This window comes from Diabrotica undecimpunctata, chromosome 6, assembly GCF_040954645.1.
Source record: "Diabrotica undecimpunctata isolate CICGRU chromosome 6, icDiaUnde3, whole genome shotgun sequence".
Lineage (NCBI taxonomy): Eukaryota > Metazoa > Arthropoda > Insecta > Coleoptera > Chrysomelidae > Diabrotica > Diabrotica undecimpunctata.
Genome location: NC_092808.1, coordinates 69,715,585 through 69,859,763, shown reverse-complemented (window position 1 = coordinate 69,859,763; position 144,179 = coordinate 69,715,585).

Genomic DNA, 144,179 nt, shown 5'->3' with positions numbered 1-144,179 from the left:
AAAGAGGAGTACATTTAACTGTAGTAGCGTGCATGAGTTTAGGGGGATTTTATATTCCACCTGCTATAATTTTTCCTCGGAAGAAATTTAATCCAACATTATACGACGGAGCGCCCCTTGGGACTTTATGTTTGTACAATGAATCAGGTTACCAGGAATATCAGGAATGACCGGGTAACTATTTTTAAAATGAATGGAACACTTTATTAAACATGTTCGACCGAACACCAAACACAAAGCTCTGCTAATTTTAGACGGGCAAGTCAGCCATAAAAATTTAGAAGCATTGGAACTTGCAAAAAACAATTCAGTGGTACTATTTTGCTTGCCTTCACATTGCACAAATCGTCTCCAACCTTTCGATGTTTGCCACTAAGTAAGTACTACGATACAGCATCAACTCAATGGTTGAAGGAAAATCCAAGTCGTGTCATCACTCTTTACCATGTCGCGTCGCTTTTTTCTTCCGCCTACAATAAAACCGGATTATTCAGATGATCTATATCAAAATAATATCCAAAGATACTTATTAAGATGTCATAAAGCCAAGGGCAACTAAGGGGTACCCTCAAGGGGGTGTAATATCTCAAACCTTATGGAATATAGTCGCTGATGACTAGTGTTTCACAGAGTAGTCCAGGTTTTAGAAAACTATATTGGAATAGTAACTAGAGCCAAATTTCCTAGTACATACTGTTTTATATTAGATGCGATATGCCCTTCATCTATATCTCAGTGAATCCTTCCCAAAACTAAACTAGTAGTCTTTACTAGTATGAGGAAGCTTATTGGACTGAGTGAGTTAAAGTTGGGGAGGAACTAGAAAGAACCAATGAGGTCAATTATCTAGGAGTAACCCTGAATAGCGCCAGATGTTGGGTGTCTCTCTGAAATAACGGATCCCAAACGAAGAAATACGTCGTGGAACAAAAACAATAGACGCCATCAAAAAAATTTTGCATTTACACTCTCTTTCGAACTTCTTTGTTTCATCCGCCCAAGGCTTTCACTCTTACATCGTGTGTGTCCAAAAGACCACAGTAAAGACACTGATCGGACTGTGCCCTCCTAAACCTGAAAAGGTAGCTACGGAAGCCGCTATAGGCTGTGAGCATTTGCGTCAGATAATAATTCAGCTGCCTATGCCCACAGTCGCATAGTCCACTCTCCAATATTCCGCCCGCTTACGACTATGAATCCTGGCCATTTCACCTGCCAACACATGTAAAGGAACACAACCGGTGATCACTTTCGCTTTCTCTTTATCTATTTGATACTTTTGATAATCTTAGTCTGATATATTTTCTTGTCCCTCCTTATATAATCTTCTCTTGTCTTTTATATTGTCTTAAACATCGTCTGACTATCTATATTTATCAATTTTTAAGTCAATTTCCTGAGATTTTTTCAAGTATTTTAGTTGCACCCTCTTTAATAATTTTTGACACATTTCTCCAAATTTTATTATGACCTTTTTCCATATTCCAACACATTCTTTTTTTATTTTTGTTCTAAATCGAACTACTTTGTCGCTTGTTAACGTTAATTAAGTGTTTTTGTGACTCTCCTCGATATTTTGGTTTTATTTCATATTTTACTTGTATATTTAGTACCAGCACTTTATGCTGTTGGCTTACAGTTTCACTAATTATTACTTTAGAGTCTTTACATGAGGGATTGGCTTACGATCCATATTTGGAATTGATTTTGTCTGCTTTTGAATTTGATAAGTTGGCTTTCTCTCTTCTAAAAGCATGTACTAACAGTGCACTAGGTATGGCCACTGTTAGTATATGCTACTGCTAATTCCAGCATATTATCTGCCATATTATTTGCTGCTAATAGTATTGTTCTATAGCATTCTAATATTTCATCTATAGATTAAATCCGTGTAGCAAACAGATATTTTTCACTTTCTCGGAGACGTAATATTCTAACATACAAAATCCTATTAACTTGCCAAAACCTTCCTTGCATATTTTATTCACTTATAAGGGACAGCAGCAATATCAGTACCATAATAAGGCGTATAGTCCTGGACTGACTAATCGTTGGATAATAGGAAGCATGCGTGTAGCAGTTTTAATGTTTTCGGGACTGCTACCTGGTATCGGGGAGCAGAGATATCAGTACCAAGTTATTGCATATATGAATTGTTGCTTGAACTTTATTATTATTAAACAGCACTATCTAAACAGCACTATATTCTATAACACAAGAAACACTGTGTTATAAAACAGTCGAATAATATACAGATTCTCAATTCAAATATTCAAAAAATTAAAGAACAGCTTACTAAAATAGAAATCGCCTATTTAAAATGCAATTTATTACTAGCCCAAGGTACCAAGCACTCCTAGCATAAGCTAATGATATTGATCTCATAAGAAACTCTCTCCCGTCTGCGACATCTTCAACAAAGTGAAGAGAACACGAAAAATGTTTTACTGAAAACCAACAAAATGAAAAACAAATACAAGCGAATCAACAGAAGAGAGCAATTCAATCTAGATCATGGATAAAACAACTGATGTTTTTATCTAAGGGGCGTCATAGAATTTTTGGAGAAATGTGCTCTAATTTAATATGTCGTGAGCGGCATTTAGATTGACAAATACTACCCCTGATACCTGATATCTTTCGTAGCCGTTGTTGATTTTTGCAACAACGGGTACGTTATTACATACTTTATAAGTATTACGAATAAAAATAAATAAACAAGAAGAATGTAAGTGTACTATATTTAAACCAAGTCACAGAAAAAAGAATATACATACATGTACTTCTAAATTAAAAATTATATGCCTGATAGCGCAAGATACAAAAAACAATGATTTAACATTGAAACTAATGATACGCAAGCGACAAAGTATTTAAAATGATAAGGCCGAACATATTATATGTAATTGTAATAGATATGATGGCTAAAATTAAGTTACCATAAGACACCGAAATATTATATCTGAGTAATGACTCACTACTGATTGCTAGTATCTGCCATAAGTGTGTCCATGTATTTATGTGTATCTAAAGTATAGTAGTATATTGAATTCCCTACATTAAAAAATCGAAATATTTAAATTAGACAGTAAAAAATTATAATTTTAAGATTGATTTATAAATTATTATAATTTAAATTTTACTGCTTGATGAAACAAATATTGTAAGTCATACACTGTAGCAATCGAAACATCGGAACGTACATTTATATAATAAATGTTTCAGTTCCAATGCTGTGATGGGTAGCTCTTTCGGGGCGACAGACTCAGTTAAACACAGGTTTGAAGTAAAAATAAATCTATTAATTTAGTATATCTACAAAAAATAAAAATAAAAGGAATTCTACGTTGTATACTTATGCAATGAATAAAACTAAAACGGATTCTACTGGATCCCGTGATGAACGAAGTCCTCGGCGAACGTTTATAAAAGAAAAGAAATTAATTAGTACTACTAATAAGAAACGAAATGGGGGAAATCGATCGCGCGCAGATTTATACTCGCTTTCGCTTCAATTCAGCGAAAGCTCCGAATATGCTCGCAAACGAAATATTTAGCTGTGCAGACCCATGGCAACGTTCAATACACAATGCCGACGGGTTCCGCTTGGCTAAGGACAGAGTATGATCCTCAATACGGAAATGTCTCTGTCACGGTTGGTTCTGTGCAGATCCACGGTAATGCTCAATACGCAATACCGATGGGTTCCGCTTGGTTAGGGACAGAGTACGATCCTCAATACGGAAATGTCTCTGTCCGGAACGGCTCGCAGGTTCACTACACCGGCGAGTCAGGGAGCCTAGAGCGCTAGCTACAAGACTGTCTAATTCCGCTATTCACACGCCTTAAATAGCCGTTCTGATTCCCACTTCGCTGTCACGTTGTAGAAGTGGATGCGCAAATATTGACACTCCCACGGTTCAAACTGTTAAACGATTAGAGCATCGTTACAATGCATTTAAAAAAAATACTAGTAAATAAAAATGGACACTTGCCTTTTCAAAGTTTAGAATAGACACTAATTTCAGTTTATCTATAATTAAAGCAAGTAACCATAACACCATAAAATATTTAACTACATTAACCAAGTACGTATTTGTGAAATTTCTCGATGACTAAATTGATTGATATTTAAATAAATTTGAAGTTCCAAAACGTACCTGCTGTAAAATTTAAAAATCTTCGACTAATCAAATTATTGGCAACATCGGAGAAGTTTAGTTGTGTACGCGAAGAAATATATACGGATCCCAAAAGTGTTTTAACCTATTACGGAGTCCACTTAATCCGACGTGTTGGTCGGAGTCCACATAAAGCGCTACCCAGACAATAATATACGCGGTGTATATTCTATATATATATATATATATATATATATATATATATATATATATATATATATCATCATCATCAATCAGCCAATCCCGTCCACTGCTGGACATAGGCCTCCCTCAGTTCTTTCCAGTGTTCTCTACACTGGGCCGCTTGTAGCCAGTTTCCCGCTACTCTTTTTATGTCGTCGGTCCATCTAGTCGGTGGTCGTCCTCGGCTTCTTTTATAATTTCTGGGCCTCCATATATATATATATATATATATATATATATATATATATATTATATAACAAGTTGAGGAATTGAAAGAGAAATTTAAAAATGCAAGTGAGGAGATTCAGCGTTTGGAATCAAATCTAGGACAAACAAGGGGAGTGAGTACTGTGATGCCGAGTTATAATGATGGGGGAATTAAGTTTGACGGAAACCTGAATCACTTACATCCTAGAATATTTGTAGATATCATCAAAAATAAGGTAAAGAATGTAAGGGATCCGGTAGAAATGAAATTGAATATTCGAAACATGTTAGTGGGCATGCCATTATTATGGTTTTGCAATAATGAAAATTCCATAAATAATGTGCAGGAATTTGAGGCCAAGTTTATTAACTATTTTTGGGGAGAAAACCAACAGGCTAGTTTCAGGGAGCGGTTGTATTTTGGGAAATTCAATTATGAAAAAAGTACCAACTACAATCTGTACGCAATGCAGTTATTTCAGACAGCACAATACTTAGAACCGGCTATGCGAGAAGAGGAGATTGTCCTATACATCGCCAGACAATATAACCATAACATGGCGGAAACAATAGCTCTTCACAATATAAAGACGATGGAAAGTCTGACAGGATATCTTCAGAGGATTGAGAGGAGTGTAGGGACACAGAATCGAAATGGACAAGAGCAAGGGACATATAGGAATAACACAGCAAATAGACAAGGATATGTGAATCGAGGGAATAATTATAGGGAAAGAGAATTTGAGAGACAAAATAGAAGCAGGGATTTTACAAATAGGGGAGAGAATATGAACAATGTCAGGAGAGATATCGGAAGATATAACTGGGAACATAGACAAGGGAATCCAAACAATGATAGAGGGAATAACTGGAGACAAGGAAATGACAGAGGCAATAATTGGAGACAGAACCAGGGAAATTATCCACAGGAGACGAGAAATAGGGAAGTTTACAGAGAAGGGAATCCAACATATAATAGGGGGGAAGCAAGTGTTGATGCAGAAGGGAGAAATTTTGTTTAGACCGCTCCTATGTGCATAATATTGTCTACTTATCAAAGTATGAACATACAAGGGTAGGCAATATTATGACACGAATTTGGTATTATAAGATATAAGTTTTGTAAATAGAAGGATAATTAATAAATAAGCATATCTTGAGATAAATTTGATAATTAAATAATTTATTAGGAACATATGTACAGAATAATGATGAATTTATATAAACATAAAAGGTTGATTTATTTTCAAGTAGATTTATAGGAGTTACAAGTATAAATAAATGAGCAAAGTACTATGGACAAATCGATATTTTGTAGAAATTGGGAAATAGGGAATATTATAATGATAAATAGTATATGCGGAAATAAGATGAAAAATAAAATTATAAGAAATATTGAAATATGAAATATAGAGAGTTATATGTAGAGATGATGAAATGAATATTATATGCGGATATAAAAAGAATAAATAATAATGCGGCAATGAATAAAGATACTGAAATGAAATAGTATATGAAATAGTATATAGGGGAACAATTATAAGAATTTCTACGAAAATAGTACAAGAAATAAATAGTACAGGAAAAGAAGTAAAGAAATTGGGAAAGTACTTGGAAATTTGATTCTGAAGTTGATATAATTAGTGAAAGATTTGTAGATTTTGTTTGGAGAATTCTGTATTTGTCATAGAGTAAAAAAAAATATTCAAGAGATATGCTTATTAATAAAAGTCAGTTTATTGTTATGTTAATATTAATAAAATATTTAAGTTTACCGGTAAGAATTTAGATTTAGTAAGTGCTGATAGTTAGCACTGAACAAAATCCAAATTGGGGGGAAGTTGAAATGATTTCAATATGTTAAAAAGGATACAACTTAAATGGATTTTTATATGAGTTTGTTGTTCATGAATTTCATGAAGCCATCACAATGTGGGTTCGACTCTGAAATAAAAGAGAGAAAAAGATTAGTAAATTGTTAAATAAATTAATTTTGACTTACCTGGTATAGTGTTAATAATTTCTGAATAGTATAGTTGCCTAGTGTATAGGTGAATCGTCTAAACCTTAAAAAGAACAAAAAAAGAAGAATTCTTAAAAAATATTTAAACATAGAAATTTTGAAAACGTCAGAAAATAAACTGTCAAGCAAGTCTATGAGAGCTAAATTAATAGGGGTTTTGTTAAATAAGAAATTACAATGATGTGGAGATGAAAAGAATAAATTGTATTAGCATTGTAATAGAATAAGTTTTATATCTGAACATTTTTTTTTATAAATTCCCAAATTAGATGTGATTAAAGTGATTATGAGAAATTAATGTGGATTGACAAATGTGTCAGAACAGGACAGTTTTATGGTTTAAAAAAAAATAGAAGACGAAAAGAAAAAAGAACGTTGGTTGCTGTTAGCAACGAATAATAGATTTTGGAGAGGCCGACAAGAAATTTAAAAAGGAGAGTCCTGAAATTGTGGAATAGGTCGGGAGTGTTTTTTTTAACTCGTCTAAAGAGAATTTTAGTTTTTCCACAGTTTCCACAGCAGAGATATCCATAATTTGTTCCAGAGAGTAAGAGAAACAATTTAACTTATAAATTATTATTGGAGTACAGAAATGTCATTTAAATTGAGAAAATTAAAATTCATGAATTAACATAATTGCGATAGGCCTTAAAAAAAATTGAAAATATTAATGATCATTAAATTAAAAATAGAATAGTACGTACCTTAACTTCCGAAGAGAGGATTGATATTCCAGTTTCACCAATTATTTTGCGAGTAGTTAGTTTTCTTTAAATAAATCAGAACTGTTTTAAAGTAAGGTTGGATAATAATTTTGGGGATCATTTGAAATTTTGATTATATTTGAATGCAAGTTAAAAGTCAGCGGAATAAAGTGTTCATTTTCTTTTCTTTATAGTTCATTTAAACACTTTATAAAGTTGCAATATTTATTTAGTTTTTAGGTACTTGTATAGAGTCTCCACATTTTGTAATAAATTTTTATTGTCTCGACTCTAAACCACATTAAGATTTATACGATTCCTATTTTTGTAAATTTTTAAAGGCAACCCAAGTTGCAGACGAATTTTATTGTTTATATTAAATTTGTTCAATATTAATAAATAACGTGCTTCATTTGGGTTAATTTATCAAAGGTCTAAAGTAAATTTTGGTTTAATTTCTTTTTAAACTCTACCAGGAGACTACAGAGTCGACGTCACACAGTGACAGATTGCTTAGAACACATAATTGAGCTAGCTGAGGTATATATTAAATTAAACAACGAACCACAGATTTTAAAAATTACAACATTTATTATAAATAAAAATAAAATTATAAAATACAACATTTTCAATATATATATATATATATATATATATATATATATATATATATATATATATATATATTTTCGGTCATTGCAACCATTTTCTATTAAAATTTTTTTAATTGTAGGAGTATTGGTAGTAGATTCTGATCATTTTATATTGGGCTATTTCGTTTCCTGTATAAGATACCCGGTCTGTAGAGCCTGATTATTACAAGCATTTTTTTGGTTTGTTTATGTGAAAATATTCAGGGATTTATAATTATTTTTACACTGTAGCAATCCTTTTGTTTTTTATTATAAACTTCCATATATTGGCTGCCCCATTTTTTATCTAAAGAATGGATAACTTCAAACAAGCTAGAAGGATTGGCTGCCCCATTTTTTATCTAAAGAATGGATAACTTCAAACAAGCTAGAAGGAGTGCAAAAACTGCAATCAAGAGGCAAAATAATTGGATTTAGGATAATATTTCATTGGCGGATGCTCACTAGTTGAGGTTTCGTCGTGAAGTCCTACAGGCTACGTTTGATAAATATACCGAGGCACAAGATGCAATTGACAATTTATTGTGTGAAGATCCCGCCGTTGTAGACAACGAGGATCGCACTAGTGTAGAAGATGTAGCTTTGAAAGCTATAGTATTGATTGGAAACAAGATCAAGTCACTGCACATTAAAGTAGGTAGTGCATCTTTCAAACATTCTTCCAGAACACAGGTAAAATTGCGCGAAATAAATATTCCTCATTTCTCCGGTAAATTATCTGAATGGAATTCTTTTTATGAACTTTTTGTTACTTTCATTGTTGAAAATAGAGAATTGCTGAATGTGCAACGTTTTATGTACCTCAAAAGTTATGTAAAAGGCGAGTCAACACGCCTCATTGAAAATTTGCAGCTGACTAATGACAATTTTCAGATTGCTCTAGATACGCTCACGCATCAATAAACAAATAAAAAAACGGATGTGGCAGTCCAGTGGGACTGCCGGTAGAAGTTATACTTCTATACACGCGTTCGCCGTTCCAAAGTTATATGGGAGTCAATCTGCACAATCATTACATATGTAATGCTATAGGTAAGAGAGAGCAGAAAGAGAAAGAGAATTAGGTATATAGGTATATGGTGCAAGACATTGGTCTTAAAACTATTTTAAATTGTGTCGAACTGACCACTGCTACTACAAGAATTTAATTTTGAGGTAGTTTATATACCAGGAAAAGAAAACCAACTTCCTGATCACCTTTCACGAAATCCAGCAGAAGATGACCAAACCACAGGAGAAGATGTAGACAGTCAAATTGAGCGAATCTCCTGGCCAACACAGTCTCCGCCTGAAGCCGAACCGGAAGACTTCCCACTACTCTGCCTTTTAGACGACGAAGAAGAGGGCGCAGAACATCACATCCTTGATGATCTGAGAAATATGCCTCTGCAAGCCCGAATCGGACGAAATCATCAGGTGCACACCGACATGCAGAGGTTTATTCGACGATGGCATAGAATCACTGCCGGAGGCCCGAGGAACGAAGTCGAGCAGAGCCTGTTGGAAGAATTCACAGTAGAGAACAACATAGCCTACTACACAGCCGACGACGCTAGAAAAATCCTCGTACCCGATGCTTTCAGATCCGAAGTCCTGGAGTGATACCATGACAGCGAGGATGCCAATCACCCCGAACAGGAGGAGACTACAAGGGCCATTAAAGAAGTTTATTACTGGCCAACAATTTCAAAAGATGTAACGAAATATGTCAGGTCATGCCTGATATGTGCTACTAGGAAGGCAGCAGCCAGACAGCCAAAAGCACCTATCATTCACAGAGAGCCCGTAAATCCTTGAGAAAGGATATATTTCGACGTTCTTGGACCGTATCCAGCCGCAAGAGGTACCAAAAACAGATATATTCTCCTAGCTACCGACTGCCTCAGTAATTGGATTATGCTCGACAGCCGCAAAAGCCGGGACATCATTCGCTTTTTTCAAGACGAAATATGCAACAGAATCCTACCTATTATTTAGCCAGACATTATTTTCAGCCTTCGTACCCGCCAAAACGAAGCCACAGGCCAGACTCCGGCAGAATTACTACTGGGCTACCGACCGAGCAGATCTCAGGAAACTAAGCACCAAGTGAGACGGGAGGAGACACGCCAGCAGAGGGTAGAATGAGCCGTCCAGCGAGCCACCCTCTACGCCAGGAATGTCTTCCCAGAGAACGAAAATGCTCGACAGCCCAGAGTATACCTACAAGGCGAGCAAGTCTTGGTGAGGAACCATGTCAAAGGGAACTTCGGTCCTACCTGGACGGGCCCCCACACCATCCTCAGAGTGGCAGGCGACCATACGTATGAAGTACGTAGAGATCAAGATGTCGACAGAGTGATCCACGTAGACGACATCAGGCCAGCTCCACCACCACGGGACACTCCCGTATAAGCCCCACGTAAGTGTTTAAACAGACTAACAATTTTATATTTACAAACTTTCCCAAGTGTTAATCGTTAAAAACTTTTTCTTCATATTTACAAACTTTTCTAAGTGTAAATTGAATTTAACATTTTATCTGCGAAATTTCACAAGTGTTTAAACAACATACATTGACATTTTTACATTTAATCCATTTCCCAAAAAGACAATGTAATGTTGAAAAAATTCATATTCTAAGTATTCTTTTCGTACAAACAATATTGGAAGATTGCGAAAATCAATTCTACTTAGTTTTAATTTACAAACAAATATATTTTCAGTTTACTTTCTAGCAACTTCTCAATAACAATTGTAAAAACTTCGAAGCTGATCTAACTGGCGAAAAAGATTGTGTTATACAAGTTTTGCTACTGTTAGAAACTTTTGCCAACACCTCGAAAATATAATTTATCATATTTTTACTTTAACATTTCTTAAAAATTTTAGACATTTTCTCCTTGCAGGAATATTCGCATAACATATATTTCAGGTGAAACTATATATATTATTATCGTTACAGCTCTACGAGTGTCGCAATCACTTCAAGTTCTACAAATATTTTTATGCCTTAAAGTTCGAACTTGAACCGACACTTTGTTGTGTCCAACCAAATATGTTTCATGAAATTATGCACTTGTGTAGATACCAAGTCGATATTCCATCTTTTTAACAATTTTAACACTGTTTACTAATTGTAACTTAGAATAGAATATTCTATATAATAATAATATAATAGAATATTATCACAATTTCTTTTTTTTATACATGTATTATTCTAACTTTTGGTTTATAACCTGAACATTTTAATGTCTTAATTATGACTATTTTTATTTGAATTTAATGTAACTTTTATGGCTTAGTGATAAGAATTCTTCTTTTGCCAAATTGTAATTAGGCAAAAAATTATTATATCAATGTTTTAGTTATGTGTACTAATTACCATTTCATATGTTTATTTACAAAAAATTGTAAACTTTTCTTGTTTTTTCAATAAAAAAATACCCTGCCATCAAGGTCTTCGGAGGGGAGGGAGTGTCGCCAAGGTAACCAATTAAGACAAAGATTGTTACCTTGGCCGCCAATCACAGCGCTCGTTATTAACTACGCTCTCGGCGGAAGATTGCTACAAATTCTCAAACACGATGTGTATAACAGAGCAGCACATCTTCCGATCGGGATCCAATCGTCATATACTACTAGCCCCGCTAGACCTTGTTGGTCTGGTGTGCTACCACGCTACTTTGAGTTTTATTATTTAACCAATATCCTGCTGCCGTCGAAGACGTCGAATCCAAGAAGACTTCATTCAATTTAGAAGTTAAAAATCAACAAGAGCACGAGAACCAGCGTATCGACTACGAACACTCGCTGTCAGTAAAACACGATTTTTGAAATAGAAAAGACATAGGTCCTAGAACTATTTTAAATTGTGTCGAACTAACCACAGCGTTCTTTGGGACCTGTCACGGTAAAGAGCAAATAAAAGTCCCGACGGGGACTTGTAATTGATTTTCCGATCAGGGTCAAGCTGCGATAGCGCTTTGTAGCTGGAAACCTTATGCAAATAGTAACTATACGAAATACTGTTAGCGAAAGGTAGTGACACGAAGCGACGGTCAATAAGAGGAGTCGATACGACCTGCACTCTCGTGCCTCTCTCGAGGAGTGGGAACGCGGCTAAACGACGTGAGAAAGCCGGCATATCTGTGAGATTTGAGACATACACCACGCATTAGAATTCTAGCACAAATATTAAGTCATTGTAAGAATACTGTCTGTAAGAAAGCTCGAACTGTTAGAGAATTCTGATTGCCGGTGTCCCCTCGCCTATCACAGAGGCTCGGCGAAGATTCTTACACGTAGAGGCCGGAATCCCGATTAACTCCACGAAACGAAATGGACTCTCGAAACTTGAGATCCTCTTCGAGAGCGGCGGTCGTAGAACGTCCAGAAACCCCTGAAAACCAGGAGGACGTTACGGCCGTACGACATTATTTATCAGATCGTGACGTACGAGACGTTACATGAAAGGCAAAAGGAAAGCGTAATATTTGTATAATATATATATATATATATATATATATATATATATATATATATATATATATATATAGATCTAGCGGTTAATGGGGGCTCCGTACTAAAACGGTATTATACTAACTCCAGGCGAATATACATCGTGTATATTATTATCTGGGTAGCGCTTTATGTGGACTCCGACCAACACGTCGGATTAAGTGGACTCCGTAATAGGTTAAAACACTTTTGGGATCCGTATACATTTCTTTGCGTACACAACTAAACTCCTCCGATGTTGCCAATAATTTGATTAGTCGTAGATTTTTTAATTTTACAGCAGGTACGTTTTGGAACTGCAAATTTATTTAAATATCAATCAATTTAGTCATCGAGAAATTTCACAAATAGGTACTCGGTTAATGTAGTTAAATATTTTATGGTGGTTATTTATATTACTTGCTTTAATTATTTTCAAATTAAAAAAGTATTTATTATAAGCTTGGAAATGGCTAGTTTTCGTTTTATTTATTATTATTTTTTGTTAAAATGAATATGCACTTAAACATTTAGTCTCTAAATGTACTAACATCGAGTAGAGTAGTCGTGTAACAGTTTAAGAAAGTAGAAGCCCTTCGGTAGGATTATAATAAACTACATAAAATTAAAAGAAACTCTGTAAACAGGAGATCTTTGTAATTTTTCAATTCCTGCAATTTATTCCTGCAATATTTGTTTCATAAAGTAGTTAAATTTAAACTATAATAATTTATGGGAAGCGTTTAAAAAAGTAATCGCTAACCTTAATTAGAATACGGCACAATAAGAAGATGAAACTTACTGTATTTTTACTTATTATATTCACAAAACGAATATCCAAAGTAAAATTTAACACGTTTTAATGGAGTTGTAGTGAAATTTGAAATCTTATTACGATACCGGATCCTGTAAAATTTTAAATACATTAAATCTCCCGTAAATTATTAAACTTATTCTTAGAATAAACTAACAAACTTCTTAGTAATTAGGTACAATATACCGTTCACAATTATGTGATAATGTGTAGGTGTCAAGATTGCACGGTCATGTGCCATAAGGTTTCATCTTTCATATAAACATCGATAGTTTTTAACTTTGGGTGTATTTGATTCCACCATGCTGTTACCGATCCAACTTGAAAAGTGTTATTTTACATAAAATTAGCACGTTGGCCGTAATAATGATCTATAAATATACATTCTCCATTCGTTCTTAATTAAGCACATGTTATCCACAGGATACCTCTCTCATTTTTAAATCATTACTCTTTTTGCCTTTTGCCATGGATTTCTTTATTTTGTTTATTCATATCGTTTTTACTTATAACAAATATTGGGTAGATTATTGTATCATTAAACTTTCTCCTTATATGTCCGTATCATATAAGTTGTCTAGTTATTTTAGCGTATATAATGTCGTATGTTAATTCCATTTTGTTTTACAATAAAACAGCAAAACTTCTACAAAATTATTTCTATCTTATCACCACAGCTGTTTCGGAGAGTGCCTTTCTCAAGTCTCAAGTTTCTCGAATCCATCAATCATCCATTGTATTTCTTATACTTTCATTTTAATCCTCTCCAATCAAAGATTTTAAAGCAGCTTTGCTCCATAATCCATTTTTGTTGCTTTTTGTCACTGTTTCTCCTTTCTATTTATCATTATCAATACGTAGCGCTAGAACACTGGGTAGGTCTTCGCTGACTACAACTTATCTCCAAGTTGATCGATTTTCCACGAATCTGCAATTAAATGAAATGTTCATTTTTTGAGATATGATTGGATGTTTTCTCTCCATTGTATACTGACATGCCCAAGTGGCATTCTTCTGTGCTAACTTCCTTCCACACCAGTTCTACAAATTTGACATCTTGGCGTCTATGCACGTGTCCGATATACCTTAAAGGATTTATTTTCCTGAACGATATCGTTATGCGAGCTTTCTTTATTCAGTATGTTTTCTTATTCTATACGGATTTGTAGCGATATGATAATGAGTTCTGAAGCTATTTTCTTGTGGCATTTTAAAGTAATTACTATTTAAATGGGAATAAGCCACAATTAAAGCTTAAAGTTAGTTTATTGACGTTTCAATTTCCACTTCGGAAATCGTTCTCAAAATACAAACATTAGTGAGAATGATTTCCGAAGTGGAAATTGAAACGTCAATAAACTAACTTTAACCTCTAATTGTGGCTTATTCCCATTTAAATAGTACTTATGATAATGGGGTTAAATAAAAATTTCTGATTATTTTCCTTTCAAATATTCGGAGTGCTTCCTTATTTGTTTTAGTCATTCTCCATGACTCACATCCATGTATTAAAATAAGTCTGAAGTTTGAATTATGCTCTGTATTTCTTTAGTGGCATTATTACTAACCGTGATTAGTGATCTAAGATATTTAAAGTGTTCCATACTTTCGAAATTGTAGTTGTTGACTTTAATGTTTTTTCTAAATTTATTGAATTGGTTGATTGGTTTTCTGTTGATTCGCTTGTATTTGGTTTTCATTTCGTTGATTTTAAGTCAAACATTTTTTGTGCTCTCTTCACTTTATTGAAGTTTGTGGACGAAAGAGTTTCTCATTAGAGTTATGAGTTCTATATCATTAGCATATTCTAGGAGTGCTTTGTCCCTTGGGCCGTTAATGGATTACATCTTAAATAGGCGTTATTTCTATTTTAGTAAGCTGTTCATTAATTTTTTGATTATTGGAATCGAGAATCTGTATTTTATTCGACTGTTTTATAACACAGAGTTTCTTGGAGCATATTTTCATCTTTGGTTTCCAGTATCATTATTACATGGATTTTGCTGGATATGGACATAGTGAACCCGGTGGTATGTACATGATGTTTTCATAACCAACGTTCAAAAATTTTTCTTACTGTAAATTTCTGATTATTTTACTAGGAAATATAGTGTTGTTTAATAATAATAAAGTTCAAGCAATAATTCCTATATGCATTAAGTCGGTAATGATAATTCTGCTCCCCGATACCAGGTAGCAGTCCCGAAAACATTAAAACTGCTACACTCATGCTTCTCATTATCCAACAATTAGCTAGTCCAGAACTATACGCCTTATTATGGTACTGATATTGCTGCTGCTCCTCATAAGTGAATAGAATATGCAAGGAAGGTTTTGACAATTTAATAGGATTTTGTGTGTTAGAATATTATTTCTCCGAGAAAGTGAAGAATATCTATTTGCTATCCGGATTTAATCCATAAATTAAATAATAGAATGCTCTAAAGTAATGCTAGCAGCAGAAAAAAAAAGCGGTCTAATAGTCATCATCATCATCATCAATCAGCCTTGAGTTGTTTATTGTTGAACATAGGCCTCCTCTAGACTTTTCCATCTGCTTCTGTTCTGCACTTCTGGTATCCAATTGGTCACGTTTCTTTTGAGGTCGTTGGTCCATCGCTTTGGGGGTCTTCCTCGGCTTCGCTTGTCAGCCCGTGGTCTCCACTCAAGCAATTTTTTTGTCCAACTGTTGTCTTTCATTCTTGCAACATGTCCTGCCCATCTCCATTTTTTTTTTTGTAATATGTTCGATAATGTCTTCCACTCCGGTTCGTCTACGAATTTCCTCGTTTCTTATTCTATTGCCTAAGTTTATTCCAAGCATTGATCTCTCCATCTTTCGTTGTGTCCTTCTCAATTTTTCGGCTGATGTTTTTGTGAGAGTTAAGGTTTCTGCTCCGTATGTGAGGACTGGTAGAACGCACTGGTTAAAATCTTTTCTTTTTAAATGGATCGGTATATTTGTTTTAAATACGTCTCTCATTTTTCCGAATGCAGCCCAACCCAGACTTATTCTTTTGAGTAGCTCGCATGTTTGGTTATCTCGCGTTAACATTATTTCGTGATCCAAATACACATATTTTTCTACAAATTCTATGGGCGACTTTTTGATTTCTATTAGCTCATTGGGGACGAGATTGGTCATCATTTTTGTTTTTCCATAGTTTATTTTTAAACCGACTTTCTGGGTCACTTGCTGTAGTTGTTGTAGCATAACTCTGGCTTCTCCTAAGTTGTCTGTTATGAGAACAATATCATCGGCATATCTGAGATGATTGAATATCTTTCCATCGATTCTAATACCCTTTGATTCCCACTCTAGCCTTTTAAATGCGTACTCCATAACTGTTATAAATAGATTTGGCGACAAGGTATCTCCCTGCCGCACCCCTCTACCAATTTTTATCTTCTCAGTGCAATGGAGGTTAACGGTTGTTGTCGCATTTTCGTATATATTTCGAATAATATTTGCATACCTTTGATATATTCTGCATTCTGATAGTGCTTTTAAGATAGCAACTGTTTCGACTGTGTCAAATGCTTTGTGGAAGTCGACAAAGATAAGAGCAAGCGGTCTGTTATATTCGATAGACTTTTCAACTAGAGTTTTAAGGCATTGCAAATGGTCGTTTGTTCCGTGTCCCGCTCGAAATCCTGCCTGTTCTTCTGATTGATAGAAATCGAGTTTTGCTTCTAATCTGTTTGTCAGTATTTGAGTAAAGAGCTTGTATAGGTAGTTAAGCAAACTAATTGGCCTATAGTTTTCGAGATCTGCTTTATCCCCTTTTTTGTGGAGGATGATTTTAACCGAATTTTTTCATTTACTTGGAATGTTTTCACTATGCAGACATAGATTAAAAAGTGTTTGGATTCGGGACATCAAAAGTAGACCTCCTAGTTTAATTGTCTCAATGACTACAACATCTTCCCCCGGACCTCTATTATTTTTCATATTTTTGAGGGCATGTTGACTTTCCTCTCGTGATATATCTGGTATATCCTCCGATCCTACATTATGTACCTTTTGTATTGGTTTTTCGATGAGCTCTGGAATAAGTTGACTTTTATATATAATGTTTCATAGAAACTTTCCACTATATGTAATATGCTGGGTCTATCTGAGATAATATTTCCATTTTTGTCTTTAAGTTGTAAGATTTCTTTTTTGTCATTTTCTATTTTTCTCCTCAATGCTTTCATGCTTTTGTTGTCTTCTATAGTTTTTATAATTTTCTCGTTGTTGTAGTTTCTAATATCCCGTCTGATGGCTTTAGAGATTTTTTTATTTATGTTGTTTATATCTTGTGAGTAAACATTTCCTGGACTTCTCAACATTCTACGATCTTCCATTTTTTGTTTCGTTTCTTTACTATTTTTTTTGTTCTTTTCCATGTTTAGGGCCAAATTTTTCCTGAGCTTGTGTTAATGTATCTACTATTTCTTCGTTTAGGTTATTTATGTCTTCTCTTGTTGTATTTCTGAGTAAGTTACTGGTGATATATTTTTCTAACTCAAGTTCATTCGTTGGGCGCATCCAAGGTTTGAATTTTTTACTTTTTATCATCTTCAGTCTTTCTTGCTTAATATTGACTTCTACAGTTGCTTGGACCATTCTATGATCGCTTGCAACCGAAAATTGATTTAAGACTGTAACATCTTTGACTGTATGTTTTTTGTCAGTGATGATGAAGTCGATCTCATTTTTTGTCTTACCATAGGGGCTCTTCCAAGTCCATCTTCTATGGATCTTCTTATAGAAGAAGCTATTCATTAAATATAGACTGTTTTCTAATAGGAAATTTAAGAGTATTTCGCCCCTTTTGTTTCTACCTGGTGTGCCAAAATTTCCGAGGGCATTTTCAGCTGGGTCAGTGCTTATTCCTATTTTTAAGTAAAAGTAAGTAAAATGTTCTTGGTCTTCTGAAACAGCTGTGTACAAGTCATCATAGAACTGTTCTATTTCTTCGTCAGCGTGACTTGATGTTGGTGCATAGACTTGAATGATCTTTATGGAGTAACGGGTGTTAAGTTGTAATTTTGCAAGTATAACTCTTGTGGAAACTGCTTTTACTGATATGATATTCTCAGCTAGTTTTTTATTAATAAAGAGCCCAATGCCTCCATTCCCATAGTTTTCTCCGACCTGATAGAAAATGTGACCGGATTTTAAAGTGGTTAGGCTTTCTTCTTTCCTTCTGACCTCAGCGACTACAACAATGTCCCATTTGATTTTATCAAGTTCAGATTCCATTTCTATAAATTTTTCTTCTGATAGCAGGGTTCTTGCATTGAAAGTTGCAATTTTTAGAGATATATGTCTGTTAGATGGTTTTCTAAAATATGTCAGAATTTTGCCCCCCCAGAATCCGTGGGACTGACTGATAGTCTGACTGATGGTCTAATAGTCACTAATAAGAAAAGCAAATAAATGTTCTTTAACATACAAAAGAGAGGATCGAGAGTAGGACATAACGGAACAATAAAGCCATATAATTTTGAAAGATTGCAGCGTCTTAGATGCCGTAGGTAATGTTGTTACATAAAAAATAAAAGGGAATATTTAGGTAGCTAACTGATGTTTATGTATATATAACCCTCTTATAAATCCAGAAGTCTAATTCGAATCTCTAAAATCAGGATATATAAAATAGTGATCAATCCAGTGCTAATGTGTGGATACGTGAGGAGAACGTATTAATTAGATCAGGATTGCTAGAAAAGCCATCAGAGGTATTTTCCGACTTACAGAGGTCCGAGTACTAACCAATACCGAACAGAGCTAATTCCAAGATCAAACACATATATAAAGATAGCAACGTCGTACAAGAAACTAAATCTCGGTGCTAAAGTTGCGCTGGCTTTATCCAAAGACTCTATATTAACTGCATTGCCAAGTTAAATTGAGAGGATGCCCCAAGAGAAAAAATGCCTTTAAGACTTCCACAAATGAAGGAGGAGGTAACATATGGTCAGATTTAGGAATAATGAGACGATCTACCGACCCATTATATTTATCAACACCTGCTATCCTACCTACAATCAATACTTATCTGTTGTGGAATATCAAATCAATTACATGTAATCAAACGAACTGGGCTTAAAAAAAATTATCCAAGGAAAGGCACTTCAGAAATATTGACATAAATTTTAAAAACGTCATTTACCTGGCTGTATTTTCAATAAAAAAGGGAAGACAAAAAGAAGAAAAGGCAATAGAATCTTGTTGCGTTCTGACTATACGATGACGATGATCTTTATATAACATATAGGGAGAAAGGGAGAATAATGTTTATATTTAATTTAGAACTCGAAAGGGAGAAAAAGGGTTTTCTCCCTTTTGAATTGGGTATGTATATGTATTACCATAGAAAATAAAAGCAAGAGAACTATAATTATAAAACGAAACGATTACGAAATGAAAAGATTATATAAATCCCTTATATTTACACAGACTGTGTTACAAAAGGTGAACGAATGAGCATAAACGGACAGCTGTTTTACAAACTTAATATTATTAGACGCATTTAGGATCAATTTCACTCAAAATATGATATGCTAAAATATGATACGGCACGAAAAAGGCAATGACTTTTACAGCTGATTGCTACATAAATATCAATGTAACCCAAGTATGATGATTTTTGCCACAGCAAATTTAAAGTGATTCATACTTTCGAAATTGTAGTTGTTGACTTTAATGTTTTTTCTAAATTTATTAAATTGGTCTCTTCTGTTGATTCGCTTGTATTCGGTTTTCATTTCGTTGATTTTAAGTGAAACATTTTTCGTGCACTTTGTTAAAGATGTTTGCGGACCGGAGAAAGTTTCTTATGAGATCCACATCATTAGCATATGCCAGGAGTGCTTTGTACCTTGGCCCGTTAATGGATTACATCTTAAATAGGCGTTATTTCTATTTTACTAAGCTGTTTATTGATTTTTTGATTATTTGAATCAAGAATCTGTTGTTTATTCGACTGTTGAATAAAACAGACTTTCTTGATGCATATTTTTATCTCTGGATTTTTGTTTGCCGTCTCCTTATTACAACGATTTTGCTGGATATCGACATAGGGAACCTGGTGGTATGTACACTTCCCGTCATATAAAACTGGTACACTTTTTTTTCCCAATGTAAACCTGGGTTCAGACTGGATATAGTGGTTCGTGAATTAATTTGCTGTTGCCATCACAGATAACGGAATTGCAATAAATCTAATTTAAAAAAAAAAGTTATTATTAGATAGGTATTATTTTTATCATTGACAACAAAAAACCGTATTTAATAAATTTAATAACCAGAGATAGGGTTCAGCTAATATCCAAAATATTTGAAAGATCTTTAAACCTAGATTATTGGTACAGGGAACATTGGAATGCATCTACTGTACCTAATTTTTTACTTCAATTACCTACCGAACACGAACTGTATTTTGTATCAATAAGTTTAGTCACAGGCCAACTACCAAGATTTATTTATTATTTATTATATGAACGATAACATTAACAAAAACTAACATTATACTTTATCCTACGTAGATTATAAAGTGACAGATCCAATACCTCACTGTAATGTTTTATTATAATAATTTAAAGTTATGTCTAGATAGATTTTATCTATCGCTATATTTGAATTGAAATATTTTCATAAATTATAATAAAACACAAATCAAGGTATGAGTAAAAATTACAAAATTAATATGAGAATTTTTTAGGATGCATGTTTAAACAAATTTAATGTGACTGACTGATCGAGAATGCTTGATGTTTTAGTTTTTAAAATACTCAAAACTGGCGGTCTGTCACACAGCCCTGCTTTTAGCTGATTTCATATAATATTTTCGTTGAACTGGCAACAGTGCCCTAGAAATTAGAATTACACATGTGACAAGATCAACTTACACAACTTGAAAAACATGATTTTCGGTAATAAGAGTTGTACCAGTTTTTTATGACGCGAACGGTACATGATGTTTCCATAACCAACGTTCGAAAATTTGTCTTACTGTAAAGTCATGATGATTTTACTAGAAAATATAGTGTTGTTTAATTATAATAAAGTTCAAGCAACAATTACTATATGCATTAACTTGGTACTAATATCTCTGCTCTCCGCTAACAGATGGCAGTCCCGAAAACATTAAAACTCATGCTTCCCATTATCCAACGATTAGCCAGTCCAGTACTATACGCCTTATTATGGTACTGATATTGCTGCTGCCCCTCATGAGTGAATAGAATATGCAAGGAAGGTTTTGGCAATTTAATAGGATTTTGTCTGTTAGAATATTATTTTTCCGAGAAAGTGAAGAATATCAATTTGCTATCCGGATTTAATCCATAAATTATTAGAATACTATAAAATAATGATATTAGCATAAAAAAACGGTCTAATAGTCAGTAATAAAGCATATAAATGTTCTTTAACATACAAAAGAGATGACGTAGAGTAGGGCATAACGTAACAATAGACCCATATAATTTTAAAGGATTGCAACATTTTAGATATCGTAGATAACGTTGTAACATAAGAAATAAAAGGGAATATTCAGGTAGCTAACTGATGTATATATAACTCTTATAATACTTTTAAATTCAGAGGTCTAATACGACTTTCTTAAATCAGGATATATAAAACAGTGATTAAACCAGTGCTAATGTGGATATGTGGCCAGAAGGCTAACAAAACAATGTACGTAAAACTCAGGTATTAATTAGATCAGGATTGCTAGAAAAGCCATCAGAAGTATTTTTCGACTTACAAAGGTCCGCGTACTAACCAATACCGAACGGAACTAATGCCAAGGCCAAACACATATATAAAGACAACAACGTCGTGTAAGAAGCTAAATCTCAATGCTGAAGTTACGCTGGCTATATCCAAAGGCTCTATAATAACTACATTGCTAAGTTAAATTGGTAGAATGCCCCAAGAGAAAAAATGCCTTTAGGACTTCCACAAATGAAGGGGGAAGGTAACATGAGGTCAGATTTAGGAATAATGGGACTTTCTACCGACCCATCATATTTATCAACACATGCCTGTTCAACTACCTGCTATCCTACCTATAGCCATTACTCATCTGTTGGGGACTATCAAATTAATTACATGTAATCAAACAAACCAGGCTTAAAAAACGTTATCTCAGGAAAGGCACTTTTAAAACGCTATTTACGTGACTTATTAAAATTAATATTTTTAATGAAAAGTAAAAGATTAGCCATTTGTTATGGGGTTCAGAGAAAAACCTTCACGATGTTAATTTTTTGAGATATGATTGGATGTTTTCTCTTCATTGCATACTGAGACGCCCAAGTGGTATTCTTCTGTGCTAACTTCCTTCCATACCAGTTTTACAAGTTTGCATCTTGGCGTCTATGCATGTGTACGATCTACCTTAAGCAATTTATTTACCTTAACAATATCGTTATATAAGCTTTCTTTATTAAGTATGTGTTCTTCTTCTATACGGATTTGTAGCGATATGATAATGAGGTTAAAACAATTTTCCTATTATTTTCCTTTCAAATATTCGTAGTTCTTCCTTATCCGTTTTAGTCATTGTCCATGATTAGCATCTATGTATTAAAATAGGTAAAAAGTTTAAATTATGATCTGTATTTCTTTAGTGGCATTATTATTAACCGTGATTATTTATCTAAGATATTTAAAGTGTTCCATATTTACGAAATTGTAGTTGTTAACTTTAATATTTTATCAAGATCTATTAAATTGGTCTCTTCTGTTGATTCGCTTGTATTTCTTCTTAGCTTGACGAATTCTTCTTTTTTCATTCTGTGAACTACTAGTGGGTTCTTTTTACGGAATTTTTTCATCACGTTTAGGTAATCATCAACGGTATATAAACGTTGTTGAAATTTTAGGGCATTTTCAAAATCTCCAAAATCACTACCATTGGGTAAAAGCTATGACTAGGAAAAAAGTAGCGTAATGTAATTTTTTCAATGGTAGGATGAGTTTCCAATATCATTTTCAGAATCAAAACTATTTTAATGCTGCAGTTTTGGCCGCCACAAGAGTCTGACCACAAAATTACATGTTTTGCAGAAGTAACATTTTCTTCAATGTGTTTCTTAAGACAAATGCCTACGTCCTGGGCTCCCCGACCAGCTTCACCTTCTATCCAAATAAAACAATGACTTTTTTATCCTTGGCGCTATGGATACCAAGGTTGTAAATACATAATTGACGCTTATAATATACAATATTTATTAGAATTCTCGAAAGGGGAAGAGTTTATCTTTAAATCAAAACAAAAGGTTTCCACTTCTGGTTGATCGTTGCTTATCTTCATGTCTAGCTTTCTTTCTTCTAAGTGCACATTTTTTCTTTTTTTAACGCTTAATTGTTCGTTATCTGCGCAATTTTTAATTTCTAATTCGAAACAATCACATCTACTACAAGTATCTTTTTTCAACTTTTTTCTTTGAAGATTAAATCGTGTTAAAAACATTTTTTTGTAAAACGAAAATTTAACAAGGTCATTGTCTGCTTCTTCAATATACAATTCATACATTTTACTTAATGTTATGTCTTTTGTTAAGTATTCTCTTTCTGTGTTAGCTCTTCTGTAATGTGACTATTATAGAAAAATTTAAGCAATAACTGCCATTACTTCTTAACCTAAACGCCTCAACAAGTTGCCAACGTCACCATTGTTAACCACGTTTATGTACATATGTTTCCAAATATTCGATTTACAATCATTAAAACGCTCGCAAGAGGCGCTTGGTTCAAAACTAATACACAAAAATTAGTCGTTTGCTCTAGTTATGCAAAATTCAAAATCCAAAATAAAAAGAAAGGTACCTAATCATTTTAAATATATCTGGTTATCCGTTACTAACAGGTTAATGGGATTTCTTACGTAGATAGTTTATGCCTTTTTCTATCTTCTTCTTTAAGTTCCATCTTCTATCGAAGGTTGGAAATCATCATGGCTATACGGACTCTGTTGACTGCCGCTCTATAAAGTTCTGCACTACTGCATTCAAACCATTCCCTTAAGTTTTTAAGCCAGAATATTCTTCGTCTTCCCACATTTCGCTTTCCTCGGATTTTGCCTTGCATAATAAGTTGTAATAATGCGTATTTTTGCCCTCTCATCACATGTCCTAACTACTCAAGTTTTCGTCTTTTGATAGTTAATAATATTTCCGCCCCATTTCCTATCATTCTAGTTACTTCCACGTTTGACATTCTTTGAATCCATGATATTCGTAGGATTCTTCTGTAACACCAAAATTCAAAGGCGGCCAACTTATTCAGATGGACTTGTTTTAGTGTTCACGCTTCCAAGCCATAAAGAAAAGTAGAGAACACGTAACATCGAAGCATTCTCAGGCTCTAACTTTATATCCCGAAAACAAAGAAACTTTTAAAGTTTAAAAAAAATGCACGTGCTATTTCAATGCGTGTCCTAATTTCTTTTGTTTGGTCTACATCTGATGTTGTCCTGTTGTTCCTCTTTTCCACCAGAGAGCGCCATAATCCACAATTTAAGAAATTGGGGCTGGGTCTAGTGATGCATAACGCCGTTCATATAGCAATTTGTTGTCACATGTTTATAGTTTTTCAAAAAATGAACTCCGATTTAAAGATTAAAACTTAAAACAAAATATAAAAACCTATTAAACCTTATTCAGAAAATTTTAGAAAAGAATAACTTTTGTCAAAGATTGTGGGACACAGTCATATTTTAAGATAAAAACTTCAATTCAGAGTGTGGACATTCTTAATAAATGTATAATCTAATATGGAAGCATGTTTATGTTTTACAGACTTAGAAAGCACTGAGCACACAAGTATTTATTTTTTTATGTACTAGGTCGTAAAGTATACTCAAAACAAATAAATATTATCTACCAAGTATTCTACTCCACTTTAATATCAATGCATCAGATATATTATAAAGATTTCGTCGTAGTTGTAAATTAATAGGAGATAAAGCCAAATGTAGAGCATATAGTGAAATCTGAATATCTTAGAATAACTATATCGAGCGGGAACATTATTGATGAGCAAAAGGGAGACCCATCGCTGAGAAAGTGACAAAGCAATTGGCAAAAGCAAAGGGTACTTTGTACTAAAGTACCCATACTCTAAAGCATAAGCAGGTCTTTTCGTACTCTTTTAGTAAGTGATAGATTCGACCGTTACTTGATGGAAATTCATTTTATCTAACCATTAAACAGGTATGCGTTTACACGTCATATTTTGTAACTAAATAAGTTGAGGAGGGGATAACTGTTTGTCTCAAGTTGGTCATTCAGAATTATGTCTGTATTTGTTAATTTGCTAATTTCCATAGATTCTAATATTCATGGAATCTACAGATAGCTTAAGGCCTTTATTATAAATACACTTTTTTAGTAATAAAAATATATAAACAGAACCTAGAATACGCCTCTAAAAGTATGTAACCTTTGATCTCTGGGATAAACCCATCTCCTGAACAATGGTGCCGATATATGTAGGTAAAATTTTCTACACCTATTTTAACCTGTTTATTTCGTCATTATCAATATATATGAGTTGTAACCGATACCACAAACTCATTTACTTATAGAGACTATATATTGACTATAGTTATTACTATATAAATCTGACTCGAAATATCGTCTTAAAATAACAGTAACAGAAAAGTGAAAGATTAGTCATTTTTTATGAAGTTTAAAGTAGAAGCGTTCACGAAAATTGAAGTACTAATAAGACTACCGCAATCGGGCGTACCCTGGGTAATGAATAATTAAAAAATCGTTAATTCTTAAATCACCCGTTCAATATGTTTTTTGTCAAATCGGTCCTTTTTAGGACCAACTATTCTAATTATGTGTATAAATATTAAGAGTATATCTAGAGATAAAGACACTCCACTTTACATATGCGCTTAACAAAATGCAGGAAGCACGTAGATGGCCAATCCTATGGTATTTGGTATTAAGCTAATCGCTGAAAATTACATATTAAATGTAGGCAAAGAAGCAATGAAAAACTTATAATGAGAGGAAACTAAACCAGTCAGCTGAGAGAACCTTTCAACGATGTTGAGCTTGGATCCGCTATCCACGTATATAATGAACAATATTACGGCTCCTGGCTGAGGATCTGAGCACAAAACTAACTATAAAATTTGAACTAAATATACAACAGTGGCTAATATTCAAAGTCTTTAGACAAGCAAAGCAAAGACAAAGTTGTTGCCTTGCTTAAACCTGGCAAAAACTCCAACGACCACAAAAGCTATCGGCCAATATATCTATTTATTTTGTCAGCTATACAAAATACTTCTGTACATGATCCTTAATATAAACCGATAATAGAAGAAAAACTCAAATTAAAAGACAAAAGTGGCTATATATGACAGGTTAGATCATATATGTCACAAATACTAAATCTTGCCCAACACAGCGAAGAGAAGTACGAAAAATATCAGGTATGAGGAGTGGTATTTGTTAATCTAAATGCCGCTTATAAATAGTTATTTAAATAACTTATAAAATATTTAGTTATAAATTAGTCAGCCAAATTCAGGGAATATTAAGACTCACATCCATACATAAGCTCTACAATATCGTAGCTATCAATCCACCTAATATCCGAAGATAAGTAGCTAGAGAGCAAAAAAAACAAAGTCCAGATTCGTGACATCCACTCCACGAATACCAGCCCATTTTATGACTAGAATCAAGGAAAAACTGGCTATATCAACACATCTGCAAGATATACAAACAAAAATAAGCTGCTCCTCTCCATCTGATCCCTCGAACGGAACTTCCTTATGGTAGTTATCTTCCTTAAATCTGCCAGGAGGACTTTTGCCTGCAAACACCGGTTAACTTGTGTGCATGTGGGGTGGTACAAGACTTTTCGCACTTTCTTAGTTAACTTTACCGTTCAAATCGCTCTTTTTGAAGGGACAAGGTTTATTTATGTGAACTGAACATGTAAAGTACAGTCAGTAAGCTATTACTTATAAAGATCATTGCAAATTTGACACTAACTCCACTTATATTGATTACATATTACTCCTAAATACGAGATAAAACATTCAGAAATATGTAATATTGGTGAAGTGGTATAATTCATGTTAGAAAAATTAATCATTCTTCCCTTTTTTGTGCACTACTACCCATTTTAACAAAAAAATATCTATTTTAGCACTTAAATATTTATTTTGAGATAACCTTCTATCCAAAATTAAAAAATAGAATAATAAGAAATAGAATCCAGAAAAAAATAAAATAATAAAATAGAAGAATTAAAATAATAGAAAAGCTGTATATAAGATATCATGAAACAATGGATGAAATAAAAGAAGTTCTTATTAACCGGATTCTTAAATAAAACGTATAAAGACATACTCACGTTAACAAAATACATTAGGAAATTTTCGCATATGAAAAAACACATCCAACTTGGTAATTAAATCATTTTGTATCTATAAATCTATTTTTAGAAAAGCACGTACCTACCAAAAACAGGTATTTGGTAGTACACATATCTGTTACATACTGTAATGTGTATGAATGATAACAAAAGTAAGGAGTCTATATGAACCGTTTAGAATATACGCTGGAAATAAACGGCTTAATCCCATAGTTGCCAAACTATCAGAGCTTACTTAAACCGATATACCTATGGTTCCAATATACACGGAACAAGATCTGAACGACCCCTATAATATATACACGTGAACTACGCGATATACATTCATGATACAGGGGTACTTAGGGGCTAAATATATATATATATATATATATATATATATATATATATATATATATATATATATATATATATATATTGATACGATTGGGGTTTATAGAAAATAATTTATAAGTTATATACTAGATAATTTTAGATATAACAAGTATTTGCTTATTTTAATAAGTTAAATACTAGAGAATTTAATAAAAATTATTTATGTAAGGGGATTTTTAAGAAATTAGCATATAATAATTGTAAAAAGTTGTAGTTTAATGTTGTAAATATATTTAAGTGAGCCATGTGCATAGGCAACCAACTATACATGTGAGTGATAGACAGATATACATACTCTCCAAGTGACATTTTAGAAAATAATTGGGAATATAAAGTGGGGTTATAATAATAATGTTAGTTTAAAATGTTTAATTTATATATATTTAATGATTTAAATGTTTATTCTGATCTGAAAAGCCTAAATGTCAACAAAATTATCACTAGAACATTAATGAATTCTCCAGAATGCAGAATTTGACCTTTGTTTATGTTGGAACATTCTGGAATAATGATTATGTCGGTGGATCGAATAGATACTTTTTTCCAGAACATCCATATAGAAGAAATAGAACTAAATCGAACATGATTTCTTACCAGATGGTTCTGGAAGATTGAAAAGATATAAATACCCGTGATTTGGATTCAAGATGTCCAGTTTATTATGAAAGTTAGTAGAAGATAGACTCATTTAGTTAGTGAAGTCAATTGTTCAGAATTTTCAAGACAGTCAATCAGTTACAAATAGTCCAATTGTTTAATATAGTGAGTTAAATGAAGATTAAAAATAATGCACATTTATAATTATACACAAATAATTATTAAAGATTAAAAAAGTATATTAGAAGAATATTGGAAGAAATTAAAATTATATTATGATTGGAGATTAGTATAAATCAACTTATAATAATAATTGGATATTGGTATATTGAAAAGAAGAATAAATATAAATGCTGTTTTGCTGGTTTGCTTGGTGGTTTATAAATGCTGGTGAAGAAAAATATATCTTAAATTGGTAGAAGCTGATAATTGAAAAAAGTAATTTCACAAAAACAAGGATAACCGAAGTACGAAGACATTCAGTGGTGATTAGAATCTATATAGTGGAAAACAGTTCATTTAGGCGTTCAGTGAAAGAAAGGTACAAAATTTTGTTAATATAATTTAGTTAGTGTCATAACAGTTTCAATTTTGAAGATAGTTTGTTTAAATTTTACATTGTCTAAAGAATTTAATTAGTTTTATAAGAATATCAATTTAAAGATAGTTTATTTTAAATTTACATTGGCTAGGTTAGATATATATATATATATATATATATATATATATATATATATATATATATATATATATATATATATATATATATATATATATGTGTATTTCATAATAGTTATAATAAAGATAATTTAAAAAAGTACTTACAAACTAATTCTTTGAGAACCGCGATAAAAACCCTATATTATTAAAAATACTCATTGCTCATCACTCAAACAAACAATACATCATAACAATTTGGCGCCCAACGTGGGGCTCTCTATTTAAAAGAATTAGTTTGGGAAGATAAGTGCTCTCATATAATTAAATTAATTATCAGTAGAAAGGAAAAATTATAGATTTTATTTTAATTATATTTGAACAAGGAAAGTCTCAAAATGTCTCAAGGAAAGAAAGGTACAAGAAGCAAAAAGAATGAAGAAGATGTGGAAGTAGAAACACAACCTATACAAGAGGAGAGTTTAGTTCAAGTTCCACAAGATAATGCAGAAATGAATCCAGAAAGAGAGGAAAATGTCAATATGGCAGCTTTGATGTCATTAATGATGCAGATGAACAAGACAATGGAAGAGAATACGAAAAAAATGGAAGAGAATACGAAAAAAATGGAAGAGAATTCAAAGAAGTCAAAGAATACATAAAAAAAATAGAACAGAAAATGGAAGAGAATACGAAAAAAATGGAAGAGAATTCAAAAGAAGTCAAAGAGGACATGAAAAAAATGGAACAGAAATTGGAAGAGAATTATAGAAAATTAGAAAAGAAAATAGAAGATAATAATAATAAAATTGTAAAGCAAATAGAAAAACAAATGGATAAAAAACTTGAAGCTGCAGAAAAAAAAGTAGCAAATGAAATAAAAAATATACGGAATGACTACAAGAAAAGGATAGAAAATGAGAGGACAGAAGTAAAGAGGATTATTCAAGATAATAAGATAGATATAGAACAGAAAATAGAGTTGCAGAAATGTAACTTAGAAGTAAAAATTAACAAAGACAGGAGAAACACAGAAGAAAAATTAGACGATATACAACAAAATATCCAAATAAATAGTAATCAAATAAGAAATGTGGAACAGAGAATAGATGATATTTCACAAATGAGAGACATAGGGAGACCTTACTTAAATTTAACAAATGAGACTGGGATTAAATTCTCTGGTAATATAAAAAATTTGCATCCTAGAGTATACATAAATAGTTTAAAACATAAATTAAGATTTGTGAATAATATTAATGATATTAAAGATTATATTAGAATGACATTAAATGACAATGCAGCAAATTGGTTTGCTAGTATTAAAAATGATTTAGGTAACTTTCAAACATTTAAAAATAAATTTTTAAATTATTATTGGGGTGAATTAGAGCAAGCAAAGTTTAGAGAAATTCTATATTTTGGAAAGTATAATCACAATTTAAAATCAAATATGGTAGATTATGCATTAAAACTGATAACAGTTGCAAAATATTTAGAACCACCACTTAGAGAGGATGAAACAGTCTTAAATGTATCTAGACATTTTGATGTTGATGTTGTGCAAACAGTAACTGTACAAAATATTCAAACAATAGATAGTTTTATTAATTTTATTCAAAGAATACAAAGAGGCAATATGACAAGTAATAATAACAACAGAAAAAACAATAATAACTTTCAATATAATAAAAATGATAATCAACAATATAGACAATCATATAACAATAACACTAGGTATGGTGATAGTTTACAAAATTTTAATAATAACAGTAATCAAAATAGACAGAATTTTAATAACAATACTAGTTATAATAGACAACATTTTAATAACAGTACTAATAATAATAGACAAGATTTTAACAATAGAAGAAATACAGAGCGACCTAACTATAACAGACAGGTAAATTGTGTTCGAAGGAATAGAAGCTGCGAAGACAGGGAACGAAATAGTACAAGGCAAGAAAATGTGAGTAGAAGTCATAGTAGGGAAAGACATAGGACATCAGATCCAAGTGGTCAGATACAATCTGACAATTATTCTAATAATCAAAATTTTGTTCAGTAAACTTTCTGAATTACAAGTTAGGCCATTGCTATTATGAAAAACCTTCTGAATTTATTTCTTTAGATGAAGATAAAATTATTAAATCTATTAATTTAATTTATATAAATGCTTTGGCCAAAAATAAAATGATTAAAATTATGATAGATACTGGTTTAGAAAGTACTTTAGTCTCGGAGAATTTTATTTTTAATACATTAAAACTATCAGATATAATAAAGATTCCAAAAATTAAAATTGTTGGTGCAAATAATAAGAAGTTGGGTGAAATTGATAAACTAGCAAATTTTAAAATTAATATTCTTAATAAAGAAATTAATATGCAAGGATTTATTGTCAAGGATTTATGTGTTGATATATTAATGGGAAATGATGAATTGGAAAAGAAGAGTGTAAAGATAGATTTTGAAGAAAAAATGGTAACTTTGGAAGGGCAAATAATTAAATTTATGCAGAAAGATGAGGTGGAAGAAGGAATAAGAGTTGATAGGATATTATTAAAAGAAAATAATGATGTTTATGAAGAAGAAATGTATTTTGATGATAGGAAAATGTCCCAAAAGAATGTAAAGAATAATTATTGTAGTGAATATTTAAGGAATGGAAATTTTAAGCAGATGGATGCCTACGAGGTGGAGTGCGTAAAATTGGAAGAAAGGAATAATGAGTACATAATGAAGAATAATTTTATTTGTAAAGAAGAAGATGTGATAAAAGTTAATTGCCCTGAAGAATATAAATCAATAGTCGTTTCCATATTGCAGCAACACAAGGGACTTGTCAATAAAGAAAATAGAATTGCACAAAATTATATCCATAGTATAAAAGTTAAAGAAGAAAAAGATTTTAAAACAAAATCATACCCAATACCATATAAATACAGAGAAGAAGTAAACAAAACAATTAATAATATGTTAGAAGATGGAATCATTGAGAAGGCAGACACACGTTTTATAAATCCTATAGTAGTAGTACGTAAAAGATCAGGTAAAATCAGGTTATGTTGGGATGCAAGGAATATTAACAAGATTACTGAGAAGCAATTTGAAGCACCAATGAGTATAGATGGAATACTAGGAAGAATTACAGGAATGTCATTTTTCACTAAAATCGATTTACAGCATAGTTTTTGGTTAATACCTTTAGAAAGAAAAAGTAGACAATATACAGGATTTCAGATAGATGGAGTAGTATATCAATTCAAAGTAGTACCATTTGGACTTCAATCATATTGCAGTGCTCTATGTAGATGTCTTCATGATATTTTGGATCAATATGAACATTTTGTAATTCACTACATTGATGATATATTAATATTTTCTAAAACGGCTGAAGATCATGAGAAACACCTAAAAATTATAATAAACAGATTAGATAAAGTTGGACTAAAAAGAAATCAAGAAAAATGTACATTTTTTCAAAAAGAAGTAATATATTATAAACTTAACACTAATTATAAAAACACTAACAGCTTACTGATATATCCATTTTATTCAATAGACTTGATTTGTTAAATAAATGGTAGATTTCATTATTGTGAATCAATTTGACATCATACTTGTTGTTTTGTACATATGGAAATTATTTTGTACCCTAAAAATCATAATTTGGGGTTAGATACAAAATTGAATTTATAAATGTCTTTCTAATATACCTAATAAAGTGTAAAACTTACGAATTCATATGGATGAAAGCCTGTTGAATGGAATAATTCCTAGATTTTGTCTATAAATAAACAGAACACAATATAGATTATATTTTTAATTAAGGTTATATTTTATTCTCTGATATAGCATCCATTGCTCCATTTGACATGACAGTTTGACCATAGAATAGCCGAACTGTGCTCCGTTGTTCTCTGCTTTGACATAGACAGCGAACAGGGATGTATTTGATAGAACAATTAAAATAGGAAATTAAATTATTTCATTTATTATAATTACTAAGGTATGTGGATAAGAAAATTAATATTTAAAAAAATAATAAGTAAATTATTTATTTTAAATATTATTTTGGGGTATTGATATGATTGGGGTTTATAGAAAATAATTTATAAGTTATATACTAGATAATTTTAGATATAACAAGTATTTGGTTATTTTAATAAGTTAAATACTAGAGAATTTAATAAAAATTATTTATGTGAGGGCATTTTTAAGAAATTAGCATATAATAATTGTAAAAAGTTGTAGTTTAATGTTGTAAATATATTTAAGTGAGCCATGTGCATAGGCAACCAACTATACATGTGAGTGATAGACAGATATACATACTCTCCAAGTGACATTTTAGAAAATAATTGGGAATATAAAGGGGGGTTATAATAATAATGTTAGTTTAAAATGTTTAATTTATATATATTTAATGATTTAAATGTTTATTCTGATCTGAAAAGCCTAAATGTCAACAAAATTATCAATAGAACATTAATGAATTCTCCAGAATGCAGAATTTGACCTTTGTTTATGTTGGAACATTCTGGAATAATGATTTTGTCGGTGGATCGAATAGATACTTTTTTCGAGAACATCCATATAGAAGAAATAGAACTAAATCGAACATGATTTCTTACCAGATGGTTCTGGAAGATTGAAAAGATATAAATACCCGTGATTTGGATTCAAGATGTCCAGTTTATTATGAAAGTTAGTAGAACATAGACTCATTTAGTTAGTGAAGTCAATTGTTCAGAATTTTCAAGACAGTCAATCAGTTACAAATAGTCCAATTGTTTAATATAGTGAGTTAAATGAAGATTAAAAATTATGCACATTTATAATTATACACAAATAATTATTGAAGATTAAAAAAGTATATTAGAAGAATATTGGAAGAAATTAAAATTATATTATGATTGGAGATTAGTATAAATCAACTTATAATAATTGGATATTGGTATATTGAAAAGAAGAATAAATATAAATGCTGTTTTGCTGGTTTGCTTGGTGGTTTATAAATGCTGGTGAAGAAAAATATATCTTAAATTGGTAGAAGCTGATAATTGGAAAAAGTAATTTCACAAAAACATGGATAACCGAAGTACGAAGACATTCAGTGGTGATTAGAATCTATATAGTGGAAAACAGTTCATTTAGGCATTCAGTGAAAGAAAGGTACAAAATTTTGTTAATATAATTTAGTTAGTGTCATAACAGTTTCAATTTTGAAGATAGTTTGTTTAAATTTTACATTGTCTAAAGAATTTAATTAGTTTTATAAGAATATCAATTTATATTGGCTCTGTCGATTCGTCAACATGTATAGTTTCATAATTTTTAAAAATTTTGTGGAGCCCCTAAGTACCCCTGTATCAGTAATGTATATCGCTTAGTTCACGTGTATATATTATAGGGGTCGTTCAGATCTTTTTCCCTGTATATTGGAACCATAAGTTTATCGGTTTAAGTAAGCTCTGATAGTTTGGCAACTATGGGATTGGGCCGTTTATTTCCAGCGTATATTCTAAACGGTTCATACGGACTCCTTACTTTTGTTATCATTCATAAGCATTACAGTTTGTAACAGATATGTGTACTTCAAAATACCTGTTTTTGGTAGGTACGTGCTTTTCTAAAAATAGCTTTATAGATACAAAAGGATTTCATTACCAAGTTGGATGTGTTTTTTCATATGCGAAAATTTCCTTATGTATTTTGTTAACGTGAGTATGTCTTTATACGTTTTATTTAAGAATCTGGTTAATAAGAGCTTCTTTTATTTCATCCATTGTTTTATGATATCTTATATACAGCTTTTTTATTATTTTATTTCTGGTTTTATCTGTGTACTACATATAATTCTGGATAGAAGGTTATCTTAGAATAAATATTTAAGTGCTAAAATAGATATTTTTTTTGTTAAAATGGGTAGTAGTGCACAAAACAGGGAAGAATGATTAATTTATCTAACATGAATTATACCACTTCATCATTATTACATATTTCTGAATGTTTTATCTCCTGTTTAGGGGTAATAAATGTAATCAATATAAGTGGAGATAGTGTCAAATTTGCAATGATCTTTATAAGTAATAGCTTACTGACTGTACTTTACATGATTCTTATCCCTTCAGAAAAGAGCGATTTAAATGGTAAAGTTAAATAAGAAAAGTGTGATGAGTCTTGTACCACCCTACATTCACACAAGTTAACCGGTGTTTGCAGGAAAGAGTTCTCTTGGCAGATTTAAGGAAGATAACTACCATAAGAAAGTTCCTTGCGAGGGTTCAGATGGCGACGAGCAGCTTATTTTTGTTTGTATATATTGCAGATGTGTTGATCTAGCCAGTTTTTCCTCGATTGTAGTCATAAAATGGGCTGGTATTCATAGAGTGGATGTTACGAATCTGGACTTTGTTTCTTTTGCTCTCTAGCTACTTATCTTCGGATATTAGGTGGATTGATAGCTACGATATTGTAGAGCTTATGTATGGATGTGTCTTAATATTCGCTGAATTTGGCTGACTAATTTATAACTAAATCTACGTGTTAAGTATGTATTGGTCTCACTTATACTATCAAGGTATATACGGCAGCAGAAGCATAGAGTTCAAGAGTCTACGTTTTAAGGCTGGAAGAATGTGCTTCCCATTTTTAGCTGACAAGTTTGCAGAGAATATTATTTTTCTGGTTCTAGTTTGCCATTTGGTTTTAAACAAAGTTCTATGAATGACAAAGTGTGATAGAAACTATCTTCAAGGTATTTATAGCAAGTCCAGAGTCTAAGGATTTCATGACACTAATGGTTCAGGTATATGTTTAGATTTGTGAAAGTGTCTCTGTTAGGGACGCTGAAGGAGCACACCTGACTTTTTCCGGGGTTTGGTTTAAAATTGATTCATAATCTATTTTTGTTGTGTTTAAGGTATTATTTAGATTTTTCTCCACTTCACCAACAAAAGTTTTTGGCTGTGCAACAATAGATGTATCGTTTACATAATAAAAGTCCTTGCATTTACTGGTATGGGCTGCGTAAATGTTATACAGAGTAGGTGCCATTACAGTACCCCAAAGGGGATCGTTCTTCTACGTTCTCCATCTGCTATTCTTACCATTGAGTGATACGAAAAATCTTCTTTTGTGTAGGCATACGTGGATAATACAAGTGAGCATATTACCTAAGGGGATATTACATAGCTTTTGAAGAAATGCCCTATAATTTAAGGTGTCGTAAGCGGCATTTAGATTTACAAATACCACTCCTCATACCTGATATTTTTCGTACTTCTCGTCGCTGTGTTGGGCAAGATTTAGTATTTGTGACGTATATGATCTACCCTGTCATATATAGCCACTTTTGTCTTTTAATTTGAGTTTTTCTTCTATTATCGATTTATATTAAGGATCATGTGCAGAAGTAGTTTGTATATCTGACAAAATAAATAGATATATTGGCCGATAGCTTTTGTGGTCGTTGGAGTTTTTGCCAGGTTTAAGCAAGGCAACAACTTTGTCTTTGCTTTGCTTGTCTACAGACTTTGGATATTAACCATTGTAATTTTGGTTTAAATTTTATAGTTAGTTTTGTGCTCAGATCCTCAGCCAGGAGCCGTAATATTGTTCATTATATACAACGATAGCGGATTCAAGCTCAACATCGTAGAAAGGTTCCCTCAGCTGACTGGTTTTGTTTTCTCTTATTTTAAGCTTTTCTTTGCTTCTTTGCCTGCATTTAATATGTAATTTTCAGCGATCAGCTTAATACTAAATACCATAGGATTGGCCATTTATGTGCTTCCTGCACTAGAAATACGTCACATTTTTGTTAAGCGCACCCGATTACGGTGGTCTTATTAGTACTTCAATTTTGATGAACGCTTCTACTTTAAACTTCATAAAAAATGACTAATCTTTCACTTTTCTGTTACTGTTACTTTAAGACGATATTTCGAGTCAGATTATTATAGAAATATCTGTAGTTAATATATAGTCCCTTCGTGAAAAGTAAATGGGTTTGTAATATCGGTTACAACTCATATATATTGATAATAAGGAAATAAACAGAATCTATGGAAATTAGCAAATTAAAAAATACAGACATAATTCTGAATGACCAACTTGAGACAAACAGTTATCCCCTCCTCAACTTATTCATTTACACAATATGACGTGTAAACGCATACCTGTTTTATTGTTAGATAAAATTAATTTTCATTAAGTAACGGTCGAATCTATCACTTACTAAAAGACTACGAAAAGACCTGCTTATGCTTTAGAGTACGGGTACTTTAGTACAAGGTACCCTTTGCTTTTGCCAATTGCTTTGTCACTTTCTCAGCGATGTGTCTCCCTTTTGCTCATCAATAATGTTCCGGCTCGATATAGTTATTCAAAGATATTCAGATTTTACTATATGCTCTACATTTACTAAATTTTCGTTTTACAAAAAAATGTTTTTAACACGATTTAATCTTCAAAGAAAAAAGTTGAAAAATGTTACTTGTAGTAGATGTGATTGTTTCGAATTAGAAATTAAAAATTGCACAGATAACGAACAATTAAGTAAGTTAAAAAAAGAAAAAAAAAGTGTACTTAGAAGAAGCTGAAAATGCACAATCTAGAAGAAAGCTAGACATGAAGATGAGCAACGATCAACCAGAAGTGAAAACCGTTTGTTTTGATTTAAAGAAAAACTCTTCCCCTTCCGAGAATTCCAATAAATATCGTATATTATAAGCGTCAATTATGTATTTACAACCTTGGTATCCATAGCGCCAAGGATAACAAAGGTCATTGTTATATTTGATTAAAAGGGGAAGCTGGTCGGGGAGCCTAGGACGTAGGCAGTTGTCTTAAGACACACATTGAAGAAAATGTTACTTCTGCAAAACATGTAATTTTGTGGTCGGACTCTTGTAGCGGCCAAAACTGCAACATCAAAATAATTTTGATTCTAAAAACGATTTTGGAAACTCACGCTACCATTGAAAAAAATAAATTACGCAATTTCTTTCCTAGTCATATCTTTTACCTAGTGGTAGTGATTTTGGAGATTTTGAAAATGCCATAAAATTTCAACAACGTTTATATACCGTTGATGATTACCTAAACGTGATGAAAAAATCCCGTAAAAAGAACCCACTAGTAGTTCACAAAATGAAAAAAGAAGAATTCGTTAAAACAAAAAAGTTGGAAACTATGATTACAAACCGAAGTCAGACATAGAAAACAGTAAGTCTGGTTTAAAACAAGAGAAATTTAAATAGGAAAAGATATACCACTGATTATTTTTATGAAAACTGATTATAACACTAGTGAAGTTGAAGTAAATCTTTACAAGGAATTTCAAAAAGGACGGCCTGTTGCAATGCAATCCCTAAGTAACCACTTGATTCCTCTTTGACCCACAGGCAAGCCACTTTTTGTGCCTAAGCTTAACGACTTAAGATCTTTAACGCACCTAATACCAAATGATGCAAAACCTTTGTATTGCTCCCTTTTCAGAAACAATACAATAGAAGACGACATTAGAAGATTTTATATTTTTGATTTTCTTAAGTAATATAAAATATTTAAAACAACGACTTTTGTTGTCATACCCAAAAAGAAATAATAGCTTGTGACCTACCAATCATTCACTAAAAGTGTAAAAATATTTTAGTTACTCATCACTAGACCAAATGACCTTCATGTCGCTTGGTCTATTGATGTATAACACAATTACACAATGTGGCGAAAATCGTAAGTCGACCAAAAGACTTTTTTTTTTTTTGTTTTTCTTTAATATTGGCAAAGTTACTATTTCGCGCTTATAAGAAACGAAAAAAACAGCCTCCGAAAACAAAAAATTACGACAAGTAACATATAGTGAATTTTAATAGAGTGAAAACTTTGAAGTCAAATATCTCAAAATCAATTTTTGGCGCTTGGTCAAGTGATGCATAACGCCGTCCATATAACATTACGAGACAATATTCATATGCTGTGGTCAAATCGTCATATATACTATACATTGATATTTATACGACAATCAGCTGTAAAAGTCATTGCCTTTTTCCTTGCCGTATCATATTTTAGCATAGTCTTTATTTTGTAGTATTTTAACTAAACCGGTTTAGTTTGCGTGAAATCAATCTACAATTCGTCTAATAATATTATGTTTTTAAAACAGCTGTGTTTTTATGATCATTCGTTCACCTTTTTTAAAGCAGTCTGTGTAAATATTAGGGATTTATATAATCTTTTTGTATATTTGATTTTACTTTTCAGATAAAGTTTCATAATTATAGTCCTCTTGCTTTTATTATCTATGGTAATACATATACATATTGAATTCGAAAGGGAGAAAACTCATTCTTCTCTCTTTCTCCCTATATGATATATAAAGATCATCGTCATCGCATAGTCAAAACGCAGCAAGATTCTATTGCCTTTCGTTCTTTTTGTCTACTCATTCCTATTGTAAACTTAGCCACGTAAATGACATTTTAAACATTTATGTCAATATTTCTGAAGTGCCTTTCCTGGTATATTTTTTTAAGCCTAGTTCGTTTGATTACAAGTAATTGATTTATTAGTCCCCAACAGATAAGTATTGATTGTAGGTAGGATAGCAAGTGTTGATAAATATGATGGGTCGGTAGGTAGTCTCAATATTCCTAAATCTGATCATATGTTACCTCCACCCTTCATTCGTAGACATAGTAAGGCCATTTTTTCTCTGGTGGCATCCTCCCAATTTAACTTGGCAATGCAGTTATTGAGAGAGCCTTTGGATATAGCCAGCTCAACTTTGGAGTTGAGATTGAGTTTCTTGTACGACATTGCTATCTTTTTATGTATACGTGTTTGACCTTGGCATTAGTTCCGTTCGGTATTGGTTAGTACTCGGACCTTTGTAAGTCGGAAAATACCTCTGATGGTTTTTCTAGCAATCCTGATTCCTGATCTAATTAATACGTTCTTGTCACATATCCACACATTAGCACTGGTTTAATCACTGTTTTATATATCCTGATTTTAGAGATTCGTATTAGACTTCTGGATTTAAAAGTGCTATAAGGGTTATATATACATCAATTAGCTACCTAAATATTCTTTTTTATTTCTTATGTGACAACGTTATCCACGATATCTAAAACGCTGCAATCCTTCAAAATGATATGGCTTTATTGTATGGCGTTACGTTATGCCCCACTCTACATCTTCTCTTTTGTATGTTAAAGAACATTTATTTAATTTTCTCATTAGTGACTATTAGACCGTTTTTTGCTGCTTATAGCATTTTTTATAGCATTCTAATATTTAATTTATGGATTAAATCCAGATAGCAAATAGATATTCTTCACTTTCTCGAAGAAATATTATTCTAACACACAAAATTAATAAATTGCCAAAACCTCCTTGCATATTCTGTTTACTTATGAGGGGCAGCAATATCAGTACCATAATAAGGCGTATAGTCCTGGACTGGCTAATTGTTAGATAATAGGAAGCATGAGTGTAGTACTTTTATTGCTTTTGGGACTGCACCAGGTATCGGGGAGCAGAAATATCATTACCAAGTTAATGCATATAGGAATTGTTGCTTAAACTTTATTATTATTAAACAACACTATATTTCCTGGTAAATCATCATGACTTTACAATAAGACAAATTTTCGATCGTTGGTTATGGAAACATCATGTACATACCACCGGGTTCCCCATGTCGATATCCAGCAAAATCCTTGTAATAATGATACGGGAAACAAAAAATCAAAGATGAAAATATGCACCAAGAAACTCTGTTTTATTGAATAGACGAATAAAAGACAGATTCTTGATTCAAATAGTCAAAAAATCAATGAACAGCTTACTAAAATAGAAATAACGCCTATTTAAGATGTAATTCATTAACGGTCCAAGGTACAAAGCACTCCTGGCATCTGCTAATAATAAAGATCTCATAAGAAACTCTCTCCGGTCCACAAACATCTTTAACAAAGTGCACGAAAAATGTTTCACTTAAAATCAACGAAATGAAAACCAAATACAAGCGAATCAACAGAAGAGACCAATTCAATAAATTTAGATAAAACATTATAGTCAACAACTACAATTTCGAAAGTATGGAACACTTTAAATATCTTAGATCACTATTCACGGTTAATAATAATGCCACTAAAGAAATACAGAGCATAATTCAAACTTCATACCTATTTTAATAAATGGATGTGAGTCATGGAAAATGACTAAAACAAATAAGGAAGCACTCCGAATATTTGAAAGGAAAATAATAAGAAAATTTTTTTAACCCCATTATCATAATTACTATTTAAATGGGAATAAGCCACAATTAAAGGTTAAAGTTAGTTTATTGACGTTTCAATTTCCACTTCGGAAATCGTTCCCACTAATGTTTGTATTTTGAGAACGATTTCCTAAGTAGAAATTGAAACTTCAATAAACTAATTTTAACTTTTAATTGTGGCTTATTCCCATTTAAATAGTAATTACTTTAAAATGTCACAAGAAAATAGCTTCAGAACTCATTATCATATCGCTACAAATCTGTATAGAATAAGTTTTCAGTAAGAAAACATACTGAATAAAGAAAGGTCTCATAACGATATTGTTCAGGAAAATAAATCCCTTAAGGTATATCGGACACATGCATAGACGCCAAGATGTTAAACTTGTAGAACTGGTGTGGAAGGAAGTTAGCACAGAAACAGAAGAATGCCACTAGGGTGACATGCCCAAGTGGCATTCTTATTCATATATAATGGAGAGAAAACATCCAATCATGTCTCAAAAACTGAACATTTCATTTGATTGCAGATTCGTGAAAAATCGATCAACTTGGAGATAAGTTGTAGTCAGCGAAGGCCCACCCAGTGTAGTAGCGCTATGTATTGATAATTATAAAGAGAAAGAAGAAACAGTGACAAGAAGCAACAAAAATGGACTGTGGAGCAAAGCTGCTTCAAAGTCTTTGATTGGAGAGGATTTAAATGAACGTATAAGAAATACAATGGATGATTGATGGATTCGAGAAACTTGAGACTTGAGAAAGGCACTCTCCGAAACAGCTGTACTGATAAGATAGAATTAATTTTGTGGAAGTTTTGGTGTTTTATTGTTAAACAAAATGGAATTAACATACGACATTATATACGCTATAATAACTAGACAACGTATATGATACGGACATATAAGGAGAAAGTTTAATGTAACAATAAACTACCCAATATTTGTTATGAGTGAAAACGATATGAATAAACAAAATAAAGAAAACCATGGCAAAAGGTAAAAAGAGTAATGATTTAAAAATGAGAGAGGTTATCTTGTGGACAACATGTGCTTAATTAGGAACGAATGGAGATGAAGATCAGAAGACGACAAAGAACGTTTTAAATTGATAAATGTATACAATTTTTAACAATGTATATTAATAGGTCATTATTAGAGCCAACGTGCTAATTTTATGTAAAATAACACTTTTCAAGGTAGACCGGTTACAGAACGGTGGACTCAAATACACCCAAAGCTAAAAACTATCGATGTTTGTATGAAAGATCAAACCGTATGACACATGACCGTGCAATCTCGACACCTACACATTATCACATAATTGTAAACGGTATATTGTACCTAATTACTGAGAAGTTTGTTATTTTAATCTAAGAATAAGTTTAATAATTTACGGGAGATTTAAGTATTTAAAATTTTACAGGATCCGGTATCGTAATAAAAAGTCAAATCTCACTACAACTCCATTGAAACGTGTTTTTTACTTTAGATATTCTTTTTGTAAATATAGTACGTAAAAATACAGTAAACTTCATCTTTTTATTGTGCCGTATATTAATGTAGGTTGGCGATTACCTCTTTAAACGCTTCCCATAAATTATTATAGTTTAAATTTAACTACTTTATGAAAAAAATATTGCACGTCATAAATTGCAGTAATTGAAAAATTACAAAAATCTCCTATTTACAGAGTTTTTTTTTAAATTTTATTTGGTTTATTTTAATCCTACCGAAGGGCTTCTACTTTCCTAAACTGTTACACGATTACTCTACTCGATGTTAGTACATGACTGTTTTTCAATGTGCCTCCAGTACGTTGCCGTTCCATGGTTTTCGTGGTTTTCCTACTGATCGTCTTCCTATTGGGTAACCGTCTCTTGCCGTGTCTACTACTCTATTTGTTATTATTCGGCTTATATGATCGTTCCATTCTACTTTTCTATTTATTAACCAGTTCTTGATGTTCTCCACCTTGCATCTACATCGTATATCTGTACTTCTAGCTCTGTCCCATAGTGTCTTACCATCAATTTTTCTAAGTGTTTTTATCTCTGTTGTTTCTAACATCCTTTTTGTCCTCTCTGTGTCAGGTCTTGTTTCTGCTGCGTATGTCATTATTGGTCTGATAACTATTTTGTAAATTCTGCCTTTGGTTTCTTTCCCGATATTTTTATTTCTTCATATTGTTTCATTTAGGCAGCGTGCGGCTCTGTTTGCTCTATTCGGTGAATCTTCCACTTCAGTTTCGAGCTTTCCGTAGCTAGATAATGTGATACCTAGATATTTAATCTCCATCACTTGTTCTATTATCTGACCTTCCAGCTCCAATTAACATCTTAGTAAACTTGCTGTTGTAACCATGCATTTTGTCTCTTTTGAGGAAATTAACATGTTAAATTTTCTGGCGGTTATATGAAATTGGTGTAGCATACGTTGTAAATCATCTTCACTTTGAAAGAATAGTATTGCATCGTCTGCATAGCAGATTATTTTAATTTGTTTTTCTCCCATTTGGTATCCTCTTTTATTTCTTACTTTTTTATTATTTCATCCATAATCCGGTTGAACAATAGAGGACTCAGGGAATCTCCCTGTCTTATCCCATTGCCAGCTTCAATAGGGTCGGTTAGTTCTTCTTCTACTTTTACTTTTATTGTGTTGTTTTGGTATATATTTTCGATTGTTTTGATTATTCAATGAAATTGACATTAATTTGATAGTTTCCATTTTATTAGTACTGATGATATATAACTAGCATCTGTTGGTATAATATATCAATTTGAACATGTGGAAGTAAGAGTACTCTTGTTAGTAATTTCAGTGTAAATTATGACGAAACCAGAAATAACCCATAATATTATCCCACATCTCAAACGTCTGCCTCGTGGTATCTGGGAGTCTCAATAATTCGCTCTTGATAGATAAAAACAAAAACCCACTTAGACAAACACAACAAAAATCAAAAAAAGCCGTCAACCTGTCAATAGCGACATACAATATTAGATCAATGTCTACGGATGAAAAAGTACATGAACTGGAAGAAGAATTAACAAACATAAAATGGGATATCATAGGCCTATCAGAAACTCGACGAAAAGAAGAAACCCGAATACAGCTAAAATCCGGTAATCTACTGTATTACAAAGGAAATGCAAAGAGTAGTAAATTTGGAGTAGGATTTATAATAAATAAAGCTATAAGTAAGCATGTCCAAATTATCAAAGGAATATCAGATCGTGTAGCCTATGTCATACTTAAAATAAGAAGAACATCAATTAAAATTATCTAGGTATATGCCCCCACGACAGCTTATGATGACGAAGATATCGAACTATTTTATGAAGATATATCAAAGGCTATGGAAGAACATAAAAATCGTCTTATACTAGTAATTGGAGATTTCAATGCCAAACTGGGTAGAAAACTAAACAAGGAAGAAACTAAAATAGGATATTTCGGGTATGGTCAGAGAAATGATAGAGGTGCTACTTTGATGAACTACCTAGAAGAAAAGCATCTAGATGCAATGAACTCCTTTTACAAAAAGAAGCCCCAACGAAAGTGGACATGGATCAGCCCTAATAGATCCACAAAAATTAGTGTTGACGGTAACTATGAAATGAAAAGAAAAATAATTAAAAACTGGGTTCTAGTAGATAGAAACAAACTAGGGCAATATAAAGAGACATACAATACCTATTAAAAGAACAACTTACTTCTTCTGGAAAAGATGGAATATCTGCAGAGATGCTAAAATATGGTGGAAAAAAGTGGTAATTAACACTCTGCATTCCCTTTTTAACAAATATTAAAAGAAAAAAGAATCCCAAACAACTGGAAGGAATCCGTAACCATTATCCTACACAAGAAAGGGGATAAAGCAGATATAAAAAACTACCGTCCTATAACACTCCTCAATGTAATGTATAAACTCCTAACAAAAATTTTAACCAATAGATTGATGACAAAGTTCGATGGATACCAGTCAAAAGAACAAGCTGGTTTTAGAAAGGGATTCAGCACAAGTGACCATTTACTAAGTATGAAAATACTTATAAAACGAGCAAACGAATACCACATTCCTCTATATATAGCGTTCATAGATTTTGAAAAGGCTTTCGACAGTGTCGAACATTGGGCAGTGAAAAGTTCTTTGATTAACAGCAGAATTGACCACAGATATACGGAACTAATAGCTAATATATATAAGAAGCCAAAACAACAATTAAAATATATGAATAAACAAAATCAATACAAATAAATGGAGGCGTGAGACAGGGTGACCCAATATCACCTAAACTTTTCAATCAGGCTCTGGAAGATATTTTTAAAAGATTAGAATGGGAAGAAAAAGGTATAAAAATTTGTGAACAACGCTTGAACTTTCTAAAATACGCTGATGACATCGCATTGATAACAGATAAAAAAGAAGAATTATTTGAAATGATGAAAGAACTGGACGTAGAAGCTGGAAAGATAGGCCTTAATATGAATTACAGCAAGACCAAAATTATAACAAATACAGATGAAAACATCACAATGAGGATCGGACAAAATGAAGTAGAACAAGTTCAGGATTATATATATATATATATATATATATATATATATATATATATATATATATATATATCTGGGTCAAACTATAAAACTTAACAAAGAAAACCAAACAGCAGAGATAAAAAGACGAGTTAGACTGGCATGGGTGGCATTTGGCAAACTAAGCTACATTCTTAAAAACAAAAGATATCCACAGCATCTTAAGACCAAAGTATACAATCAATGCGTACTCCCTGTTCTAACTTATGGTTCCCAAACGTAGACATTTACAAAAGCAAACATGGACATAATCATAAAAACCCAAAGAGCAATGGAAAGACAAATGTTGCACATAAGACTAATGGAAAAAAAGAGAAACGACTGGATAAGAGAGAAAACAAAAGTGAGGGATGTTAGAAAAGAAGTTGCAAAATTGAAATGGAGATTTGCCGGGCACAATATAAGACAAAAAGAAGACCGCTGGAACAAAATTCTTATAAGTTGGAGACCGTGGGAATATAAACAAAGCAGAGGAAGGTCCCAAATGAGATGGGCAGATGATATCAAGAAGCACGTGGGCTCTAGGTGGATGACTATACCGATAGACAGAGAAGAATGGAAAAGGATTGGGGAGGCCTATGTCCAAAGATGGACCGAAAAAGGCTAATTAGATAGAGATAGATTCCGTTGATTGAATAGTATAGGGTATCCATATATTTTAATTAACGGTATGTCAGAGTTTTATTAATTTTTATATATAGTTTCAAAATGAAGAAGAAAGTTCAGTACAGGCAGTTAAATAGCTGATCTGTCAATTTAGAAGTAAGAGCAAGTACCAACTTGATGAAAAGCATACCATACACAAAAGGGATCATGAAATGTACTGCACAAACTATAGCGATATAAGCTATATATCTATTAATTATTAGAATATTCAGTATTTTTTCTAATACACCTGGAACGATTAAGTGAATGGGTGAACTATCAAATAGGAGACTATTAGTGTGAAATTAGAAAAACTAATAAATCGTTGAACAATTATTCACTATTAGGCAGTTAATGAGAAATGTTGGGAATACAAAAAAAAACATTAAACTAGTAATTTATAGATTTTAAACAAGCACTGATATAATCATAAGAATAAAACTATGAAATACCATGGCAGAACTAGGCTTACCTAATAAACTAATTAATTTAACAAGGACTAATATACAAGTAAAGACTTCAAGGAAAACTGTCGACTTATTTTCAAATGTACTGCAAAGTTATTTAAAAAATGTGACCGAATTAGCGTAACACCTGTTTTGAAAACTAAATATTATGAGACGAATTGGGGATATTATATTACACAAACTAAACCGCTTGCCTACAAAAAATATTAGGAAAATATGATATGACGGGAAAGACTAATGACTTTACAGCTAATTGCCACATAAGTATCAATGTAACTATAGCTCGCAAAATGGGTTCAATTACATTGCAATTTTAAAATTTTTCGTGATAAAATGAAGTGATTGATTGTTGTTTTGAAAAGGTAAGTTGTTTTTTATTTTGTATTCCTATCATCTGATATTGTAATATCAACAACATTTTTCATAATATTTTCTGAAATGCGCTTTCTGTTACTGGTAACGAACAAAAGTTTTATTAACTTCTTGTTAATATAATTATGTAGCAATTTAGATTTTTATCTTGGTCTTACTATAGTGCTAAAGCACAACTGTAGTCATAGTCTACCGTATTTTTTTCATAGTGATCATAGTTTTTAATTGTAGTATAGCTTATGTGTTTATAATATCTAGCGCATAGAAAATAATAAAATTTTTTACCCTGTGCTTTATGTTTATTATCCTTTATTGTATCATCTAGAAGTATAGCAATACATTTTAATTGTTGAACAAAAGAGAAAATAAAAACACTTTTTGTGGTGTGCCACTTAACCATACACAAAATCGTACACAAATAGTCAAATGGTAGTAAAAGTTTCCGATATAGGCCGCCAGACAGCAGAGGAACCGCCGCGCTCGATGTCTATACTATGAAATGTTTTTCATACAGTTTTCGGATCAGATTTTTTCAACACATCAAATTACATCTTCTTTTTGCCTTTCTTTATTTAGGCTAACCGCTACTGTTTTTTTCTTCAGCGTTTCTTCTTAATCTACATTAATGTTATATATTTACAATTCTTTCTTGAACGAGATATGATTTTTCTCAAATAATCATTTTGTGTGGTTTAGTCGCCTTAAGGTTTAGCATGCTTTGTCAGATGCTCTTTAAAGTCCCTTTTAATATTAATATCGTTTGAGAAATTTTTCCCAGATACTTATATTTCGTTTTGATTTTCAATCTTCTTTTAATGTTAGTTTAAATGGTCCAGTAGTGTGTTCGTACAGTTCAGTTATAAGCAAAGTTAGGTGTTGTTTTACACCTAATTCTTTTAGTATTAGTCATAAGTGTATCCATATCACTCTCTCGAACGCTTTACGATAATCTATAAAACAAATCCATAGTGGGATATTAAATTTCCTAGACTTTTATACTTTTTTGGACTATTATAATAATAGCTTTAAAATTAAATGTTTAGTGAAAATCTCTACGCGACTTTAATGCATTAAATATTTTAATTAAAAATCGGCATATCTAATGAAATCAGACAGTAAAAAAGTATGTTATTAAAGATTGACTTATAAATTATTGTAGTTTAAATTCAACTACGCTATAAAACAAACATTGCATGTCATAAACTGCAGTAATCCAAAAATTACAAAGATCTCTCTGTTGTTTGAGTTTTCTTTAACTAATAGGGTAACAAACATTATAATCCTACCGAAGGGGCTTCTACTTTCATAAACTGTTACACGATTACTCTATCCGATGTACGTCCATTTATGAACTTAATGTTTTAGTGACAATGCCTTTTAATAAAAAATACTAATTAATAAAAATGGAAACTTAACTTTTCCATGTTTATAATAGACACTTTCTTATGTTTATAAATATATAAAACAAGTAATATAAATTACCGCCTTGTTTATTAACAGTAAAAAGTAAAATAAAATTATGTGTCGGTTAACGATTTATATTTAACTACATTAGCCAAATAATCCTGAAATTCCTCCATGACTAAATTGATGGATATTTAAATAAATTTCAAGTTCCAAAATGTACCAGCTGTAAAATTTGAAAATCTACTACTAATACAATTATTGGCAACATCTCAGGAGATTAGAAGTGTACGCGTAATGGTAAATACGGATCCCAAAAATGGTTTATCCTGTTTTGGAGTCCACTTAATCCTACATGTTGGTCGGAGTCTACATAAAGCGCTACCTAGATAATAATATACACGGTGTATATTCTACTGGAGTTGGTATAATACCGTTTTAGAACGGAGCTTACATTAACCGCTAGATATATATATATATATATATATATATATATATATATATATATATATATATATATATATATATATAGAATATACACCGTGTATATTATTATCTGGGTAGCGCTTTATGTGGACTCCGACCAACACGTCGGATTAAGTGGACTCCGTAATAGGTTAAAACACTTTTGGGATCCGTATATATTTCTTCGCGTACACAACTAAACTCCTTCGATGTTGCCAATAATTTGATTAGTCGAAGATTTTTAAATTTTACAGCAGGTACGTTTTGGAACTTCAAATTTATTTAAATATCAATCAATTTAGTCATCGAGAAATTTCACAAATAGGTACTTGGCTAATGTAGTTAAATATTTTATGGTGGTAATTTATATTACTTGCTTTAATTATAGATAAACTGAAATTAGTGTCTATTCTAAACTTTGAAAAGGCAAGTGTCCATTTTTATTTACTAGTATTTTTTTTAAATGCATTGGAACTGAAACATTTATTATATAAATGTAAGTTCCGATGTTTCGATTGCTACAGTGTATGACTTACAATATTTGTTTCATCAAGCAGTAAAATTTAAATTATAATAATTTATAAATTAATCTTAAAATTATAATTTTTTACTGTCTAATTTAAATATTTCGATTTTTTAATGTAGGGAATTCAATATACTACTATACTTTAGGTACACATAAACACATGGATACACTTATGGCAGATACTAGCAATCAGTAGTAAGTCATTACCCAGATATAATATTTCGGTGTCTTATGGTAACTTAATTTTAGCCATCATATCTATTACAATTACATATAATATAATAATATAATAATAATATAATATAATAATAATATAATGTTAAATCATTGTTTTTTGTATCTTGCGTTATCAGGCATATAATTTTTAATTTAGAAGTACATGTATGTATATTCTTTTTTCTGTGACTTGGTTTAAATATAGTACACTTACATTCTTCTTGTTTATTTATTTTTATTCGTAATACTTATAAAGTATGTAATAACGTACCCGTTGTTGCAAAAATCAACAACGGGTACGAAAGATATCAGGTATCAGGGGTAGTATTTGTCAATCTAAATGCCGCTCACGACATATTAAATTAGAGCACATTTCTCCAAAAATTCTATGACGCCCCTTAGATAAAAACATCACTTGTTTTATCCATGATCTAGATTGAATTGCTCTCTTCTGTTGATTCGCTTGTATTTGTTTTTCATTTTGTTGGTTTTCAGTAAAACATTTTTCGTGTTCTCTTCACTTTGTTGAAGATGTCGCAGACGGGAGAGAGTTTCTTATGAGATCAATATCATTAGCTTATGCTAGGAGTGCTTGGTACCTTGGGCTATTAATAAATTGCATTTTAAATAGGCGATTTCTATTTTAGTAAGCTGTTCTTTAATTTTTTGAATATTTGAATTGAGAATCTGTATATTATTCGACTGTTTTATAACACAGTGTTTCTTGTGTTATAGAATATAGTGCTGTTTAGATAGTGCTGTTTAATAATAATAAAGTTCAAGCAACAATTCATATATGCAATAACTTGGTACTGATATCTCTGCTCCCCGATACCAGGTAGCAGTCCCGAAAACATTAAAACTGCTACACGCATGCTTCCTATTATCCAACGATTAGTCAGTCCAGGACTATACGCCTTATTATGGTAGCATGTACTAACAGTGGCCATACCTAGTGCACTGTTAGTACATGCTTTTAGAAGAGAGAAAGCCAACTTATCAAATTCAAAAGCAGACAAAATCAATTCCAAATATGGATCGTAAGCTAATCCCTTATGTAAAGACTCTAAAGTAATAATTAGTGAAACTGTAAGCCAACAGCATAAAGTGCTGGTACTAAATATACAAGTAAAATATGAAATAAAACCAAAATATCGAGGAGAGTCACAAAAACACTTAATTAACGTTAACAAGCGACAAAGTAGTTCGATTTAGAACAGAAATAAAAAAAGAATGTGTTGGAATATGGAAAAAGGTCATAATAAAATTTGGAGAAATGTGTCAAACATTATTAAAGAGGGTGCAACTAAAATATTTGAAAAAATCTCAGGAAATTGACTTAAAAATTGGTAAATATAGATAGTCAGACGATGTTTAAGACAATATAAAAGACAAGAGAAGATTATATAAGGAGGAACAAGAAAATATATCAGACTAAGATTATCAAAAGTATCAAATAGATAAAGAGAAAGCAAAAGTAGCGGTAGCACAATCTAAGGTAGCAGCGTATGAAAAGTAAACCAAAGATTTTAATCAGATTAAATGTATCCGAGATAAATACATTAAACTATTTATGCAAGGAAAGGATGTAAAAAATCGCTGGAAGGAATTCTTTAACGACCAATTAAACGAAGAGTTTGAGAAAGCATCTATAGAGCCAACAGAGACAGTAATCGCAATGGTGCCGAAAATGACGACCGCGGAAGTAATTCAATAGCTACATAAGATGAAAAAAGAAAAGGCATAGGTCCTGATGGCATCCCTGGATATATATGATCTTCTTACTCTTCTTATGGTGCCGTGCACCTATAGTGCGTTGGCGAATTATCTTAAGGTCAGACGTCTGTCTTTTGCGGCATGCAAAAGTTCGCCAGTGTTAGTTACGCCTGTCCAGTTCTTTATATTTCGCAGCCACGACATTTGTTTTCGACCTACTCCTCTCTTGCCCTCAATCTTTCCTTGGATAATTAGTTGAGGGATTGCGTATTTTTCCCCTCTCAGGATGTGGCCCAGGTATCCAATCTTTCGTGCCTTGATCAAGCTGAGCAATTCTCTCTTAGTATTTGCTCTTCTTAGGACTTCCTCGTTTCTCACCCTATCTGTCCATGGTATGCGGAACATTCTTCGCAAGGTGCACATTTCGAAGGCTTCCAACTTGTTAATGAAAGATATTTTCAACGTCCATGTCTTCATGCCGTATAACAATATGGACCATACATAGCACTTAACCATTCTGTAACGGAAATTGAAGGAAAGATTGCGGTTACAAAGTAGCGGTTTAAATTTAAGAAAAGCTTGTCTTGCTTGTTCGGTACGGCATTTTATTTCTTGTTGAGGATCCCATTGGTCATTCACCATCATTCCCAAGTATTTGAATGTTTTCACTTGCTCGATTGGAGCATTATCTACGTGCAGTTGTACTCTGAAAAATTCGCCCTTTCTTATTGTCATGCATTTTGTTTTTCCAGTATTTATCTTCAGGCCATATGTTTTTCCTGTGGTATTTATTTTATTTAGTATCAACTGCATATCATGTTCGTTATCTGTGATTATTGCGGTGTCGTCAGCGTAACGAATGTTATTTATCGGGTACCAGTTGACCTTTATACCACAATCAGTGCCTTCAAGTGCCTCTGCAAAAACATTCTCCACATAGAGGTTGAACAGCATAGGAGACAAAATACACCCCTGTCGCACCCCTCGTAAAATTTCGAATTCCTCTGTGTTTGTTGATTTGTTCAGCCTCACACGTGCCTTTTGATTCCAATAGAGATTCTGGATAACTCTTATATCTTTCTCATCAATATCAGCATTGTGTAGCATTTTTATTATTTCATCGTGTTTTACGGTGTCAAAAGCTTTTTCGTAGTAGAGTAATGTGATGACTATATCTTTTCGTTGGTCCATACAGTTTTGTACCAGGGTATTCAAGCAGAATGATGCTTCGCGCGTCCCGAGTCCCTTCTTGAAACCAAATTGTGTCTCGCCGCTCAGCTCTTCTAGTTTTCTGAACATTCTTGTGTGGAGTATGCGAAGAAATATTTTAAGTAAATGACTCATCAAGCTAATCAGTCTGTGGTCCTTGCACCTTGTCGCTCTTTGTGATTTAGGGATCATTATGAAGGTTGAACAAAGCCAATCCGTTGGAATGTGGCCGGTGTCATATATGGCATTGAAGATTGTTACCAGAGTGTCGATGTTGTCATCATCCAACAGTTTTAGGGCTTCCGTAGTAATGCCATCCGGTCCAGGGGCCTTGCCCAGTTTTGCTATTTTTATAGCGTACTCCACCTCGGCGCGAATAATCGGAGGACCGGACAAAGTTTCTGTAGATAGGTTAGTAGTTGGCAGATTCGGTCTGTTGTCTGCAAAGAGGGACGAAGCATAATCTGTTCAGATTTTAGCTAGTTCTTCCTGGGTATGTACGTAGTCGCCTTGATCATTTTTCAGGTTTGTCTCGTGGTGTTTCTTGTATATATTCGAAATTTCTTTAACCTTTTTGTGTAGTCCAAAGCCGTCCCCCTTTTCTTGTAGTGATTCTAATTCTTCACAACGCTCTTTCATCCAGATTTCCTTTGCGGTTTTAATTTTTGCTCTTATCGTACGTTGAGTTTCATTGTATTTACGTTGGTTCTGATGTATTTTGTACTGTCGGCGCTGCTCCATTAGCTCAAGTATCTCTTCCGTCATCCACTCGTTTTTGTGATTTCTTTTTATTTTACTTGCGATTGATTCATTTGCATTGGCTATGATACAGTCATTTTTATTTTCTCGCAGGTTTCCTCTATGCAATTTACTATATTTACTATATTATATATGATCAGCATTAGGAAAATCAGGAACAAGTTGGCTAACAGGACTATTTAATAGAATTTTGAAAGTAAGGCGAATACCGGATGAATGGAGAAGTAGCATTACAAGTACCTGTATACAAAAACAAAGTAGATTTCAAACTATGTACAAACTATACAGCCCTAAAACTGCTCTGTCACATCATGAAACTGTGGAAGAGAATAATTGATAGTAGGATATAGGAAGAAACAGAAACATTAGGAAATCAGTTTAAATTCATGCAAGGCAAATCAACAACGGATGCAATTTTTATAATAAGGCAAGTAATGGAAAACTAATGTTAGAACAAGTGAGGGTAAGACTGATAAATTTCATTTGAGAATAGTATTGCATCAGGGGTTAGTGCTAATCCCTTATATCTTCTAATTAGTGGGGTTTTTAATAATTTAATAGGGGTTTTGTGTGTTACAATATAATTTCTCCAAGAAAGTAAAGAATATCTATCCGCTATCCGAATTTAATCCATAGATTGAATATTAGAATACTATAGAATAATACTATTACCAGCAAAAAAAAACGGTATAATAGTAACGATAAAACCAAATAAATGTTTATTAACAGACAAAAGAGATTATGTAGAATAGGTCATATAACGTAACAATAGACCCATATAATTTTGAAAACTTGGGGCGTTTTAGATATCGCAGATAACGTTGTCACATAAGAGATAAAAGGGAAAATTCAGGTAGCAAACTGATATATGTATAACCTCATAACACTTTTAAATCCAGAAGTGTAGTGCGAACTACTAAAATCAGGATATATAAAACAATGTAAGTAAAACTCAGGTATTAATTAGATCAGGATTGCTAGAAAAGCCCTCAGAAGTGTTTTACGACCGGAAACTAATGCTAAGGTCAAACAGGTATATAAAAATTGCACCGTCGTACAAGAAACTAAATCTCAACGCTAAAGTTATTGTTTTGCACTTTGTATTGATTTGTGATCTTATTCATAACAGAATTATATATTTCTTTCTGCGAGGCTCAATCGGCTCTTATTATATTTTTTCATTATTCGTGTTTTACTTACATACGTAGGTTCTTATTTTTTTTACTCCGGGATGTATTTTTGGATTTAATTTTTTTGCTTAAAACGTAGCAATTGCCAGCTTGCATTATGTTGTTATTCTCTTTTGTAGTGTTTTTGTTAAAAGTGCTCTTAAATTCCAAATATTTAGACCGATGAAACATTTCAAAGTGATAGCCATATATTTTTCTATTATCGTTGATTTGGAGGACCCTTTTTTGCGCTTTTTTCTATTGAATGTATTAATGTTTTTGGCTTACTAATAATTATTTTCGCTACTATATTAAACTAATCGTCTAAAGTCCGTATAATATGAGGACCTTAATTATTAAACTGTGAGATTTTCTGTATTTGCTTTATGGGCGATGCTCTCCAAAACGATGGTAAACACGATTGGAGACACGGCATCTTCCTGTTTGAGGTCACTGGACATTTGAAAGTAAGTTGGCAGTTAATTTTCTTATGTATGCCTAGTTCTTCCATAGTATTTTAGTTACAATCTTATAATTATATCATATGTTTGTCGAAAATCTATAAATAACTAGCTTACTGTTTTTTTCATTCCCAACATTTTTCATTAAGTATATAATAGTAAATATTTGATCAACGGTTCATTGAATTTTCCTAATTTCACATTAATCTTTCCTAATTTCAAATTTGTGGTTGCTGGATGTCAAAGAAGACACCATTTTCCATAGCGGGTACTATGATTCCAATGGGGTAAAGTACAACCTACATATTTGTTGCCAAAATTACTTTGCTGCTGCATCGAGTACCGTTTACTGGTATATGAATTTTGTTGCGAATTTATACTGTGTGCTGAACTTTATTAAATCTTTTACCGCGAATTGAAACGCATGTTTAAACCTTTATTTGTAACATTTTTCGTTAACGTTCAGTGGAACATTTTACGTTTATCTAAATAAGTATTTTTGCGTTACATTGATATTTATGTGGCAATTAGCTGTAAAGTTATTAGTCTTTCCTGTCGTATCATATTTTCGTGATTTTTTTTGGAGACAAGCGGTTTAGTTTGTGTAATATAATATCCCCAATTCGTTTCATAATATATTGTTTTCAAAACAGCTGTTACGTTAATTCGTTCACTTTTTTTAAAGCACTTTGGGTTATGACTATTTTTAATATTTTGACCACCCATATTTAGGTTTTCCAATATGTGGGATTTGTATAATCTTTATGTATAAAATAATCTGTTTATTGATTTTACTTTTTAAATAGAGTTTGGAATGGAATCTTCCTGTTTGAAATTTGACATTCAATTCCTGTTTGACAGTTTTCTTTTCTGCCATGGTATTTCATAGTTTTATTCTTATGATTGTATCAGTGTTTGTTTAAAATCTATAAATAACTAGTTTAATGTTTATTTTTTTTGTATTTCCAACATTTCTCATTAACTGCCTAATAGTGAATAATTGATCAACGATTTATTAAGTTTTTCTAATTCCACACTAATATTCACCTACTTTATAGTTCACCTATTTACTCAATCGTTTCAGGTGTATTAGAAAAAATACTGTATATCCAAATTATTAATAGAGATATAGCTTATATATAGCTTATATCGCTATAGTTTGTGCAGTACATTTTATTATTCCTTTTGTGTATGGGTATACTTTTCAGCAAGTTGGTACTTGCTCTTACTTCTAAATTGACAGATCAGCTGTTTAACTGCCTGTACTGAACTTTCTTTTTCATTTTGCAAATATATATAAAAATTAATAAAAACCACTCTGACATAACGTTGATTGAAATATTGGATACCCATTGGATCACACGGGGAGAATATTATGGGTTATTTCTGGTTTCGTCAAAATTTACACTGAAATTACTAACAAGAGAGTGCTCTCACTTCCAAATGTTGAAATTGATATATAGTACCAACAGATGCTAGTCATATACCATCAGTACTAATAAAATGGGAACTATCAAATTAATGTCAATTTTATTTAATCAAACGTACTAAACTTAAAAATGATCATTTAAGCAAACACATCTCAAAAATATTGACAATAAATTAAAAATAGCTTAAGCGTTATAAAAGTAACAGAGCAGCGAAGCTCACAGCATGAGAATAGTGCCTCGTACTTTTATATAGCAATTTGTTGACAGACAAATATTTATTCTTTTATATACTAGGTTCTAAAAAAAGTGTACTCAAAACGAATAAATATCATCTAACAAGTATTTTATTCCAGTTTCATATTAAAAGACCTGATCTTAGATATTATAAATTTCGTCATAGGTGCAAATTTGAAATGAAAACCAAATGATAGAGCATATAATGAAATAAGAGAAAATGTTTTAATTTGTATATGTGCTCAAATATCCATTTACAACAACTAGTAATTTTTTTTAGATTTTTTAAATTTCGTTTGGGGAGAGTTTTGGGAGTGTTTAGCAAAAACTAACGAATTAAGTTATATACTTATTTATTATGCCAATCAAAAAACAAATATTTGTAGTTGTAAAACATAAAGCAACTTTATATTTATCGCACATTACTTTAGAAGTATTACAGTATCCTGGTTTTTTGCATCTTCCCTTTTTTCAGAAATTACTGGCCAGTGGAAGATTTGGTCAAGCCTAACTTCCTTTGGTGGTACACTAGCAGTAGATCCTCTCCTCTGTTTTTTTTTTTAAATTTCGTTCTCAATTTCAGTAAGCCTGGGACGTCCTTTGTTTTTGATCTGGTCAGTTCTTGTTAACAGTACGCTACATAAGTGGGACTTAAACTGTAACAACGGCAACTGGTTTTTCTTTTTAATTTCAAAGTAATCGCAATCACGACGATACAACAACCAGCTATTAACAACAGCTAAATCCAGAAGGTGAAAAAATATTTTTAGATACCACTTTTTAGATCTTATGTCTGTTCGGTAAAGAGCAATTAGTGAATCCATAAGATCGACACCTCCCATAAATTTATTATAAAATTGCACTGAATTTGGACAGCATACAATAATTCTTGATTTTTGTTTCTTATCCCACCTCTTGACTAACGAAGTAGGCTCAGAACCAACAAATGTACTAAGCAAATGAACCGGTTTATTATCGTACCACTTTAACGCTGCTAGTCTTATGACATCTACTGTAGCGTGCTTTTCTTCTACAGTACCTCTGCCCTGTTTCTTCATATTCTTGTCATCATAAAAATGGCAATTAGGCAATCTGTTTGGACGAACAGTTTCCAAACATTGCAGTCCACGTTTTTCCATTTCAATCTGCAACTGAATGCTATTAAACCAGTTGTCAAAATATACTTTATAGTATTTGTTTGGTTCGACTATCTCACACAATCTTATTACTACATTACCGCTGGTGTCTACATTAGGTAAATGAAGAGGATGTTTAACAGTTCCTGTATATAATTCCCAGTTATAAACAATGCCATTGCTATCACACAAAATAAATGTCTTGTATCCCCATTTTTTGGGTTTGTTCTTCATACACTGTTTTAAAGAATGTGCCTCTTTGAATGTGTTCATCAATACACAATTTTTCACTCATTGGAATACTTTGAAAATTTTGAAATATACCGTTGATGGATGGTCTAATTTTGTATAACTTATCATTATTGTTGACCATATTTTCGTTATTATTGAAACAATTATTAAACAAGATTATTATATATATATATATACATCCCGCTATCCTTTAGAACTCTTTTCACGTTGCAGTAATTTAGCATCACCAAGAATTGCTATCATTTTCTATTTATAAATTGTGTATGTTCGTTTAGGGCACCTTTGTAGGCTTGGCACTGTTGTCGGTTTTTTAATATTCCGATTTTTTTTATATATTTAATTTTTACATCAAACCTACGTTTTAACATCGAGCGGTAAAATCACTGTATTTGGCATCATTTTAGAGCCAGTAGATGTTGCCGGTATTAATCCTTAAAATAATATTTTAGATACCTAAATATCGATCGGTTGTTTGGGTCAAGTTCGAATAACGACATTGAAACTACCTGCTCACAAGTTGCAGTCTCAACAGGTTTTTTTCTTCGTTTAGATGTTATATTTATTTAACCTAGATATTTTTGCCCAGAGAATCGTGTAGGGGAATATTTTACATAAATTTTAATTTACAACCTGTTTAGTCGAAGCTATCGATGAATAGTTTGAGATAAATATTATGGTTTTATGGGATTAAGGCCTTTATTATTGGTTGTGATTGTGATAATGTTTGAAATTTTGATTTCCATTCCGGAAATCGTTCTCAAACAACGTTTTTCTGTACAAAATGTGTATACACATGTTTACATAATTAGTACAATAAACAAAGCTATTGTAAAATAATAGTGGAAATCAAAACGTAAAATATTAGTTAATTAAAAATGTAATTTTCATCTCAATAACGACCAATAATTGTGGCTTAATCACATAAAAAAATAATATTTGACTTTGACCATGCAATAAGAAAGTAGTTCACGGAACCTCGCTAAATAATTTAAAAAAATCTTATACAGAAATTTAAATTCTAAATAGTATGAGGGGTAGCTGACGAAAAATTCGTAAAGACGTACAGTTGATTTTGCTTTGTTTTTTAAACAATCTTAAAAGGCAAAAAAAAATAATTTTTTGCTTATAAAACGTTTTGTATACATTCTAAAGAAAAATAATTCAAATAATAGTTGTAGACCATAAAAAGTTTTTTATGTAGAGAAATACCAAATTTAAATACATAAATAATTGATATAATTCCAAAAAACCGTAAACTCTATGATATTATGTTTGTAGTAATTTATAAATAATGTTAATAACTTTGTTTTTGGCCTAACGACAGGCAATTATGGTAATTGATGAGTTATTAAAGTGTGCTAAATATCAAGCAGATCAAAAAATATTTTACAATTTATTCAATTTGTTTATGACAGAAAGCGATTATTTAAACAACTGTACTTGTCCAAACAGTATGACTCTACAAGTATTTTGTAACTTGCAATCGATTCTTTTCGCTTTTAGTATAGGGTATATTTATAGGGTATATTAAAAAAACTTTAACATATTATTAAATTTTTTATTAAAAACCAGTTTGAATAGGGGACTTTTTAGTTTTTAGACCACTTCACGTTTTTTCAGTTTCTTTGACAAGTGAGGATTATCTATTCGCTTATTTCTTAATATGGGCTATGAGCAATTATCTAGTCAAGTCAACACTATTATAGAAGTTACCCATACTTTTTTAGTAGTCATTCAGACGGTTCATCTTAATTGTCCCCATATGGAACATAAGTCCGAGAAAAGTCTTAAATTCTGTTTGTGTTGTTTCTTTCCAAAAAGCAATCCTCGATTTTTCTGAACGACTTTGTGCAAATATTTCGTCAGAGTCAATCAGAGTCACTTCCACCATTCATTTAATCTACATCATCCTCGCCAGATGCTTCTAACAATGATTGTAATTCAGCAGTGGTCAATCTACGTTTATATTCACATTTTGCTTTTTTAGATGTCGAAGGCATATTATTTACATCCATCTTTTTATAAATACTATAACTCACTTTTACGGAGGTAATTAACAATTAAAATGTTCTACTAAAACTATCAACTTACGACTTCCAATACTATAAGGCCACTTGAGGTATAATACGTTTTTACTCAATAATAGTTCCTGTATAAGTAAAATTGTTTTTTAATGTGCTCCATTGAAGCACACTAGACATATTCCAGTTTTGCCATCACATTCTTCAGAGTATGTTTTAACTTTTTTAACTTTTCTATCGTCCTTTCTACTAGTCATGCTTCTTCTTAAAATATTGTTACATCTTGTACACTTTCTTCTCTTTGTATTATCTACATCGCTTTGCCTGAGATGGTATTTTTGGGTGTAACTGTTCGTGAGGGTTACAACATTTCTTTATTTGCAAATGCCTTCGTGAACTCCAGTCTGAACTCAAGGATAGGTTGTCGCTTTTTTATGTTTTCTATTATTTAGCAACTAAGCATTTACTACTGCGGTATTAAATGCGGTATTAAATATTAATTCCACTGCCACTTTCCGGTACCACTTCAGAATTTTGCGTATTGGGCTTTGGTAAGAAGCCACTTATCACTAAAATCAACACTCTTTTTCACCAAGTTATAATCGAGAATAGTTTGTGGTTTTAGTACTTGTGTATAATTTTTCTTTTCATCTGATTAAACCAAGATATAACTATTATGTTTAAATGTTGTAAGGATTAAAACTGGTCTTTTGTCGACCCATTTTATTACTTGTAAAATCAATAATGGGGTTAAGTTTCATCGTGAGTAACTGGTTGCAATTTTTTTAATCGAGATTTTGGTTTTACATGTTTTTATAGTAAAACATCTGCACATGAATAATTCGTTTCTTGAACAATGATTTCAATTCAGCGACCAATAGTCTAAAATAAGGTTTTATTACGTCGTCCGGAATATTATAAACTGGTTCTTTTTCACAAATATATTGGAAATATGGTTTACATTCTATATTTAGAAAAATCTTTTACTGCAACTCTTGTTCCCATAAGACCGTATGTTATAAATAAATATATTCCTATAAGAATTATCTTGAAAGATGAAAAAAATACAATATAAAAGTGCAATATTAAGTGTTATTTAAAAAATAATAAGTCATTCACGGGCGTACAGTTAAAAACAAAAGTTTTCAGTGTTCTATTGCTTGATTATTATTATCTGGTATTCTGAAAATGTTGACATTTTTTCCTGGTCTGATCTCCCTCAACTAACGTCATCTTTCTTAATTGGTGGGTTGTATTGATCAGGTCTCTTTAAGTGTTTTGTTGCTATCCATAGTGAATGATTTTCTTTAGACAATGTACTAATGTAGTGTTCAAATGTGGCATTGCGTACATCATGTAGCGCTCATCTTAATTGTCTGATTATCTACCTCTTGCTCTTTATTTTTCGACTATTAGTTGTATAATATAATTCGGAGTGTTATTTGTCTTTTCTTGATTTGGAATTGTGAAATTATGAAATAGTAGGAGATGAAAACGGCAGCATATTCATCCATAAAAAAAAGGAAACGCGATAAAGATATCTGAAACAACTGTTTTATGTTATAAGAGATGAAATAGTCCGAAATTACCAAAACAGGTGAACAGGGCACTATAAAGAGGAAGTAAAATTAGCTATGAAACAGTTTGAATGAGAAAAAGAAGTAAGCTTAGACCAAATACCAGCAGGAATTATTCAACTGAAGAAAAAAATTAAATCGATAGCAATATTCACTCCATTCACAGAAAAGGCGGTGACCCGCAATTATTTTAAGAACTTCTTTAATAGCCTCCAGTCAACAATTTCCTAACCATGTTTAAAAAACGTACGGAATGCACTGTATATACTAACCCAAGTCGTCAACATACTTGTTGTTGCAGTTATGTATTACGATCAACTTAAAGGTTATGCACGACTCCCCTTGTATAGGTACACAGGCAAGCACATGCGGGAGAAAAAAGATTTGTCATACCGTTACATTATGTCAAATTTTAACGTTGAATATTTTATGGTCCCCTTTGGGTTATAAAACGAATGATCGACTTTTTCTCGCACAGATCCCTGCCATGTAACTTTACAAAGCGAGTTTGCTGGGTATTAAAGAACCGTCTATGGCATCATATAATTTTACGCTAATATTTCACGTTCTGCGACGCATTCCACGTTTGACACATTGTCTTTTTTAGTTTACTGTCATTCTATTTGTTAAATCCTATCTCATTCTCGTCACAGCGTCAAGGAGCAGTAAATGTGTATACTGAACGGCAGGCATATGTCTAACAGTGAACGTTGGAGATTTTTCGAGTTTATCATATCTTCTTCTTTGAGTGCCTCTGCTATCGGAGATTGGATATCATAAGGCGATTCTAATTTTATTTACTGCTGTTTTGAATAATTCGTTAGTGGTACAGCCAAACCACTCTCTTAAATTTCTCATCCAGGACATTCTTCTACGGCCTGGATTTCTGCGTCCTTGGATTTTTCCATGCATTATATTTTGTAGGAATGTGTACTTTTGTCCTCTCATCAGGTGGCCAAACTATTCAAGTTTTTTCTTTTTTATATTCAGTATAACTTCTGGATCGTTATTTATTCTGCGTATTACCTCTTCATTTGTAATTTTATCCACCCAACTTATTTTTAGTATACAGCGGTAGCACCACATCTCAAAGCTTTCAAGATTTTTAACATTCTTCTGTTTAAGAGTTAATGCCTCAACAACCGTAAAGCAAAGTACTGAATACATACTAAGTAGTTAACTAAAAGTGGACGTATGGAAAGAGATGTATGACGTAATCGTATGGTATTCGCTAATAATCCTGTCACGTAATATGCCACACACTTCTGTGCGTTAATTCGTTTACGCAACTAAGTCTCTTTTGACATAACATATATAGGAGCAAAGATATATACCTATAGTCCTTTTAGTGTTGATGTATTTGATTTGTACGTCGTAGTATTCTATTAGTTAAATGGTACCATTTGAGGTACTTTACGTCACGATTGGACTAATAGGATCGTAGATACATAACTAAGGCCCTTTTGCCAAGCTACTCTATTTAATTTTTATATCTCATTGTATTATATTAGTTGAATTCTATCATTTAAGGTACGAAACGTCATGATTGGACTAATAGGACCGCAGATACATAACTAAGGCCCTTTTGACAAGCTGATGTATTTTATTTTTCTATCTTATTGTATTCGATTGGTTAAATTCTATCATTTGAGGTACTGTACGTCACGATTGGGCCACTAAAAACAAAGATACGTAACTAAGGCCCTTTTGACGTGACGCTGTATTTGATTTTTATGTCATTGTATTCTATTGGTTAAGTGCTATCATTTGAGGTATCGTACGTCACGATTGGACTAATAGGACCGAAGATACATAACTAAGGCCATTTTGACATGCTACTCCATTAAATTTTTATACCTCATTGTATTTTATTTGTCAAATCCTTTCATTTGAGGTACTGCACGTCATGATTGGACTAATAGAACTAAAGATACACAACTAAGGCCCTTTTGACATTGTTCTGCATTTGATTTTTCTATCCCATTGTATTATTTATGTTAAATCCTATCATTAGAGGTACTATATGTCACGATTGGACTAATAGGACCGAAGATACGTGACTACGGCCCTTTGGACATGTTGCTGTATTTAATTTTTTTATTTCATTGTTTTTAATTGGTTAAATCCTGTCATTTGAGATACTGTACGTCACGATTGGACTAATAGAAACGAAGATATATAATTAAGGCCTTTTTGACATGCTGCTATATTTGATTTTTCTGTCTTATTGTATTTTATTGGTTAAATCCTATCATTTGAGGTGCTGTACGTCGCGACTGGACGAATTGGAGCGAAGATACAATAGGTAGTTGCAATATATCATAACCCGTTACTTTTAACCAAACATGATGCCAGAATGATTTGTAGATGAAAAAAATATATATATATATTCTTATAATAATAGTCTCCCGTTTTTATTTATATATATTCTTAAATTTACTATTTCGTCGTGGGTAATATTATATTCAACAACGATGCCAAATTTCTGATGCTAAAATGATTGATAATGAAAGTGGGATATACATTTTCATGTATATAATGGCAGCGAGTAAACGGTAAAACCCTGAACTAAATATATATAATATTTTCACTGTACCATCATTTTAGACTCAAACATTTTCTGGAATAAACTTATATAACTCAGTAAGGGATAAAAAGAGAAAGCGGATATTTTAAAATACCAACACGGTATCAAGACTCTAATCAATGAGATGGTTAAAATTCTTGTAACAAGTACGAAAAAACAGTTATTAAGGTCTTGTAAAGTAGCGTCGATATACAGATGCTACTTTGCAAGACGATGCTAAATTGATGGTAAAAGCATAATGTATCGATGCGAAAATGATAGTAGGATTTATATATATATATATATATATATATATATATATATATATATATATATATATATATATATATATACCTGTGCACAAAAAGAAACAATGGTTAATTTGTCTAACAAGGTATATTCGGCAGCAGATGCATATAGTGCAAGCGTCTATATTTTAAGGGCGGAAGGATGTGCACCTCATTTTTAGCTGACAAGCTTGCGAACAATATTATTTCTGGTCCTCAATTTACCTTTTAGTTTTAAATAATAATCTGTGACTGACCCTGTGCGATACAAACTATTTTCAAGGAATTTATAGGGAGTCCACGTTCAACAATTTCATGACATTATTGGATGTTCAGTTTTGTGAAAGCGTCTATGTTAGGGAAATTGAAGGGGCACACACGAGCTTTTCAGGGGTTTTGGCTGAAAATTGATTCATAATTTATTTTTATTGTGCAATAATAGGTGTATCGTCTATATAATAGAAGTCCTAGTATCTACCGGTATGGATCGTTCGTTTGAGTAAATGTAATACAGTATAGGTGCCTTTATGCTACCCCAAGCGAGACCGTTCTTCATCTGCTATTCTTACCATTGAGTGATACAAAAAATACTCTCTTGTGTAGGCATACGCAGACAATATAAGTTACTTTGTTAACTAAGGGGATATCATATAGTTTTTGAAAAAATATTCTGTAAGTTAAGGTGTCGTAAGCGGCATTTAGATTGAAAAATACCACCACAATTACCCGATATTTTTCGTACCCATCTTTGATTTAGTATTTGTGATGTACATCAGTTTGAATAGCTGACAAAATAAAGATATTGGCCGATAGTTTTTGTGGTCGTTCGAGTTTTTGCCAGGTTTAAGCAAGGTAACAACTTTGGCTTGTCTCTAGACTTTGGGTATCTCCTAATTTGAATACAGTTGTTTATCATCTGGATAAGCCATTGTAGTGTTTTTGGTCCAGATTTCGTAATAAGCTTTGTGCTCAGATCCTCAATGTCGGTATTTGTATTATTTTTCATTAAATATGTAGATGGTGGATCCAAGCTCAAAATCGTTAAAAGGTTCTCTCAGCTGACTGGTTTTCTCCTTTCTTACTTTGAGTTATTCTTTCCTTTTTCCGATAGAAATAGTATGTCTATATCTATAATGTGGTTCTCAGCGATCAGCTATATACCAAATACCCTAGATTGGCCCCTATATGTGTTTCCTGTACTAGAAATTAGTCAGATTCGTGTTTAGCTCATATGTTTGATAAGTTTAAGTAAAGTAAAATTTCTTGATTTTTAGATATACCCTTAACAGTTATAGATATATGTTATTGGAATAGTTGGTCCTAAAAAGGACGAATTTGACAAAATCATATTAAAGGGGTGACTGAAGAATTAGCCGATTAATTAATTAATGATTACCCGGGGTATGCCCGATTGCGGTCGTCTTATTAGTACTTCAATCTTCCTAAAGGCTCGTTTTTTAAACCCCATAAGTAATGCGTAATCTTTTACTTTTTATTAAAAATTTAAATTTTACATGCCGTGTATTACTTTTTGAAGATATGTCGAATCAGATTTGTATAGTAATAATTTTAGGATCTAAAGAGCCTCTTTCTGGAAAATAAATAAGTTTGTGATATCTGTCACAACTCATACATAGATAATAAAAAAATAAACAGTTAAAATAAGTGTAAACAATCTTAACTACATACATCGGCGCCACTGTTCAGGTGATGGGTTTATCACAGATATCAAAGGTTACATTTTAATTCAATGTTCTATTTACGTATCTTCAATATTAAAAAAGTAGAAAAAGACATGTTTATGCTTTTATTTTTTTAAATCTATTCTATTTTCTTTCTAGAGTTCTGTCTTTTTTGAACGACCGGTGTTCTTTTTTCAATTGGGCACTTGTCCAAAGCTATGACAAATACTCTGTCCTCTGCTATTCTACATTAATATGACATTCATTATTTTCTCTAAACACTCTGTCCTCTGCTATTCTACATTAATATGACTGATTTATTTTATCTTTCTTGCAACTATTTTAATGTTTATCCTGTGTATCTTCTTCTTCTTCTACTTTTTCTTTTTATATAAACATAACTCTGTCTGTTTTTCAATGTGCCTCCAGTAAGTTGCCTTTCCATCGTTTTCGTGGTCGTCCTACTGATCATCTTCGTATGGGTTAACCGTCTCTTGCCGTCTTTATTGTTTTATTTGTTGTCATTCGGCTTATATGATCGTTTCATTCTACTCTTCTATTTCTTAACTAGTTCTTGATGTTCTTCACCTTGCATCTACGTCGTATATCTGTACTTCTAGCTCTCTCCCATAGTGTCTTACCATTAATTTTTCATCTCTGCTGTTTCATATCCTTTTTGTCCTCTCTGTGTCAGATCTTGTTTCTGCCGCGTATGTCATTATTGATCTGATGACTGTTTTGTAAATTCTGCCTCTCGTTTCTTTTCCGATATTTTTATTTCTTCATAATGTTTCATTTAGGCAGCCTGTGGCTCTGTTTGCTCTATTCACTGGGTCTTCCATTTTAGTTTCGAGCTTTCCGTAGCTAGATAATGTGATGCCTAGATATTTAAGCTCCAACACTTGTTCTATTATATGACCTTCCAGCTCCAATTAACATCTTTGTCCAGTAAATTTGCTGTTGTAACCATGCATTTTGTCTCTTTTGGGGAAATTAATATGTTAAATTTTCTGGCGGTTATATGAAATTGGTGCAGCATACGTTGTAAATCATTTTCACTTTGAAAGAGTAGTATTGAGTCGTCTGCATAGCAGATTATTTTAATTTGTTTTTCTTCCATTTGGTATCCTTTTTTAGTTCTTATTTTTTATTATTTCATCCATAATCAGGTTGAATAATAGAGGACTCAGGTAATATCCCTGTCTTATCACATTGTCACCTTTACTAGGGTCGGTTAGTTCTTCTTCTACTTTTACTTTTATTGTGTTGTTTTGGTATATATTTTCGATCGTTTTGATTTTTCCTAGAGGTATCTCTCTCTCTTGCGTACAATAAGGGGATAACGTTTTTTTAATTTGTGTATCTTCTGTATATCATTATTTCTTTTGTGTATTAAAAATTAAATTTTGGTTATTATTTCTTAAGATTCTCTTAACGTGTTTATTAATTGTCTTGTTTCATGTGTATCAAGATATGTGTGTCATGATAGATTGTAATGCATATTTCATTTAATGTAATTATAGTGCTCTTTGCGTTTGCCAATTACTTTCTCACTTCCTCAGCGATAGGTCTTCTTTTCCTCATCAATAACCTTATCCTCGCTCGATACACCTATTTTAACCCTCTATAGCCCCGTGTGTACTCAAGGCAACAAAGGAGTTTTTGATGCAGAAAACTTTTTTAAAACAATTTCCGACTCTAGTATGCCCTCTGTTGATTTCAGGCAACATTTGGTTATACATTTTACACTCTATGAACCTATGACGAAACCTATATGGAAATGTTTAACAGTATGTCAAATGGACATGACTGCCTTATTAGTTTGTATTTTCGATCGTGATTTATTGTTATAAATTGTGTACAATTTATATAAAAATACATACAGAGGCATTATATCAGCATTTAGATATTGATTACCGTTGACATTTGTTTATTTTATTGTGTTGTTTCAGAAAACAGGTATGTTGCTTTGAATCCACACTGGACCATATTATTTTAAATTATTTCTTTAAGATGGATACAAAAACGTTCTACGGGAAAAGCAGTAAATATCCGAGGAATCCAAAGACTCTGACTTTGATAGTGATAATAAGAAAGTGATAATGAATTTTCCAGGTACTCAGATATCAATCGATCCAGGATCAAATAAAATGGAAAATGAAGACGATTTGTACGAAGCAAATTTAGACCAGGATACCAATTTAGATTTAGACCAAGATGAAGATGAGGGCGATACCGATAAAACAGAAAAACACACTGAACAAAATGTGCTCAAAAGGTCAAAAATGATCGTAAAAAACATTCAGTGGAAGAGTGGTTCCCGAACAGTATTTCCAATTTCAGAATGTAAAGGTAATTTACCAACATGCAAATTATTAGAACCGGAATCCCCTCTACATTATTTTAAAAAGATGATATCTATTAATATGCTGGAAAACATAGAAGAACAAAGTAATTTGTATGCACTGCAAAAAAATATAAATAAACCATTGAATATGAAACTAGCAGAATTAAACCAATTTATTGGATCTGTTCTACTGATGTCAATATATGGCTTGCCAAGGACAAGATCATTTTGGCCGAAGAAAACACGTGTTGCTCAAATAGTCGATACTATATCTAGGAATCGCTGGGAAGAAATAAAAACTAAAATGCATTTCAATAATAACGAAAATATGGTCAACAATAATGATGTTATACAAAATTAGACCATTCATCAACGGTCTATTTTAAAATTTTCAAAGTATTCCAATGAGTGAAAAATTGTGTATTGATGAACAAATGATACCATTCAAAGAGGCACATTCTTTAAAACAACATATGAAGAACAAACCCAAAAAATGGGGATACAAGGCATTTGTTTTGTGTAATAGCAATGGTATTGTCTATAACTGGGAATTATATACAGGAACTGTTAAACATTCTCTTCATTTACCTAATGTAGACACCAGCGGTAATGTAGTAATAAGATTGTGTGAGATAGTCAAAACAAACAAATACTATAAAGTATATTTTGACAACTGGTTCAATAGCATTCAGTTGCAGATTGAAATGGAAAAACGTGGACTGCAATGTTTGGGAAGTGTTCTTCCAAACAGATTGCTTATTGCCATTTTTCTGATGACAAGTATATGAAGAAACAGGGCAGAGGTACTGTAGAAGATAAGCACGCTACAGTAGATGGCATAAGACAAACAGCGTTAAAGTGGTACGATAAACCGGTTCATTTGGTTAGTACATGTGTTGGTTCTGAGCCTACTTCGTTAGTCAAGAGGTGGGATAAGAAACAAAAATCAAGAATTATTGTATGCTGTCCAAATTCAATGCAATTTTATAATAAATTTATTGGAGGTGTCGATCTTATGGATTCACTAATTGCTCTTTACCGAACAGACATAAGATCTAAAAAGTGGTATCTAAAAATATTTTTTCACCTTCTGGATTTAGCTGTTGTTAACAGCTGGTTGTTGCATCATCGTGATTGCGATTACTTCGAAATTAAAAAGAAAAACCAGTTGCCTTTGTTACAGTCCCACTTATGTAGCGTACTGTTAGCAAGCAATGACCAGATCAAAAACAAAGGACGTCCCAGGCTCAGTGAAATTAAGAACGAAATTGTAAAAAAACAGAGGAGAGGATCTACTGCTATTGTACTACCAAAGGAAGTTAGGCTTGACCAAACCTTCCACTGGCCAGTAATTTCTGAAAAAAAGGGAAGATGCAAAAAACCAGGATGCTGTAATACTTCTAAAGTAATGTGCGATAAATGTAAAGTTGCTTTATGTTTTACAACTACAAATATTTGTTTTTTTGAATGGCATAATAAATAAGTATATAACTTAATTCGTTAGTTTTTGCTAAACTTTCTCAATTCTCTCCCCAAACGAAATTTAAAAAATCTTAAAAAATTACTAGTTGTAAATGGATATTTGAGCACATATACAAATTAAAACATTTTATAAACAAACAAGTTTACAAAAAAGTCGGACAATAGAGGGCTAAGATATTTATATTTCACTATATGCTCTATCATTTGGTTTTCATTTCGAATTTGCACCTATGACGAAATTTATAACATCTAAGAGCTGGTGCTTTCATATGAAACTGGAATAAAACACTTGTTAGATCATATTTATTTGTTTTGAGTACACTTTTTTTAGAACCTAGTATATAAAAAAATAAATATTTGTCTGTCAACAAATTTCTATATAAAAGTACGAGGCACTATTCTCATGCTGTGAGCTTTGCTGCTCTGTTACTTTTATAACGCTTAAGCTATTTTTAATTTATTGTCAATATTTTTGAGGTGTGTTTCCTTAAATGATCATTTTTAAGGTTAGTACGTTTGATTAAATGAAATTGACATTAATTTGATAGTTTCCATTTTATTAGTGCTGATGTTATATGACTACCATCTGTTGGTACTATATATCAATTTCAACATGTGGAAGTGAGAGCACTCTCTTGTTAGTAATTTCAGTGTAAATTTTGACGAAACCAGAAATAACCCATAATATTCTCCGCGTGTGATCTTAGTATTTTCGTTGATTAAATAGTATAGGGTATCCAATATTTTAATCAACGGTATGTCAGAGTGGTTTTTATTAATTTTTATATATATATATTTGCAAAATGAAAAAGAAAGTTCAGTACAGGCAGTTAAACAGCTGATCTGTCAATTTAGAAGTAAGAGCAAGTAACAACTTGCTAAAAAGTATACCCATACACAAAAGGAATAATAAAATGTACTGCACAAACTATAGCGATATAAGCTATATATAAGCTATATCTCTATTAATAATTAGGATATACAGAATTTTTTCTAATACACCTGGAACGATTGGGTAAATAGGTGAACTATAAACTAGGTGAATCTTAGTGTGGAATTAGAAAAACTTAATAAATCGTTGATCAATTATTCACTATTAGGCAGTTAATGAAAAATGTTGGGAATACAAAAAAAAACATTAAACTAGTTAAAATCATGAATGTGTTGCTTGTGTGAGTCCATTTCAAAAGGTAAAAGAAATAATAAGTTAGACTTACTCACAATCAATTTAATTTAACTAATCGGACGACCGGTTTCGCTTTCTATTGTATTCTAAAAACTCATTGTCTCCTATTAAGAAATGTAGTTCTTTTGGAAATCCTCTCCTTTTAAATTAAATGTCTGTTTCGTCCCCCGTTTTTTAAGTGTTTTCTGTGTGTTTCTGTGTGTGTAAAAGTGTCTTAATTTAATTTTAACATAAAAATTTTTGGACTTTACAATAATTTGCCAGATATTGCAAAAACTTTATCAAAGAAATTTTGATAACTACAAGATTATACAATTGCACACCCACAAATCTGTACATCCATTGAAGATCATACAATCTGTCTCCTCAAGAACTTCCCCGTTCACTGTTAAATAATTACAATAGTTGACCTGAGTTCTCCAATCAACAATCCAAGATAGTTTGAACCATGTTCTTTCAACCATCAATTAATAGAGTACCGGCATCATTTTAACTTTGTATCGTGACCTGAAGATGCTTTGCATATTATAGAAAGCGAAACCGGTCGTCCGATTAGTTAAATTAAATTGATTGTGAGTAAGTCTAACTTATTATTAAACTAGTTATTTATAGATTTTAAACAAACACTGATATAATCATAAGAATAAAACTATGAAATACTATGGCAGAAAAGTAAACTGTCGACTTATTTTCAAATGTACATTGATTTCAAACAGGAAGATTCCATTCCAAACTCTATTTAAAAAGTAAAATTAATAAACAGATAATTATATACATAAAGATTATACAAATCCCAAATATTGGAAAACCTAAATATGCGTGGTCAAAATATTAAAAATCAAAGTGCTTTAAAAAAAGTGAACGAATTCGCCTAACAGCTGTTTTGAAAACAATATATTATGAAATGAATTGGGGATATTATATTACACAAACTTAACCGCTTGTCTACAAAAAAATCAAGAAAATATGATACGACAGGAAAGACTAATGACTTTACAGCTAATTGCCACATAAATATCAATGTAACGCAAAAATACTTATTTAGATAAACGTAAAATGTTTCACTAAACGTTAACGAAAAAAGTTACAAATAAAGGTTAAAACATGCTTTTCAATTCGCGGTAAAAGATTTAATAAAGTTCAGCACAGTGTCTTCTTTGACATCCAGCAACCACAAATGTGAAATTAGGAAAGATTAATGTGAAATTAGGAAAATTCAATGAACCGTTGATCAAATATTCACTATTATATACTTAATGAAAAATGTTGGGAATAAAAAAAACATTAAGCTAGTTATTTATAGATTTTCAACAAACATATGATATAATTATAAGATTGTAACTAAAATGCTATAAAAGAACTAGGCATACATAAGAAAATTAACTGCCAACTTACTTTCAAATGTCCAGTGACCTCAAACAGGAAGATGCCCTGTCTCCAATCGTGTTTACCATCGTTTTGGAGAGCATCTCCCGGAAAGCAAATACAGAAAATTTCACAGTTTAATAGTTAGGGTCCTCATATTATACGGACCTTTGACGATGAGTTTAATATAGTAGCGAAAATAATTATTAGTAAGTAAAAAACATTAATACATTCAATAGAAAAAAGCGCAAAAAAGGGTCCTCCAAATCAACGATAATAAAAAAATATATGGCTATCACTTGAAATGTTTCATCGGTCTAAATATTTGGAATTTAAGAGCACTTTTAACAAAAACACTACAAAAGAGAATAACAACAGAATACAAGCTGGCAATTGCTACGTTTTAAGCAAAAAAATTAAATCCAAAAATACATCCTGCAGTAAGAAAAATAAGAATCTACGTATGTAAGTAAAACACAAACAATGAAAAAATAAAATAAGAGCTGATTGAGCGTCGCAGAAAGAAATATATAATTCTGTTATGAATAAGACCACAAATCAATACAAAGTGCAAAACAATAACTTTAGCGTTGAGATTAAGTTTCTTGTACGACGGTGCAATTTTTATATACCTGTTTGACCTTAGCATTAGTTGCCGGTCGTAAAACACTTCTGAGGGCTTTTCTAGCAATCCTGATCTAATTAATACCTGAGTTTTACTTACATTGTTTTATATATCCTGATTTTAGTAGTTCGCATTACATTTCTGGATTTAAAAGTATTATGAGGTGATACATATATCAGTTTGCTACCTGAATTTTCCCTTTTATCTCTTATATGACAACGTTATCTGCGATATCTAAAACGCCCCAATTTTTCAAAATTATATGGGTCTATTGTTACGTTATATGCTCTATTCTACATCATCTCTTTTGTCTGTTAATAAATATTTATTTGGTTTTATCGTTACTATTATACCGTTTTTTTTTTGCTGGTAATAGCATTATTCTATAGTACTCTAATATTTAATCTATGGATTAAATTCGGATAGCGGATAGATATTCTTTACTTTCTCGGAGAAATTATATTGTAACACACAAAAACCGTATTAAATTGCCAAAAACTTCCTTGCATATTCTATTTATTTATGAGGGGCAGCAGCAATATCAGTACCATAATAATGCATATAGTCCTGGACTGACTAATCTTTGGATAATAGGAAATATGGATGTAGCAGTTTTAATTTTTTGGTGACTGCTTACTGAAATCGGGGAGCAGAGATATCAGTACCAAGTTAATGACTATAGGAGTTGCGGATACATTTTCTGATAACTTAGTTCCTCCCTTTTTTTTAACATATACTATAGAAGTCTCACGTACAGGTCTCATGTAATTGTGGAAGATGCATAAGGTATTTAAACATCGTTTTTTGTAAAATGAATGTTTTAGATTTTCAGATGTATAAACTTGACGTGAATTAATTTGGACTCATTTAGTTAAGGCTCTAATAGGTATACTATTTGTAGGTTAAACTCCCATGCTATAGTTTAGCAAAGGCCTAAACTATGTCAAAAAAGACTAGCACAATTTTTTTTTCTAAAACATATTTCTCAACAAGTTTCTCACTTAGTTATATCGATAATTCTGTATATTCAATTAATCATAGGATACTTTTTATCTCTGAATAAAAATTATCGGTTTGGAATCAGCTCCTTTTTTTTATTATTGGTTTCATTAACTTACATAAATAAATACAACCTGATTTAAAGTAAAGCTGAAGTTGATTTTTAAATGCACACGTTAGATACTCTGTTTTTGTTTGCCTTATTTTTAGACGTTTTTGCTCAAGCGCCCATCTCCATTGTCTCAATCATTAATTCAATTATCTCTCCTTATCTCTTACTAACACCACATCGTTAGCATACATCAGGCACCAAGGGATATCTCCTTGACATGTTTTCGTTAATTTTTCCAACACTAATTAGAAGAGATAAGGGATTAGCACTGACCCCTGATGCAATACTATTCTCAAATGAAATTTATTTGTCTTAAGGCGCGTTTTCACGAGTCGATCTAGGTTGAACGATTTGGATCGTTCGACCATAATTCGATCTGTGTGGAAAGCAAAAAGGTTTACACGATAGGCGACAAATGTTGAATTAATTGTGGTATAAAACGGCATCACTTGAAATTATTATTTTAGGTGTGCAATTAATTTGTTGCGCAATTTGTATGTTGTTGTAATATTTTTTATTTTATTTTTCAAGTAATTTTCAGACATATTCGGTTTATTCATATGTTGTAGAATTGCTTTCAATGCTGCTCGCCCCGCTTGTAGATTGCTATAAAGCTCAGTTTGTGGATTCCATAATACATCATAGTTTTATGAAGCATTCAAAAATCTTGCCATGTCTGCATCTGACCATTTTCACTCATTTTTTCCCAAAATTACAGCTTATCGCACTAAAAACAACAATTGCATACACGTTAGAAGTACTCTACTCGGCTTTCTGCACGTTGTGTTTTCGTTCGACGAGATGTTTACACATTCGACTTCAGTCGTTCGTCATCGATTCGGCGACAATCGCCCATCAAAAGTAGACAGTCTTTCTACTTCCGTCGAATCGACTCACTCCGCCGAACGGCCAAGTCGATTTATGGTTTACATACTCAATTTGCTTTCGATTTCATAATCGACCTAAATCGTTCAATCCAGATCGACCCGTGAAAACGCGCCTTTACTCTCACTTGTTCTAACATTAGTTTTTCATTACTTGCCTTATGATAAAAATTGCATCCGTTGTTGATTTGCCTTGCATGAATTTAAACTGATTTCCTAATATTTCTGTTTCTTCCTGTATTCCACTATCAATTATTCTCTCCCACAGTTTCATGGTGTGACAGAGTAGTTTTAGGGCTCTATAGTTTGTACAAAGTTTAACATCTACTTTGTTTTTGTATACAGGTACTAAAATGCTACTTCTCCATTCATCCGGTATTCGCCTTACTTTCAAAATTCTATTAAATAGTCCTGTTAGCCAACTTGTTCCTGATTTTCCTAATGCTGATCATATATATCCAGGGATGCCATCAGGACCTATGCCTTTTCTTTTTTCATCATATGTAGCTCTTGAATTACTTCCGCGGTCGTCATTTTTTGCACCATTCCTATTACTGTCTCTGTTGGCTCTATAGATGCTTTCTCAAACTCTTCGTTTAATTGGTCGTTAAAGAACTCCTTCCAGCGATTTTTTACATCCTTTCCTTGCATAAATAGTTTAATGTATTTATCTCGTATACATTTAATCTGATTAAAATCTTTGGTTTTCTTTGCTCCACTTTTAGCAATTTTGTATATGTTTTTTTCTTAGTACTCAGTTCATTGTACAGCTTTTCATGCGCTGCTACCTTAGATTGTGCTACCGCTACTTTTGCTTCCTCTTTATCTATTTGATACTTTTGATAATCTTAGTCTGATATTTTTTCTTGTCCCTCCTTATATAATCTTCTCTTGTGTTTTATATTGTCTTAAACATCGTCTGACTATCTATATTTACCAATTTTTAAGTATATTTCCTGAGATTTTTTCAAGTATTTTAGTTACACCCTCTTTAATAATTTTTGACACATCTCTCCAAATTTCATTATGACCTTTTTCCATGTTCCAACACATTCTTTTTTATTTCTGTTTTAAATTGAACTACTTTGTCGCTTGTTAACGTCAATTAATTGTTTTTGTGACTCTCCTCGATATTTTGGTTTTATTTCATATTTTACTTGTATATCTAGTACCAGCACTTTATGCTGTTGGCTTTCAGTTTCACTAATTATTACTTTAGAGTCTTTACATATGGGATTGGCTTACGATCTATATTTGGAATTGATTTTGTCTGCTTTTGAATTGGATAAGTTGGCTTTCTCTTTTCTAAAAGCATGTACTAACAGTGGACTAGGTATGGCCACTGCTAGTACATGCTACTGCTAATTCCAACATATTATCTGACATATTATTTGCTGCTAATAGCATTCTTCTATAGAATTCTAATATTTCATCTGTAGATTAAATCCGTATAGCAAATAGATATTTTTCACTTTCTCGGAGAAATAATATTCTAACATACAAAATCCTATTAAATTGCCAAAACCTTCCTTGCATATTTTATTCACTTATAAGGGACAGCAGCAATATCAGTACCATAATAAGGCGTATAGTCCTGGACTCGCTAATCGTTGGATAATAGGAAGCATGAGTGTAGCAGTTTTAATGTTTTCGGGATTGCTACCTGGTATCGGGGAGCAGAGATATCAGTACCAAGTTATTGCATATATGAATTGTTGCTTGAACTCTATTATTATTAAACAGCACTGTATAAACAGCACTATATTATATAACACAAGAAACACTGTGTTATAAAACAGTCGAATAATATACAGATTCTCAATTCAAATATTCAAAAAATTAAAGAACAGCTTACTAAAATAGAAATCGCCTATTTAAAATGCAATCCATTAATGGCCAAGCTACCAAGCACTTCTAGCATATGGTAATGATATTGATCTCATAAGAAACTCTCTCCCGTCTGCGACATCTTCAACAAAGTGAAGAGAACACGAAAAATGTTTTACTTAAAACCAACAAAATGAAAAACAAATACAAGCGAATCAACAGAAGAGAGCAATTCAATCTAGATAGTGGATAAAACAAGTGATGTTTTTATCTAAGGGGACGTCATAGAATTTTTGGAGAAATGTTCTCTAATTTAATATGTCGTAAGCGGAATTTAGATTGACAAATACTACCCCTAATACCTGATATCTTTCGTACCCGTTGTTGGTTTTTGCAACAACGGGTACGTTATTACATACTTTATAAGTATTACGAATAAAAATAAATAAGCAAGAAGAATGTAAGTGTACTATATTTAAACCAATCGACAGAAAAAAGAATATTATACATACATGTACTTCTAAATTAAAAATTATATGCCTGACAACGCAAGATACAAAAAACAATGATTTAACATTAAAAATAATGATACACAAGCGACAAAGTATTTAAAATGATAAGGCCGAACATATTATATGTAATTGTAATAGATATGATGGCTAAAATTAAGTTACCATAAGACACCGAAATATTATATCTGGATAATGACTCACTACTGATTGCTAGTATCTGCCATAAGTGTATCCATGTGTTTATGTGTATCTAAAGTATAGTAGTATATTGAATTCCCTACATTAAAAAATCGAAATATTTAAATTAGACAGTAAAAAATTATAATTTTAAGATTGATTTATAAATTATTATAATTTAAATTTTACTGCTTGATGAAACAAATATTGTAAGTCATACACTGTAGCAATCGAAACATCGGAACGTACATTTATAATATAATAAATGTTTCAGTGCCAATGCATTAAAAAAAATACTAGTACATAAAAATGGACACTTTATTATAGACACTAATTTCAGTTTATCTATAATTAAAGCAAGTAATATAAATTACCACCATAAAATATTTAACTACATTAACCAAGTACGTATTTGTGAAATTTCTTGATGACTAAATTGATTGATATCTAAATAAATTTGAAGTTCCAAAACGTACCTGCTGTAAAATTTAAAAATCTACGACTAATCAAATTATTGGCAACATCGGAGGAGTTTAGTTGTGTACGCAAAGAAATGTATACGGATCCCAAAAGTGTTTTAACCTATTACGGAGTCCACCTAATCCGACGTTTTGGTCGGAGTCCGCATAAAGCGCTACCCAGATAATAATATACACGGTGTATATTCGCCTGGAGTTAGAATAATACCGTTTTAGTACGGAGCCCTCATTAACCGCTAGATTTATATATATATATATATATATATATATATATATATATATATATATATATATATATATATATATATATATATATATATATATAAGAAAAAGTAGTCCAAAATTTTTGACTAGTTTGGAAAAAATATATGTAAATACTCTTTTCTTTTGGGTGTGGTAGTCAATAAAAACAGAGCTTGCTAAGGCGTACTATTTATTCTGAATCCAAGCTTTCGGTGGTTTTTTTGCCACCTTTATCAAGGTCTACAAAGAAAATTACTATGTTTTAAACAGTTTGAATGGTGCCAAAAAAAAAAGGCTATAAAAAGTATAAAAAACTTACCCGAATGTAAGATTCGTATATATATATATATATATATATATATATATATATATATATATATATATATATATATATATATATATATATATATATATATATATATGTATATATATATTTATATATATATATATACATATATATATATATATATATATATATATATATATATATATATATATATATATATATATATATATATATATATTTAATATATTTTATCTACGACGAAGAAAGTAATTTATTGTTTTTAAAGTGGATAATGAACAATGGTCTCTGTAGGAATATATGTTGGTCATAGACGGTTCTTCGATAGCCATGAGGCAGCAATTTCCCCTGAACATGCTTATTAAACATACGGGATGCACTGTATATGCCTAACCCTAGGTGACAGCGCATTTTGCAGGTCCCGTCTCACGATCAACTGATAGGTTTAAGTACAACTCCCTTCGTAAAGGTACGCAGGCGTGAATCCGTGCGGGAAAAAGTCGACTATCCTTTTTATACTCCGTAAAGGACCATCAAATATTCAACGTTAAGATACGTCAGGTATATTAACAAAGAAAAATCAAATTAAATACATTTTTTTAGAGTATATAATAGAGTATATATAGTTTTAGAGTATATACGTTGGATGTGAAAATTGAAAGTGAATATATTATTTTATATGAAAGAAAAACTCAGCCATCGAGTAAAGACATGACTACCACAATACGTTAGGGTAACTCAAGCTGACAGATACGAAAAGCCATAATAAAGATAATATAGCAGAAAAAATATTCAAGCATAAAATGGAAATAAAAATAACAAAAATGTTTAAAAATAATTTATATAGGCCATCAAAAAATTACTCTAAGTATACTGACAGTCGTTTAATTATTAAATTTATTGATAACTCTGTATAAATATCATACAGAGATCATAAAAGATCATAGAAAATATAGCCCGATACAAACCAGATCAATAGTGTAAGTGAAAATATGAAATATCAAGAAAACAATTAAAATACAGTGTGTGTAACTGTAAGGTAATATTAAAAACTGCAATAAGAGTCCAAATAACGACTAATAGGTACCTAATAATCAACTTAACACAATCAATACAACAGAAAACCTATAACCAAACGGAACAAATTATTGTTTATATTTAGGCATATATAGGTACAAAATAATTAAACTGAGAAAAGTTATGACAATCAGTACTGTAGACATTATATTAAGATTTTCAAAAAAACGAAATCAATAAACTAAAATTAATAACAGGAACGGTACAACAAATAAACATAAATTAGTAAATATTTAGTTCAGAGATTAAAATAATAATATCGTGTGTACTTTTGAACATGAACACAAAACAATAGCTTTTATATCACACACACACACACACACACGCGCGCGCGCGCGCACACGCGAGAGAGCTTTAAATTTTAATATATAATGAAATATATATTAAAATGAAATTGAATGAAAAAAAATGAAATAAATATATTAAAATGAAATTGACTAATTCTGTAGAAAATATAACTAGCTTTTTGAAACAGGACATGCCTTTCTCAACAGATAATGTGACGTCATCAGAACAGATGGTCTCGCGCACCGTCAATAAATTGAAATGACTTTATTGAATTTGCAACGATAAGTACCTACTATTAATTAAAAAATATATGTTATTAATTCAACACATATATTTACACGTGTTTCCGGTATGATATCATCATAGCTTTAGAGGGGAACGACAGTTTGGAAAAATAATTATAAACATCAAAAAATAATTTATTCAAATATATCACGACATATTGCTAAAAAGCAAGAAAAAAGTATAATGTAATGAAAGTGTGACTTTTAACATTATTAACAAGATATATGTTATATAAGTATTCTCGGTAGTTTTGGTTTATCTCGGTAACCTTAGATGTAATAAAATATATTCAGCATATGGGGTATATTTAAATTATATATATATATATATATATATATATATATATATATATATATATATATATATATATATATCTGTATACATTCCAATTTGCAGGTGACTAGAACAGAAAGCTATGGAATACAAGGCGATAACGCTAGCCCAATAATATGAGAAATGGAAACTTATATTACTTGTTTGAAATAAGCTCATAAGGAAAAAGATGAAGTTTAATATATATGTTAATACCTATAAAAAAATGCTCGTCTATAATTGGTAAAACGTAGAGATTAACAGTGAGAAAATAAAAAAAGATTCAAAAAAAGAAAAAAGAAAAAATCGTAAACATCATAGATAACATAAACAGTAAATATATCTAGGAAAGTAAAGAAGTGAAATTAAAAATATTCCTAAAAATACATAATATCATACATATAAATGACTCAAAATTGAGATAAAAAAAAACATAAAAGTATATAAAAAATAACATACATATAGTAAAGCAAAAAACTAACACAAAATTACTAGCGAAATATCTATATAAATAAAACAAAACCAAAAAACATATAAACAAACACCAGATATAAAAAGTACATTAGATAAGAAATAAGCATTTTACCAATAAAACTGCTGTTCGTTCGTTCGTGTTCGTTTTGTGTTTGTGCTACAAGAAAAAAAATTAAAAGTAAGTACCATATTTTTAGAGGGCTTTTATTTTGATTTTGAAATAAACTTTGTTAAAAATATTGTAAAGTGTTCACGCAGGTATTCTATTAGAACATTTTCTTCGTATTTTCAGTAGGTTACTTCAACAACTGAATTGTAAACAAAAAAAAATTTCTTTTTTATTTCCTAGTATCTTTGCTATAGCAATAAAAAAATGTTTTTCATATTTGAACTCTGGAGTATATTTTCAATATGCCGACGTCGATTTGCTTTTGCACATAAATATTCCTTTTGAAGTTATACTTCTATACGCGCGCTCCACGTTGGAAATTTGTATAAGAGTGAATCTGTGAAATCATTACATATGTAAGAGAGAGACAGAAGATATATTTTCTCTCTCTTCCTCTCTCGAATATAAAAATGTTCTTTTTGTATATATATTTAATATTATATATATATATATATATATATATATATATATATATATATATATATATATATATATATATATATATATAAATATATATTTTTTAGTGGATTTTCTTGGGCTTAGGTTCATAAAAAAATTTGATTTGATACTAAGGCATTTTTATATATTTTTTCGACGTTTCGGCAGGAAATCCATGCCTTTTTCAAGAAGTAATATTGACTAAAAAACATTTTATGATAGACATAATACGATTTAAAAGTTAAACTTTTGACTTACCAAGCATGTAAAAATTTGTTACTAACAAGTAGACGTCACAATTAAAATGATATTAAAAACATAGGACATACCCACTAAGTCACTACATGTAAAATATATTTTAGATCTAATGTGTTGTTTATTGAAGTTAGTTTATCGTTTAAACAACCAGTTATTTTAACATCATAGGCGTTCTGAGATTGTCTTTTTATGTGTTTTTAAATTAAGTTAAAATATATTTTGTTCAAATTTTTGACATCTTTTTTATCATTTATTGCATTATAATTTTTTTTTATTTGTATAGACTCTAGAAGCTCTCTCTTTTTCCTGTTGGGTTCACTTTTTAGGATCTTGGTTTTCTCAAAATCAAATTTATGTTTTTTTTCGTTTTCATGTTTTGTGAGGGCGGTTGAGTTTTTTTTGTCATATTTGTGGGAACGTATTCTTGAGTTAAGTAGCTGACTGATTTGTCCAATATATATAAAATATATAAAATATTTATTAATATTATTATTTATGTGATATGTTTTGTATTATTTATTAAATGTTCATAATTATATTAGTCTTTTGTATTTCAAAATAATAATCTCAATAAATCACTGTATGACCCAGAACTGTCAATTTTGAAATCCGTTTGTGTCATGTCCTCGGTAGTATAGTAGTCAGTATCCTTGCCTGTCACGCGGGAGACCGGAGTTCGATTCCCAGTCGGGGAGGACTTTTTTATTAATATTATTACATGATAAATTAAACATACGCGTAAGTAGAAAAGTTATGTATATTATTGTCATTTTTAAATACTTATGAATATTGCATTTTAATTTGTATTGTATTATTATATTGAATTATGTTGCACTTTATTGTAGTGTATTTTTTTATGTATATTATTGTCATTTTTAAATACTTATGAATATTGCATTTTAATTTGTATTGTATTATTATATTGAATTATGTTGCAGTGTATTGTATTGTATTTTTATATTAATAACAAAATAAACAATGAATTTTACTGCAGAGTATGTGTAAAAAAATTTTTGCATTCAACTCCTTTCATACATATATGAAAATAAAAATATACATTTTCATCAAAATATTGATTCAATCCTTCATTTACTATACTCCTATTACAGGTCAAATGTTGTTTATTAATTGTTAGTAAGTTGTTAATAATTATGTTTCTCTTTCTGCTATGTGTTACCTATAGCATTACATATGTAATGATTGTGCAGACTCCCAAATAAATTTATAACTGCGAATGCTTGTATAGAAGTGTAACTTCTACCGGCAGTCCCACTGGACTGCCACACCCGTTTTTTTATTTTTCATCGTAACACCATTCGAGTAGGCCTTTGCCTGTTGGCAATATTCCGTATTAGCGATAAAAGTGGTGGGGATAATAAAGATTTTTCTGTTGTTTTACATCTAAAATTTGGTCAACTGATTAATATGTTTTACTCTGCCGGTTTCGATATATAATTATTCTTTATTCAACAAATTCTACATGAAAATCGTGTACATTGTGTTTAGTGGATATGTGTTGGTAATACTGGTACTTTCTTGTATCTTTAAATGTATATGCGTTAAATTCAGCACTTTTTTCGAGTTGTAGCTTACGTGTTCTAATAATTAATTATGACTATATCTTGATCAAAATGAGAAGAGTTCTATGTACCAGGGATTTAAAACTGGAACTAAGAGTTAGGTTGGCGAGGTGCTATGTTTTTTCGACCTTATTTTATGGAATGGAATCTTGGACCTTGAATGCTACATCAATGAAAAAACTGGAATCATTTGAGCTGTGGGTGTACAGAAGAATTCTGAAAATATCATGGACAGAGCACGTCACAAACAAAGAGGTTCTGAGAAGGATGAACAAAGAAATGGAAATTTTAAATTCAATAAAAACAAAAAAATTGGAATATCTCGGACATATTACACGTGGAGAGAAATACACCTTGCTCCAACTGATCATGCAGGGAAAGATCCAAGGAAAGAGAAGCATAGGGAGGCGTAGAATGTCATGGCTGGGCAACCTGAGAGAGTGGTACGGATGTACGTCGAGTGAGCTTTTCGGAGCAGCCGTCTCAAAAGTTCGAATAGCTATGATGATTGCCGACCTCCGCCGCGGAGATGGCACTTGAAGAAGAAGAAGATATCTTGATCCATTACTTTGAATAAAGGGGTTTTAAATTACTTTTATCGCATTATGTTATTTGGCTTTTCCAACACGTGCACTTTGGCTTTTGTACATACATACTGAATTATTTTTATACATATACGAATGCTTCATGTATAAAGGTTTCAGACCTGATTCTACTAACTTTGCCTTTTCGGTGTTTTAGATTTTTATTTTATTTTCTTATACCATGCGGTCCATATGTATGGAATAAATTCATTTTTAACGTTATTATGTACTATCTGAAAAAAACCTGAAATAGGTCGATTTTTATTCTTAAATTGACAATATACAGTATGAAAATATTATCTCCTTCCAACACCCCCGCGAAAATTTTAAATAACAAAGGGGGTCGTGTTACACCTTGTTAGAAGGGGATTTTAGTCCTCTATTCAGCAATATAAAGTTTTTTTGAGTTTGTGCAATCATAACTGAAAAAATTGATTTTTACAATTAAATTAAACGTTCAACTTTATTCACTTCTTGACAATAACCGAGGCGGTTTTTTTAATTCTCGTACAACATTTTGTATGACCTCGGGGGTTATTTTGTTAGTTTCTTTCGTTATCCTAACTGTTAAATCAGCAGTATTGCCTGGTCTATTAAAATATACTTTAGAAATAATCAGGTATTTTCGTATCTGTTCTGCTAAACATTAGGGAAAAAATTTTTGAAAATAATAAAATATTAGTCAAAATCACAAAAATTCACGGCCATCGTCTATCTTGTTAAATTGTTTGTTCGGACTGTTAGGCGGTTGTCTTACGAGACTAGTTCTCGACGTTTCGCCAACACTAGGGGTTGGCATCTTCTGGAGATGTTACTGTTTGCTTGTCCTGAAACTGACCTGAAACTGTCAGTTTCAGGACAAGCGAAGCAGTAACATCTCCAGAAGATGCCAACCCCTAGTGTTGGCGAAATGTCGAGAACTAATCTCGTAAGACAACGGCCTAACAGCCCGAACAAACAGTTTAACAAGTTACTCAAAAGGAGGTTTGTGAAATGTTTAATAATAAATACCCTGGTCAACAAGTCTCGCAGTCTACAGTTAGAAAAATTGAAAAAAGTTTCGTTATACTGGACATGTAAAAAATATTGTATAACCAGGTAGAAATGTTAAATTTACTGATGAAAAAAAGTTAGATATACTTCTAGAGATTGAGGAAAATCTTCATAAGACAACTCGAAAACTGGCCCCCGTCAATGATGTAAGTAAATCATTTATTTTGAGAGTTTTACATAAAGAAAAATACCACCCTTACAAAGTTCAGTTGGTTCAGGAGTTAAATGAAGATTATCCCGATAAAATGCAAGAATTTTGTGAAATGATGATGGGACGAATGAACGCAGATTTGCAGTTCATAAACAAAATAGTTTTTTCTGATGAAGCAACGTTTCATTTAAACGGAACGGTTAACAAACTCAGAGAAAATCCTCACTGGGTGTGTGAGACTCACGCAATATCCTAAAAAAATTAACATTTGGGCTGGTATCATTAACAATAAAATTATTGGTCCTTATTTTTTTGAGGGCGCAGTTGATGGTGAGGTTTATCTACATTTTTTGATTAACTTTTTAGTGCCTACATTACGAAAATATTTTCCTGATGTCAATCATCCAAATGAGATAGACCGATCTATTTAATACCAACAAGACAGAGCTTTTCCGCATTTTGCACGTATAGTTAGAAATTATTTAAACGAGGTTTTAATTCTTTAATCTGTTTTAAACGGTCGAATGGCCGGCTAGATCCCCGATTTGACTCCTCTCGATTACTTCTTATGGGGTTATTTAAAATCTAAAGTATATTTTAATAGACCAAACAGTATCGCTGATTTAAAAGTTGGGATAGCGGAAGAAATTAACAACATAACCCCCGAGGTCGTACAAAATGTTGTGCCATAATTCCAAAATCGCCTCGGCTATTGTCAAGAAGTGAATGGTGGATATTTTGAACATTTAATTTAATTGAAAATTACATTGAAAAATACATTCTAAATATTATGTGACAATATTATCTTCATTCAACCTAAAGTTTTGTGACAGAGACATTATCAAAATTTTACATCTTAAAAATCAATTTTCTCAGTTATGATTGCACCAAACTTAAAAAACTTTATATTTCTGAACAGAGGACTAAAATTCTTTTCTAATAAGGTGTCACACGACCCCCTTTGTTATTTAAAATTTTCGAGGGGGTGCTTATAAAGCAAAGGGGGTGCTAGAAGGGGATAATATTTTCATACTGTAAATTGTCAATTTAAGAATAAAAATCGACCTGTTTTAGGTTTTTTTCAAGTAGTACATAATAACGCCAAAAATGAACTTATTCCATACATATGGACCGCATGGTATATGTGTGTCAGCAGTTTTGTTGGTAAAATGTTTATTTCGTAACTAACGTACTTTTTATATCTGATGTTTGTTTTATGTGTTTTTTGTTATTTTTTTTTATTTGTTAAATTATTGCCTGAAAAACATACTTTTTCTATTTGGGGTCAGATGTTTTGTTTTTACAAAATAATTTGTTACCGTTAAATTTGAGCTGCTTTTATGACCTCATATGCGTTTTCTTATGTTTTAATTAATTAAGTGATATTTCGGTAGTAATTGTTCTCGGTTTCTAAAACGAAATCTGTATTTAATTCCACTTTTCCTAATTTCTTAAATATGTTTTATATACTTGATTGTTAATAGTTTCTTTGTGTATTATATTGGGTTAGTTTTTTGCTTTACTATATGTATGTTATTTTTTATAGACTTTTATGTTTTTTTATCGCAATTTTGAATCCAAGGAAATAAAGAAGGAAAAATTAAGGGACAATTAGCCTAGTAAAGAATAATAATTATTTAAGTAATTATTATATATTCCAAATTAATAAAGAATAAATTCGACACAGTTTAACGTATACATTTCAAATTAAAAACAAAACAATTGACCCAGTTTAACACAAGCCTGAATGTTTAAAAAATTACGACACTTAGACCTTGTTGGAAATTAATACAAGGTAAGAATTGTTAAACAAGTGAGAAGAATTGAGCTGACTAAGTAGGTTTACATATCGTGATCCAGTTTAACACATGGAATACGTGACATAAAGAATCTAAGGTAGAAGTTGGCGATACATAAAAACAAGCAGAAGTTGGTCAGGGGTCAGTAAGAACTCGGCGCCTGAGGGTGGCCCACGCGAGAGGCGCCGAGTTAACGCCTATTTAACTCGACGGGATAGTGTGACGTATAAAGTGTCGGCAACTGGAGATTCGAAGGTTCGCAATCTCAAATCCCGGTAGACTGGAGGCGTATCCCCTAGCTAGAGCCTAGATACGCGTAGGTAATTAAGATCTAGATACTAACCCCAGGTATATCTAATGATACGGAATTGTCTGACCTTTAATTCCTTGCTTGTCTCTTCTCGTCTCCCTTCGCGCCTGATCGAACATTTTTGGTTATAACTGATATTTTGTAGTGTACAGTCTAGTTAATACATTGTAAACTCGAAATTTGTTTTTGTTATTCCTAGCCGTTACAGGTCGAGACTAGAAGAGATACACATTTCGCTTATGCAGTGCTCCGGCTTCTAACGTAAGCCCATAGCCTCTCACTCTTTGCAGGACCTGAGACCGAGAAGTCCTTAATCCCCTTCCTTTCCAAAAAGATTTCACTACCCTCTTGTAAATCCGCGAGGGCGAAACCAGTCAGTTCAGACTAGTGGAGCCAGTAAGCCTTGCCCCGCTCGCAGGGATAAGTATCCCCTAAGAATTGTAGAGGCCTTGATAAGGATATTGAGACAGACGTCGTCTACCATGGTGACAGCCTTTATCAGAGGGAGACAATTCATTAGAGGGGTTTATCAGCAATAATTACAGCTTCAATCCTAAATTATCACGCTATAAAACCCCAATCTATTAGAATGGTGTCTTCACCCCCCCCCCCCATATATTTATATTTATTATTACAATTGAAATCATGCATTATTAAAATGGTGACAGCGGTGTTCACCCCCTATTCATTATTAGAATGGTGACAGCGGACCCGGTTTGGAGAAATTAATTCGGAGGATTAAGTCACTTCTACAGTTTCTATTTTTTTTTTGGCAAAATTTTGCAAGTTTCTCTTCCATCGTTGAAATCTTGCTTCGCCAGTGGCATTCCAAAATTTTTCTTCTAGTATAGAAACAGTACAATATTCAGCAAATATTATTTTATGTACAGGACTTCTTTTCTGAAAATCTTTTTCTTTTTTTTACCATTGACGTTTTGCGTCCAGAGACATATAGACCCTCGATCAACTTAAAAAAGAAAAAAAATAATTTTAGAGTATAAGCAAAGAAATCAGTTTGCAAAACTGACAAAAAAATTCCAAGAGGCCATAAAAGGTAGGTGAATCGCTTTTATAATCAATTAAAGGGAGGACAACTTAAATGATTTTGCTTGAAAAATAAATACTAACTACTAACTAACTAATACAGTTGATTTTACTTGAGATAACAATTCTAATTTATTTATTTGACAGCCATTTATATTCTCTAAATATTTATGTTTTTTTTAATTCTTAAAGTTACCATTTAATACTTACTATATATATAAGTATACATTATTTACGTAAATAGAAGTTGAACATAGGGAATTTAAGTTACTAGGTCAAGTTCACAGTATCGAGTGCACGACCCAATGTTGGAAAAAAATGCAAAACAGCATTAGTTGAGTTTTATTAAATGACTGTTTACATATCAAGTTCAATTTTGTTTTAATGAATTAAGTGTGCCATATATATTTTGTTACTCAAGGAATATTTTGAAGAAAGTATAAAATTTACCATATCATACTCGATATTGAGATTCAGAAGTTAACATATCTTTGGAGAAGTCTGACGGACTCTGAAAGGTTTTATAGCGGACAATAGATTGATATTATATAAATATGAATTGACTATATTGATTATTGATTTGTTTAGTGGACGGTATCATTCCAGAAATTTTAGTAACTTTTTAGTTGTTTATTATAGATGAGATTTTTGTGGGATTCGCTGAAATTCTAGGAAAAGAGAGGAGTAGAATTTGTTGTCGTCTTAGATAAAGTAGAAGTTCGAAACATTCTTTGTGTATTCTATATTTATTGGACGTAGTAGTGATTTACTTGAAGATTTGTAGAGAATGCTACCGTAATCAATTTTTTGACGGATAACAGATCGGTATATTTCTATTAGTCTCGAATATGTGGTTTCCAGGATGTTTTATCGAAAAATAATGCAGAGAAGCTTTATTTGATCTACTACTTGGAGAAAATTTCTATTCAGAAAGATGGTTAGAGATTGCGTGTTTTGTCTTCTGGTAAAATGAATGACTTTGGACTTCGATAGGGAGAAGTTAATGCCGGATTGACTGACCCAGTTGTTTCTCTTATTTACCGTTTTCTGTAGTAAAGTGTTTGTGGTGGATATGACCTTTCCATGACAGACTAATATTATGTCGTCAGCATATATTCCATATTGTACAGGATCATTTATGAAGGAACGTAAATCGTTATACTAAGTAAAAATAGTATGCTGCTTAGAGCAGACCTTTTTTGATTCTATGGTGTGAGAATGTTTGACGTCGTATGATCTGACTTAGTGTTTAGTATCAGAGAAAGCGGTATAGAGTCAAAAGCGATTTCGATATCAAGGGAGAGTGCAATCATTTCATTTTGTTGAATAGTGCATGCATAATTGTGGATCGAAGAAGTAGAAGATTGTCCATGGTGCATCGATTTGGGCTAAAGCCGGATTAAAATAGGTCGAGAACATTATTTTGTTCAGTGTGCCAAAGTGATCTTTACTAATTATCTTTTCTGGAAGTTGCATGATGTACAGGTGAGAGAGATTGGCCTGTATGAGTTTAACGTTTGGAGATTGATCGTCCCTTTTGATAGGAATCGTTAAGGAGTGTCTCTATAGTGATGAGAATTGTTGGGAAAACCAAATGTTGTTGAACAGTTGGAGTCTTTTTTTTTTCTTTCGTATGTATTTTGGTGAAGAATTTAAAAAAAAAGATAGAGGAAATAGTAGGATAATAGACGATTAGAAGACGGAAGGCGTCAGAGAACGCTGTAAACCGATAGTAGTAATCGAGGAAATTGTAGCATTACAGGAGATAAACCGATAGTAATAATCGAGGAAATAGTAGCATTACAGGAGATAAACCGATAGTACTAATTGAGGAAATAGTAGCATTACAGGAGATAAACCGATAGTAATAATCGAGGAAATAGTAGCATTAGAGGAGATAAACCGAACGTAGTTATCGAGGAAATAGTAGCATTACAGGAGATAAACCGATAGTAGTAATCGAGGAAAAGTAGCATTACAGGAGATTAACCGATAGTAGTAATCGAGGAAATAGTAGTATTACAGGAGATAAATCGAATGATGATACAAGAAAAAAATGTAGGAATAAAAATTATGGAGATATAAGTGAATATGAAATACACGATACGAGGATATATCGTAATAGATTTTATAGACACAGAGGAGATTAGCAATCACAACGAAGAAGAAGAATAATAAATGGACACAGGTGAGATGCCACAAAAAAAATAGAGGCACAGCGAGAGGATATTTCGCACCGCATGCGAATACGAATACAGTGCCAGAAGTAAATTTTTTCTACAGGAATGTAGGCAAACTGCATATGGTTCGACTTTAATGTTGAAACCTACGTCGAACAGGAGGCTGCTAAGAGGATAAGCTAGGGTGGTACTTGAATCCCAACCCGCTGAGAGTCCTGCTGCTCCAGCACGACATTGCAGTAACTACAGACTGGATTAAAATTGCGAAACGAATTGGGAATTAGGATTTTATTTTCAATGAAGTAAATGCGAAAATTATTGAAAAAGAAGTCTGTCACAATGAAGGACGATTCCCTATGAGTATTGTATTTATATGCAAGAGAAGAAAAGATGTTGAGTAAATTAGGTACGCACAAAGGCGAAAAATGATAAAGAGATTATTGAGAAAAGTATTTGTCAATATTATTACATATTTAACGAAATTAATTTCGAGATTGAACTGAAAAAAATAGAAGAAACAGTTACGGTAATATAGAAACAAAAAGTTGCGAAGGATTTACAGGAGGATAAATAGATAAACCGATTAAGGGTATGTTATCTATAGGAATCATAAATGTAAATAATCCAGAAACATAAATTAGAAGTTTTATTCCGAAGATACAAAACCAGGAAAAAAATTTTATATATGTTATATTTGAAGAAAAAAGGCCCATAAAGAAAAACGCAAAATATGCAGTTCTTTATTTGTAAAAGGCGAGAAAACTAACAAAAAAATACGATACCTAGACTATTTTATTACGATAGCAAAACAGAGTAGTCGTTATAAAAAAACATTACATAACGGAATTAGGTTAATAGTATGATATTTGATACAGTTGGAATGTACGAGTAAGCAAATCCATAAACTTGAAATGTGTACAATTAACTGACCAGGTTAAATGTTTTATTATCATGAGCGTATATTTAAAATTTTGTTTACAATGCAAGAAAAAGCAATTTTGCGGAAATAGCCGTACCACGTAACAGATTATCTAGGAAGAAAGTAAAGTTTAATGGACTACTAATGTCAAGAAACATTTAGTAATGGATATATCTAATAAACGCCGTTAGGGAATTCTCCGATTTATAGAAGAAAAACAATTTATTTTAAGGATTTATGCTTCAGGAATAGCATTAGGAGACTTATTGAGATTTTGGCTCACAAGTGCGAGTATAGGCGATTATAAAGAAAAGGATAATAATGAAAAATGAGAATAAGAATAGATAGAAAATAAGATTCAGCCAATTCTTAATGAAATACGAAAAGATTAAAAGAATCATAATTATTTTTAAAAAACAGGTACAAAAATTTGTATCGTACAAGATAAACAGGTCAAGAAGAGTTATAATTAACGACTTCCACATGTTACAGGAAGGATATGGAAGAATAAATAGAATATATAGTACAGAAATATAAGGAAATACGATTTCTGGAACGAATTAAGAAGAAATGTTGAGAAATATGTGAAATGTGAAGAGATGTGATGATTGCCAAGGGCATAAGCACTCAATCATAGACCAGGAACTTCACTTAACAAACCGCCGAGAAGAGGAAAAGGAAGTCAGAGAGACATCAGCCAACCAAAAAGATCAGAACGGATAAGGAATAGACTAGGCAGCAAGCCCTAAATAAAATGTTGCTGCATATTCCATAAAATGAAAAAGAAAGGATGGAACTCATACAACAGAAGAAAAAAATAATAATGGGAAAACAATAATAACACAGAATGATGAGAACGCAGAAGGTCAATAATGAAAATATCAAATCAACTATAAGAAAAGTTAAAAGCTTGGTATTACAAGAGACGGCCGCTCGAATAATGCTAAAATTTTAACAAGAAATTTAATATAGTAAGGAATCCGATATAGAAGAATAGCATTACCAGGTATAAGTCAAAAATATACATTACAACAATAATAAACTAACGTGATATGCTCAGCTGATTATCTCGTTCGTCTGTTGTGTTCTTATTTAAATGAACTTTATGTGTATGTATGTATATATGTGTGTATGTAATAGAATCATACTTGCCTTGTTGGAACGTATAAATGTTCCGATGTGCATTCGATAATGTTCGTGTTCGAGAAATCGAGGCTCTGTGTACAGTGCTGTTTTATTCGCAGCAGCTGTACTTAGGGGTTCAGGCCCCTCCCAGCTGACGGCAACGTCCACGACAATTACCTGCTCATTCAGATGTGCGACAAGGTCAGGAATTTTAAGAGTCCCATCTGCGCATCTGATACGCGGCTCGACCTCGCATGTCCACCCTTTTTTCTCAACTGCTTTACGTAAACACGTAACGAGCTGGTCATGTCTCTTAATGCGATGCCAATGTGATGCGGGGCATTTCTGTAATACATGACTTAGGCTCTCGTTACGTTCGCATCCCTTTCGGCACCGTCTTTCGTGAGGTGGATTTGAAGGGACGCCTCTCGATGGTAGGAGATTTCCTCGCAGTTGAATAGCCTTAACGAAGTCTCTCCCCGACCAGTAGGGCGGTGGATTGCTTATCCAGGCCGAGCTTTCGGAGTGTGAAGAGCCCTGCCGAAGTCCGTTACCACTATAGCCGTCCTCAAGTTTCTGACTCAATTCACGTGCGATGTATGCTGAATTGCCTGCCGATACTGCATACACCCCGCATCATCTAGTAACATAGTATTTAGTGTTTCTAAACCCTGTTCACTCCCCGTAAGAAATTATTGTGCCTGTGACACAATCCTCTACCGTCATACCACATTAGCAAGGAAAATGTTAGCTCCCATAATCCTAAAATATGGAAAACAAATAACCATAGAAAGGGTAGGTTTTGCAATCCAGTATAAATGTAACGACGGATTGGAATATGGTCGTCACCCTTCCTAATAGAAGTACACATGTTAATAGGTAAGAAAATTCGCCATTAACAACAAGGGACGAAAGACCAAACACAGGTAATATACTCATTCACAGTTAAAAAATAAATAGAGTTAATGAAAATAATTTTCTTTGAAAGTATAAATAGGGCAGGCTCGAAAATTAAACTAAAAATAGTTAAAAACTAACGTGGACAAACAAATCACTAAATAGAAATACAAGATTATTATTTTATCATAAAACTAAGCAATTTTATAAAAAAAAAAATTTTAAAGGTCAAGTTAGAAACCGCCAGCAATTTCAAAAATGCAGTATAGTCAAAATGTAGTTCGAATACCAAGAATGCATATTATAGATCAGTACGTAAATTTCTTCAACAAAGATTGCCGCTCAGCAAAATGTAATTAGCCTTGAAACATAATTACAATAAACAGTTGTAAATTACAAACAACAGGTGATTTTGTTTAATAAAAAAGAAAATAAAGATAAACTCTATCTTGAAATTATTTGGGAATTTTAGGAAAGAGTTAAGGAATAGTCTTGAATTTTAAGAATTACATTTGAAAATAGGATACTTGATATAGTTTCTGATAAAAGCAGAATTCAGTACACAGTATATTGTAAACAATAAGTGATGACAAGTTGAAAATTAAAAATATAAGACTTAACTTTACAGGGTGTATATATATCATAAATATCATATAGTATATTGTAATCGTCTAAACATGCAAGTCCCAATTATCAATATATCCGTTAATAATTAATTAAATATCATTTAATTTATTAGTTATGATCATAAGGCATATTAATATGCAATACAATGTAGGTTAGTTTATAAGTCAGAACTATGTAAAGCTATCGCTACAATTGTCTGCAATAAGCAGCTATGCTTGTAATTATAGGTTAAGGTGCGTTGGACTTACGCGTAGAAAGTACTAATGCTAACTAAAGTTTGTTAACGGGAGTGCGACTACTCGGACAGTAATAACAGTGCGATTTGTTACAAAAACCGCAAAGAAAACCACGGATACCGTTCAAAACCGATTACATTGTTAACTATCTTATTCTTGGAAGCAGCAACCACAACCAGGCAGAAGAAATCCACCTACGAGAGGGAGTAACATGTCCATTCATCAATGGCTATTGCTTCGACTCTACAATAGGCGAAATAACCTGGGAACAATACAAAGACAACAGTTGTGAAAGTCAATTGTCACAACTTTATAAAGGGCACGGTGAAAAGATCACTAACAAACAATCCCTAGAAGAGCTGGTAATAGTAGAACAAGATAAAAACATATTTGCTCTAACGCTACACAAAATTGCTATAATATGTAACACAGAGGTATGGCAAACTGAACACCTCCGAATCCTAATAAATTTCCTCGTAAACAACAAATAAATCCTAGTATGCCACTCCTTCCCCAAAACGTAGACCTAATGACCTACATAAATAGTAAATTCCTTTACACCGAACAAGCCTACCAAAGAGAAATAGAGAATCTATACTTAGACACAGTACTGCGGCGATGTCAAACAAAAAGAGAAATTTTAAAAAACAGATTACTAATGGCCCTATCCCTACCTAACGCTGTCAGTCAACTTATGCAGAACAGGCCAGGGTACACTGGAAGAGTACTAGGAGAAGTACTTTACATAATGCAATGCATACCGAAACCAGTGACCATACGAATAACAAACAAATGTTTCCATGAACTACCGATCTCACTACTAAACCAGTCAAAATTTATGTCACCAGTAACAAGAATAATCCAAGATTACGCCGAAGAAATAGATTGCAACCATGTAACACCTCCGATGTACTACGTAGAAGAACAATGGATCAGCTTGACACCAGACCCAACCAAGGCAGTCAATCCAACAGAAATCACAGTAGAAGCAGAATCATTAATAGACATGGTACCACTACAACCATTAGCAGCTGGCGGAATATACACACAACAAGAAATACAAGACACACAAAGGATAGTCACATTCGGATCAGAAAGAAAAGCAGTAGAGAACATAATCACCAGAAGAACCGCAGGCCTAGAGACAATAAATCAAGGGTACACATTAACCAAAATATTTGACGAAAATGAACTAAAGGAGATCGCTCACTCCACCCTCAATAGAATATGGGGATGGTTATCCACATTAGGAAATATCACCAGTAGCTTAATTGGCGTATATTTAATATATAGAACAATTATATATGCTTGTGGAATAATACTGAATGGGTTAAGAATATACCAAACAATAGGATGCAGCTACATAATCATAGCAGGGTTATGGACAAACCTCACCAACTGGGTAATACACCGACACCAAAAATCAAAGAACGAAGAACAAAATATACACCTGAATACAAGCAATGAGCAACCAGAATCAGAAGATGAACATTGGACAAAGAGATGCAGCAAACACATACCAGACACCAATTTGTCAGAAGTATAACGCGGCAAAAGTAAACCAGTACCAACCAGAAAAGACCAAACCAGCAAGAGCAACCCAATGGAGATAGACAGCACTAACAGGATAGTTAACGCGGTACGTGAAAATTGGCAAACGGACATTAAAAGCCAAGACGACGCGAGTGAAGTGTGAAAATCCCCACAGGGATACGTCGATAGTGAACGATCATAAGCAAAACCGCGATTGCCGAGAAACGCGAGTTACATTCGGATAGAACAATTTTAGAATTTTAGAATTTAGAATAAGTGACACATGTAGCCACAAAACACTGTAATAAGTCAAGAATGTTTCACTTGTAAATTTCAATAAGAATTTAATACAAAAGTAACTCAACTTGTCATACACATAGGTACAATACGGGGGCAGCACGATACATTCGCTGACCACCGCACAATATTCTATAAGAAACAATATAATATAACATAATAATTGGGACTTAATATAAAAGAGTATAGTAGGATATAGTAGATGGGAGTAATGTAATGTAAACAGCAAGGAAATAAAGAAGGAAAAATTAAGGGACAATTAGCCGAGTAAAGAGTAATAATTATTTAAGTAATTATTATATATTCCAAATTAATAAAGAATAAATTCGACACAGTTTAACGTATACATTTCAAATTAAAAACAAAACAATTGACCCAGTTTAACACAAGCCTGAATGTTTAAAAAATTACGACACTTAGACCTTGTTGGAAATTAATACAAGGTAAGAATTGTTAAACAAGTGAGAAGAATTGAGCTGACTAAGTAGGTTTACATATCGTGATCCAGTTTAACACATGGAATACGTGACATAAAGAATCTAAGGTAGAAGTTGGCGATACATAAAAACAAGCAGAAGTTGGTCAGGGGTCAGTAAGAACTCGGCGCCTGAGGGTGGCCCACGCGAGAGGCGCCGAGTTAACGCCTATTTAACTCGACGGGATAGTGTGACGTATAAAGTGTCGGCAACTGGAGATTCGAAGGTTCGCAATCTCAAATCCCGGTAGACTGGAGGCGTATCCCCTAGCTAGAGCCTAGATACGCGGAGGTAACTAAGATCTAGATACTAACCCCAGGTATATCTAATGATACGGAATTGTCTGACCTTTAATTCCTTGCTTGTCTCTTCTCGTCTCCCTTCGCGCCTGATCGAACATTTTTGGTCATAACTGATATTTTGTAGTGTACAGTCTAGTTAATACATTGTAAACTCAAAATTTGTTTTTGTTATTCCTAGCCGTTACAGGTCGAGACTAGAAGAGATACACATTTCGCTTATGCAGTGCTCCGGCTTCTAACGTAAGCCCATAGCCTCTCACTCTTTGCAGGACCTGAGACCGATAAGTCCTTAATCCCCTTCCTTTCCAAAAAGATTTCTCTACCCTCTTGTAAATCCGCGAGGGCGAAACCAGTCAGTTCAGACTAGTGGAGCCAGTAAGCCTTGTCCCGCTCGCAGGGATAAGTATCCCCTAAGAATTGTAGAGGCCTTGATAAGGATATTGAGACAGACGTCGTCTACCATGGTGACAGCCTTTATCAGAGGGAGACAATTCATTAGAGGGGTTTATCAGCTTTAATTACAGCTTCAATCCTAAATTATCACGCTATAAAACCCCAATCTATTAGAATGGTGTCTTCACCCCCCCCCCCCCCCATATATTTATATTTATTATTACAATTGAAATCATGCATTATTAGACATAGTTGCAAAAGTATAAAAAATTCCTGAATCCATTTTAAATCAAATAGGTCACATAATTATTGCAAAAGTGTACAACAATAGTATACAACAAAATAAATTAATATTTAATGTAAATAAATAGAAACAAAACAAGAGTTAAAAAATAATCTTGTTAAAAACAATTTGAGCCGCTTGTTTAAAAAACAACATAGTTTAATTAATAGTAAATATTAAAAACAAAACTAAAGTGTCAACACCGCAACTGTCAAATAAGTGTTACCAATTTATGCCAAAATATCACCTTCGTTTGATTACAGTTACAGTGTGTTCCGAACAAATGTTCTTCATAAAAACACTTTATAATGCATTTATACAAATTAAATGAAACATATTATTGTGTATTTCTTTAAGTTAACATTAATAGAAATCTTTAAATATTGTTTCTACGCGTATATAATAAAATATGTCTAGTGACTGTAATGCCAGTGTACTCGGCAAAGTGATTCTAAAAAAGAACACACCTACCGCCTAAATATTTCGTGTTGGTAGCATGTGACGTCACGGGCAATGACGCCGATGACGTGCAACGGTTTGTAAATTAGATGGACTGTATGCCGTTTGTAATTTAAGCTTCTTCGTGGTTTTTATGGGTTTTTGTTATTTATTGCGTAATATTTTTGTAGACAATTTATTTCATCTTCTTTACTTTCCTAGATATATTTACTATGTTTATGTTATTTATGATATTTATGATTTTATGATGAACTTTGAGACTTCTATGTATAGTTTTTTATTTTGTATGTATTTTATTATTGTTTATCGTCTACCAGTTGTATTATTTGCTTAGTATTTTTTAAATCTTTTTTCATTTTCTCACTGTTAATCTCTACGTTTCACCAATTATTAAATACCACCATATATTAAATACCACCATATATTAAACTTCATCTTTTTCCTTATGAGCTTATTTCAAACAAGTAATAAAAGTTTCCATTTCTCATATTATTGGGCTAGCGTTATCGCCCTATATTCAATAGCTTTCTGTTCTAGTAACTTGCAAATTGGTTTGTATACAGATAGATATATATTATTTAAATATACCCTATATGCTGAATATATTTTATTACATCTAAAGTTACCGAGATAAACCAAAATTACCGAGAATACTTATATAACATATATCTGGTTAATAATGTTAAAAGTCACACTTTCATTACATTATACTTTTTTCTTGCTTTTTAGAATTAAGTCGTGAGATCTTTGAATAAATTACTTGATATTTATACTTATTTTTCCAAACTGTAGTTCCCCTCTAGAGCCATGATGATATCATACCGGAAACAGGTGTAAAAATAGTTAATTAATATTATAATTAACAATTGTTAATTAATAGCACTTATCGTTACAGATTCAATAAAGTAATTTCAATTTATTGGCGATGCGTGAGACCATCTGTTCTGATGACGTCACATCATATGTCACGTGAAATGACGTGAATGACGTGACATTAGACTAAGGACGGGAGGTTCGATGCAGGACGTGACGTTCGAAGCAGGATGTGACGTTCAACGCAGGACGTGACATTTGACGTGAAATGTCACTTGAAACGACGTGAATAAGGTCTTTGCGTTTGTTTTTTGTCATAGCATATTTATTAGCCCATCCTATTTCATTTAAAGCTTTATACGTAGTAATTGAACCAATAACAACGAAGATATGATATAATAGTGTCGTTTTGGCAATGTTGTTATGTTTGATTTTATTGTTGTCAGATTCGATATCTTATCCTGTTTCATACGTCAAAATCGGACCAATAGCAACAGGGATACAATCTAGTGCCGTTTTGGCAAAGTCTTTCCGTCTGTTTTTTGTGTTAACGTATTGGATATCCCCTCCATTTTCATTTAACGTTACACGCAGTAATCTGACTAATAACAACAGAGAAACGATATAGTGCCGTTTTGGCATTGTCTTTGCGTTTGTTTTTTGTCCTTATATATTCATTACCACCTACCCTTTCTGTCGATACCTTGCACGTTGTTGTACGTTGAGCCGTTACAAGCTTAGTGTCCTTTTGGCAATGCCGCTATCTTTGGTTTTTATGTTAACGTATTCGTTACCCCCTCCCCTTTTCGACGATACCTCACACGTCACGAGCCGTCGCGCCTCTACCACAAAAATATCAAAAAAATGACCAGAATGGAGCCTAGCGATTTCTTATGAGATTTAACATGGGAAAATAGCCAGAACTGTCACAGTCCCTTTACTATTAACACTTAAATGAAGTCAAGAATTTATAAAGTCAATATAAGACCAATAATGACATACGCCTCAGAAACAAGACCCGACACAGCCACAACACAAAGGCTACTGGAACGGCAGAGATGAGAGTGAGAGTACTGAGAAGAGTTAAAGGAAATACGCTCAGAGATCGAAAGAGAAGCGAAGACATTAGAAGAAAATGTACCGTACAGTGTATAAACGAATAGACAATAAATAGAAAAAATTAAAATGGAATAACCCCATAAGCAGAATGGAGGAGTCATCAGAAGTATCGGATGGCTGGGCAAAAGACGAATTGACAACCTTCCATTAATTCGCCAATGAACAACCAGAATTACTTATAAAGAATAAGAATAAGAAAAAGAAATTCAATAAGGTCTGACCTTGGACCAAGCTATGTATCAAGTATCAAGTTTTTAGGATTTTCCCTTTATAGTTGTAGCACATAAAGGCAGAAAAACAGACAGACAATAACTATTGAGTCCTTAATAATAAATATTGTTACAAACATGAATTCGGCGTGCCCCGTGTAACGGTTGCATCTCGAAAGCGACTAGAAGTTTCCGGCAATGTATCGAGCATGAGAGAGATCAACCCGTCAAATAGGTGAATTAGAGGTGGGCTACTCCAGAATGTTCTAGTACATAGTGACTTTTGTATATAAGCATACCTTCTTTGAGTTAGAGTTTAGTTGATAAGGTATTACCGAACTGTAAACTTATATATTGTTCTGTAGCTATTTTCTTGTGGCATGTTAAAGTAATTACTATTTAAATGGGAATAAGACACAATTAAAGGTTAAAGTACGTTTATTGACGTTTCAATTTCCACTTCGGAAATCGTTCTCAAAATACAAACATTATTAAATTCTAATTGAATTTACTAGTACCCCTTTATAGAATTTACCCCTTTCTAGTAATTTTACTTATGTTTCTCATCATATATGGTTACCTGTCAGTCGAGTATTGTCACGAATGATACTTTGACCGATATCGTCGAAAAGTTCTGGACGTTTGAGGAAATGCCAGAGAACCACGTGCTCACTTCAGACGATGCTATTAAAGAACATATATCTTCTCAAACACCACTCTGAGTGTGCCAGATGGTGCTTACCAGGTGGATTTGCCTTTTAGGTGTCCATTAGAAAAGCTAAAACTTGGTCATTCCTATAATATGGCTGCCAAGCGTTTCTCTTCGCTTGAAGGTACATTTCTGCGAAATCCTTCTTTGAAAACTGATTACACGAGTCATCAACGAATATCTTTATCTATCACATGCAGATATTGTACCGAAGATGCTGCAGAATGACCTTGGTATTAATGTATATTTTCTCCCAGATTTTGCAGTAGTAAAGGATACTGGGTCATCCACGACTCGGGTGGTTTTTGATGCAAGCGCGCGTACGTCTATTATAGCGCGGTTTATCCCTTAATGATGTACTATTCACTGGTCCTCAGGTCTAGCCTAACTTGTACGATATTGTACTTCGTTTACGATCGTTTCGATTTCTTCTCACGGCGGATATTTCATGGGGCATCATTCGCTAATGATACCCTGACTAGTCAAACATACATAGACGATATTTTGTCAGGATGTAATGATGAAACTCATCTCAGAATCTTATTCCAGCAACTCAATGAGGTATTGACTTCAGCTAAATTCTTTTTTCTTTACCTCCCCCACTATTAATTTCTCAGGAGCCATCACAAGAAGGGTGATTTTGTCAATTGTAGCGAAGTGCTTCGATCCAGCGAGTTTCCTGTCACCTGTCACCTGTTATACTGCTCGGAAAATTGTTAGTTCAAAAGGTGTAGACGCTCCACGTGGGGTGGGACGATCCAATTACTGATATTACAGTACTGACCGAATGGAATACTTTCCTTACAGAGTTGCCCCACATATGTAATATCAAAATTCCTCGATACTTTCTATATCCATTTGATACTTCTACTATCGAATTGCATATCTTTTTCGATGCCAGCTCAATAGCATACCCTATCATAACGTATATTCGTGCGGTATATACAAATAATGCTATATCTGTACGGATGTTGACTTCACGAACCAAAGTAGGCCCTTTAAAAAATCCACTAACCATTCCTCGTTTGAAGTTATGTGCCATGCTTTTGGGAGAGGAATTAGTTTGTAAACTTGTAAACATTTTCAAAAATAGAACTCAATTGTCAATATTTCATCTGTGGACGGATTCTGAAATCGTTCTTCACTGGGTAGATGACTCACCTACAAGGTGGGAGTTGTTTGTGGCCAATAGGGTAAAACGAATTTAAGACTTGTTAAAGGATTTTTATTGGTATCATGTGGCGTGTAAAGATAACGCTGCGGATATAGCTTCGCTGGAAGCTACTCCCGGAACACTTGAGTCGACAAAAACTTGGCTTTGTGGGCCCGAATTCTTGTCGACTCATGATATTGACTATTCTTAACATTAGATTAATTTAGATTTTATGAATATAATTGAGTTAAAAGACCACAGAGTAGTGTTTCACTTAACTAAGGATTTAACATTCTGGGAAGACATTTTTAAATTGTATTCAACTTTTTCCTTTTCAACTTTCAACATTCAACTTTTGTATTAATACCCTTGTATCCAGATCAATACGCCTTTCCGATGATGCAAGTAGATCCGCTGAGATTTCTTGTTTAAAACAAGCCCTTATCCAAAACGGCTACCGCGAAAATTACATCAACAGGAGCATCCACAGACATCAATCTCCCACTCAATCTCAATCCAAAGACTCAGACCCTTATCATACGAAAGAGTTTCTTCCTTACATCAAAGGTGTCACTGACAAAATCGACAAAATTCTTAAACCAAGAGGAATAAAAACAATATTTACACCCCAACAAAAACTTTCATCTCTTGTCCGATCAATCAAAGACAATATTCCAAATGAACAGCACGGAGTTTATGAAATTCCTTGTGCAGACTGTCCCCGATCCTATATAGGCCAAACAAATCGTAGAATTCAAAATAGGATTTATGAACATTCCATTTCTGTTCGCAATTCCGATTCAATTTCAGCTCTCGGTCAACACCATCTTCATACAGGTCACAAAATTGATTTCGAAAACTCCAGAACCATAGCCCTCATCTGCTTTTATAAACCAAGAATTATCCGAGAAGCCATAGAAATAGAAAAAAGACCAAATTGCCTTAATAAAAGAGATGACGCCATACGGTTACCTTCTACATGTAGGCCTCTCATAAACAAAATATCGCCCCCTCCATCTTCGAATCAAAATCCCACTGTCGGAAATGTTCGCGCCAACTCTCGCGCCAATCCCCACCCTAACCCCCACCTAGGCCACGTCACCATCGACGGTATAAATAAACCGTCCCCCGGTCCCAATCGTAGTAGTGAACTAGTGAGTGAACTAGAAGTGACTAGTGAGTTTAGTAGTGTCTGGGGCCTCGGGAGACTGAGACCTCGGAAGCCCTGAGGAAGACATCAGAGAGGATGTCTCCGACCAACGCATAGGATCAAGTAGGCTCCGTAACGTTAAAACATTTTTGGGATCCGTATACACCTTTTCGGCTACAAAACTAAGCTCCTGCAATGTTACACCAATAATTTTATTAGTCGTAGATTTTCAAATTTTACAGCAGGTATATTGTGGGACTTGAAATTTATTTAAATATTCATCAATTTAGGCATTGAGGAATTTCATAGATACTTGGCTAATGTAGTTAAAAATTTTATAATATAAATTGTTAACCGACATGTAACCTTATGGTTAACCAGCACAAGTTTAACCTTTTATGTTTAATAAGCAAGGTGGTAATTTATATTACTTGCTTCAATTATTTTTAAACTTAAGTAAGCGTCTATTATAAACTTGGAAAGTTTCCATTTTTATGCATTAGTATTTTCTTTTAATGCATCGCACTGAAACATTTATTATATAAATGTACGTATATCGAGTGGAGTTTTCGGGTAACAGTTTAAGAAAGTAGTAGTACTCTAATATTTGTTACTACATAAAATTATAAAAAACTCTGTACAGCAGAGAGATCTTAGTAACTTTCCGATTGCTACAGTTTATGACGTGCAATATTTGTTTCATAAATTAATAAAATTTAAATCACAATAATTTATAAATCACTCTTAAAATTATAATTTTTACTGTCTAATTTCAATATGTCGATTTTTAAGTCTAGGGTATATAATATCATACTATACATTGGATACACATGAACAGACCGATACACTTATGGCGGATAAAAGAAGTAGGCATAACACAACACCTAATTTAGCTTATAACTGCCCTGTACAAATACAGTACTTGAACATTTAACGTAACATTAAAAGCAGTTTGAAACTCAAATGAGAGAGTAACAAAACGAAAGTATCTGGAAAAAATTTTTCAAACGATATTAGTATTCGTTAAAGAGCATGTGACAAATTATGCCGAATCGACAATGCGCCTTAACCACACAATATTGTTATTTAAGAAAAATTACAGCTCGTTCCAGAAAGAATTGTAAATATAACATGTTATACGAGTAGAACTACCGTATAGATAAGAGCTGCCGATATAGATAAGAACTACTGTAAAAATAAATACTTAAGTAATTTTATTCTTAACTAATTAAATGTTTTTGGGGTAGAACACTGAAAGTATGCTAGAAGTATTCATAGTTACTTTTACATTTATATTTTATTTGACGTTTCTATCTCCGAATCAGAGTTATTTTTAAACGTGTATAATATTATGAAAACAAATTTTTATATTAACATTGACGACAAACACATGAAAATAACACCTACTTAAGATGTAATAAATTAACGGCCCATAATGTATCGTATAGCGTAAGATTAGTGAGTCATTCAGATAAAATATTTTGGTGCCCTATGGTAACTTGAGTATTCAACAATTATATTATTTCTTGTATTGGTTTCGTAAAAACCAGTTTTACAGTTTCATGTTCGGTATTATTGTTTTAAATTCTTTGTCGCTTGTATAAGCTACATTTAAATAATTGTCTTTTTGTATCTTATTAATTTTATAGGTTAATAATTTCCAAGTAAATGTATAATATAATATTCTTTTTTCTATCACTTGGTTTAAGTATAGTTCACTTATATTCTTATTGCTTATTTACTTTTAGTCGTAATACCGAAGTCGAAAGGGATAAACCAGCGAAGTGAGTTTTAGATTGAACATATATTGGCCTTTTAGATGGTCACTTATGTTAATAGAGGTCATCGTGTGTGCAGAAAGTAACCACGAGTACGAAAGATATCAGGTATCAGGGGTGGTATTTGTAAATCTAAATACCGCTTACGACACCTTAAATTAGAGGGAATTTATCTAAAAACTATATGGCATCCCCTTAGATAATAAACTCACTCATTTTAATATATTAAAACTGCTGTATATAGGGATTAGCGGGTAGCGGCTAGCAACTCCTTTTTGGACAGTCCTATCAGGGAAAGTGAATCAATCCCTGCCTTCCGCTCATAGAGAGCAATTTTAAGAATTATGAACAACAAGAATCCATCGAGAATCATTGGAACCAAATCAAAACGATTATAAGCAACTCAACTCCAAACTTAAAAGAGAGCAGTCAAAAAATTCAACAGTGGATGAACGATGAGATATTGAATTTGATGGAAAAAAGACAATTTCAAGAACCAAAACGTAGAAATGTATAAAGTAATTAATAAAGAGATAAGGACTAAAATAAGAGCTGCAAAACAAACATACTTCGAAAACAAATGTTTAGAAATTGAAGAATTACAGGGAAAACATGATTCATTTAATATGTATAAAAAAATTAAAGAAATAACAGGTCAGAAAAAAAAACAGGCAAATAACATCGTTAATAGAGACAGAAAACTGATTATCACTAATTCGCATAAAATAGACAGATGGAAAGAGTATATTGAGAAACTGTTTAGTAATTAAAGGCCCGAGCGTGAACTTAACGAAGTAGTTACAGGACCTGACATAACTATGGACGAAATTGAACAAGCAATACGATTAGCAAAGATCCGAAAAGCGACGGGACCAGATGAAATACCGAGTGAAATAATAAAACTCTTCAAAAGTTCAAGTAAAATATCTCTCCTTCATGTGTTTAATAAAATTTATGAAACTGGCTATATACCAACGGATTGGCGGCTGTCGACTTTTGTGACGATACCTAAAAAAGCAAATGCAAAAAGATGTAGTGACTACAGAACCATCAGCTTGATGAGTCATGTTTTAAAGATATTTCTACGAATTTTGCACTCTGGGATGTACCAAAAAATAGAACAACAACTTAGTGACACACAGTTTGGATTCCGCAATAACCTTGGAACAAGAGAAGCACTATTTAGTATTCAAGTTATGGTACAGAGATGCAGAGATGTCGGACATCCAGTTTATATATGTTTTATTGACTTTGAGAAGGCCTTTGATCGAAAGGATCATACTGAAATGATATCTGCCATTCCTCAGCAGGTAGGTATTGATGATAAAGACCTACGCGTTATTAAAAATATTTACTGGCATCAACGTGTAAACATCAGGATTGGCCGGGACACTTCTGAAGAGCTTCAAATACGAAGAGGAGTAAGGCAGGGCTGCCTTTTGTCCCCGCTACTATTTAACATCTATTCTGAGTTCGTTTTCAATAAAGCAGTGGATAATGTTCAATGTGGTATAAAAATGAATGGCGTCAATATTAATAATTTAAGATATGCGGATGACACAGTGTTAATTGCAAGCAATAACGAAGAACTTCAACATCTAATTAATCGGATTACCACAACGTGTGATGAATATGGCCTTAAGCTAAACACCGCAAAGACAAAGGTGATGGTCGTCAGTAAAACGCCAATACAACCGGAAGTGGTAACAGCTTATGGTGAACAACTGGAGAGAACTGACAGTATCACTTACCTCGGTTGTAATCTAAATGAGAACTAGGTCATGAGCAAAGAAATTAGAATACGGATAGAGAAGGGCAGAGCTGCATTCTTTAAGATGAAGAAACTGGTATGTGGAAACAATATTACTTTAAGTCTGAAAATATATACACGGATACACTTCTCAAGAAACTGGAAGCCTTTGAAATCTGGGTGTATCGGAGAATCCTACGAATAAGTTGGGTGGATAGAGTTCGTAACGAAGTTGATTTGCATCGGATGGGAAAAATTACGGAAGTCGTCAAAACAGTTAAAAATCCCAAACTTGAATATTTTGGCCATGTTATGCGCCACCCAGAGAGGTATAATATGCTCCATTTAATAATACAAAGCAAGGTAGACGGAAGAAGAGGGCCAGGTCGAAGAAGAACGTCATGGCTTAAAAACCTGAGAGATTGGTTTAACAGATCCTCTGCATCTCTTTTCCGAGCTGCCGTCAACAAAATTACTATAGCCAATTTGATAGCCACCGCTCGATAATCGAGCTCGGCACATGAAGAAGAATATATAGGGATTCATCATTTTGTTGAAGAGTGTTGTTTAAAAAATTTATTTCTTTCTAAAATCTTTTCCCAAATACTAAGCAACAGTATATACTCAAACGTATCATGTTTTTTATGTAAACCGGTAGCTTCGGAACTTGTTAACGGTTATTCATCTTGATTTTAAGGAAAAATGATGTAAGCAATTTTTAATTTCATCATAATTTTCCTTTCAGATCATCAGAACGAGCAGACCAACTGGTGTCACAAATGGGTTAAATACTCAAGAGTTTGCTCTTATAAAAATTTTGAAATGCATTCCACCTATTTGTAGAACTTGAAAAAATATGTACAATTCCTGAACGATATTGAAAAAAGTGGTCATATCCATGCAAATTTCGGCAGTAGCGCTTTCGATTAAATTTAATGAATGATTTGCGCATGGTATAAAGTGGACGGAAAAAAATATGTTGTTTTATTCGAGATTGTAGTGCATTATATTTACCTGGTATAGTTATTAAACGCATTACTAAACGCATAACTCTGTCTCCGACAGTTAGTGATATCTAAGCCTAAATTATTTTAAAATTCTAAAATAATTTTCTTTTCTAAGTTTTCACTAGTATTAAAAAATATGGGTATAAATCTCAAAAATCCCTCTTTTATACTACTTAGTGAACATAGTGAAGAATGACGGTACGCTGATCTATGTGAGATATATCAGGTGTTGAATCAATAATTAGAGAGTAAAATTTCCTTTCTTTAATTTGTTCACTCTTATAAGTTGCAAATCTTTCAATACAATAGAAATAAATTCATCACATATTGTAGGGATAAATATTTTATTATACCAATCTTGGAATTAGATTAAACTCGATAAATATTCCAAAGCTCGTATATAATTACCATTATTTTCACACAAAATCATTTTTACCACGAAACGTTAAAGTGTAAGAAATAAATTTGATTGTCGCTACCATACGTTAAAGTACTTCCCTTCAATATTTTTTTTCAAATATTATTTTTAAACACGTGCATAGTAAATAGGAATAGGAACAATATATCCATACATTAAATATATCAATATCGCTCACACAGTATTAATACAGCATATTGGCACGTATGTAATATAATCCAGAATATATTACATACTAAAAAATACTATGTCTAAGTAGCCCTTGTAAAGATCAATAGCGCCGATATAGGTAGTTAAAATTTTGAACACTTATTTTAACTGTTTATTATCCATATAAACGAGTTGTGACTGATATTACAAACTTATTTACTCTGCATAAAGAGAGTCTTTAATACCTACAGTTATTAGTACACAAATCAGATTCGAAATATCGTCGAATAGTAATAGTCTGTACATAAAAATTAAATTTTTAATGAAAAGTAAATGATAAGCCATTACTTAGGGGTCAAAAGAAGGAGGCTTCACGAAGATTAAAGTACTAATGAGACCATTGCAATCAGACGTACCCTGGGTAATGATTAACTAATTAATCGGCTAATTATTCAATCACCCGTTCAATATGATTTTGTCAAATCGAATTTTTTAAGACAACCTATTCTAATTATGTTTACAAAAATTGAGGGCTTATCTAGAGATAAAGAAACTTCACTTCACTAAAACTTATAGGTAAGACATGCGTCTAACACAAATGTGACGTATTTCTAGTGCAAATAAAACCATGTGATAAATAGGAAAGTGCTATCTTTGCCAGCAAAGAAGCAAAGAAAAACTCAAAGTGAGAGAGGAAAAAACCAGTCAGCTGAGGGAACTTTTCAACGATGTTGAGCTTGGATCCACCATCTACATATATAACGAAAAATAATGCGACACAAATTTAATTATGAAATTTGGACCAAAAACACTACAATAGCTTCTCCGAATGATGAACAGCTGTATTCAAACTATGCAGATACACAAAATGTGGAGACAATCTATAGTTTTTGCCTTGCGTAAACCTGGCAAAAACTCCAACGACCACAAAAGCTATCTTTCAATATCTTTATTTTGTCAGCTTCTCAAAATCCTTCTGCAAATGTTCCTTGATATGATTTCACCAATAATAAAAAAAACTCAAATTAAAATGTAGACATGCTAATATCATGTACGTCACAAATACTAAATCTTACCCAATACAGCGAAGACAGGTGCGAAAGATATCAGGTATCAATCTAAATGTCACTTACGACACCATAAATCAAAGGATATTTGGGAGGATATTTGGGAATCGAAGGATAACTTTCTTGTATTATCCGCGTCTACCTACACAACAGAAGATTTTTTATATAATTCAAAGGTAAGAATAGCAGATGGAGAACGCAGAAGAACGGTCTCGCTTGGGGTAAAGTAACAGCATTTACAAAAATTCATACCAGTAGATACTAGGACTTTTATTATGTAGACGATACATCTATTGACGATATTGGGGTAGCGTAATGGTACCCACGCTGTATATTATTTACAAAAATTCATACCAGTAGATACTTTGGCTTTTAATATGTAGACGATACATCTATTGATGCACAACCAAAAACTTGTGTTGCTGAAGTAAAAAAAATCTAAATGATACCTTAAACACAATAAAAATATACTATAAATTAATTTTTAGCCAAACCCTAGAAAAACTCAGGTGTTCTCCTTCAATTTCCCTAACAACGACGCTTTCACAAAACTGAATATCCAATAGTGACATACAATCATGCAATTATGTAAATACCTTGAAGATAGTTTGTATCGCACGTTGTCATTCATAGAACATTGTTTAAAACTAAAAGGCAAACTGAGTACCAGAAATAATATTCTCCGCATGCTTGTCAGTTGAAAATGGGGATCATATCCTTACACCCTTAAAATGTACACGCTTGCACTCTATGCTTCTGCTGCTGAATATACCTCGCCAGTCTGGGTGACACCGATACATCCCTGGCACGTAGATTAAACTATAAATTAGTCAGCCAAATTCAGCGGATATTTAGACTCCACATCAATGCATAAGCTTTACCCTATCGTAACTTTCAATGCACCCAATATCCGAAGAAAACTAGCTAGAGAACGAAAGAAACAAAGTCTAGATTCGCAAGGTCCACTCCATAGTTAGCCTAGTTATCTTATAGTAGAGAAAGATTGCACAGAACGCGATCTACTGCACGCAATTGACTTTGTCATTCAAACCGCTCTTTTCTGAAGGAACAATGTTTAATTATTTGAACTGAATATATAAAGTACAGTCAGTAAGCTATTACTTATAAAGATCATTGCAAATCTGATACAAACTTAACTTATACTGATTACTTATTACCCCTAAATTGGAGATAAATCATTCAGAAGTATGTAGTATTGGTTATTAATACCTATTCTTGTTAGATCAATTAAGAATTCTTTCTTTTTTGAGCGCTGCTACCGATTTAACATAAAAACATCTATTTAAGCACTTAACCATATTTATTTTGAGATAACCTTCCATCCAGATATCATATGGAGTACACAAATAAGACCAGAAGTAAAATAATAAAAAAGCTATATAAAAGATATCGTAAAACAATGGATGAAATAAACGCAATTCTTATTAATCGGATTCTTACATAAAACGTGTAAAGACATACTCACGTTAACAAAATATATTACGAAATATCCGCATATAAAAAAACATTTAATTCGGCAATGAAATAATAAAATTATGTTAAACAAAAAAAATTACATTTTTAAAAATACAGAGACAATAAAATTTTCTAAGCCAGTGAACATTCCATTAAATAATAAACCCAAGGTCTTTTGTATCTATATACCTTTTTTTAAAGAAGCACGTAGCTACTAAAAAAACATGAGAGTAGGTAGTTAGAACTATGCATATCAGTTACACACCGTAATGCCTAACAACAATAAGGAGCTTAGATGAACCGTTCAGCGTATATTATACGAATATATATACGCTGATATAAACCGTCGCAGAGTTGCCAAACTATCAGAGCCTACTTAAACCTAAATATATTGAAACGAAATATATTAAACTTAAATATATTGAAAAAGATCTGAACGACCCCTATAATATATACACTGAAACAACTCAAGTTGCAAACGCAAAAGCGCCAATTGAAACCTAAATAAAATTTAGGGGTGGTATATGGAGAAGGAGATGATCAATTAGAGAAGAACTAGCAAAGAAGTTATAATAAAAAGAATGGCTTAGCTCAAAAGAACACAGAGACACAAAACCTCAAGCACGAATTCGGGCTAGCCTCACTACACTAGAATTTGGCTTTGAGATAAGGGGAAAAGAGATCTTTTAACCAAAAGAATACAATATAATAATGCACCGGAAAATCTGGAACTATAAAAGGGGTAAGATAAGAGAATATACGGAGATGCCTAGGAAAATACTAAAATGGGCGCCAGCTAATTTCTGAAGGAAATTAACAAAAAAAATAAATGAAGTTATGAACAACAAGGAATAAAGTACTATTGATTTAATACCCTGTAATAATGTTTAAAAACCGAAAAGACACTATTGACCTTGTTCTGCTATATTATAATTGTAAGCAGGAACTGAAATAAAAGCAAAACTACTTGTAACAAATATATTTATAATATTAACAACTAACAAAACTCACATATATATATATAGAGAAAATATAATTACAGTAGTGGGGCTACGGTATGCGAGGACCAAAAAAGCCACGACAAAATTAAATATCCCCACTACTGGGCCAAACGAAAAGGTGTATTAGTAAATCTATAATCTAAGTCCATGGGAGAAGCGAGATCTTAACACTAAGGTTAGTTACGAAAGTTAAATCCTAGATAGGTAAGGTAGGGAATATAAATACTAAAAAAAAAACCGTGATGGTTATACAAAAGAAACTACCTTACCTAACAAATATACGACTAATATGTGTCGAAGCAGCTAAACACTAGATCTATGTGTAAGTGTTATGCTTACACACAGATGCTGGGAGATATCTAAAGTGATCAAGTGTGATGAGTATGGCCAACAGACTCGGAAAGATATATATATAATTTTTAAAAACCCTGATACATAAATTTCTTCCCTTCCCTTTTAAAAAACCGCTACACAAAAATCATGAACCCCTTCCCTAACAATGAATCTAATTTAATTAATAGCTATTTACCTAACTTTTATAGATGTTACAAAAACTGTAATAAGTACTAACCTTGGTATATGCATATACAAAGTTGTAAATTACAAGAAAAACCTTAACCCTGAGAAACTAGTTGTTACTGTCTGTCACAACACTACAGCGGTCCTGGATAAGTCCCCTTAAGACTCTGACGATCCTTAAGGCTCCGAAAAAAAAACGAATGAAGAGGAACGCTGTGGTTCTGGAGACAATCGGTTCCTGGTTACCAATGGGTTGAATTAGGTGTTTGGTTAAACTAATTCTAGTATTAAACGTTATCCTAATCGGGTGAAATCTACAAAAAATAACATTTAGAGAAACATCAAGGCACCCAAAGATGACTGTCAACACATACTCTTACATCGAATTACCACAATAACCAAACATTTTATTTCATCAGCTGACTGTCATCCTGTCTATTTATTGCGTCTGCGCATTTAAAGAATATCTAGTAAATTAGGCATGACAGTTTTTATACCGAGTAGGTATACAAAAAAAAAAACAGAAAAACTAATTAGGTGTCCGATAAATTTATGATCTAGACTCAAGGTCACATGATACATATGAGAAAACTCGGATTTTACACTTTTAATATTTCAAAAGACAATGAAAATATCAATAAAATGATAGGCCTATAAAACTAAATGATTTAATTGCTCACCTGGGTTTTAAATAATTATTTCAGTAGATTTGGAAGCCGGGTCTTAAATATTCACTTCTATAGATTTGGAAGTCGGTTTTTCAATCAAGATTCTTTATCATCTGTTCTAATTTCTCCCTTGATGTTCGGGGAAAATATTAAATCCAATCCCAGATTTTCTACCCGATTTAAAGACAAAAAAATGCCGGTTAAGGCTTGGAGAAATACACCTCTCTGCGTGAGTTGTTGGCCAAAACTGACTTTAGCGAGCGCCTCTTGACCTGTAGTTTGCGCATCGTACCGTCTATTGCCCATGAACGTTTCATAAACGGGATTCTGAGGGGTTTTAGGATTTCAATAATAAATTATATTAATTAATTATATGTTAGCAGTTGTGACTGCTACATCCTCCCTCAACTCCAGAAAAAAAGGAAAACTTTCCACTTACCAGAAGTTTCCTTTTTTTTTATTGTCTAGGACAATCTAGCCTTAAAGACAAACCAGACGATGAATATGATGAAGCCGAAACGTTGTGGTGTCAACCACAAGGATTTTGAGCTTATCAGCCACACTGTTTACTCATTAGATGGGATAAAAGTAATGACACTGACAGACGTACAGTAGACAGACAGCATGTGATCTATTTAAGAATGCGTAATTTACCAAAAAAAATTAAAATAATTTAATTTATTTAGACAAAGTATTAAGAAAAGTAAAAAAAAAACATATAACCCAATCACTTAGGTACTTTCTAAATATAATTCAATAACTTTATAGCAATATCAATCTCAATACCAATATATTCAATATAATTCAATTCAACCTTATATAGAGTAAATTAACCTTCGACAATACTTAAATTCTATATTTCCAAGTATTAGTAAAACTATAAATAAACTACACTACTGAGGTGTGTTAACAACCTCTAAAAGATAGGACCAAGAACCATTCACAACACAAACTCAAACAAAGTCCTATCAAGTTTACCCAACGTTGACACTAGAGCGAACAGATTCTATTAATCACCCAAGAGTTCAATGAGGGCTTAATTTATTAGGACTAGTTGAAACTATATTACTACAAACCTAAACATCTATATGATATGGTTCTGGATATCAGCAACATATTCGAAAATTCAAGGTAAAAGATAATTCAATACATCTACTTGCTTTAGCAGCGGTAGGAAAAACACACAATCGGTAAAGGCACTAGCAAGCCTAGATACTAGCAAGCCCACTATACTCATGGTATAGGGTATGCTAAAAAAAAAAATAAGTAAGTTAACTGCAATCCCAACTCGTAGTAAAGAATATGCACAAAAGGTAAAAGATAATTGCAAGTCCAGATCTACTCATGGTAGAGGATATGCACAAAACTCACTTCTACCAGCTATACACTTGGTAGAAGGAAAGGTAAAAGAGATCCTAACTGTAATACCCAAACTGTACTATTGACGTGGTCCAATTCTTTACTCACGACAAGAACAGTAAAGGACAGATTTTTAGGACTCCATAATCAAGATAAAGATAAGATATATATTCATAAGATATAGATAAGAAATAAACTTATCAAGGTAAAGGTAAAGATAACTAACTTAAGGTAAAGGTATGAGATAAACCAATTAAGGTAAAGGTACGAGATAAACTCAATTAAGGTTAAGATAAAGGTACACTCAAGGTAAAGATAAACTCACATCTACCAATCCGTACGAATGGTAGGTAGACAGGTACAAACTCAAGATACTAAGATATGTTAAACTCAAATTCTTGAGAAGATAACAACATAGGAGATAACAAACCAAGTTAAACAGACTTACTTATTGCTGAATATCAGAACGATCCAATTCTAAATGACACATTCTAATTTCAACCTAAGAGACATTCAAGAAACAACTAATATGTATTGATATATTTCTGAGCCAAGTGAGGGCACACATCCAGGGTGATCAATCCTGAACCCACGCTAAAACACCGACACAGTAAGTGAATATGAATGCATAAGCTTTATGGCCATGGTCCACAAAACCATACAACACTATTAAAGAAAATATTTGGAATGTTTTCCGCATTATACCTGTAGATATCTATTCAACTCAGAACTCAAGATGGGGAAATTCCCATATATCCATCCTGTACTCCTATGATATGCAGTTGGACTTTTTAGAGAAAACAGACAACAAAATTAACAAGTCCATAAACTAAGATAATAACCAACATTAAGATAAGATAAAAAAAAATAGAAGGCAAAATAGCACAACTCTTATTGTTTTGCCAGGTAAACAAAAATAGATAAACCGATCTTAAACAACCAAACTGGTACAGCATTGATAAGGGACCAGTTAATCTTCATCTGAAGATGAAGAATCCAAATTATCTGACAAGTTATGTGGACCTACTGTCTTGTCCTCCAGTAAGTCTTTGACATGAAACCTTCCTAGTTTCCTGCCAGTGGAAGTTTCCTTCAACTCATAAATTAAAGGAGAAATGACCTTAATAACTGTGCAAGGTATGTACTTCTGACATAACTTGGCCGATTGAAAGTTCACTTTATCAGATTTGACAAAGTTTCTTTTCAACACAGAATCTCCAATTCTGAAGGATAACTCTCGCTTTCTCAAGTCATAATGGCATTTATTTCTAGCATAAGATGCTTTCAAACGTTTGCGAACATCCACATAAATATCAGGAAGATGCTGGATATCTTCTAAACGGTGTAATTTATCTGATATAGTGGGAAAGTTATTGGCATTTTCTGAAATTGTACCAAAATAATCACCAGAAAGAGGAACATGACGACCAAACATCAAATAAGATGGAGGACATTTGGTTATTTCGTGAGAAGAAGTCCTGATAGCCTGTACTATAGAGTGGATATGAGTATCCCAAGCTCTTTGATCAGGAAAGGAATATGACCTTAAAGCAGTCACGATTGATTTATTAACTCTTTCGGTATGATTGACTTGTGGATGATAGTTCGCATTGTACCAGATCTTTTGGACATTATATTTAGACATGAGGTCGCGAAAAGCCTTAGCTGTGAACTGTGGTCCATTATCGCAAGACACGATCTGTGGAACACCATAAATTAAGAAAACCTCATTCTCAAGATACTTGATAATGGATGGAGTAGTTGCCTTAGACATAGTATGAACCAAAGGAAATTTTGTAAAATAATCAACAACTACCAAGGCATACTGAGAACCTTTATAAGACCTAGGATAAGGACCAATGAGATCTAAAGATATAAGTTGAAATGGAAAATCAATCCGTCGATAACTACCCATTAAACCTGGTTGGGGAAGATTTGTCGGTTTGCACGTAGCACAGATTTTGCATTTAGCGATATAGCTACGTACAGTTTGACGCATCTTCGGCCAGTAATAGAGTTCCGATATACGACGGAAAGTTTTGTAAAAACCAAAATGAGCTGCAGTAGGATGGTCATGAAAAGTGGCCAAAACCTCTACTCTATTAGGAGTTGGAACGACTATCTTCCAATTCGACATTCCAGTAAGGGCATCCATGGAACTTAAAACATGTTTATACAAAACACCATGTTCAACTTTAAAATCAGGAAATTTACCTGGTACATTCTGTACATCATACAACATTTTTCGATACCAGTCATCTGATTGCAAGGAAGATAAATCTAACAAATTAATATCGAACGTTCTAGAGAGTGCATCAGCGACTACTACACCTGCAGCTTTACGATGAATAATCTTATAATCATATTGTGCCAATTTTAAAATCCACCTAGCCAAACGAGGAGATGGGTTCTTCATATTCTGTAACCACACCAAACTACTATGGTCAGTTATGACCGTGAAAGAACGACCCTCAAGAAAATATCTGAAATGTTCAATACCAGTAATTATAGCTAGCAACTCTTTTTCAGTTGTAGTATAATTTTTCTGGGCTTTATTTAATTTCTTGCTTGTATAAGCTATAGGGTGTTCTTCTCCATCTACCATTTGATAGAGTACACCTCCAGAATCAGTGTTAGAACAATCTGTCATCAGATAAAAAGGCTTAGTAAAATCTGGGGCTACCATAACAGGAGAATTTGTGAGAGCCTCCTTGATTTTAATGAAAGCTTCATTAGCCTCAGGAGTCCACACAATATTTTGTCCCTTTTTCCAATTTTGAAGTAAATCTGTGATAGGAGACAACAAGGTCGAATAAGACTTAACAAACTTCTTATAATAACCAACCATTCCTAACAATCGACGGACCTGAGTGGTATTTTTAGGCACAGGAAAATCCCGAATCGCTGACATCTTATCAGGATCAGTACGAAGACCCTGAGAATCTACAACATATCCTAAAAACTTAATAGAGTCACGACAAAAGCTGCTTTTATCCAAATTAATAGTCAAATTTGCGTCTTTTAAACGCTGAAACAACTGCTGCAATACAGAGATATGAGTTTCGAAATCAGGAGTAATGACAAGAATGTCATCAAGATAGTATTGACAAAATGGGTCTAAAGCAGGACCTATTACCAAATCCATTAATCGACACATAGTCTGAGGAGCAGACACAAGACCAAAAGGCATTGTAGTGAACTGATACAATCCTTTGCCATTTACTGCAAAGGCAGTAAGCTTTTTACTCTCCTCGCTGAGAGGAATCTGTAAAAACGCCTTCTTTAAGTCGATAGATGAAATAAATTTTGCATTCTGTAATTTACTTAGGATGATATCTATACGAGGTATAGGATAAGCATCTCTGTTCATAGTTATACCGTTAAGTTTACGTCCGTCAAAACAGACACGAAAAGTCCCATCTTTCTTTTTTGTCAGCCACAGAGGGCTACAAAAAGAAGAAGTACTGGGCTCAATAATACCTAACTTAAGCATTTCATCTACCTCCTTTACTAAACTTTCATGCCAGGCTTGAGGCAAGGGATATTGATATTGCCTGAAGGGCTTAGACGAACCAACATCAATGTGATGTTCGATGAGATGAGTTCGACCTAACTGATTTTTCGATGAGATAGAAGAGAATGATGTGATGACACTATTTAACTGCTCTAATTCCTGAGCATTAAGTCGACTCATATCTTTAACAGCATTGACACAAGAGATATTGAAAGAAGACACAGATAAGGAAAATTCAGTAAAATTTAATTCGCTATTAAAAGTTTTCAGAAAATCCATACCTAGGATGACTGAATTTTTAACTGAAGGAATAACAAAGAATGTAATCATTCTTTTACAAAAACTGACAGAAATCTCAGTAGTAAATTGACCTAAAATTGGTTGAATTTGACCATCAGCTGTAGTCACTTGCAAACTTTGATCTATTCCTATATTTACATTTGAATTCTGGAGAAATTCCAGACCTAGAGAACCTAAAATAGAGATATTGGACCCTGTGTCCAGTAAAGCTAAACAAGAATGTCCTAAGATAGATATTTCAAGATATGGACGATTATCCTTGTTTTTTCGAAATAACAATGAGTTTATATCTAAATCAACAAACGAAGACAAGAGATTACTTGAAGAAACTACAGAAGAATCACGGTGTTCATGCTCAATTAACGTTGTCCTCTCTTCGGTTGGTATTTGCCGTTCTGTGGTCTTTTGTCTTTCGGTAGAGCGTGAGATGTTTGGCTTGTGGAAGCTTGGGCATCCAGACTCGAGAAACTGGTTCCTTGGTTTTGAGGAGTTTGGACAGTGTTTGTATTCCCTGTATTTTGACGAGGAGTAGGAGCCAGGGCCAACCCACCCCTTCTGTCGTTTCCCGAACAGGATTCACACTCAAATTTACGGACACCTTGACGTCCACAACCATAACAGAACCGAATTCTAGGCTCAGAACATTTGTAATACCCATGTCCTGACTGACAACAATTCCAACAGGTAAGCTTCGAATTAAAAGAAGAGACATTACCAGACCGAGAATAGTTAGGCCTACCAGAATAGGATGAGTCATTATTTCTGAAATTTCTACTATTACTAGACCGTGAATAATTGGGTCTATCAGAATAAGATGAGTCATTATTTCTGAAATTCTGATGAATAGGGACTCTAGACACGTTGTCAGAAGACCATGACAAAACTTCCTCTAACTTCTTACACTTTTCCGTTAAGTCAGCAATTGAAGAAATATCTGTAAGTGCCAGACTAGAATGATACGATGGCAACAAATTTTTTCTAATGATCCTTATGATATGTGACTCAGACAAAGGAGTCTCCAACCGTTTACACAAACTAACAATCTCATTTACAAATATAGTTACCTTCTCCTGCGGAGCTTGTTTTCGAGACTTAATTTCATCAAGAAGATTGTCCTCATAGTTATATGGAAGAAAATCTGACCTAAGTTTGGCAACTAACTCTTGCCATAAAGCAAAACTACCTCGGTTATTGAGATACCAAGTGAAGGCTGAATCCTTAAATAAATCGGCAGCAGAAGAGTAACACTCTTCCTCGCTGTTACCACGCGCTATACGCAGAAATTCTACCTTCTCTAAGAAACTAACAACATTTTCATTATCTTGACCTGAAAAATGGACACCCCATTTATGAATAGGAGCAGACTTAACGAAGGGAAATGGATTTACTGAAACACTAGCATTATGAGGAGTTGACTGTGCCTGTGGAATCACTTTACAATCAAGTTCACCTTCCAGAATCAGAACCCTGAAATTAAGAGACCTCTTCACTTCCTCCTCTTCCTCTGTTGTAGCTTCTAACAGATGGACTCTAGCTGCAACATGACCTAAGCGAGAAGTATAGCGAGCATAGGCAGTATCACTAGGAGAACCAACAAAAGAACCAATTTTGACGACCAGATCTGCAAGAGTAACCTCTATTTCCGCAATCTCGTCCTTAAAATTAAGATGGGAAGCAGACAGAACAGCATAACTCCGATTTGCTGCAGCTTGCTTTAATGCACCACGCAACACTACCCTTTTCCTTTCCACTGTTGTCAAAGATGGATCGTTTAAGTGCCGGACTCTCAACTCGTACTCTAATTCTGGACCTAACAGATGCTCTACCTTGAAAGCAGACATTTTATACAACTTGGAAATATACCAGAAAATATATGAGGAAAACTATGATAAAATAGGTAAAGTCTAACTTACTCTATGTTTCCAGGTTATTATTATAATTGAATTATTTTACCAGTAATGTTTGCTTGTTTATCCAGTCGTGAACTCAGATGCAAGGTACGGCTACAATCCCTGAGAAACCTAGAAATTTCAAAAAATGTTACTTCCAGACAGTGGTGAATTACTTTGGTGCTACTCCGGACTTTTATAGTGTTAAGATAGTTAAATTTAAAATATTTAAATAATTTTCCTTTTTAATATATACTTATGTTATTTATTATTAATCCAATATGGATATTTAGTTAATCAAAAAAAAGCAATTTATTCAGTCTACCCACAATATAGCAAAAACAAGGGTACTACAGGTATATTTAATAGATAATGTAGATAAACTAAATATTGAAATACAAAACCAATGTTGCAGTTAAGAAACCAAGAGTTAAAGAAAACAGCTGAAAATTAAAATACAACACCAAATGTACACAACCAGAAATTAAAGTGGGAGAAAAAAAAAACCCAAAGATATAAAGCCAAAAGTACGTGCAAAAAAAAAGAGGCCCCACGTTTGGGTCTAGCCAATTGAAACAACTCAAGTTGCAAACGCAAAAGCGCCAATTGAAACCTAACCAAATTGCAAACGCAAAAGCGCCAATTGAAACCTAAATAAAATTTAGGGGTGGTATATGGAGAAGGAGATGATCAATTAGAGAAGAACTAGCAAAGAAGTTATAATAAAAAGAATGGCTTAGCTCAAAAGAACACAGAGACACAAAACCTCAAGCACGAATTCGGGCTAGCCTCACTACACTAGAATTTGGCTTTGAGATAAGGGGAAAAGAGATCTTTTAACCAAAAGAATACAATATAATAATGCACCGGAAAATCTGGAACTATAAAAGGGGTAAGATAAGAGAATATACGGAGATGCCTAGGAAAATACTAAAATGGGCGCCAGCTAATTTCTGAAGGAAATTAACAAAAAAAATAAATGAAGTTATGAACAACAAGGAATAAAGTACTATTGATTTAATACCCTGTAATAATGTTTAAAAACCGAAAAGACACTATTGACCTTGTTCTGCTATATTATAATTGTAAGCAGGAACTAAAATAAAAGCAAAACTACTTGTAACAAATATATTTATAATATTAACAACTAACAAAACTCACCTATATATATATATATATATAGAGAAAATATAATTACAGTAGTGGGGCTACGGTATGCGAGGACCAAAAAAGCCACGACAAAATTAAATATCCCCACTACTGGGCCAAACGAAAAGGTGTATTAGTAAATCTATAATCTAAGTCCATGGGAGAAGCGAGATCTTAACACTAAGGTTAGTTACGAAAGTTAAATCCTAGATAGGTAAGGTAGGGAATATAAATACTAAAAAAAAAACCGTGACGGTTATACAAAAGAAACTACCTTACCTAACAAATATACGACTAATATGTGTCGAAGCAGCTAAACACCAGATCTATGTGTAAGTGTTATGCTTACACACAGATGCTGGGAGATATCTAAAGTGATCAAGTGTGATGAGTATGGCCAACAGACTCGGAAAGATATATATATAATTTTTAAAAACCCTGATACATAAATTTCTTCCCTTCCCTTTTAAAAAACCGCTACACAAAAATCATGAACCCCTTCCCTAACAATGAATCTAATTTAATTAATTAATAGCTATTTACCTAACTTTTATAGATGTTACAAAAACTGTTATAAGTACTAACCTTGGTATATGCATATACAAAGTTGTAAATTACAAGAAAAACCTTAACCCTGAGAAACTAGTTGTTACTGTCTGTCATAACACTACAGCGGTCCTGGATAAGTCCCCTTAAGACTCTGACGATCCTTGAGGCTCCGAAAAAAAAAAAACGAATGAAGAGGAACGCTGTGGTTCTGGAGACAATCGGTTCCTGGTTACCAATGGGTTGAATTAGGTGTTTGGTTAAACTAATTCTAGTATTAAACGTTATCCTAATCGGGTGAAATCTACAAAAAATAACTTTTAGAGAAACATCAAGGCACCCAAAGATGACTGTCAACACATACTCTTACATCGAATTACCACAATAACCAAACATTTTATTTCATCAGCTGACTGTCATCCTGTCTATTTATTGCGTCTGCGCATTTAAAGAATATCTAGTAAATTAGGCATGACAGTTTTTATACCGAGTAGGTATACAAAAAAAAAACAGAAAAACTAATTAGGTGTCCGATAAATTTATAATCTAGGCTCAAGGCCACATGATACATATGAGAAAACTCGGATTTTACACTTTTAATATTTCAAAAGACAATGAAAATATCAATAAAATGATAGGCCTATAAAACTAAATGATTTAATTGCTCACCTGGGTTTTAAATAATTATTTCAGTAGATTTGGAAGCCGGGTCTTAAATATTCACTTCTATAGATTTGGAAGTCGGTTTTTCAATCAAGATTCTTTATCATCTGTTCTAATTTCTCCCTTGATGTTCGGGGAAAATATTAAATCCAATCCCAGATTTTCTACCCGATTTAAAGACAAAAAAATGCCGGTTAAGGCTTGGAGAAATACACCTCTCTGCGTGAGTTAGTGGAAAAAACTGACTTTAGTGAGCGCCTCTTGACCTGTAGTTTGCGCATCGTACCGTCTATTGCCCATGAACGTTTCATAAACGGGATTCTGAGGGGTTTTAGGATTTCAATAATAAATTATATTAATTAATTATATGTTAGCAGTTGTGACTGCTACAACACGTGAACTACACGATATACATTTATGATACAGGGGTACTTATGAGCTCTACAAAATTTTTAAAAATTATGAAGCTTTGTATGTTAACGAATCGACAGAACCAATATTAGGTAATGGTCAAGTGAGCTCCGTATATCGGTGTCCACTTGACCACGGGGCTCACTTAAACCTGAACTTTAACATGAGCGGAGTCCACTTTATGCCGTAGATATAGAACAATTTGTGTTTGAACGTAAGATTAACGAAAAAGGTTGTTTGAAAGAACTCGGGAATTTGGAGTTCCTAGAAAATGTTAAAGTACTTACGACTGGGAAATTTGAAGACGTTGAAATGAAGAAAGAGGCATATTTTTTTTTGACCAATGAAAAGGAAGGAAATTTATTGATGGAAGGGGGTGTTAAGCTAATAGAGTTTTTGTAATGGAAGAAAACGGGAGTGAGTGTAGAGACAGTGTGGAGAGTTGATTCCCGATAGTTGAAAGAAGCAGTTTGTGTTTAAGAAAAAAAAGTAAAAAAGTGTCGTCTTCGTTAACCATAAGCCTTGTAGGCATCCGTACAAGTACAAGTACAAAGTAGTATTTTTTGAAAAGTTAAAATTAAATTCAGTGATAAGTGATAGCAGTTGAGAGTACTTACATAATAGTATCGGATATCGTAAATAAAAATTGTTCCAAGGTATTCAGATATACCTCTATATTTCTTTCTAACAATATTCTCCGTTGCGAGGACTTCTGTTTCATCGACGTATAAAGACTCCAGTGTATTTTGACAGGAACTTTTACATAAACAATTTCGTAATATTTTTAAATTATTTCTTGCAACCATAATTCATTATTGTATCTATACTGGGTAACTTTCTATTTTTAAATAACTTGCGGTATTTTTTTATATGCCTTTTTTTATAATTAATTACTTACTCTTTTCACTGATTATTTGTTTTGTGCAATTTATCCTGTCATCAAAATTTTGTGTTTATTTCTTTGGTAAAAACAATTTTTTTAATATACGGTTATATTTTATTTTTGAATTTTATTTATCCATGATCTTCCTCTAAGTATTGGTTTTGCCTTTCTGTGATTGAATGACGTAAAACCCTGAGATTATTTACCAATTTGAGTTAGCCCAAAAAATTTTTGTTTCATTAATTATTAATTCTGAATAAATATGAGTATAATTTTATTATAAACAAATATATAAAGAAAAAAGTAGAAATAAAACAATTCTTCCCCACCTTGGGTGTGAAAATAAATTGAGATTGAACGGAAAAATTTTTTTCAGACCCAAAATACTCAATCATTTTGCTTATATCCTATATATTATTTCTATACTTATCTATCTTAATTATTTACATGTCTCTGCAAATTGTTTATTTAAATTAACGGTATATATCATTGATGTTAAATATACCCCTAATATTGCCATTCTCTATGCGCCCTAATCTGTAGCTGTTTACACCATCTGCTGTTTGCACGACATATGGACTTTCAAATACTGGCAGCAATTTCGCACAAGCACCGTTATTCAAATTGGACACTCTCAATGCTCTCACCATTACTTTATCGCCTTGTTGAAATGTTACAGGTCTTCTTCGCCGTTGTCTTTGCTTTCTTTGGATGTATTTTTCTCCACTTCTCCTTAATCTGTTTATTACTTCTTCATATTCTCTTTCTGTTGGTTCTTCCGATGGTATAGGTGGTATTCTTCCCTTCATCACATACAACGGAGATTCTCTGGTGATTTTGTAAAATCAATTCAATTTGTAAAAACTTTGTTACTTCCTGTATATATCTTTCGGATGGATTGCTCTGAGGATGTCTGATGCTTGTAAATCCAGTGTCTATTCCTTTTTGTTGTAGTTCACATGTAAATCTATCGTTTCTAAAATACGTAGCATTATCTAGCAGTATTTTCCTCGGTGTCCCAACTTCTTCTATAAAATTGTCTATTTTCCGTAATAACGGGAAGTTATCAGTTCGCTCAACATATCAATGGCTACTAGATCTAATTTTTGGCCAATGTTATATTTTTAGGTATGTTTTCATTTTTAAAATTCCTCGATTTATATTTTTGGCAGACCTCACATCTTTTTACCATGTCCTTTGCCAACTTATGGTCGCCTTTGCAAATATAATTTTTTGTGTCTCGGAACACAAAAAATATTTTCCTGCTTCCGACGTGTCCGTTGTTTCAGTGTATATCAATTAATATTTTGTTAGCCTGTTCTTCCGTAATCATGTATAGTTCTCTTTCCTCTGTTCTTTTTATGTAAATTCCATTTTCTTGTGTTGTTCTATTTTTGTCATGTTCTGCCAGATTCTCTTGGTCTCTCATGATCTGCTCTAAAGAATAGATTCCGTCGTCGTCTCTTAGAATGTTAATTCGAACCTGAAATTTCATTTTTTCTTCTTTTTTGAAATACTCATCCCTGGTTAGAGCATAGGCGATGATATTATTTTTCCTTCGATATATTTGAAATTAAAAGCAAACTCTTGTAGTAATAAAGTGTATTCTGTTATTTACTACTCTATTGTTCATGATGTTAACGAGAGCGGCATCATCTGTTTCAATGGTGAACTTTGATCCCAATAGATAAAATCGTAGTCACAAAGGGTCACTGGACACAAAGCATATTGGATCTTCCATTTCTTCTTGTATTTGGGATAAAACCCCTGCAAACTTATTCATCGAAGCGTCTGTTCGTAAAATAAACGGTGCTGTGTATATCGGATGACATATCTTACTTCCACGAGCAAATTCAATCTTGAGAGTTTGAAATGCCTCTTCCTGCTCTTTGCCCTATTTCCATCTCTCTTTTTCTTTAACAGGCCTATCAATGGCAATTCCTTTTGGCTGATATCTGGGATGAGCTTCTTAAAATAGTTTATCGTTCCCAAAAATCCTCTCAGTGTCTTTAAATTTGTTGGACGTTCTTCTACATATGATCTTGACTCTCTCTTCGTTTAGACTTATGCCTTGCCTGTCTAGTTTGAACCCTAAATAATCACCTCCTTTTGAAAGATGTTTTTGCATTTTCCTATATTTAATTTTAAACCTGACTTATCCAATTCTTCTAGAACTATCTCTATGTGATTCATATGGCTAGCAATATCATGGGAATAAATCAACAAATCATCGATATAATGTAAAACAAACTCACCGGGTTTATTTAAAGTCGTGTGTAATGCCCTTACCAAAGCCGCGCATGCACTTTGCAAACCAAATGGCACTACTCTAAACCATTATACCACTCCGTCGACAGAAAAAGCCGTGTAATCTCTACATTCATTGGCTAAAGCAATTAACCAGAAACTATGTTTTAAGTCCAATTTAGTAAAAAAAAACTAGATCCTGTGATTCTACCAAACATGGAGTCGATACTTCTTCCATATCTTTCAATTATGTTATCCCTCAACATGTTATCTATTTCTTGACCTACATCTTTTCTATATTTAAACGGAACAGGATATGTCTTCAAGCGGAAATTAGATAAGTTTACTCTATTTTCTGTATTGATTAATCTCATATGTTCTGACAATAATTTTTTTAAGTTATACGTCATTTCTTCTCCACAAACTATTGATGTCTCTTCTTCCTTGTCGCAATTCCTTGATTTTTTACACATATTGAACTTAACCTCTTTCTCTTCCTCCTCCCATTTTTCTTCTTCAAAAACTACAGTTTCTTCCTCCTCCAATATTTCAACTTCTTTTTCCGTCATTTTTGTACCCACCTTATACGGCGCAGTACTGACATTTAAAATTACCTCCTCTAGTATTTCGAATTCTACTTCTTTTTCTACAATTGGCACTTGCATTGGCATTGACTAATTTCGGCACTGTACTGACTTTCTGTTCTTCTTTTTCCTGCAAACCTTCTTCCATTATGTCCTCTCCAAATTTTATATATTTGTTTGCAAAATGAATTTTCGTTCCATACTTATCCAATGCATTCACTCCAATAACAATATCATATTTCATGTCCTCAATTATAAAAAAAAATTTATCAAATATTTCTTTATATTCTTTACATCTCAATGTCAAAACAATAGCCTTATTCGTAGTCGAAATATTTTTTGAATTACTAACCTTATTCTATTTTGAGAATTTAGTCCTAAATCATTTATCAATTGTTTATTAACTAATGATACTTCTGAACCAGTGTCCAAAAGTATATTAACCTTTTCATTTTTAATATATCCATGTACCATAACCAAATTATTTCGCACGTGTTCAATCTTTTTTTCGCTAAAGTGATAAATGCCCTAGGGTGAATATATATTCCTGAATTCAATTTTATCCCAGTGTTTAGTGAGTACCCTTTCAAAAAGACGGCCCTGCTCTATTCTTTTCTACTTCCACATTTCCTATTTCTTGGTGACCTTGTTCATCTTCTTCTCTGATTAAACGTAGGTTGTTTATTCCTCTGTTTTGTGTTCTTCCATGTCCATTATTGTTGTTATATTGGTTTCCTCTATTAAAATTTTCCCGTCCTGGATTTTACTGATGTGGTTGACTGTTATAATTTCTCCCATTGATTTGAAATCTATTTTGCTGATATCCATTTCGATATCAGCCATTTCGATGCTTATAGACCATAAGCTCCCATAGTTGAGGTATTATTTTATAATAGTATTTCGATTCTCTTTGGTAGTCTTATCGTTACAATATGTATACAGGGTGGTCCTTAAGTAATTATACAAAAAGAAACCGCAGATTCTACACTTTAAAATATTACGATTTAAGCCAAATTGCTTTTCAATTCTTAAGGTCGTACAGTTCGTATAATATAATCTAGCGGTATTAATTTTAGTACTTCTTCACTAAATTCTTCAAAACATTTTTTGAGAAACATATGAGCCATAAGCAGTTCCATACCTTTATCCATTATATAAAAACTGTAAGCATAAATTTGATACTGATGGTTATCTGATGGTTATTATAGGAAATTTTGGTATGTGTACCTAGATATTTAACAAGTTCTTTGGTAGGCTTCAAATTACCAAATGAATCGAAATACTCTACGTTGTTGTTCATCTTTTTGTATGCTACCCAATGTGTTCCGTTATGTGTGGACACATCCAAGTTGACTATTGCGCATTCTCGTTTTCGAGGACAGCCTCTCGGCAGAGCGTCATTAATGAAAACACCTCGAAAATCTGGTATGTTAAGGATGTTCACATAATGTGCAATCTCCACATCATATAGCGGACAATTGGGTAGCTTTATTGGAAGTTTTTTTCAAATATAAGCCGAATCCACCTCTCCGTTTCTTACGTAGGTACAGACCCGACCCGATATGTTCCATTGCCCTGGCGTATATCCTCCTCCAATTTCTTTTGGGCATTCTTTGCGTCGGCTACTGTCTTCGCCACTCCAGTTGCACCCCCCGCTAAAGTTCCCCCCCCCCAAAGCGGAAAGTCCCGCAAAGAGAGGTATGAGGAGTAAAAAACCTCCGGATTTTAGTGGTAGCACTCGTGGAACATCAACTTCTTTACGACAAGTCTTTTGATTATGGATCTTGCTATTCGTACAGCCGTCAAAACAGTATCTGTTAACGATGCTCCCCTCTTCATGGACTTTGCAATTTTTGAGACAACATCTCGATTGAAAGAGTAACGTCCCCGTCTTCCACGACGTCGAGAGCATCCCATTCCCAACTTTCTTTTTGTTTTCATTCCGCCGGTTACAAGTAAAGCAGCACTTTTTTCACCAAAGCTAGCGTCTTTCGACTTGAAGTGCTCCCAAGCTCTATCTTCCAATTCTTTATCGGCAGCGATATCTTGTCGTCTGCAATCTGCATCTAATAGATTAATTCCCGGATCTCCACGTGCAAGACGTTTTTTAGTTTTGTTCCAGGTCTACAATACTGATAACCAGGAATATGTAGTTCAATTGGCAGTTTATTAATTAGAGAGTTCACGAGACCTCCTCCTTCGACGACCAACATTGGACTGATGTCATGCAAGTGGTGACATCTATAATATATATTACCGTACTTATGAACTACACTTGCCAAACGATGAAGGTCGTTCAGCAAGAGCAGACGCTACCAATTGATAATCTGGACATTGTCCAGAAAACAGCCAACAGTAAACATGGTAAATTGCTAACAAATTCATTCAGAGCCATTATTTGCGGTCCAAGTGGGTGCGGAAAAACTAATGTCATGCTATCTCTTCTATTCAATTCGAATGGCGCCAAGTTCAAAAATGTTTATGTTTATCCCTCTGTCAACCGAAATACCAACTACTGCAAGATGTAATAGCTCAAGTTAAAGGTGTAGGATATTACCCATTTAAAGACAACGAAGAAATTATTAGTCCCAGCGAAGCTAAACCTCACTCTGTGTGACGATGTTGCGTGTGATGGTCAACAAAAGATTCGCGAGTATTATTCCATGTGTCGGCATAAAGATATCGATACCGCTTACTTATGCCAAACATATTCAAAAATACCGACGCAGCTAATTAGAGGTAATTGTAATATGATTGTATTATTTAAGCAAGACGAGATAAATTTGAAACATACAGTTTGTAAAAGCCAAATGGAATAAATTCATTATTTAGGTTACTGTAAATATTTATAAAAAATTCTGAAACACGTCAAATTTAAATTATAACTTGACATTCTTTAACGTGAAAATGCAACTCCTACCTTCAACCCCCTTAGAATGACAGGTTCAACCCCCAATTTTTAAAATAGGAAGTATAGGCTTGTGATATATCGTTTGAAAGTTCTTTTCATTCTCCATTCAAACATGTTATCGCTTTCAAGTTTATTAAGATTAATTAAGATAAAATAAATTAAAATCATGTGGTTACCGAAATTCGCTAAAATATACTCAAAACCTATTTCCCGTTTAGGTCTTAATAATGAAAAAGTGAACAAAAACCATAGCAATGTGGTTTTTAGATGGTAACCATTAAAAAACTTTAAAGAATTTCCGTGGCAACGTTATTTTAACACGCATTAGTAAATTGTTTTATTTAAGTTGTCAGTATTTTAATTTAAGTAAAAAGTTCGTTTAATTCAATTCTGAAAAATGGTTAGATTAACGGAAATGCATAAAATAACAGTTTTACAAATGATTGGTTACGGAGATAACACCCGAACACAACAGGAAGTAACTCGCCTATTTCATGAGAAATTTCCTAATTTACCGCCTATATCCCAAGGAACAATAAGTAAAATAGAGAAGCAGTTTCGCGAGTTTGGTCATGTAAGGCAGATAAAAAAAGCAGCTGCCAATGCACTGAGTGATGAACTCAAATTAGATGTGTTGCTTGAGTTTCAGGAAAATCCACATACATCGAGTAGACAGGCATCCACTACATTTAATACTAGCCATACATCGATAGTAAACATATTAAAAGAAAATAAATTGGATCCCTATAAGATGATACCTACTCAGGAGCTCATGGAAGACGATTTTGATAGGAGAACTTTTTTTTTTTGTGAGCAAATGATGGACATGTTGGATAACATTAACCATAACTTAACGGTCATGCTAATCGGCAAAATTGCCGCTACTGGGCCACGGAAAATCCTCACTGGATGAGAGAAGAACACACTCAATACCCCCAAAAGGTTAATGTTTGGGCAGGGATTGTAGGAAACAATATCATTGGTTCCTTTTTCATTGAGGGAAACTTGAATGGCAACAATTATTTGGCACTACTTCAAAATGATGTCATTCCAACGTTGGCAAATTTATATCCTGATCCAGGAAACCCTCAAGTTCCAGCGAATACGATATGGTTTCAGCAGGATGGAGCACCACCACATTACCAACTTAATGTCCGGCAGTACCTCGATACAATATTTCCCAATCGGTGGATAGGGAGGCGAGGATCGATTGAATGGCCAGCGCGATCACCTGATCTTACATTATTAGAATTCTTTTTATGGGGATATGTGAAGAGCCATGTGTACAAAACTAAACCTTCTGATTTAAATGACTTAAAAGAACGAATAACGCTTGCGATTAGGTCGATCACGCCTGTTATGTTAAATACCGTAATACGTTTTGCATTACATTTTAGTTTTTGATTCTATTGTAGCGAATTTTGGTAACCACATAATTTTAATTTATTTTATCTTACAAGCGACAACATTTTTTAATGGAGAATGAAAAGACCTTTTAAACGATATATCACAAGCCTATACTTCCTATTTTAAAAATTGGGGGTTGTACCTGTCATTCTAAGCGGGTTGAAGGTAGGGGTTACATTTTCACGTTAAAGAATGTCAAGTTATAATTTGAATTTAACGTGTTTCGGGATTTTTTATAAATATGTACAGTAACCTAAATAATGAATTTATTCCATTTGGCCTTTACACACTGTATATTTGATGAACACGTATCGCCAGACATGTTATTTGATGAATTTAAAAAAATGTGTTCAGAATGTTGGCGAGATAGGTATGGTACTTTGGTAATTATGAAAGATTTTGCTTTCAACAATGGTCGATATCGCAAAGGATTTGATAAATATATAAAATTGTAAGGTAATTGTTTAGTCGTCAACAAAATGTCAGATGATACCGTTGCCATTGCCCTTCGCAAGAAGAAAGTCGCCGAATTGGCTAGATCAATTCGCAAAAAATATTTGGCATTGAGATTAGGTCGAACAGAACAAGATGAGTCCCTAAATAAACTGTTTAAACCACTCTCGAAACCTCTCAAGGATATTGCACAATCATCAAAAACGTTACATCACTAACAAGTTTGAACAAGTTAAAAAAGAAGAAGTGAAAAAGGAGGAGGAGGGGAATAATGGTGATGATAATGATGTATTTCTTGATGCACCCGATCTAGCGATACCTGATGAAAACATTATTCAAGAACCAATCCCTAACGAGATTCCGATTTATGCCACAGACGAATATATCGATCAATATCCTCCAATAAGTCACAAGTATATAAAAGAATATTTGATAAAAGACGATAAAATTTATAAAAACTATGGTCCATTTTACGATACTATTAGTGGGTGGGGATATTGGGAAAACGTCGGATAAATTTTCAAAAACGCAATGGAGACATAATAATAATTCGAGAACGTGATTTAGAAGAACGTAGGTTAGGTAGTACGCCAGGTCTATATCAACTTTTATTTTATGCCAACCCCGAACAGTATAATGATGAGGATTTACAAAAGTATAAAACACTGTTGAAAAATACAGAGATTCATCTGGATACCTTAGGACGTCTTAAAGGTTCCAGCGGAGAAAAATATCATTCTATTATTAAACCTATATTCAAACCATCTGATGCAGCAATGAAAAAGCCTGCACCACCTGCAACTCGATCAAAAAAAGAACTCGATTACAAAACGAAAACATCAAAAACAACAACAAATGGGTATATTTATTGAGATGATCCAAATGAGTTAGTTGAACGTCTTAAACTATTGGTGGCTTCGAAAGACGCCGGTAATACATCTTTTGACAACGAAATCGTAGCCATCATCAATGAACTAAAAGAAGCTAATATAATAGAGTAACTGGGAATGACAACATCATTTCCACTATGAGTGTCGACAAATTCGGTCATCAATCTCGTTACAGTAGTAGTAGTAATGCTCAAAAGGTGACACGAGTTACATTTCCACATACTTCTGACGGAAATATTAATACCGAACATGTTAAAATTCGCAATGTCAAGGATCCATCACACACTGGCGATGCTGCAACGAAAAAATACGTTGATGAACAAACAATGAGTTGCGTAACCTGCACTATCCATTAATTTAAACACATGGTGTGATATTGCAACAAAAAACTGATGGCATACAGGATTTAGCAATCGGAATAAACGATGTGAGAAAGGAGCTTCATAAAACTCAGTTCCACTTCTCGAGCAAAAATTGAAAAAAATAATCAAAGATGATTTGAATACACTGAAAAAGGATATGGAGAACAATCTAAAATCTGCTGCAGAAACAGTTGCAAGGCATACGATGTACGATATTAAGATGGAACAGAGAATAAAACAAGTGGAACAATCATTAAAAAGCATAGTAGATAGCATTTATTCATGGGATATAGAAAACGTCTTAAGGTAGTGAAAGGTGCGTTAAAATAATGTCTAAATAAAAGAAAGAGGTGGTGTATGAATTGAATAAATCAGCACGAAAAAACTATTCTCGTCGTCGAACAATAATCAAAGGAATCGATGACTTGTGGCAAACGAATTTGGCTGAAGTGCGTCCTTATGCACACCAAAATAAAAATTACAAACTAATACTAGTTGTAATTGATTGTTTTTCAAAATTTGTGTGGACACGTCCTCTAAAAACGAAGACTGGTGAGGAAATTACTAGGGCATTATCGGATATTCTCGCTCATACTCGATGAGTCCCAAAAAACTTACAATCCGATCAGGGAACCGAATTTTACAACAAAAAATTTCAAAATTTAATGAAAAAACACAAAATTAATCATTACAGCACCTACAGTGCCAAAAGCTGCCATTTGTGAAAGAGTCATTAGAACGTTGAAAGCAAAGTTGTACAAGTATTTCAGTTTACATGGATCGTACAAATGATTAGATGCTCTACCCATATTTACCGAGGAATACAACAATACAAAACACAGTAAAACAGGATACAAACCGTCTCAGGTTAAGAAATCCAACATAAAAGCCATTTTAAACAAGAGTTATACTCATTTAAAGATTGCCGGTCCACAAAAGTTTAAAGTTGACGACATTGTACGTGTATCAAAGGCAAAACATTTCTTCGAAAAGGCCTACACACCCAATTGGACTACTGAATTATTTAAAATTGTACAAGTTAAGATAACAAATCCTATAACGTATTTGCTCAAAGACATGCAAGGTGCACCGATTAGCGGCGGTTTTTACGAAGATGAATTGCAGAAAACATCAAACCCTAACATATACCTGGTCGAAAAAGTACTTAGACGAAAAGGCAATAAGATGTATGTGAAATGGTTAGGAATGGATAGCAAACACAACAGCTGGATAGATAAATCGAATATAGTTTGAGGATCTATATTTCTATTCGCCGCGTAGACATACATTTTTTTGAAAAGGCTGAAACTTAACCGCAAGGAGTGGCAGATGACAAAAGTATAAATTTAAGACAAACTACGATGATCTGTTCAGTTTACATCCACTTCGTCAATGGTGTTCGAAATAAGAAGAAAGCATGAGCTCTCAAGATAGCGATTACGACAGTTAGCCTGTTAATTTCGATGATGATAGCAGTGAATTTAGTATAGAATTTGACTACGATAAAGATAATCAACCACTTAGTCCTGGCGCCGAATTAGATCGAGTATTGGCAAAATTTGAAGAAGCAGCCAAAAATGAAGTATATTACTTGTTAGACGCCTCCTTTCCACTCGATAGTGTATACTTAAAGTTGGTCTATCTCCAGCTAGACATTTTACAACATCCATCATCCTGTATCAATACACCAAGTTTCGAAGAATTAGTTTAGATAAATTTGAGTGGAGTGACATAATTACACTGTACACAAAAGATGAATGATTTTTTCCAAGCAGATCTACCGACTTATGCCGATGAGCATGATCCTATCGAGTTTCAGTGTGGAGAATACTGCAAGATTAGACAATTAATGTATGATTTAACCAAGTTTCTTGTAATTGAAAAGCATGGTGTGGAATACTATCTAGATGTAAATGATGTTACGCAAATTCTACAAGTACATCACAGTATACTGACTCATCGCATATCGATGTTGGAAAATTTAAATTTTCATGAATATTATAGAAATGTTATAGACTTTATGCAGCAGAATTTTTGTACATATACTAGTTTATATGGACCGTTTGAAGCTTTAACTACGTTTTGCGAAATTTCTCCATCAGATACTTTATTAGGTCAAGCTATGAGAGAATATGTATATTATTATAAAATTTAAGTTGTAAATGATTTAACTGAATAAATAATATTAATAAATATGTTGCCTTTTATTTGTAATCTAATATAAATAAAACCAAAAACAAAAGAAAAACAACAACTTGAGATTACACAAATTTGTTATTAAAAATTACATTATAAAATTCTAAATTATAAAGTTCTAAAGTACTATGTTTTACTATATTTAACATATTATTTATTTACTATATTTCTGTATATAATTTCAATTCTTTGAATAATAATTTTATCCATATAATAAATACTTTATAAAAATACGGTAAATATTACACAAAAACTTCTTCAGTCCGAAGATGTGTGTGTTTGGATTTTTGTATAAATAACTATTAACAATTTTTGGAGATTAGTATAAATCGAGATGCTTGTCTGTTTACATGTCTTATTGTTGCTCTCTGTATCTGTGTGTGCAGAGAATAGCACTCTGGAGTATGCTAGTTCTTTTCTTAAACGTTTCGGATATCTAAATACATCAATATCAAATCATATATTTGTAGTATAATTATGGCCTTTGTTGAATTTCAAGAAATATACAATCTTCCGGTGACCGGAACATTAAATAATGATACTATGAATATGATGAATAAGCCTCGATGTTCTGTTAGAGACAATAACTATGCAATGCATTCGAAGTGGAATAAAACTATTGTACGCTGGTACAAAGCCGGATATTACTATAACTGTGGTACCAAATACTCATAATTTTCGAGCAAGTTGTCAAGGAACCTCTAAATGTTTATTTAATTTCGATGGTCCTGGAAAAGTATTGGCCCGCGCATACTATCCCAGCGCAAACGGTGAGTGTACCGAAATTCATCTTGATGCTAATGAACGATGATATGTAGGAAATAAAGAGCTCCTGATGGTGAAGCCAATCCCAATTTTTGGCTGTTCTAATGCATGAAATTGGTCATTCCCTCAGACTTTTTTTTTTGGGAGGTGGAATCTTCTAAAAGACCGTCTGGGATCGGGTGTTAGCCCTTTACCCAGGTGTGTCGGATTCAATCTCTTACGCTTCACCGCGTGACGAGACCGCCTACCGACTAAACCACCCCCTCTTTCTCCGACCGACGGGCCCGGAACCGCTCTTAGCGAGCATATCTGGCCCGTCAGCCTTACTCTTAACTTCCCTCTGTCACTTTTCGCTTGCATTACATGGATTTGACGGCCTCACGGCCTCCCTCACCAGCACAAGGCTCGGGCGAGACTGGTCGGTGAAGCTACCGTCCTGCTCAATCCTCATTCTGGCGAGACAGCCTGGTTGCCACCCCTTCCACATTGAAACTAACGAGTAGAACCAGTTGGCAATTAACAGTAACACCATTCATTCGTACTTTCATCAATTCTTCATACCCTCATTCACTAATTTTCGGGGTATCGGGACATCCGAAGGGATTGAATGTAAAAAGTCTTTTCCCGTCCCATGTCCCGCGGCCCCGACAATGAAATAAAATAAATAAATTAATAAATAAAAATAGATAAAAAAATAAGTTAAAAGTAATGTAGATAAAATAAAAATAAAAACAACAGCTAAAATTGGTATAGATAAGATATAGTAAAAACGAAAGTAACTTGAATAAATAAAATGCAATAAAATAAGTAAATAAATAACACAGTTTTTAAAACAGTAAATAAATATAGCGGTCAATCCATCTGCAGCCGCCTCTTTTTCTCTTCCTTGTGCTTTATGGTTTTTGTAACAAAGGCAATGATCAGTTCGAAATCGTGCTTGCTGTCGATGGCTTTATCGATCAGCTCGTGAGGCTCGCCTAGTGGAGATCCCAGGCTCAGCTGCAGTTCGTTTCGCCCCGTGTGGTATGCAGGGCAGTCAAAAACAACATGCTGCGCATCGTCCACCACTCCACACTCAGGACATAGATCGTCTCCGGACCTACCGATTCTGTGGGTGTATTTCCGAAACGATCCGTGCCCCGTCAGAAACTGCGTGAAGTAGTAGTTGACGCGCCGATGCCGACATCCGTACCATCTCACTACATCCGGGACCAGGGACCTCGTCCAGGCCGCCTTTTCGACTTCGGCTGCCCATTCCCTCTGCCACATCTCCAAGCTTCTGGCTCTTTCTTGTGGCCCTGAACCAACCGCCCCGTTGCCCCTCTGATACATTCGAGCTCTTTCCCTGGCCAGGATGTGCACGGGTACAGAACCAGCCACTACCTGTAAGGCAATGGTAGATACAGTTCTGTACGCGCTGCACACCAAGCGACCTCAGGGAACTGAACCATAATGAACCCCAAAGATCAACCTGGTATAAGGATTTTGCAGGTGAACGTAGGCAGGGCGCGCCGAGCGCATGACCTCATCTACGCAAAAGCCTGCAAGCTAAATATAGATCTGCTCATCGTACCCGAACCTAACAAAAAGATAACGACAGGCGGTGGGTGGATACAAGACGAGGGGAAAAATGTAGTGGTGCTCATTAAAAATAGGGATGTCGGAGTGCAGAGCATTGTCAGGGGAGGAAATCATTTACTCATTAGGTTGAGGGATTTCAGCCTCCTGGCATGCTATGTATCTCCAAACATCCCTATGATGAGATACGAAACAATCGTTAATGAAATAATGGGTGCCGCTATAAACGAAAAAAAAAATACTGATCGCCGGGGACATAAATGCGAAGTCCAGACAATGGGGTTCCCCCATAAATGACAAAAAGGGGGAACTCTGGAATGAATGGATAGCCCAGGCTGGCCTCCAAGTGCTGAACAACAATAAGCCAACCTTCGTACGGGGGGCCAGCCAATCACACATTGACATCACATTCGCGAGCGAAGGGCTATCCAGGAATTTGTACGGGTGGGATGTACTCGACGATCAGCTCTTCACCTACCACCGATATATACAATTTGAGGTAGAGGTTAAAGGGGGGATAAAGCGGTCGATAGGTACAGCAAAATCATATTTCAACAAAAACAAGTACCTATCGGAGGTCAGAAAAATAAATGAAGATGAGATTTCTGACCTCGGCCAACTTCGAACAGCTCTACAAAATGCGGCAAAATTGACTACCGAGAAGAAGAAACATGGAAAAAAATCCCCCTATTGGTGGACAGATGAGATAGATCTACGGGAGAGATGCCTCAGAGCTCGAAGGAATTATACGAGAAGTCAGGGCAACCTCCGGCTTAAAGATACATACAAGGATTTGAAGAAAAGATTAAATAATACAATAAAAAAAGAGAAAAAAGAAAAGTGGCAGACCCTGATAAAAGCACTGGACGAGGATATATGGGGTGATGCATACAAAATCACAATGAAGACCTTAAAGATAATGGCCCCATATAGACTCGACGAAGACCAGCGGATGAGATCAGCTGAACTCCTCTTTCCCACCAAGGACATGCCAGATTTCACCAAGGTTTTCCCAACCATAATAGAGGAGTTCACAGAAGAAGAGGTGAAAACCGCTGGTTAGGATACGAAGACAGGGAAAGCTCCCGGCCCTTACGGGCTGCCACCAGAGGCAATAAAGATAATAGCAACTGAGAAACCAGGTTTGATCAGAAGAATATTTAATGATCTACTGCAGAAAGAAGAGTTTCCCAAGGACTTGAAGGAGGCGAACTTGGTTCTACTCCTAAAGCCTGGGAAACATCCTGATTCACCGACCTCTTATCGGCCAATATGCCTTCTGGACTGCCTTAGTAAGTTCTACGAAAGACTTATCAAGAAGAGGCTAGAAGGCATGTTGGAATATGAGAGAGTCTTATCCAACCAACAGTACGGATTTAGGAAAGGCAGATCGACAATCGACGCCGCGACCTGGATAAGGAACGCGGCCAAATCAAGCAAGAAAAGATGGGAGGTTCTTGTTCTGTTGGACATAAAAAATGCTTTTAATTCAGCAAACTGGGGCCTCATAGTAGACCGAATAGTCGAAAGCTGGGCTCCGGAATATATGTCCAATATAATAAAGGACTACCTTTCGGAACGATCCGTATGCATATCCAAGAAGAAAAAGAAACAAATGACCGCAGGAGTACCCCAGGGGTCAGTCCTGGGACCCTTACTCTGGAACATGTTATACAATGGGGTACTAGAAATTTACAAGCAGAGACAAGGAGTCAAAGCGATAGCATACGCAGACGATCTAGCCTTATTGGTTGAGGATGATAAGAATTGGGGCATAACAGAAAAGGTAAATAAAGCAATAAACACGACCGCGGCGTGGATCGAAAGAACGACTTAAAATTAGCAGTAGACAAAACAGAGATAATAATTCTGAGAGGACTAAGGAAAAGGGATGACTTGGTTTTCAAATATCAAGGCTCCGAAATAAGACCCCAAAGGACAGTCAAGTATCTCGGTATTACTTTCGACGACCGACTTACCTTTGGGCAGCACATACAAGAAGCATGTCGAAAGGCGGAAGGGAGGACCTCAGCATTGAACAAATTATTGCCAAACATAGGGGGGCCCGGATCTCAGAAGAGATCAGTTATGTTACAATCAATATTATCGATCATCTTATACGGGGCCCCCGTGTGGCACGAGGTCCTCCAGATGAAGAAATATAAGGACATGCTCTTTAGGGCTCAAAGGAAACCTCTGATCAGGGTGTGCATTCCCTCAGACTAGGACATAGTAATATTGATTCGTCTATTATGTATGCTTGGTATCAACAAGATGTAACAAGTTTTGGTGATGATGATAAAAAGGCAATGAGTATTCTATATGGGCCCAAAACAGTCCTTCTTACATACCAACAATAACAACACCAGTTACGCAAGCTCAAACAACAATTTCGCAAACCAGGAGCTATGTGCCGAAAACACCTACAATGAAACACAGGACCTATTTGCCAGCAACACCTGCAATAAAAAACATGTCTAATTCAGTATCCCTATTTCATGTTTCTAACTACATCTCCACAGTTTCCAAATTATCGAATGTACGTTGGATCTGGCCCGTATATATGGAATTTTGATTTAAATGAGATGCGCCTTCCAAAACATTCCGAATTAATTACCAATTATCTCCCCAAAGAGTTAAGGTCTACGCAAGTTTCACATGTTTTTCAGAATTCCGAGGGACACTTAGTAACTATAAACAATAATCAGTATTACGCTGCATCTTTCCCCAATTTAAAAATTCAAAAACGTTTTATGTTTCTTTCTATACCTACGAGAACCAAAATAAATGCCTTATTTCAAACAAACAGCGGCCAAACGTATTTATTATACAATGATAATTCTTATAGTGAATTTAATGAAGCTGTAGATATCTTAAACCGTGGACCAATAAATTATCTCTTCCCCGGAATACCAGATAAAATAACATCAGCATTCCGCTACACGGATGGGTTTATTTACTTTTTCCAGAACAATACCTATTATAGGTACAGCGAATACACAAGTAAAGTTGTAGCAGCAGGAACGTTTAGCTGGGAACTTTTTGGGATATCCTGCTCTGAAGACGGTCTATTAAAACAATTAAAAACTTTGTTAAACAAAATTGTAACTATATACGAATAAAGGTTGCTGTGTTCCTTCTTAGTGGTAGTACTTTTAATAAAAAATACATTGTTTATGTTATTTAAATCTTTAATATCCGTGAGCGTGTGTAAACTTTAACAGTTATTTGAAGCTTTATTTATAGACAACATTTTATGAAACTTATTATTAAAAAAACAGTTTGGAAAAAGTGCTGACTTTTTAGCTTCTAAACATTTATACTGCTTTTGATATTTTTTATGTCACACGGTTGTAAGTAGGCTCAATAAAAATCTGGTGAAAAGCACAATTAAAAAAAAACAGAACCTTCCATGACCAATAACAAGAAACAAGCTAAGATATTGCAGCGGACAGTTCTCTGTGGCGATATTTTACGATTACCATTATTTTAACGTTTTATAACTTTTTACTTCTTCACTGTGTATGTGATCTATAAGTTGAACTATAAAATTTAGATATTCTTTTACAATGTGTTCAAGTTTCAGCTGTTAATGTTAATAAACAATGGAGATATGGTATTAAAAAAATGCTATTTGATTTCCTTTAGGCCATAGAAGATTTTGTTTTTTTTTAGCGTTTTTTCACCAGCTTTTCATTGAGCTTACATACAAGTGTATGATACAAAAAATGGCAAAGTTATTAGAAATGTTTATAAGTTAAAAATCTGCCCTTTTTCAAACTGATTTTTAAAAACAAATTTAATATAATCTTGAAGTTTTTTTTAATCTGCTTTAAAAACGAAGCCTCAAAAAATCGATTAATTTTTACAAAATATGGCTAGAGTGACTGTTTGGGCAAGTAAAGCTGTTTAAATAATCGGCCTCGAAGATAAACAAATTGAATATCTCATAAATTGTTTGGTCGGACTGTATGAAATTTAACACACTTTAAAAACTCATTAAGTGCCACAATTTTAAATAGTTATATTACATGTCGTTATGCAAAAAAGAAAGTTATTAACATTTATAAGTTATATTTCAAAAATAAGGTTTTTTTTAATTATCTTGGTTAATTATTTACCTATAGATTTAAATTATAACACAATATTAGAGAACATTTTATGATCCATAACTTTTATTTATTTTTTCGTTTTATACGCAAATTTTTTTTTTTTTAATTTTTTCGATTGTTTAATAAAAAAGCAAAGTAAAAGTAGCTGTACGTCTTCACATAATTGTTATCAGCTACCCCTCATATACCTTTTAGAAACTTTAAATATCTGTATAAGATTTTTTCAGCTTTTTTGGAGTTGTAGATCATAAAAAGTTATGTAGTTTTTGAGAGTATCCAAATTAAAATAACTAATTTTGTTTTTTATTATATGTTCTTGTTGGTTCATTGTGTACGTGTGGTTCATTGTTAAACATATGACCCTAAAGCTGGGCATTCACGTTCCGACTTGCGGTCCCACTGGTAGGACTACTATAGAGCGTTCCACGTTAAAAAAATAACATTGCGGAGATAGGGCCATGTATTTCTTATGGACGATACAAGCGCGGCGATGCCACGACAAACACAAGCATGATTCAGGGTTGTATAATTTGTGTTTTCGTTTCTAAAAAGATGAATTAAATTAATGTTTTTTAACGTAATTGACTAAAAGTGCCCATTCGACACAAGAGATGAAAAGTAGGGAAAATGATTTTAATTAAATAAATAGTATTTTCAAAAGATAATTTTATTTTATCTTATTTTAAATATAGTAACGACAGTTTATTTGTTTTTCAGTAAGAATACAATATACCATAAATCATAGAAATCAGTAAAAAATATTGCTTAGTTAAATCATGCACTTTGCCGGCCATTAAAGATTTAAAAGCAAATAAATGGACCGCTTGGAATGCATATATCTAATTACTAATTGCAACTTAAAATAATACGGTGTGAGTATGTCAGCGATTTTATGTCGTTCTCTGGCTTTGTGGTTCTTTGGTTGTTATTCTGACTTTACAGTTAAATGTTAATTGAAAATGGAAATTTAAAAATTAAGATAAGGGAATATCTTGGACATCCGTTCAAAACAAATTGTTTTAAATGTATTTAATTATCATCTAAACTTAAGAAGTGGTGAAAGTGTTAGAAGCTTAACCGATAAAGTAAGTGCTGTGACAGGAGTAAGTTTTAGTACTATTTTTAAAATACGCAAAGAAGCTGCGGAAGGAGGACTATAGCCCATAAAAAAAACAAGAAAACGTACCAAAAATAGAGTGAACAACAGAAAGTTTACTTACGATGCAGTAGTTCATACGCGGCTACGTGCCATCGTGCATACTTTTTTTTTTAATTTACCGTTAAACTTTTTACACTGGTTAAAAAAGACAAAGATTTAGCAAACATGTCACGCACAACAATGTGGAGAATACTCCATGAAATAAACTTTGTTTTTTTGCAAACGAGGAGTAAAGTCAAGCATGATTGAACGGCCCGATATTCTAAAATGGAGGCATCAGTATTTGTGTAAAATAAAAAAATTTCGTTCTCAAGGATACACCGTCGTTTATTTGGACGAAACTTGGGTGAATGTTGGACATAGTGTTTCCAAAGAATGGAAGGACCTCTCAGTAACTTCAACCAGGGATGCATTTGTTAAGGGGTTGTCAACAGGCCTAAAACAGCCGACACAACGGGGCCCCCGATTTGTTATAGTGCATGCAAGTAGCGAATTGGGCTTTGTAGATGCTGCTATTTGGTTTTTAGCTAAAAAAACTCAGCGGACTATCATGACGAGATGGATGGTCCTATATTTGAACAATGGTTTAAAGAAAAGCTGCTTCCTAATCTTCCAGAGAAAACTGTTGTGGTGATGGACAACTCTTCGTACCATTGGAGGAGAGAAGAAGTGACTCGGACACAAGCCTTCAATCAAATTAATGGTTGCTGGATAAACATATCTTTTTTGAAGAAGATTATTTAAAATCAGAGCTCATGGAAGTCGTAAACACATACAAAGAAAAATACATAAAATATAAAATCGATGTGCAAAGAGAAAAATGTTGCCATTCTGAGACTACCTCCATACCATTGTGAGTTAAATCCAATGGACAGTGGAAGTGTGACGTCACAACTGTCAATTACTTTCCAAACAAAAGTTGAAATGTCCAATCTCAAGACTTTTTAATT